General features: G+C 40.9%; 1 protein-coding gene across 3 annotated transcripts; it reads right to left on the reverse strand.

Annotated features, from left to right (window-relative positions):
- Window positions 1-16422: 16422 nt before the first annotated feature.
- Window positions 16423-117583, reverse strand: GDA (guanine deaminase). 3 transcript variants are annotated; one of them, XM_030809925.1, is made up of 14 exons: window positions 117258-117583; window positions 72692-72780; window positions 65527-65698; window positions 57243-57330; window positions 54333-54438; window positions 48838-48865; window positions 45138-45245; window positions 42580-42687; window positions 40304-40401; window positions 37289-37356; window positions 27292-27438; window positions 23152-23282; window positions 21205-21232; window positions 16423-20369 (listed from the first exon to the last, which is right to left on the reverse strand). In XM_030809925.1, exons 1-14 carry the CDS (start codon window positions 117378-117380, stop codon window positions 20299-20301), a joined length of 1365 nt encoding a protein of 454 aa, XP_030665785.1. In that variant the 5' UTR covers window positions 117381-117583; the 3' UTR covers window positions 16423-20298. The 3 variants fall into 3 exon arrangements, with proteins under 3 accessions (XP_030665785.1, XP_030665793.1, XP_030665788.1); XM_030809933.1 differs by having other exon boundaries at window positions 16423-17890; window positions 117258-117581; XM_030809928.1 differs by lacking the exon at window positions 45138-45245 and having other exon boundaries at window positions 117258-117581.
- Window positions 117584-144179: the final 26596 nt, after the last annotated feature.

Genomic DNA, 144179 nt, shown 5'->3' on the forward strand with positions numbered 1-144179 from the left:
TCAAATCTTTCCAATTGTCCCACTAATGTCCTTTATTTGGCCTGGAATCCAACCTAGTTATTTAACTTCTGTGGACCTTGGTTTCTCTCTTTGTGCAATTAAAATAGTAATAGTCTTTTTCCATTTAATTTTTGTGAAAATTTTATGAGTTGATTCAATAAATCTCTTGGAACAATGTTTGGCCTATAGAATAACCACCACATTAAGTGTTGGCAATTGTTACTACTTCAATCTTAGTTTTACTTTTCATTTTTAAAAATTCACATATTTGGCCAGGCGCAGTGGCTCATGCCTGTAATCCCAGCACTTTCAGAGACCGAGGCAGGAGGATCACTTGAGCCCAGGAATGTGAGACCAGCCTGGGCAACCTAGCAAGACCCCATTTCTACAGAAAAAAGAAAAAAAGTTATCTGGGCATGGTGACACATGTCTGTAACCCCAGCTACTCAGGAGGCTGAGGTGGGAGGATCGCTTGAGCACAGGAGGTTGAGGCTGCAGTGAGCCATGATTGCACCACTGCATTCCAGCCTGGGCAACAGAGTGAGACCCTGCCTCAAAAAATAAATAAAATAATATATGTATTTCTTAAATTAAGCAATACATACATTCAGTACAAAAGTTAAATGGTACATGTACAAAAGAGAATGCTGCGAAATGTAAGTTTCCCTGCTACTCTCTCCAAAGCCTACTGCTTTGGGAAATTTTAAACAACTACATAGTACTACATGGTATTTGTTAAAAACTTTTTTTTTTTTTGAGATGGAGTTTCACTCTTCTTGCCCAGGCTGGAGTGCAGTGGCAGGATCTTAGCTCACCACAACCTCCACCTTCCGGGTTCAAGTGATTCTCCTGCCTCAGCCTCCTGAGTAGCTGGGATTAAAGGCAGGCGCCACCACACCCGGCTAATTTTGTATTTTTGGTAGAGTTCCTCCGTGTTGGTCAGGCTGGTCTCGAACTCCCGATTTCTGGTAATCCGCCTGCCTTGGCCTCCCAAAGTGCTGGGATTATAGGTGTGAGCCACTGCACCCGGCCAAAAATCTTTTTAAAATTAATTATTATTATTGTTATTTTTTTCGAGACAGAGTCTCCCTCTGTCCCCTCTGTCATGCAGGCTGGAGTGCAGTGGTGTGATCTTGGCTGACTGAAAACTCCACCTCCTAGGTTCAAACAATTCTCCTACCTCAGCTTCCCAAGTAGCTGGGATTATAGGCATATGACACCACACCCAGCTAATTTTTGTATTTTTAGTCGAGACAGGGTTTCAGCACATTGGCCAGGCTGCTCTTGAACTCCTGGCCTCAAGTGATCCGCCCACCTTGGCCTCCCAAAGTGCTGGGATTACAGGCATGAGCCGCCGTGCCCAGCCACCACATGGTATTTAACCAGTGCCTTGTTGGTGTACTTTTAGGTCATTCCCAATTTTTTGCTATTATAGTTACAAAAATATTCTTGTGTTTGTGTATAGACTAAATTCCTCAATATGATATGGAAGTACTGGGAAGGAAAGAGCATGATGCCTTTAAATGATATGAAAGCAAGGAAAGGAAGTGCTGGGTAGAGGAGGGCGTGCTCCCTGGCTAGGACCCCACCCCCACGGACCTAGATGAGGACAGGCATTTCCTGCCCAAATGTTGCATTTCCCAAGACCACCCTGGCCTGCCACGCCCCCATCCTGTGTCTATAAAAACCCGAGACCCTAGCAAGACAGACGTACAAGCTGCTGGATGTTGAGAGGAGCACATAGATGAAGGAACACATGGGTGGCTAGATGTCGAGAGGAATGTACCAACAGTCACCAGCAGAACAACGAGGAGTTTTCCTGGGGCGGTCGGAGGAGAGCCCAGGCTGCTGAGCAGCCCGACTCCAGGGGAAAACCTTCCCACTATATCCCCTTCTGACTTCCCCCGAGTTACCTCCACTCAGTAAAACCTTGCACTCGTTCTCCAAGCCTAGGTGTGATCCGATTCCTCCAGTACACCAAAGCAAGAACCCAGGACACAGAAAGCCCTCTGTGCTTGTGACAAAGTAGAGAGTTTAAGCTGGTTAACACAAGCCACCTATAGATGGTGAAATTAAAAGAGCAAAACTAAAAGAGCACCCTGTAACACACGCTGCTGGGGCTTCTTAGGAGTCGTAAACATTCACCCCTAGACACTGCAGTGGGGTTGCAGACCCACAGCTTGCCATTCTGTATGCTCCCCTAGAGTTTGAGCAGCAGGGCACTGAAGAAGCAAGCCACATCCCCATAACATGCCCTACGAGGTGGACAAGGGAACTTTTCCCATTTCTACTGGGGGCTCGTGAAGGACATGAATATCTTTATTTTTGAGAGTTGTTACCAAATTTCCCCTTTGAGAGATTGTTCCAATTTACAGTCTCACTGGCAGCATATGAGGGAACATGTTTCTTCCAAATATGAGATTATCGTTTTAGGAGTTTAACAAACTGACAGCTGAAAATTGGTAGTTCCCTTTTTAATTTAAAAGTCTCTTATTATTAGTGAAAATGAACATCATTATCTATTAAGAATCAGTTGTATTTCCTCTTCTGTGAACACTCTATTCATATTCTTTGACCAATTTCTAAAAACAATTGAACATTTTCTTGTGAGTTACAGATATTAGACATTTACAAAATTATGGCCGGGTGCGGTGGCTCACACCTGTAATCCCAGCACTTTGGGAGGCCAAGGTGTGCAGATCATGAGGTCAGGAGTTTGAGATCAGCCTGACCAACATGGTGAAATCCTGTCTCTGCTAAAAATACAAAAATTAGCCAGGCGTGGTGGTGCTCACCTATAATCCCAGCTACTCAGGAGACTGAGGCAGGAGAATCGTTTGAACCTGGGAGGCAGAGGTTGCATGCAGTGAGACAAGATCACGCCACTGCACTCCAGCGTGGGCGACAGCGAGACTCTGTCTCAAAAAAAAAAAGAAAAAAATTACTCTGTGATATGAACTGTATTTTTAGCCCAAATTGTCAATTGTTTTTCAATTTTGTTTATGGTGATTTTTAAATCATTTGAACTTTACTGTAAAGACACAGAATGATAATATGATACTTTATGGAAAGTTCCAAATTAGCATAAAAATCTCAGCTGGTGAAATGTCTTGACTTACTGGGGGGCAGTGCAGTGGCATGCAAAGAACCTGGGCTTTGGGCGTTGCTAAGCCTGGGTTGAATCTTCTGCTTACTAGTCGTGTAGCCTTTCTGAACCTGTTTCCTGATCTGTGCAACAGGGAATGAAGGTGGCAGAATATGTCACTCTAAAACACGTTTCTCTGGCATAGGGATTAGTTTGAGCTGAAAGCACTTGAAAAATAGCAAATGCAAGGAGAAGCTTTCTTTAAACTCCTCTTATTTGCCTAAAGATAGAAACTCCAAAAGGAACTCAGTTGTCATCAATCCCCTCCCCAGGAGTTTGATCAACCAGGGAAGATCAACTTTGATCACAAAATAGGAGACAAGAAGTCAGCACTGCACTCAGACAAACTTTGTCATGAACTATTAATGGGGTTCTGGACACAGTACCCCAAAATATGTTACCTTGGTGATATGGTCTGGCTGTGTCCCCACCCAAATCTCAACTTGAATTTTATCTCCCAGAATTCCCACATATTGTGGGAGGGACCCATGGGGAGGTAATTGAATCATGGGGGCCAGTCTTTCCCATGATATTCTTGTGATAGTGAATAACTCTCATGAGATCTGATGGGTTTATCGGGGTTTCCACTTTTGCTTCTTCCTTATTTTTCTCTTGCTGCTGCCATGTAAGAAATGCCTTTTGCCTCCCGCCATGATTCTGAGGCCTCCCCAGCCATGTAGAACTGTGAGTCCAATTAAACCTCTTTTTCTTCCCAGTCTTGGGTATGTCTATCAGCAGCCTGAAAACAGACTAATACAGTAAATTGGTACCAGTAGAGTGGGGTACTACTGAAAAATACCCGAAAATGTGGAAGTGACTGTGGAACTGGGTAGCAGGCAGAGGTTGTAACAGTTTGGAGGGCTAAGAAGAAGACAGGAAAATGTGGGGAAGTTTGGAACTCTCTAGAGACTTGTTGAACGGCTTTGCCCAAAATGCTGATAGCAATATGGACAATAAAGTCCAGGCTGAGGTGGTCTCGGATGGAGATGAGGCACTTGGAACTGGAACAAAGGTGACTTTTGTTATGTTTTAGCAAAGAGACTGGCAGCATTTTGCCTATGCCTAGAGATTTGTGGAACTTTGAACTTGGGAGAGATGATTTAGGGTATCTGGTAGAAGAAATTTCTAAGCATCAAAGATTCAAGAGGTGATTTGGGTGCTGTTAAAGGCATTCAGTTTTATAAGGGAAACAGAGCATAAAAGTTCAGAAAATTTGCAGCCTGACAATGTGATAGAGAAGAAAAACCCATTTTCTGGGGAGAAATGTAAGCTGCCTGCAGAAATTTGCATAAGTAGCAAGAAGCCTAATGTTAATACCCAAGACCATGGGGAAAATGTCTCCAGGCCACGTCAGAGACCTTCATGGCAGCGACCCCTATCACAAGCCCGGAAGCCCAGGAGGAAAAAATGGCTTCCTGGGCCAGGACCAGGGTCCCCCTGCTGTGTGCAGCCTAGGGACTTGGTGCCCTATGTCCTAGCCCCTCCAGCCATGGCTGAAAGGGGCCAACATACAGCTTGGGCTGTTGCCTCAGAGGGTGGAAGCCCCAAGCCTTGGCAGCTTCCAAGTGGTGTTGAGCCTGTGGGTGCACAGAAGTTAAAAATTGAGATTTGGGAACCTCCGCCTGGATTTCAGAAGATGCATGGCAATGCCTAGATGCCCAGGCAAAAGTTTGCTGCAGGGGCGGAACCCTCATGGAGAACCTCTGCTAGGGCAGTGTGGAAGGGACATGTGGGGCTGGAGCCCCCACACGGAGTTCCTACTGGGGCACTGCCTAGTGGAGCTGTGAGAAGAGGGCCACCGTCCTCCAGACCCCAGAATGGTAGATTCACTGACAGCTTCCACTGTGTGCCTAGAAAAGCCACAGACACTCAACACCAGCCCATGAAAGCAGCCAGGAGGGAGGCTGTGCCCTGCAGAGCCACAGGGGCAGAGCTGCCCAAGACCATGGGAACCCACCTTGTGCATCAGCATGACCTGGATGTGAGACCTGGAGTCAAAGGGGATAATTTTGGAAATTTAAAATTTGACTGCCCCACAGGATTTCGGATGTGCATGGGCCCTGTAACCCCTTTGTTTTGGCCAATTTCTTGCATTTGGAATGGCTGTATTTACCCCCATTGCATCTAGGAAGTAACTAGCTTGCTTTTGATTTTATAGGCTCATAGGAAGAAGGGACTTACCATATCTCAGATGAGACATTGGGCAGTGACTTTTGGGTTAATGCTGAAATAAGACTTTGCGGGACTGTTGGGAAGGCATAATAGGTTTTGAAATGTGAGGACATGAGATTTGGAGGGGCCCAGGGTGGAATGATATGGTTTGGCTGTGTCCCCACCCAAATCTCACCTCGAATTGAATCTCCCAGAATTCCCACATGTTGTGGGAGGGAACCTGGGGGAGGTAATTTAATCATTGAGGCTGGTCTTTCCTGTGCTATTCTCGTGATAGTGAATAAGTCTCATGAGATGGGTTTATCAGGGGTTTCCACTTTTGCTTCTTCCTCATTTTCTCTTGATGCCACCATATAAGAAGTGCCTTTCACCTCTCACTATGATTCTCAGGCCTTCCCAGCTATGTGAAACCGTAAGTCCAATTAAACCTCTTTTTCTTCCCAGTCTCGGGTATGTCTTTATCAGCAGCCTGAAACCTGACTAATACGCTTGGCTTTTGAGAAAACAGCAGAAGCGGGAAGGTTACTCTCTGACCTTCTCCCACCCATTTCCCCTGAACTAGGTCAAAAAAGAATCCTCTGACCTTCCTCTGAAGCAGGTCATAAAAACTAGGGGTGGTTATACCTGGAGAAAAGGAAATGTCCTTATCTCTGAAGACATGGGGACACAGAGAAGAATCTGACCAGACAGGCCTTGCTAAGTTCCCCCCAGTTTATTACCACTAGATTATACTTCCTTTGCCCAATTATACTTCTTCTGCACAACTGTCCACTTCATCAAGTCAAGCATAAAATACACACAGGTTTACTTGTTTCTTTGGGTCTTCATTTCTGAAGGCCCCTATGTCACATAAACTTATATTAAATACATTTGTATATTTTTCTCTTGTTAATCTGCCTTTGTTATAGGCGCCTCAGCCATGAACCTAGCAAGGGATAAAAAAAGACATCTTTTCTTCCCTGCATTATCATAGCTCCCATTTATTCTTCCAAGAGCCATTCATCTTTCCTAAAAATCATTTAGTCTCCCTTAAGTGGCTGACATCTCTCCTCCCCATCTCCTATTTAAAGAGTGTATACACTCTCCAATCTTAGCACATTTGGGGGTATTCACATGTTTCCTGTGAGGCCCCCACACACCTAATAATAAAAATTAATAATTATGGCCAGGCGCAGTGGCTCATGCCTATAATCCCAGCACTTTAGAGGGCAGAGGCAGACAGATCGCTTGAGCTCACAAGTTTGAGACCAGCCTGGGCAACATGGCGAAACCCCATCTCTACAAGAAAATACAAAAATGAGCCAGGCATGGTGGCATGTTCTTGTAGTCCCATCTACTTGGGAGGCTGAGGTGGGAGGATGGTTTGTGGAGGTTTCAGTGAGTTGAGATTATGCCACTGGGAGGCGGAGATTGCAGTGAGTCGAGATTGCGCCACTGTACACCAGCCTGGGTGATAGAATCAGACCTTGTCTCAAAAAAAAAATTAATAATCATGTATACTTTTTCTCCCGTTGATCTGCTGGATGTAAGTCTATCTTATTGACCCAGCTATGGAACCTAGGAGGGTAGAGGAAAAAATCTTTCCTCCCCTATAGGATAAAGGACCTACCTCATAGGGTGGCAGTGAGGATGAGAGAAAATGGTGCATGGCCAGGAGCAGTGCCTGATGGCACCCAGAATCCAACCACTTCCTTCCACCTCCACTGCCACTGCAGTGGGCTAAGCACCATCATCTCCTCACACACCCCGTAGTCTACTCTGCACACTGCAGTCACAGACCCTGTTAACATTTAAGTCATATCACGTCTGCTCAAAGCTTCCAACAACTCTCATCTCCTGGAGTAAGAGCCAAGGTCATCACGGTGGCCTCAAAGTTCACAAGATCATTCCCCACTCCAGCTACTGTCACTGTGTTGACTTTTGTCATGCAAAATTTTTTTTGTTTGTATAGCCAAATTTATCAATATATCAAGTGTTTGCGTAGTCAACTATATCGATCTATCTTTTATGGCATGTGAGTTTTGAGTCTTGCCTTCCTCATATGAGAGTAGAAAAAGGATTCCCCCCTTGTTTTCTTTTTAGTATCATTATGATTTCATATTTTATACCTGAAGCTTTGATTAAATCAGATTGAATTAGAATTAGTTTGAATTATATTTATTCTAGTGTGACGTATGAGAAAAGGAGTCCAAATTTTTCTTGCCAGAAGACAACCTGATTGTCCCAAATCTATTTATTAGGTAAACAGATGTTTTTCTTTTTGATGTTAAATGGGATTCTATTCTTTGACTATATCATAATGTATTTTCCAATCCCCTATTGCTGGGCACCAAGGTTATTTCTCTTTTTTGTTTTTTGCTATTTTAAATAGTGCTGAAGTATACAATAGTGAGTTTCCAGTTACAGTGTTGAACCTTGAACTAAATATTTAAGGATGATTCTCTTTATTTTGAGATGGAGTCTCGCTCTGTCACCCAGGCTGGAGTGTAGCGGCATGATCTCAGCTCACTGCAAGTTCCGCCTCCTGGGTTCACACCATTCTCCTGCCTCAGCCTCCCAAGTAGCTGGGACTACAGGTGCCCGCCACCACGCCCAGCTAATTTTTTTATATTTTTAGTAGAGACGGGGTTTCACCATGTTAGCCAGGATGGTCTCGATCTCCTGACCTCGTGATCTGCCCGCCTCGGCCTCCCAAAGTGCTGGGATTACAGGTGTGAGCCACCGCGCCTGGCCAGATGATTCTCAACTATATTTGTACTCTCAAATGCTATGAAAATAAAAATGAGAAAGGAAAAACAAGTAGTCATACCTTATTTTCTGCTTTAGAACTCATTAGAATTGAGCAGTTTCAGAAAGGCCACAGAACTACTAGTTATGGAGACAGAAAAGTTGCAGATTAGTTTGAGGAAAGTTTAATAAGTTGGAAAGTCAGTGCTTTTTCTAAATCATACCTGAAATCCCATCATTCATTTCTTCAAGTTGTGACTTTGCATCTCCGAGAATACTTTGTAAAAATGGAAATGTCTTTGTTTAGGCATGACACTGAGGATTTGGCACTGGTACCTCATACAGGATTGGTTTCACATGTGAATACCAATGTGAAACCTGGCTGAGATTGAAGGGTTAAAAGAATTTTGAGTAGCCATTGAGGAAAAAATGTAGAAAACAAATCTAGTCAATAGTTTGTCATTGTGGGAAGAATCTTATCCAATCAATTTGGCTTTGGATAATAAAACAAGTTTTAGTCCAGTCCAGAAAGGTAGGAGAGGAAGGCAGGAAATTCTGGTCCTTCCCAGTGTGGGGGCTGCACCTAGCTGAGATGTCATATCTCAGAGGAAGTGATACCATCCTATCACGGACTGCAGAGTCCAGCGGCATGAGTCACTCATCCTGTCCTCTCATAAACTGTAAAGGGACATTCAGCTACTATTGGCATGTAGCTGAGAGGTGGGCAGGAAGTGGCAGTTATTTAAAGGCAGATGGTTATTTCACAAGTGTTAAGTAGAAACATAAAAAATACTAATTGGATAGTCAGACCAACTGATTGTAGTAACAGGGTTTTGTTTTACCTCTTCACTGAAGAATTATAACTCAAACTTGTCGTGTTGCATAGTGGCAAAAGACCCCACCTTCATTCCCATCTTCTTCAAGAAATCAGTTGCCTGTTTGCTATGGTCATAGGGAATAACAAAATTCCGTTTTAATGGCAAGTAGATCTTTAGTCAAGGGTTGTATGATTAGCAAAAAGAAGGAGGAGGAGAAGGAAGAGGAAGAGGTGGGAGGAGGAGGAGGAAGAAGGAGGAGGAGGAGAGGGAGGGGAGAGGGGGAGGGAAGGAAGGAGAAGTAGAAGGAAGAGGAAGAAGAAGAAAAGGAGAAGGAGGAGAAGGAGAAGGAGGAGGAGAAGGAGAAGGAGAAAGAAGAAGGAGAAAGAAGAAGGAGAAAGAAGAAGGAGAAAGAAGAAGAAGAAGGAAGAAGAAGAAGAAGGAGGAGGAGGAGAAGAAGAAGAAGGAGGAGGAGGAGGAGGAAGAGGAGAAGGAGAAAGAAGAACAAAGAAGAAGAAGAAAGAAGAAGAAAGAAGAAGAAAAGAAGAAGAAAGAAGAAGAAGAAGAAGAAGAAGAAGAAAGAAGAAGAAGAAGAAGAAAAGAAGAAAGAAGAAGAAAGAAGAAGAAGAAGAAATTTTTATTCAATTTTTTTTTTTAATTTTTGAGATGGAATCTCGCCCTGTCGCCAGGCTGCAGTGCAGTGGCGCAATCTCGGCTCACGGCAACCTCTGCCTCCCGGGTTCGAGTGATTCTCCTGCCTGAGCTTCCCAAGTAGCTAGAATAATTATTTAATAAAATAAATCTTATGAGACCCAGGGCTTTGAGAGCCTTAACTGAAGGCAAAAAAAAAAAAAAAGTTATTAAGAGGCCAACCCAGCTTCTGTTTTTCTCTGGGGCCTTGAAGTCTCTTCCATTTCTCCTGCTTCTACCTGCAGTTTGAATCTGCTTTCTCATCTGGCCCATTGGTGGCTCCAAACAGCCACAGGCAAATGGGAACCTTGGCCCCTGAATTCAAATGTCATATGTGTCCAGTGACTCCAGCAAACTCTCTCAGCTTATTTGGGTCCTGAATCCAAATGCCAGTGTCTAGCTCATTAATAATCCTCTTGGAGCTAGTGTCATGCCAAAGGAGCATGGAGTCTGAACGAACCTTAGCTCTCTCATGTACTAGTTTTGCAGTGGCTTAACCTCTCTGAGCCTCAGTTGACCCAATTGTAAAATTGGGGTAGTACAAATTCACAATACTTATCTGAAACCCTTGGATCAGACATGTTTTAGAATTAAGAATTTTTCCCCCCAAAATACTGTGCTTCTACCTGCAGGTTGAATCTGGATTTCAATAACAGAATTAGCAATGTCTTAACATTTCACAGATTTTCTTTGGGGCCAGCTGCCCCATTCCAATCCATGTATTCCTGAATCAGGGGAAGACTCTCTCCCAGTGGTAACTTCATGGCCTAGACTTTTTACATCATGTTCCCCTGTCCTGTCCGGCTCATGGCTCCTAAGGGTGCCCTGCAGTTGGTCTCCAGTCCACGAAGTCATCTTCAGAAGTGTGACTGCCTCTGCAGAGAAAAAAGGTCATTTTTGACCGAATCTACCACCATTTATTTCTTTTCTTCTATTTTCTCTTTTTTTTCTTTTTGAGGCTGGGTCTTGCTCTGTTGCCCAGGCTGGAGTGCAGTGGCATGATCACAGCTCACTGCAGCTTCAACCTCTCAGGCCCAAGTGATCTTCACACCTCAGCCTCCCAAGCAGCTGAGACTACAAGCGTGCGCCACCATGCCCAGCTACATTTTTTATTTTTTTGTAGAGATAAGGGTCTCGTTATGTTGCCCAGGCTGGTCTCAAACTCCTGGCCTCAAGTGATCTTCCCACCTCAGCCTCCCAAGCTGCCAGGATTATAGGCATGAGCCACCATATCTGGCCTCCATTTATTCATCTCCTTCTCTTAGTATTTCACAGGGATTCTGTCATGACTGACTCATCCTCAGTATTTTTTTTTTTTTTTTGAGACTAGGTCTGGCTCTGTCACCCAGGCTGGAGTGCAGTGGTGTAATCTCGGCTCACTGCAACCTTCACCTCTCAGGCTCAAGCCATCCTCCCACCTCAGCCTCCTGAGTAGCTGGGACTACAGGTGCACACCACCACATCCAGCTTATTTTTGTATTATTTTGTATGTTTTGTAGAGACAGAGTTTTGCCATGTTGCCTAGGCTGGTCTTGAACTCATGAGCTCAAGTGATCCACCCGCCTCAGCCTCCCAAAGTGTTGGCATTACAGGCGTGAGCCACCACCTGTAATCCCATCCTCAGTATCTTTATAAGAGAACTGTCAGCAGAGGCTGATCTGGAGTCTTGGAAGATTCCGGGTTCAGGCTCCAGGTGCCCAGTGGAAGTGGAGGATGGCATCTCTGGCCAGGCTTGTGGGACGGTAGAGAGTGGCCACATCCTTAATGAAGGAACAATGGTTTATCATTCATTTAAAAAGAAAATGGTCATTTCAAAGTTTATATCCTATCTCTAAAGAATGTACTCACCGTGGGGGAAATAAGAAGGCTACAGAGGATTTTAGGCTGGGCTCTTTGATTTGCAGGTGACAGAAACAAAGCTGGAGGTAACTTAAGCCAACCTCGGCTATCAAGGTGCCCCACAATATGTGGAGCAGCAGGAGCCACGGCAGCCCTGGGGCCTCGTGGGAATCAGGGAGTCACCCGTGCAGGGGCTACTCTGTCTGTCGCGGGTCCCAGAGTCAAGAAAAGGTCTCCGGGTGTTGATGGGTAGGGTTCACCCTCTCAGGTTTCTGCAAGTGGTGGGAACTTGGCTGGCATTTCCTTCCCCACCTGCTGGGGCAAGGCCTCCAATTGGCTGGGCGCAGTAGCTCACACCTGTAATCCTAGCACTTTAGAAGGCTGAGATGGGAGGATCACTTCAGACCAGGATATCAAGATCAGCCTGGGCAACAACAACAAAAAGTTACCTTCCAAAGAATAGGAAAACCACCAATCTACATGAGACCCACAGTTTCTGCACTCAGTGAGCCTGGTGCCTTCTCTTCATTAGCTTACACACCTGATTACACCTGGTCCTTGTCACACCCAGGATGGCTCTCCTCACTACACCCACTCCCTGACCATACCAAGGTATTTGTTGGTAATACAAATTCTTGGGCCCCAGGACAAACCTACTGAATCAGAATGTATAGGGACAAGGGCCTGGAAACCTTCATTTTGAACCAACACCTGTGGTGATTCTTACAAAGACTAGATTCATCCACTTCATTCTTATCTTACTTTTCCAGAAGTCAAGTCTTTATGATAAGCTGCTATTGCTCATGCTGAACGCTCTGCTCGAAATACCTTTTTGAGTTTTCACATGGAAAATAAATTCCTATTCTTCTTCCAAGCTTAGATGTCACTTCTGTGAAAGATTCACCACCACACTTAGCCCTTTGTAATCTCTGCGGACTATATACCCAACAGAACCCAGTTTCCCCCTTAAACACCCTTAGCTCTCTATACATCTGTCATAAACATAATATATTGTCTATGTATTTCCTCTCACCTACCATCCCAGACTGTGAGTTCTTCAAAGAGATGAATGTTATTTTTAACACTCAGAACTGACCCGTACCTGGTATTTATTATGCATTTGATGAAATGTTGCTTAAATGAATGTTGATTAAAATTTACAACTTCATGATTAGTAAATTAAATATGACTTAATAGGCCATTATTTTATGCTTTCTGCATGTACAGATTTCTATCTTTCAAAAAACCAACTAATTAACCATTTTTAAATCTTTCAAAAAACCAACTAATTAACCTTTTTTAAGTATGAAATTTACAAAGGCATAAAAAGCATAAGAGAACAGCCAAGTATACCTCAGAGCAAACTGACTGATTAATTATAATTTCTTTTGGATTAAATTATGCCATGTTAAATGGTCTACAGTACTACAAACAACATTAAATGAATATTTTATATGCATTGATACTGACTTCTTATTTAGTCAGGGCAATAATTTTCTAGGGAATGTGAAGATTTTGTATGAGTCTCATCATGAGTTTCCCCCATAAGTTACAATAAGTAATACACCCATAAGAGATTGCAAAATTGTCCTGGATGACATAAAAAGCCTATTACCCAGCTTCAATAAATAAACAAACAACCTAAACTCCATAGCTTCTCTTTTACCCCCACATTTCTGAGTCACTACTATGAGATTTTACAAGATGGATAGCATGCCATTGCATTATGCCAGGACACGTTTATGATGCTGGAGGGTTTGTTGTGGTTATATAAATTAGTCCAAAATACATAGATTGCCAATTCATCTTTCATAGTTCCACTAAGAAAGTTTATGAATTGAAAGAAGTGTGTGCACTTGTATTTCTGAGCCCCTTAATTTATCCTTTTGAGTATCCTTTTGAGGTAGGAGACAGGCAGGACTTGTTTTCTGGTCACAACCTTGCTGACCAAAACAGGATCTGGTCTAAACAGGATAAAGTGAAGAAACTGGTAGGAACCAGCAGATGGCTACCAAAGCAATCCATAGATGCCCTCATTGCTCATTAGCATAAGACACTCCCACTAGCACCATGACAATTTACAAAAGCTATGACGATGACCTGGAAGTTACCACCCCTTTGCTAGAAAATCCTAAACAAACTGCCCCTCAATTTGCATTCACCCACCCCTTAATTTGCATGTAATTGAAAGTGGGTTTAAGTGAGTATAAATACAGTTGCCAAGAACCCATATGTTGTCAACTTTAGTTGCACTGCCTGTGAGTTAGCCCTGCTCTGTAGGGAGCAGTACTATTCAATAAAAGATGCTGTCTAACACTGAATTATTTCCTGGATAACCTTCCTGGGCAAAGCTCCAATTTGAGGGCTCATCTGTTCTGCAATACTTTGATAAATTAAGCCTTTCTTGCCTTTATCTGCTTCTGTGCTTCAGTCAAGGTTTTCAAAGTGCTTTACAAACACAAAGCCATCCTTCACTTGTTCCTTAACTCAGGTGTGGATGAAACCAACTTTTGTGGAAGAAAAAAAAAACAAAAACAAAAATCACCAAGGCCATTTGAAGTCTCTCAAGTGTTCCAGGACAGCAAATTTAGAACTTTGAAACACACACACACACACACACAAACAGAATTCTTGCTTGGGTTATTCATTTATGGGTTTTATTTGACAGTAGTTAACCAAAAGTCTGATCTGGAGACTGGCCCAGACTAAAAGGACAGAAGTTAATTTCACAGTGAAGCTACAAGTTCAGTTTTCAAGCAAGTGGATGTCATCTGACCAAATAACCGTCTTCCAGGGCCGTTATTTCTGCAGTTTGATTTGACTACTTATGACTTTGGGTTCTCCTTCTACAGACAGGGAACAAATGTTTGCTTGCTCTCTACAGAAGCCAGGCAACAGAGGAGGGCCCAAGTGGACTATGAAATTCTGTGTGATCTGTTTTTTTTTTTTTAATTGCATTTTGTACTGGGGAGAAAACATTTATTTAGTTACCATTGAAGAATTTCCCAACAAAGTTTTTGTTATAGAGAAAATGCTTTTAGCTCTCTATCTATACTCCTGCTCCAAAATTTAGATTCAACTATTATAGAAGCATGAACAATTTTTTAAGTATGATAAATGCAATATAGTCTTACAATGATGTGGTAGTAGGTTAGGGCAGGGCTGGAGATAAAAGTGATAAGTCTGAATTAGTTTAAAAAATTAATTACACTTTAAAATGCTGCCCTATCAAAGACAGAGAACATCTCCCTTTTGTCCCGTTTTAAAATAAGATTAAAACAAAACACCTGCTGCCATTGGTGAGTGTTACCTGTGACGCTAAGTGGCCTCTTCATGGAGTCTTAGAACACCATAACACAAGTCCTGTTTTGCTACTGGGAGGTATTTATCTTATATCCAAATCTTTTTTTAAATTTAAATCCTGAATTTAGTACCATGCAATAATTTGCACGCTTACATATTATCTGTTGTAATACCCAGTGTCCACAATGTGCAAACTGGACATACATTATTGCTAAATTAAGCGTGTGAAATTACTTTTCTGGATATTTTACACTAAACTGATCTTTGGGAGAAAAAAAAGTGCTTAGTAAGTTGTGGGAAGCAGTTTCATCATGCCCACTGCATCTTGGGACTGCAGTTTCTACCTCTTGCATGAGTCTGGTGAGACAGAACAATCACACAGCAAAGTAAGTGAAGCAACTTTATTCCTCACAGATAGGCAGCAAGGGACAATAAAAGCTTAAGATTCATGGCAAGTCTGTCAAGGCTCAGGATAGTTTCCCAGGGCAGACAGAGTGAGTTCCATGCAGTCGAGTCTGCATGTAGCTGAGGGACCTTCAAAGCATGCTCCACCCTGGGTTTTATACCTAGGGGATACTTGACGTCCTGGGCTAAAGCACCAGAAGATCCTGTTTCAGGAGGGATGGGAACACAGCCCAGTCTGATCTGGCCACTTCCTCCTTATTTGAGAATGTTCCATTTCCAGCACATTCTACAGTTATTCTGAGAGCTACAAGAGAGAAAGGGGTGATGAGCTGGGTCACCAGTGCAATCCAAAGACTTGTTCTGCAAGCTGCTCAGACATTGGGATGAATTTATAGACCTAATCTACTACTCTCTTTATGCTTCATATTACAAATAAAAAAATGAATATATAATACTGTTGAAAAAATTAGATGCAAAGTGTTTCTGTGTAAAGGAGGGTCCATAATATCACTTGATTTAGATTCTAAAATATATACTGATAAAAATATTTATAAAATTATTTCTATTTTTATTTGGTCTATATTAATTTTTAGGATAATAGCTACCAGATAGTGAGCACTCACTGTGTTCCAGCTGCTAGCTTAAGTGCTGTCTATGTATCCTTTTATTTAATCTTCATGACTGTAAGGCAGGCACTCATGTTAGCTCCATATTACAGAGTTAGAAATGGAACCATGGAGGCTTAAAGTAACATGTCTGCCACCCAGCAAGGCAATGACCAAGCTTAGATTCAAACGTAGATCAAAAGATACTGGAATATTGCTTCTGAATTGCAGGTGATTCCTTAGAAGCTCAAGAAACCAACTGGGGAATCATCAGCACCATAAAAAAGTAGAGAATAAAATAAAATGACATAGAATAAAATAATATAGAAAATAGCCCAGGGCATCACAAATAGAGAAAGTATTTTTCTGTGAAACTTTTGTTTTAAATACACACGCACATATGTCTGTGTGAACTGATTCTTCATATAGAGTGCATTACTCACTCTGGGTAATGTCTTAAAATATATAAAATATACACTATGCTGAAATCAAAAGCAATAGCAATCTGCTTCTAAAAGGCTGAACATTCGAGCTTAATTTTTAAAAGCTATGTATAGTGACTATCATAGGATGTTAGATACATGTTGGCTCACAGCTAAGTATTCTATTCTTTTTTTTAAATTCATGCTAAAAGAAGAAAAACATTGTAAAATCAATTCCTCTTCCAGCAGATTGATAGAATTCACAACCAAACCAAACAGAGAGAACTCACAACAAAAAATAACGTAAACACAAAGTCTCATTTATTTTTGTCTGAAGCACATAGGAGCTCACTCAGCACAATAACAGTAAGCGAATCATACAAATATTGAGAAAAAATGTTCCTATGAATACATACGTGTATATTCTTAAGAGTAGCGATCAGGAGTTTAACAACAAATGTAAAGTGGTTTTCTCTAAAGAATGCTTTCTGACAGGCTTTTGGGTTGGAAATGGACAGGTAAATCACTGTCACAGGTAAGCTAAGAATAACTTCTGTTACCCAAGTCATTTGAACCCTGTGGACTGTGAAAGCCTTCTTGGAATTTACATTTAATTCCATCACTGGCCTGGTTGACTTCCACATTTCACTAAATTTGGACAAGATCCACAAAGCAACTCCTCAACTCTCAATTTTTCACACTCAGGGCTGTGGGAAGGAAAGGCAGTGAGACCAGGTGTGAACACATGCATGGAGACCAATGTTAGGATTTTCTAACAGTATCCTTCTGTTTCTGCACTTCCAAAGTCATACCTAAACTGGCTAGTATATCTGAAATTGCTAACATCTCCTTGAAGCCGTCCAAAAAAAAAATTTCAAAAATTCTTAACAATCCATACAATTTAAAAACCATTTCAAGTCATTGCTTATAACATACTTCTTAGTTTACCTGTTAATAACTCACACCATTGCTTTTAAGCGTGTGCATGTTTCCAGCCATCATCATCAACTTTAAAAATGGACAACAATGAAAAGATGTCCAAGAGTCTCCAGAAGCATCCAAATTTTGGATCTCTCCCACGTATAGCACAAGGTAGAATTGATACAATGTGCCTTCCAGCTTGCCTTTAAAGCTCTCCATATGTCTAGTTCTGAGGTGAAAAGATTAAAAATAGGAAGAGCCTGGTAGGGAGTGAAGATTCAAAATGCATTGCTAGATCTCACACCGGTTATATTTCCTCTCTAAGATCTCAGCTGCAGTTGCCAGTGGGGATATTGGAGGGTACACTTTAAAGTTGGCTAAGCATTACGGGGAGAGTTTCCCACCATTTCTTTCCCTTTAACCTGTAGAATTCTTTCTGAAGTAAAAAAGAGTTTTAATGGGGGCTCAATGCTCGCAGCATCAACTTAGAAAGACCCTTGGCATGAAGGGAGGCTGTTCCAAGATCTCCTCTTGGGGTCTGATAATTCAATGAGAGAACCAGCCAAGAGAATAAATTAGGGAACAGTCTCCTTGGTCTGTTTAGGACAATCTTTCACATCCTAATCTTTTACTTCCCATGTTTCCCTCTCGTTTGAAAATGAAATTTACCTTAGCTGATTAGCCTGCTTTTGTGTTTTGGTTGCAAAAATATTTTGTGAATTTATGATAATCAATACTTTCAAATGGTTTTTACCTTTCAAAGTGTATTCTGTTGAAAATACCATGGAACGTTAAGGAAATGGTGGAGGGTGGGGTGAGGAGGCTGGTAAGTGAATTGTTTCTTTCCTGTCAGAGAGCAAGATATTCAAACAAAAAGTGACATATAAGATTGGCTTGGAGAAGTGCCTCTCCACAATTCAGAAAGTCAACCTACATTAGGCAAAGGCAACATTTCAAAGTGCAGAAAATCTGGCCCCAGGTATAGCTAATGCCTGTGGTACAGAAAAAAAAGCATACATAACATTCAGGAACACCGCACTTGGAGAAATAAAACACATAAGCTATAAGCGATGCGGAGAGATCAAAGTACATATAAACATTTCAACACATCCTATTTTTACTAGGAAAGATATTCAGGTCTTAACACACTATCAGAGCTAAATTTAAATGTTTAACAGGATGGTTGTATACGGCCATTCCTACTGCTTCTGATGCTACACTTATTTATATTTACTGCACATGAGTCCTAAGTCTACATGAAAACTGATGTTCAACATCAAAATGTACACCCTTAAAGAAGGTAAAAGTGTAGGATCTTGCAAACGCTAGAAGCAGCTACTGCCTGTAAGTGAATCTTACACATCTCATCTAAATTCCTAAGCCTACTCATTTGGTTAGGCACCATGTAATCAAGTTCCTTTGGCAGGGGTTGAGGGATAAAGCTGAAGATTCTTGCTAGCCCCGTAGAGAAATGGGGAGAAATTTGGCAAGGCATCTTTGACATGGCTCAGGAATTAGAAATATTGGAAATACAGACTAAGACTGGAAATTGGGTTTACTAAGCTACTTATCTCACAAAACAAACTCTGTTGTTTATTAAAAAAATAAAACTAAACTTTTGTTCCCTCTTTAGGTGTCATGTATACATAATCAAACCTAAAAGTATTTCTATTAGGGAAAAAACTGGGCCAATTACTGCTAAATTAGCTAAGTATGTGAAAATAAAATTTATACTACAGGAGGGGGAACTGTGTTTTTTGTTCTGTAAATACGGAGTTAGCTATATTACATAAAGTTTTCTACTATAAGGTAATATTAAAGAGTCACCCCTAAGCTCTAGGAATGAGTGTTATAATATATTAAGAAAGTCTATTCCTTTTCCTTGCTCATTTATAGTATTTGTAACTAAATAAGAAAAATATAGAATTTAAATAACATTCACACCAATACTTAAAGATTTATCATAAGGTCATAATTTGGTTTTAATTCTAGGTTATGGAAGCATAAAAATATTCTTTGCTTTGTACTGTTCCTAGATGTCTAGTAAGAATTAAGTCCTATTAATGTAAATATTAAGTAGGACATTATATACTCTTCATTATCCTAAAATTCTAATATCCTAAAAATTATAAGGAGTTAAACAGAAAACTGGATAAAATTAGAAAATAGAGTGCTTTCAATACACAGGGTTTAAAGATTTTTAACAATATTTCTTTAACAGGATTTGTCCTTCATTTTAAAGTTTTAGCAGACTGATATCTGAGTATGGAATTTCCAGAAACTACAACATATTGTTTGGGTGGAATAGGCCATGGCAATGGAACCTGTCCTGTTAGTATTGGCGGCTCCTGGATGCCAGCACTTGCCCCAGTTCACGAAGACTCCAGTCTACATAAATTCCATAAAGCATGGAATTTGTTTCTCTTCTAATAAAATGGAAGCAATAACATCTCACAGTTATAAGTTGATTTTAAAGTACACAAAAATACAACTATTTATGCCATGTAGTTACATGAATAATATTCCTAAGAGACTTTAAATCTTTAATACCCAACTTCTGTCAAACACTTTGAAGCACAAAACTATATTATGAAAGCATGTGGCATTCAATTTCTGACATTCATCCCCAAAGAAGGCAAAGCACAACACTAACACATCTCTGAAATGCAAATTCCATTAAGTGCAAATTTCTAAAACACAAGGTCAACCTAGAAACACGTTTTAAAATTCAACAAGTTCTCTTTTTAAATTAGTATGCTCGGTATATAATTTTCAAACACAATCTGAAGTGATTTTCTAACATTTGTTCTCAGTCTAACTTTTGCTCCCTCATAAAAATATACTCTCATGGGTCCATTTTCAGTCTTCTAATTTTTGCAATTATTAGCTCAAAATCTCTAACCTTTTAGGAACATCTTTTCTTTCCACATTTTCAAATATGATAAAGGCTTTGCTTAAGTCTTATCGTAGGAACACCACCAGTAATAGCATTCCCTTCTGTTTGAGCTTAAAGTAAGTCTGAGCAGCTCCAAAGGGAGACATTTTCATGAAATTTATGAACCCTCTCAACCAGAGTTGAGAATTAGTGCAACTTCCTTCGAACTATTTGTCAAGTGAATACTGTAACTAGACACAGAAAGGGATAGTCATCCCAAGAACAAGGTACTATTTTTTGACTTTCTAACTCCACCTGGGCACAAGGGAGATGCAGAACCACGCTAATCCCAGGAGAACTTCGTAGATGCCCGAGGGTCTTACACTGAGCTGGAAAACGGAACCACCTGCTTTCCGCCCACATAAACCTCCTCAATATTTCGATCATCTCCTGAAAGAAAAATCAAGGAATCATGTATAAAATCCTTTTGTGTCAATAAGTATCCTCCTTGCCATTGGGAGAGATTTTTTTAAAGATACTTCTAGGAGAGGAAATACTAAAAGCTGCTTTCCCCCCACCCTCAGATTGTTTATAATCTGAACAGGAAGATATGACCAGTAGAAAATGCCATAGCTAATTTGATGATTAGGGTCTGAATTCTGCACCAGAGGCAGAAATCACATAAAGTTGAATCAACCCCCTATAGCTGTCCTTTCTCAGCTGAAGTGGTTGGTTTACATTTTGCCCCCACTGAGAAAGAAATACCACTCTTTATGCTCCAGAATCAGCTCCACAAGAAGTAACACATGTGTCTTTCCATCTTGAGTTCACTCAGTCCTGGGCTTACTGAACAGAATGGGAGGCAGTGTAGAATCTTCTGCATTACTGTTTCTCCCTCTCTCGGTGAATGGAATTGAATGTGAGTACATCACCAGCATGTGTGGTGAGACTCTACTATATATTTGTCACAAAAACATGGTAGGGCAGAATGTCAGATACCGAATGTACAAGGGGGTTGAACATGAAGATCTCTTCACCTTTGGCCTTCCATTCTTCAGCTTGGAATTTATGACTAGAGGGAGTCATGTGCATTTCAAATAGAACCTTTGAATAATGTGCCACCAATGGGCTTGATGCTTCAGAATGTTAAAAAAATAATGAATCGAAGCAAATTATCATACAAAGAGTTTAATATATGGTAGGATAAATACATAGAGCCATACCCAAGAAAAAGACAGGGAAAGGTTTTATTTAATATTTAGCATAGAGACATACATCTACCTACCTAGATAGAGGAACTTCTGGATAACAGCCTAAAATGGAAAATAAAAGTAATAAGAAAGACTAATTTGTGCATTTAGAAAAGTAAATTCACAGCCGATAGTGGTTGACAAAGCCCAGAAATACGAATTTATTTCTCAATGGCAAAATCTACTGCTATTAATTAAAAAAGAAGTGGCTATGTGCTTTATAAAAACCTCCCAGAACAAAAAATAACCCACTGGCAATTAACAGAAGTTTACCTATTGCGTGAAAGTTCTGGGTATGTAACTTTTCAGTCATCAGAGAAAAGGTACTATATAAATTAAAGAAATTAATCTAGTAAAATAATTCAAATATTTCAAGAGGGGTATGATGTAAGACAAGCTCGTCCAACCTGCCTTATTTTGTTGTTGTTGTTCTGTTTTGTTTTGTTTTGTTTTAGGCTTTTAGCAGCCTGAAGCCATGGTTTTTAGTTTCTGTCTCTACTGATAAGCAGAAAAGAGGGATGAGGGAGGGGGCTTTACTGGCACAACGTGAAACAGAAACAAAGAACTCCCTTGGACAGCCCTGATGTAAGAAAAATGACTAGGACTATTCCCTAGAGCCCTATTCTTAGAAATTTACTCTAATCAGAGAGTAAAAGAATAAACAATATGAAAATAATGATGGGGTCAGGACACGCTACCCTCAAATCAAACACAGGAAGGTCACTCTGACCCTCCCCTTATCCCTCACCCCAATGCAGGTCAAAAGACCATCATGTAAGGGGTGCCCTCCCTATACCTGATCTCTGAAGATAAAGGATCACAGAGAAGAATTTGAATAAGCAGGCCTTGCTAAGTTCCCTCTAGCTTATTACCACTGGATCACACTCTTTGTCCTATCACATTTCTCTACAACTCTCCACTGTTCATCAAACCTAGCATAAAAATACCCAAGTTTACCTGTTTCTTTGGATCTTCACTTCCTTATGAAGGCACCTGTGTCACATAAAATTTATATTAAATCGGCCGGGTACAGTGGCTCATGCCTGTAATCCCAACACTTTGGGAGGCCAAGGCAGGTGGATTACCTGAGGTCAGGAGTGCAAGACCAGCTTGGCCAACATGGTGAAACCCCATCTCTACCAAAAATACAAAAATTAGCTGGGTGTGGTGATGGGCACCTGTAATCCCAGTTACTTGGGAGGCTGAGACAGGAAAGCTGCTTGAACCCAGCTCTCCTTTTAAAATCCTTTTAAAATCTTTAAAAGATTTGTGACATTTATTATCACAATTACTCTCATAAGTAGATCAATTTAGAAATGGCAATACTTAATTCTTTTTTTAGGAAGAACTCAATATCTTACAAGGAATTATTTTTCAGGTAAGATGAACTAGTTTATTTTATCCATAGAAAAACATCTTATAATAAGAGAAACAAAGTTCATTTTCTTATAAAATTAAAAACATTGACATAGCATAATGCTCAAAAGCCTCGCCTCTGGTAGTCAGAAAGTCCCAGGTGTGAATCCAAACTCTGCCTACTAATCACTGGCTATGACTCTTTACGTAAATCACTTAGCCTCCCTTAAGCCTCACTGCCCCTATAAATTAACATGGCAATATTAATAGTATCTACTCTCTTAGAGTTGCTCTGATGATCGAACAAAATTAGGTATGGAAGTGCCTAATCCCATGCCTACCCAGCACATAGTAAGTGTTCAATGAGTGCTAGTTACATTATGGCTGTTTGTAGCCAAATATATTCAAATATACGAACACATTCAAAATATAAAAGTTTTGTTAATACCATTATTCTTAACATTGTTGTCATAAAATTATAATAATTATCAAAGGGCTCTAGTGTCCCTTTTAAGATTTTCCTGCATTCCATTAAAATGTTTCGGTTTCTATTTTCTTTTCTGCAGGGAATCTATTATGACGACTTTATGAAATAAATGCCTTTTGATTAACTTTCTTTTACTTACCTCAGAAATATCACCAAAAAAGTCCCCATAAAACAAGTCAATGGGAGAGTCGGATGCTTTGGGGTTGATCAGGATGGCATCAAATTCCTTGCCCACTTCAAAGTTTCCAATCACACCATCCAGCCCCAGGGCTATTGAGAACAAGTAAATAAACAGTCAGGATTGCAAGCCATCAGACCACACTAATGTCTCAGTTTGTAAGGACAGATTTTGCCAACATGTCGCTAAGAGAAAAAAAAAAATTAGTATCTTAACAGTAAGACAGAAAATCACTCTCATTCTAACAGGTCACAAGACTTCTACTTACATAAAGCGGAGTAAGCACAGGAAAGCAAAATCTGAGAATGAAAACAGTTCCCTTCATTACTGTATCATAACTCTGATATGTCTCTATTTCAGCTCTATCAGTGCACTTCATAGCCCAGCTGGTCTATGCTTTTCATTTATCCCTCTAAGAAACGTGATGATTAACATAATACCTTTATTCTTTTTCCCTTCTATTCTCCCCCCAACACTCCAACTCCTTGCCTTGCCTTTTTTTGTTCTTTCTGTTCCATGAAATAGCTGACAAGATTTATTTTCGTGGCAGTGAAATGAACCTTGAATAAATAAAAAATAATTATCCTTTTGCATATTTGTCAATGCAGGCATATCCATCAGAAATTCCTTAGTTTAAATCCTTTGGGGAAAAAAAACTCACTTCTTAAAGTGAACAGATTCTCATAACTCAAAAGTCTCAATGCTTTTGAAAACAGACCAATCTCTTTGCAACCTCGAAGGTTTTCTGGTCACCAGAGAAGAATGGTCTTCTAAAATAGAGCACAGGCCAATAATATCTATTGACTTGGCTCATCTCATAGCTACAATTCATATTCCAAGATTATTGGATATCAAGGAAGAACATCTCTCATTTTTATGATTTAGTTTCAGAAAGATGGGGGTAGTTGGCTTTCTTCGCCAACGGAGGTATTGGATCTAAAATTCCTTAAAGCCTGTAATCTGAGGAAGGTGTACACTGGGGTCACAAATGGAAGCATGGAAGGTTAACCAGAGTGCAGTATTATTTATTTCAATTTTCTTTCTTTTTTTTTTTTTTTTGTTGAAACAGAGTCTTGCTCTGTTGCCCAGGCTGAAGTGCAGTGGCACAATTTCGGCTCACTGCAAGCTGTACCTCCCGGGTTCACACCATTCTCCTGCCTCAGCCTCCCGAGTAGTTGGGACTACAGGCACCCACCACCACGCCTGGCTAATTTTTTGTGTATTTTTAGTAGAGACGGGGTTTCACTGTGTTAGCCAGGATGGTCTCGATCTCCTAACCTCGCAAACTGTCTGCCTCGGCCTCCCAAAGTGCTGGGATTACAGGCGTGAGCCACCGTGCTCAGCCTTATTTCAATTTTCACATGTGTTTGTTGCATTCTATCACTGCTAAGATAAAGTTTCATGTGAAAATATTGAATCAATTACCTTTGTTAGGCAATATCTAATACATTATATTTCTACCTATAGGTATCCAGAAGTTGTGGCATTTCTCTAAACACTGACCTAGAAATCTTACTTGTTCTTAAGAGATTCTTTAAAGGGAACTCTTTTATTCTCAGGAAAGAAAAATGGCTTTTTAGCTAAAGTACTCTCTTTAGCAAGACAGGGGTATGAAAATAATCCGAAATGTTAAAAGGAGCCAGGTGACTTCTACTAATTTTATGGGAAAGGATTGAATGTAATAGAAAATCACTGGAAATTCTCTCCTCCACTGATTACTTGACTTCTTTTTGCCCTTGACAAAGAAACATGTCAAGTATGAGTTTTTAATAACTGAATTCAACTGAATTAATGACTGTGCATTTAATAGACCAGATAACCAGGTGCAGTGACTAGGGTTTAGGCAAGTTTGATGGTATATATAAACCAACTAGGTTATTCAGTAGAACCTGGAGACTTCAGGAATGAACTAACCAAAAAAGGCGCAATTCTTTTCAGTGAATTTGTAAACTGATATAAATTCAAATTGTTGCACAGAGATCCCACTGGGCTGGTAAGTGACTCAAATGCATTTCAGGAAATAGAGTTTTGCTGCCTTTGGAGTAAATGTTGGTTCTGTGAAGATCATTTCTGCTCATCTTGATCTTCTTGAGAATAAATGTAAAGGCCATGGGAGTTCTGGGAAAATGCCACACTTTAAATACAGATCCATTCATCTCATTTTACTCTGACTATAGTAGAGAAACAAACTAAGGAAAAGAAATTCCATGAGTAAGCCCAGTGACCCAGAAAATAGATTTAAAAGCTACACAGCAAAGTAGAAATGATTTGGTAGGCACCCATGCTGACGTGATCAAAGAAAGAGGATCCTGATGAAGTAACTCACAGAGAGCCTAGAATTCAAAAAGCACTCTTTAAATACAACTCGTTTGTACCACAAACATAGATGGTAGAATAACTACTCAAACTCAAATTCAGATGTGAAAAGACAATGGTGGTGTGGGTGAAAGGTTGTAACACTTAATAAAATAGCGGGTGATTTGAAACTTGGGATTTTGGAAAATGAACCATAATACTTTGGGAAATCAAAAAAACAAAACAAAAACAAAAACAAAATCAACCCTGTACTTGTTTTTCTTGAAATGTGCTTATGGTGTTCATCATAGTCCCCAACACTCAGAGAACATCTGAGAAGTTTCTCTTCCCAGGATAATCTTGGCTTCGATCATCCTCCATTTGTAAGACTCAGGGTATCTATCATAAATCTACACCCAAATATGTTTCTAAATCTATATCTACATTTTAATTTCTCACTAGCTACCTATGGTTTCATGCTGTGTTTCACTATCATCCATTCTGATTACATTTATAATTCTAAAGTGACTTAAAGAAATACAAGTATCAATTTTTATTTTTTTCCATAACAATACAGTTACACGTGAGAACTGGGAAAAGCTGATGAGCAATATTTGCATATCAACCAACTAAATTTTTACATCTTTATCCTTTTAAAGAGGTTTGAGTAATTAGTGTACTTAAGTATATGAACCAAATGCATGGTCTTGGCAGGGATTTATACAGGAAGATGCTATAGTGGAAGGGCAGAAGGTAAAAAATCTGCATGCTGGCATCAGATTAGGTGGATTCAAATCATAGCACACTGTGGCTTGACAGCTGTGTAAGCCTCACTCAGGCTCCTTGTTTGTAAAACGAAATGAATAACAGTGGTGGTGAGGATTAAATAACAACACATATAAAGTATGTGGTATGATTCTTATCACAGGGGAAGAGCTTAGTAAGCTTTGGCTACTATTTTACTATTATGATCATCACTCAGGCCACTGGAGAGCAAGTTACTTGACTCAGTGGAAAAATGGATTCCTTAATTGATTTATTTGGAGACAAGGTCTCACTCTGTTTCTAAATCTATATCTACATTTTAATTTCTCACTAGCTACCTATGGTTTCATGCTGTGTTTCACTATCATCCATTCTGATTACATTTATAATTCTAAAGTGACTTAAAGAAATACAATTATCAATTTTTATTTTTTTCCATAACAATACAGTTACACGTGAAGTGTAGTTACCCACGCTGAAGTGTAGTGGTGCAATCACTGCTCACTGCAGCCTCTACCTCCCCGGGTTCAGATGATCCTCCCACCTCAGCCTCCCAAGTACCCAGGAATACAGGCACACTCCACCAAGCCCAGCTAATTTTTGTATTTTTTGTAGAGATGGGGTTTTGACACATTGCCCAGGCTGGTCTCAAACTCCTGGGCTCAAGCAATCTGCCTGCCTCAGCTTCCCAAAGAGCTGGGATTACAGACATGAGTTACTGTGATTCTTAGGCACCTGGCCTAAGAATGGATTATTTTAAAGCACTCATATCCATGTAACCAATGTAATATCCATTAAAACAATTAATATGATAACTGTGTCTCAGACATCTATTCTACCAAAGACAGTGAATTCACTAAGGAATGATTCCTCCATCAGTGAACTTCACTTTACTGGCTGAGTTCTGGGTATGTTACATGAGATGTGATCATCACGAATATTGGATTTTCCTAATACCAATCATGCACCTTCATACTACATCCAAAGATACAGATCAGCATGGTTGTATATTGTGTGAGAGAAAAACGTAATAGTCATTACCTTGGCTTCCTCCAAGAGTAGCTAGTCTGAAGACTTCTTTGAGGGTGAGGCTTTTCTCATTTACCTTATTAATTAAAAGGATATTGGAAACCATCACTGCTCTTCTGATTGCATCAAGCATGGAATATGAATAGCCACCAGCCACGTCTACAGTAGGTAAAATAAAACCAAAACAGTAACCTTGTGAGGATAAATGGAATAATACATATATAACATTGTTTTTATGACAGATATTCAGTCCTTAATATACTTTTTTAAAAAAGCTCTTAACTATAAACACAAGATAGCCATAGACTAAGATTTAAAGCAATTCAAAATCTGTAATTAGTGTCAAATGCATACTTGTATTAGTTTCCTACAGCTGCTGCAACTAATTATCACAAATTTTCTAGCTTAAAACAGCAGAAATTTATTCTCTCACAATGTGGAGGTCAGAAGTCTGAAATTAAAGTGTTGGCAGGGCCATGATCCCCACAAGAGCTCTAAGGAAGAATTCTCCTTTGCTTCTCCCAGCTTCTGGTGGCTCCTAGCATTCTTTGGCTTGTGGCAGCATCACTCCAATCTCTGCCTCCATCCTCAAATAGCCTTCTTCTCTTCTCCCTGTGTCTTCTATTTGTCTCTCTTTTCCTGTCTCTTCTAAGGGTATTGATCACTGGATTTAGGGTCCACTCTATTTTAGAATGATCTCATCTTGAGATCTCTTCCTTAATTATATCTACAAAGACCTCTATTCCAAATGAGGTCACATTTACAGATTCCGATAGACAATTCAACCCACCACAATACTCAAATGGTTTAAAGAGCCAAAAGAAATTCTTATCTCTGAAGAGTCCATGAACTCTCACAGAAATTGTTGAAATATGCCTGCATAGTTATAAAGATAATTTAGATAATGTGTGGTTTAAAATAAGCTCACAGTTCTATTCACTAAAAATTTATCCTAACCTTGTTCAAATCTGGATGAGAACTTTGGGAAATTAAAAAGCCACTTCTTTATAATTTTTATGAAGAGCTTTTAGAATAAACTTGTATATTTTTGGAAATTAGTGTAATAAATGAGCAGTGCTAATGTAGACAGCTCTATATTTTGGTAGGCATCATTACATGAGGAATGAGATTTTAGTGATTTAAATAAAGTCCCTAATCATAATCAAATGAAATACTACCTTTAACAAGAATGAACATGGAGTTAAGTGAGTTTGCATAAATAAATTTCAAGTAAGTTAGTATGTTTTATTAAAGAAAAACACATTTGTAGCTAATAAAGTAGGCTTCATATTTCAAGTGTTCCTTCTGTCATTTCTAGGTAGACATATGTAATTGTTAGTGCCTCTATACATGTTGCCAAAATAAAATAATTGCCTATTTAGTAGTAACTCTAGATTGTAGCTCAATTTTATGCTCAACTATCCTACATGTCCTTAAACTTGTATTTAAATTAGAGAATCACCCAGCTCTCTAAAAAAATTCATTACATCTACTTAAGTTACTAGTCTGTGTTAATACATAGTAACCATCCCTTAAATCTTCATTTTTATCATAGCTAGGAAAACAAATACTAAGAAAACAAATACAATTTGGGAACTACACACATTAAGCTTTGAAATAGTCTGTCTGCTGCTTCCTTCTTTATTGCTAAAACAACAAAAATGTTAAATATAAATAAAGGTGGAATAAAAATTATATCACTATGTGGTATAAAATATGTAAAGACTAACTACATTTTATAATATATGGGTAAAGACTGGAAGTAAACACAGAGAAATGAAAGCAATGCAGTTAGGATGGTGTGAATATGGAAGACTTAAATACCTGCAGTTATAAAAATAAGGTATAAAATATCACAGAAAGTAGCATTTTCCTAAATACCTACTCAAAATTAACCTTACAGAAAGAATAAGTATAGATTAGGAAATCACGCTACGCAATTTACTGGAAAAAAATTGAGAGATGCCTTATGATGTTGATTTAATCATCCTATATTCTTCTGGTTGCCAATGTTATGTCAGTAAAATAACTGTAAACCAAAAAACAATTTTTGTGCTCATCAAAGAAAGAACTCTGGGCTGCATAATTTCATGGTATTTAGTAAGAGTCAAGCCTTTTTTTTCCAGGGATTTCCACTGTGATAGTAACGCCGATTCTTCCTGACTGGATTAGCTTTGTAGTTTTCCCCTTCCATCTACAACACATTTAATGTAGGTGGAATCCCTACTTTATCATATGGCTAGAGGCACTGTGGTAGGATGGAAGGAGAAATCATGAATATCTACATTTTATAGACCTGGTTTTAAACTGTGCACGTGGAACTTTTTGCTTTGTGGACCTTTGATCAGTTACTTAGGACCTGTGAACCTCAATTTTCTCAGAAAATAGAAATAACATCACATATCTTAATAATTGCAGAGAAAATTCAGTTACATAACCGAAGTGCTGAAGAACGAGGACAAAAGGGTGGAAACTGTGTGGAGGAGAGAGGAAAATTGAAGCATTTTCTCAGAAGATTTGCCCCCTTACCCCACTACTCCCCCAGGACCATCACAATGAAGACGGTATCATTACTTGCTCGTCAGAGTCAACATTTGGACACTATTATTTACAAGAAGACTCTAACAAAATTATACAAGAGCAAAAACTTAAGCCAGAGGACAATGGAAAGATTAAAAAATGATTTCATATGTACGTGCTCATTTACTATGATTACTTATTCAGCAATCATTTACTACACCCCTTACATGTGCTTGATTTATTTAAGCACTTGTAAATAAAACCTATGGGCTCCCCACATGAGTGAGCTAACTATCTTGTTGGGGAGAAAGAAAAGAATCATATAAACAGACACATATTAACAATAAATTGTTTTCACTTTAGTGATAAAGAAAATGGAGATGAAGGGTCCATTTTGATAGGATGGTGAGGGAAGACCTCTTTAAGGCAATGACATTTAAACTAGGACAAGAATGAGAAGAACTCAGCCATATAAACAGAGGCAAAAAGGGCATTCAGACAGAGAAACAATGCATACAGGACTTTTGAGAGAAGGGAGTATGATTTATAGAAAGGATAGTTGGGGTATTCATGAAAGCCATATCTATTCATAAAAGATAGCCAGGGTGGGGAAGAGAGAGTAGTGTGAGATGAGGCTGGGCAGTGGATGGGTGTCAAACCATTGTGGAGCTTTGTGGGCCTTGTAATGAGCCTTACACACTCAAAATCCCATTGAAGGGTGACGAGCACGAGGGGTTGACATGATCAGATTTTCGCTATGATTCTTTTGTAAATCACAATGGACTGGAAGGGCCTAGGATGAGTATGAGACCCATTAGGAAGCTGGTGCAGCAGTTCAGCAAGAAACGATGGCAGCTTGCATCAAGTGGTAGTGACCAATGAGGGGAAAGGGGATGGTTCCAGGAGATACTAAGGAGTCATGAGGTTGGACATTGTGCTGGGGAAGAAGTGAGGGAGAAGAACGTCCCAAAGATAATGACCAAGTTTCCAGTTAGAGAAAATGAATTCTCTGAAAAGGAGAGCTATTTTAGAGAACTAGGTTTAAATGTGTTTTGGGATAGAATGAAGTTCGGGGGTTCCTTCAGGAGGGGTCTAAGAGAAGGGAGAATGTAGTCAGTTGAAAACATAGGTTTAGAATTCAGAGAAGTCTGGGCTGGATATAAGAACCTGTGTGTCATCTGAGTATATTAAATCACATGAAGCCATGGTTGTGGATGGCACCTCCTAAGAAGAATGTGTAAAGTCAAAAAAGAGACTGCCAAAGACTGACCCTTGAAGCAAGCTTTCAAATGGCCAAGAGGAAGAGAATCAGCCTTCAGAGAAGAGAAAGAAGGGAAGAACAAAGGTGCTTCATAGGATTCAAGATAAGATTATTTGGACAACGGAGAGAACAGTCAATCATGGCAAATACTGCTGACAAGTCCCATTGGATGAGGACAGAATGGCATCCTTTGGAGTTGGCAGCAGAGATTCCAGTGGTAATACCCACAGGAGAAAAAAGCAAAGGCAGTTGTCATGGAGGGTGGGGCAAGAATCCAGACTGACGTTGGTGGAGGAATGGAAAAGGGCCTAGAAAGTGGTGCCAGTGTGGATCCCCACTCTTTGAAGAAGCTTTGCCATGAAGGGAGGCAGACAGGTGGAGCAGGAGCATGAGGGGGATGTCTGATTAAGAAGGGGTTTTGTGCTGGGCGTGGTGGCTTATGCCTGCAATCCCAGCACTGTGGGAGGCCAAGGCAGGTGGATTACTTGAGGTCAAGAGTTCAAGACCAGCCTGACCAACATGGTGAAACCCTGTCTCTACTAAAAATACAAAAATTAGCTGGATGTGGTGGTGCACACCTGTAATCCCAGCTACTCGTGAGGCTGAGGCAGGAGAATCACTTGAACCCTGGAGGCTGAGGTTGCAGAGGGTTGAGATTGTGCCACTGCACTCCAGCCTGGGAGACAGAATGAGACTCCATCTCAAAAAAAAAAAAGAAAAAAAAGAAGTAGTTTTGTTTCTTTGCTTAAAAGAAGATACTAGAGATGTTTGTGTACCAGCAGGAATGATCCAGCAGGAAGGAGACACTGATGATACAGGACGGTCTATGGCCAAAGGAATTAGTTTATTGAGATGCTGGGAGAGGGAAAGAATACAGAACACACATCGGGGTATTTTGGTATTTTTGCCTTTGATTGGAAGAAGGGTTTTGTTGTTGTTGTTTTTGCTGCAACAGGCCAAAGAAGAGAAAATTCCAGCAGATGCAGAAAGGTGTGTGAATTTTGTGGTGGGAGATTGAGGGAAGGATTTCTGGTTGTTTCTATTTCTCAATAACTTATAAGATGAGGGAGGCCTTAAACTAGAAGTTGGGGTAGAAAGTTTAAGAAGAAATGAGAAAATGCTGTCTTGGAAAAAGGAGATATACGCTTATTACAGACTAATAACTATCTCTATTGCCCAAGCGGAGGGCCATTTGGGATTTGAGAACAAAATTTAAAATGAAAGCCCACTGGAGGATTTTCTCCAGCAACTTCCAGATGCTCTACTGCAGGCACTAAGAAGGGGACTTTAGAGATAATCAAGGGTGGGGCTTTTGCAACGTGAATACAAAGAAAATGAGGGGAATATGAAAAGCGAGAATGTTTCCAAGGGAATGATTACAGTGATGTACTCTGACATCTAAGAATTCGAATTAGAATAACGGATTTTGAGAAAGCATGGAGTCACTGGACTAGAGTCCACAAGAGAACAAAGAGCTGTTGTTTTTGAAATAATGGAAGAAGTAAGTTAGGATAGGGAATTGTCACTGAAAAGTGAGGTACTGGCTCCATGTATGTTGCTTGTTTTAATGAGTTTATAGGTCTTGTTTATGTAAACTTGTTCTATATGTTTAAATTTTTCCTTCAGATGACTATTTTTGGTTATTTGCTATGTTTTCTTTGTTTTTATGGTTTTTTCATATTTCACATAGGAGGTATCCTATCTTTAAAATTCTTCAAGTAGTTATCTCTAGTATTTTTATACTGAAAAGTCAAAAGTAAAATATGTGCACTTTTCTTTTTTCTGAGACAAGGAATTTTTTTTTTTTTTTGAGTCTCTCTCTGTCACCCAGGCTGGAGTGCAGTGGTACAATCTTGGCTCACTGCAACCTTCACCTCCTGGGTTCAAGCAATGCTCCTGCCTCAGCCTCCCATGTAGCTGGGACTACAGGCACATGCCACCACGCCCAGCTAATTTTTGTATTTTTAGTAGAAATGTGTTTCACCATGTTGGCCACTTGCCAAATACATCCTCCTCTCAGTCTTACACATAAACTACAACTTCTTGGGTTTTGTTAATAAAATTAGAAGACAGAATTATGTATTACACTTGGAAAATTCTTCCTTGCAGAGAATATATTATTTTTCTAAATTTTGTGATAAAATACTGAAGACATTCAAATGACATAGGAAAGCATAAAACCAAAACTCAAGGACCTAACACTCAGTTTTTAAAATAAGTGCCATGTATTTTGGTCCCAGGAACCTCTTTCCAGCCTGAGGGAAACATCTTCCTGATTTATGTTACCATTCTGATAGGTTTTTAACATTGTGCCTATTCTCTCCTGAGATATATTTTTGGCTTTTACTTTCATTTTTTAAACTCCTTTACAATTCTTTGATCTTCTTATTCTGATTGATGTTAGCTTTCCATGACATATTGTGCCATTATTTCCCCACATGGCCCTTCATTTGCCTCATCTTTCATTGAATGATGTAGATTTTCAAGTAAGTTTTTCAAAGGGTTCCTAAGGAAAATATTTTCCAAGTCTTTGTATAGCTGAGAATTTTGTTGCCTTCCTACATAAAGGAGAATTTGGCCAGATATATTATTCTTAGCTAACACTGCTTTGTCTCCAAACTCTTTTCTTGCCTTTTGGTATTTTGTGTGCCAACAAAAACATCTGAAAGCAAACTGGTTTTTAATTGTTTTGCTGATAACTGACTTTTTCCTTGTGTCAATATTGTAGAAATTTTTTTATTGTAATTAAAATATTTTGCCACAACATGTTCAGTTATGATTTAGCATAAAACAGGGTAAGCACTTGCAAGGCAGTTCTTTCTTAAGCTCAGAAAAGATTTACCCTTCAAAACTCTGACTATTGCATCTGTCCCATTTGTTCTGGGTGCTCCATCAGAAAAAACCCCACGTGTTGGCTCTGTGCTTTCTGGGCTTCACATCATTCATCCTCAAACACCCTCTATCATCTTTGGTTGACTTTGTTCTTATATCACTGATTTGATTTTCTGCAACAATAATTCTGCTTCTCTTAGCTTCCTACAGGGCTGGTGGGTTTGTCATTTTTTTAACTGAGGTATAACTAAAATATCATAATACATACATAACTTAGATGTTCAGTTTGGAGAATGTTAACAATTATATAGCATTAACTACTTTGCAAAAAAACTAAGATATTAAACATTTCTATCACCCCAGCAAATTCCCTCATGGCCTTTTCCTGTCAATTCCCCAAATTCTTACCTACAACATTTGGCAACCACTTTCTGATTTCTACCAATATCAGTTAGTTCTGTTGGTCTGTGAGTTTCATACAGATGGAATCATGCAGTGTGTGCTCTTTAAGCCCACACTGGCATATATTTACCCACATTTTGCATATATCTGTAGTGTGTTTTTTACTGCTAAATAATATTTCATTATATGAATATACCTCAACTTGCTTATCCATCCTCCTGCTGATAGATGTTTACATTGTTTCCGGTTTGGGGCTATTATAAATAAAGCTGATATAAACATCTTCATACAACTCTTTCATTTATTTATTTATTTAGAGACGGGTCTCACTGTCACCTAGACTGGAGTGCAGTGGCATGAACATGGCTCACGCAGCCTCGACCTCCCAAGCTCAAGCGATCCACCTGCCTCAGCCACCCAAGTAGCTGGGATTACAGGTGCATGTCACCATGCCCAGCTAAGTTTTGTATTTTTTGTAAAGACAGGGTTTTGCCATGTTGCCAAGGCTGATCTCAAACACCTGAGCTCAAGCAATCCTCCTGCCATGGCCTCCCAGAGTGCTGGGATTACAGGTATGAGCCACTGCACCTGGGCTTCATACAACTATTTCTGCAAACATATATGTTTATTTCTCTAGGGTAAATACCCAAGAGTAAAATTGCTGGGTCATATGTAGATGTACATTTAACTTTATAAGAAACTCCCAAAACATTCTCCAAAGTAGTTGTATCATCCACTCTCCTTCCATCAGTGTATGAGAGTCTATGTGCTTTTTAATCTGATTTTTTTCAGTTTTCTTCCTTGATTTCTAAAATTTCTACCACAATCTTTTCATAGTACCATGATTTCCTGTACTCCAGGGATGATGGCGATTTTCTGAAATTTTCTTCTGGATCCTCAAGCAGATCATTTTCAGGTATTTGTTCACATTCTTATTCTTTGTGACATCACATTATCTTGTTTTGCTATATTTCTGTTAAATTTCATGTGGGTTTCTTCTACCTAATATTTGTGCAAGTCAAGATCTGCCTGCACTTGTTACAGACAGGGTGTGTGAATTGCTCTTGGACCTGCTCTCTATTCATAGTATAAGGTATAATAATCTTCTAAAGTTTACAAATTGAAGGGTAAATTGATACATAAAAGTCACGTTTAGGAAATAGTAGAGTAGAGGGTGACTAAACTGCAAGAAGGACTAGGTAAAAATGAAACACCATCCTCTCAGTAAATAAGCTAATAGGTCACATTTAATCAAACGTTTGGTCAATACACCAACTTCGCCCTTTCCTTTTTAAGCCAATCTTGATTGATTTGTGTCATGTGCCAGGCAGGCACCGTGTACTATTGTTGCAGAAATCAGAAAATGAATCCTTGACTAAAAACTGCTAGAAAATTAATTTTCTCAAGGTCTTACAGATAATAAGTGACAGCTAGCACTCGACTTGAACTTTATAGACCATCACTAAACAATCCAAAGTCAAGAAAGGGAAGTCATGTGATGAACTTAAATTATGGGGACCAAAATCCTAGAATATCTGAAAACAATATCTGACTGATTTTTATGTGTCTGCTAAATTTTTCGTATTAACTGACTATAGTGTGTAACCAAAACTTTTGGCCATTTTTTTTCTTGTCCTTTGAAGCTTTTTTGTGAATGTAAAATCACTGGTTTCCTCCTTTAACACCTGTGACTTTATGTAGAATTATCGCAATCTTGATTTCAGGCTTAAATTAGAATTTTCAAAATCTTGATTACTTTGATTCCCATAAAATTGGGAAAAACTTCTAATCTAATATATACCTCTTTCAAAATATCAGTAAAATCATTATGCATATTATTGTGTCTTACCAGTTAACTACTTTGTAAAATGTCTCACTATAACAAACTGAGACTTGAGTACCTGCAGAAAGTGATGAAAACCACCAGTGTCAACATGCATACAGCCTGATGCTCTTAAATATGAGGAAAACAAAGGCGTCAAGAACAGAAAACACGTCCTCGTGCCCCATACCCATTAAAAAAAATTTTAATTCAGTCATTCAGTCATACAAGAAGCCTCACAGAGGACACCTAGAAATTTGGGCCTGACTCACACTTTCGAAGCGAGCAATGCTTGCACACTCTCAAGAAACACAATTAAAATGTACTGTGAGGAAAGGAAACATCACTAATCCGTCACTAATTCACATGCACTTAGAACGTCCCTCAGCCTAGTAGACAAGCAGACTGCTTGTGGATATGGAGAGGTCTCATTTGGCTAAACATTGCTTAAAAGCAAAACCAATTCTTAACATACGTCTGAATTCTCAATTCTGTCAAAGATTGAATCTGTGCTCACTATGGCAAGGACAAAAAAATTTCTTTTGAGACAGCATTTGTAATGACAGTTATTGAAAACTAAAAATATAGAAATCCAAACCATTAAAACCTAGCCAGAAGTACAAAACAAAACAAAACAAAAGTCAAGGACTGTTTTTAAAATACCTCTGAAACATGTCAGAAGGAATTAATCATCCTTTATAGCCTAATCTTTGAATAATAAGCAGGAGGTTAGTATCATCAAAACTTCTCCCTTTGCATACATTTTCCTTTTTTTTTTTTTTTTTTTCTGAGGCAGAGTCTCTCTCTGTCACCCAGGCTGAAGTGCAGTGGCGCAGTCTCAGCTCACTACAAGCTCCGCCTCCCGGGTTCACGCCATTCTCCTGCCTCAGCCTCCCGAGTAGCTGAGACTACAGGCGCACACTGCCACATGTGGCTTAATTTTTTGTATTTTAGTAGAGTCGAGGTTTCCCAGGCTGGTCTTGAACTCCTGACCTCGTGATCCACCCGCCTCGGCCTCCCGAAGTGCTGGGATTACAGATGTGAGCTACCGCGCCCAGCCCAAAACTAATTTTTTTTTTTTTAAACAGAACAGTCACCTGCAAATTAGTCACATTAGAAAATTACACCGTAATCGACCACTTTGCCATAGCTCCAAATGGTGAACTACTAACCTGTACCCAGCCCTATCTTGACTTCATGTTTCAGGACTTCTAGCACATTTAGAAATCCACTGCTGAGCCTGTAGAGAGAGGAGATGTCAGAACAAGGAGATCCATGTGGTTCCAATAAAAGATGAACACTAATAACAATGACGGTGACACCACCGAAAATTGTGCTTCCCAATATATCAGCTCTAATGTTGACACAAACATATTAGTCAAATCAGACCATCCAAGTCCTGGAGTAAACAGGATCATAAAATAGCCTAATCCTTGGGCCAAGGTTAATCTCAGGTGGGCACAAAGCAGCAAGAGCCAGAAGGAAAAGCAGGGGATCATTTGTACGGGAAAAAAGTGAAGAAATCAAACCTTGCAATTAATACAAAAGTCTTATCTGTCTTTAATATTTTCTAACCAACACATCTTTTTATGTTAGGAAGCAGAAATTATAAAGCATTACCTATTCTCTCTGCCTGGAATAATTTGTTACCCTGAATGAGTAGTGACTTGTAAGATCGAAAAAGGGGAGTACAACTAGAGAAAGGGGTGGAGCCTAAAAAGTCAGAACCTGACCGTTCAAACGCTGCCTCCGAAGACAGAGAAAGTAGGAGAAATGGTTCCTGGGCTGAATTTGGGACCTTGTGACCCTGAGCTTAAGAGATGTGCCAGCTATATATATATACATATATACATCAGCCTCCCGAGTAGCTGGGATTACAGGTGCCCGCCAGCATGGCCAGTCTCTACTTTTAGTAGAGACAGGGTTTTGCCATGTTGGTCAGGCTGGTCTCGAACTCTTGACCTCAGGTGATCCTCCCACCTCGGCCTCCGAAAGTGCTGGGACTGCAGGCATGAGCCACCATGCCCACCATGTGCTGCCTTTCTAAAGAGACAAAGGAAAACTAAGGTGATCCTTAGAATTCTAAAATGTTGCAAAGGTCAAAGTGGTCTGCTGGAAGATGCACATAACTCTAATTTCAAAAGCCCCAGTGCATACACAGTAAATCTCTCAGTTGCTGGAGAAAAAACAGCAGTGACCATTTAAACAGAACTGTGTCCTAAAGAAATTTAACTTCAAAACTCAATTTGCAAAGCCAGATTATGCTTTAATTAAGAGGGTATTAACACCCAATGGGTGTTAAATCCTTCCACTATCAAGTAACTAGACCCTAATTATAGTCACTAAGCTGTATATAGACAAGATTCCCTGTAATCTGTCACTCCTTTAAGTCTGAAAACTCAGAACCTCTGGGGTCCCTAAAGCACTCCAGAAATATGTCACTGTGGCTCTCAGCACCCTTCCCATAATGACACTGACATATATCTTTGTAATTTGCAAAGTCCCTAGATTTCCAACCGTGAATGCCTCCAGCTCTTTGCCTAGGAGCTTTCTTAGCTCTCTCCTGTGCTAGAGCCTGCTCTGCCCTTGTTTGGGGATGGCCAGAAGTTCCAGAGAATTAATAGTCTTCTCCACTCCACCCAGGAGCCCTCAACAACAACCCATAAGCATTTGGGTATTACTATCACAGCCAGCTCCCTCACTTCTTGGGCAGGATAACTTTGAGTTCTGTTTCGGACACTGGTTACCTGAGTTTTCTATTAAATAGAAGGATTAAATTCCGGAAGCCCACAGTGGTAACCTCCGTGATGATATGATCTTCACTGACTTCTTTCCCTGCCCTGTTTTACTTAGCTGAAGGTGTTTTTTTTTGTTTGTTTGTTTTTTGAGACGGAGTCTCAAAACCTGTCGCCAAGGTTGGAGTGCAGTGGCGCGATCTCGGCTCACTGCAAGCTCCGCCTCCCGGGTTCACGCCATTCTCCTGCCTCAGCCTCACAAGTAGCTGGTACTACAGGTGCCCGCCACCATGCCCAGCTAATTTTTTTTTTTTTTTTAGTAGAGACGGGGTTTCACCACGTTAGCCAGGATGATCTCGATCTCCTGACCTTGTGATCCGCCCACCTTGGCCTCCCAAAGTGCTGGGATTACAGGTGTGAGCCACCGCGCCTGGCCCCTGAAGGTGTTTTCTGAGATCACACCCACAAGCATGGGTTTTTAACCTAGTATCCATGGACTGGCATCATGAGATCTATGAATTCCCTGAAATTAGATGCAACACTTGTAATATCCATGGGCTTTTTTCCCCTGAAATTACAGGCTATAACTTATTTATTTTTCTGAGACAGAGTCTCACTCTGTCACCCAGGCTGGAGTGCAGTGGTGCAATCTTGGCTCACTGCAACCTCCGCCTCCTGGTTTCAAACAATTCTCTTGCCTCAGCCTCCTGAGTAGTTGGGATTACAGGTGCCTGCCACCACACCCAGCTAATTTTTATATGTTTAATACTGATGGGGTTTCACCATGTTGGTCAGGCTGGTCTCGAACTCCTGACCTCAAGTGATCTGCCTGCCTCCGCTTCCCAAAGTGCTAGGATTACAGATGTGAGCCACTGCGCCCAGCCAATAACATTCATTTTATTCATTTATGGATCCATCACCTTTCAAAAGGTTAAGAACCAATTAATAAATAACACCTCTGTATTCTGGGGAATTATAATAGGACAAGGTCCTCCTGGGCTTGCCTGTGTGGGCTGGCATTCCGTCAGGTCCAACAGGGTAACATACATCATAGTGCATTTGCTTTGGTATTGCTGTGTTTCCTTCTCACACTACAGCACAAACAGTAATGGGAGTGACTACCCTCTTCCTGGATTTCCTGGCTGATATATGGGTTCTTTCAGTACTTTCACTGTATATTTTTTATGTTGTATTCCCTATTGTCCTTTTTTTGTACAAACTCAGAGATTTCAGAAGATTCTGTGCTCTTCACATGTGTCCTCTGAGATAAATGTCCTCTCACGTGTTCTCTTTTACTCCTCAACAGCACGAGTAAATGTCTATCTATCTGGTTCCTGCCAAACACAGAATAGAGGAGAGATCCTGGAGGAATGACAGAGGAAACAAAGGCATTTGGCTGCTAATCTGCAACCCAATCATTCGTAATCTACCAAACAATCATTGTCTACTTACGATAAATTGGAATTGGGACAGTGTGCGATGGATGCTCCTCGTTCATGGAATACATTCAGTTCTTCTGCAGAGAGGTAGCAGCCATGTGCCATCACTGTCTGGAGAGAAGAGTGCCCTACGTGGAGTTTACCGCTCACAAATGATTAAGTGGGTACTCACTCACCAGGTATTTTAGAGAGAGACCGAAGCTGTAGCTTGGCTGTTAGCATCTTCACAAGAACATTTATGATGATCTGTATGTACAAAGTTGCTAGGCACAAGTTATACCTTAGAAAAGGCCTGTAAACGCATTGTCTTACGAAAGTCTCGGCAAATTTGTGGAGTTTACTTAGGTTCTTTTTGTTGATCTATGAAGTAATGAGGGTTTGATCCAGGTGATCTACAGCACAGAATATCCATCCAGATGGAAGATAACATGAGTTTCTCATCTCTACTTTAGAAGACTGTCAAGTTACTTTCTTTTCTAAGTTTATATGGTAAGTGGCTGGTGGTGTTGTGCGTGCTCCAATTCTAAAAAAACTTTCTAGAACTAAAAGTCCCTTCTCAGTATGTGAAAGCCGTGAGAGTAATCCTGCAAAGCGCTGTTCTTTATTTCTGCTCCTAGCTTCAACATAAGTGCCAATGGCCTTGATATTTTCAACTAAATAAACTTTAACTCACCTATGTTTATATTTTCATAAAAACTAGGAAATTTAACATCTTATAATCATTAATTCAGAAAGTAAAATTGATCCAAGAAAGCAGGCACTGCACACACGAGACCTCTCTAAATTTTTAATGTTGGTAGTATTTATTTGTAGATTTTCTTCACTAAGACTTTACTCTTTCAAAATTATTTTTCCCTCAGTACAAAACCTGTATCCAACTTGCTTTCTCCTTTGAGAGGCACAGTTCAGTGACTACAGAATTATTATTATTTTTTGGAGACAGAGTCTCGCTCTGTCGCCCAGGCTGGAGTGCAATGGTGCAATCTCGACTCACTGCAAGCTCCGCCTCCTGGGTTCACGCCATTCTCCTGTCTCAGCTTCCCGAGTAGCTGGGACTACAGGCGCCTGCCACCACGCCTGGCTAATTTTTTTGTATTTTTAGTAGAGACGGGGTTTCACCGTGTTAGCCAGGATGGTCTCGATCTCCTGACCTCGTGATCTGCCTGCCTCGGCCTCCCAAAGTGCTGGGATTACAGGCATGAGCCATCAGGCCCGGCCCAGTGACTACAGAATTATTATTAAAATATAACTTTCCCAATCTCTATGCAAATAAAATTAACATGCAAATGGGAGGTTAATTTATTAATCATATGGAAATACATGTAAAGAATGAAAATTATGGTGTAGCTTTTACATGATTTATGCAAAGTATTAACCTTTTAAATCAGTTATATTCATATCTCCATTCACACAGTCACTAAGAAATTATTTGCTACGGTAAACTCTCCATGCGGTTTATACATTTCATTGAAGGCCAAGACCAAGTAGTACATTATTGTAATGAGGTCTCTTCACACATATTAATTTTAATTTTAGAAGTAATGCATACTCATCTTTTAAAAGCACTCTCAGAGTATTTAAAAATAAAAAGCAGAAAGTCCGTCCGGTTTTCCCTCAGGAAGAGTCATTTTTAATACTCAAGTTATGTCTTTCAGACAGTTTTTTTCTAAGTAAGCATGCATCTATACATATGTACATACACATCAAATAATATCACACAAACATTCTTCCTTGTAAGCCTGCATACCTCTTTCTTTGTGAATGCTGGATAAAATCCTACGTATGCTCTGTAATTTAATCCCTCACCGATAACAATTTTTAAACTTTAATATATAATTAGCATCCCTATTCATATTACTTAAAGTGAATTCTTAGAAATGCATCTGCTGACTCAAAGAAATGTAGGTTTACATTCTAATAGATAATGTTAAAATGTCTTTGGACCAAATGACATTCCCAACTTCAATAAAGCCTTTACATTTAATTCACTAAGATGAAACTTCGGGCCCATTTTTAACTACACACACACACACACACACACACACACACACATGCGCGTGCGCGCACACACACACACACACACACTAGGCTTTACTCTAGTTTAAGAAATGTATACACATGTACCCCATAGATATATAAACCTTCTGTGTACCCACAAAAATTAAAACTTTAAAAAAATTTTTAAAAGAAATGTATTCATATCAGAAATCTGAAGATTACTATTGAGATTTTAAAATTTAGATAAATATGCCCTCCTTTAAAGAGATTATGTCATGATATAAAACTTACCTTATTTGTCAAAAGATTGTTTTTATCATACACATCTGTGTAGTTTTTATAACTGGGGTATAAGTTTTTCACAGCTTCAACTTCATCACGATTTTCACTTACATGGCTCTACAAGAAAAAAATAATATTTTCTTTTTTTTTCTGTAAAATACCATTAGAAAGTACACTTCCTACCTCAAAATGGTGTGAATGGTTTTCTACTTGCCTATTTAAGGGACCACATAGAAAGGCAATGAAGATTGCACATGCATTTTATTAGAAACAACTATATTCATCATAGATAATATAATGTATATGACAAAGAAACTGAATATTACGAACATGTAGTGTGTGTGTGTGGATGTGGGTGTGGGTGTGTATGTGTGTGTATAATATCAAGACAAATTTTTCCAACAAAGTCTTTTCAAATTCTGACCTACAGCTAGAACAAATATGAAGTCCTCCTTGAAGATAGTCAGGACCCTAGCAACCTGCCTCTTCTGGTGCTGGCCTTTCTTTTGTTTTGAGATAGGGTCTGGCTCTGTCACCCAAGCTGGAGTGTAGTGGCACAATCTCCACTCACTGCAACCTCCGCCTCCCAGGTTCAAGTGAGTCTCCTGTCTTAACCTCCTGAGTAGATGGGATTACAGGCATGTGTCACCATGCCTGGCTAATTTTGTATTTTTAGTAGAGATGGGGTTTCATCATGTTGGCCAGGCTGGTCTCAAACTCCTGACTTCAAGTAATCTGCTGGGCTCAGCCTCTCAAAGTGCTGAGATTACAGGCGTGAGCCACTGTGACTGGCCATGCTGGCCATTTAAGAAAAGAGCTCAGTGTTCATAAAAAAGCGGACAGTGGGGTTCACTTATATGAACACTGGAATTTGAGTAAAGAGAGCTGGGTTTAAGCCCAAGTTCTGACAGCTATGTGTCCTAGAGAAAGTCATTCTTTTCTTTGGACAGCAATTTTCCCATCTTTCAAAAAAAAAAAAAAAAGGGTTGGGCTAGATGAGTGATTTTCCAAATTCTCTCAGCATTAAATATATTATTCATATAAAAATTCACAGAAACCCAATATATAGAAGGCATAAAAGCACTGCCCCTCAGGATGCAGCAGGATTGAGACTATAGGACCCTGTCTCCATTCTGTGCCCTTTGTTAGTTTCCAGAATTAGTTCTGCAAAAAAGAGTTTGAAAATAGCTGAGCTAGAAAATTCCACAGTCATCAAGAAACAGCCCATAAGAATCCATATGCAAGCAAAACAATAAGTCCTATGCCCCCACACTGAAAAAGGCCCCTAAGACCTTTTTCTAGGGCACCACAAAACCTAAGAGGGCATAATTAATACTTCCAAGAATGGCAATGGCATTTAGAACATGTGTAGCTAAATTTTTAAAAGAAAAAAATAGCAATGTTCTGAAAACACGTGTTTTACTCAGACAATGAACTCCATCCCTGGCCTTGAGAAAATCTCAGACCACCGATGAAATGCATGGACAGCAATAGAAGAAAGGACAATCTGATGATTCGAGTCATTTGGATAAATGTGAGTAAATGTGCATACATCCACATGCATCTCTCTAGCAAGGATACACTTGATTTTGTTGTGTGTTCTTCTCATCTTATTTTTCATGTATTTTTAAATGTTCATTTGTATTTTATTTTGTCGGCGACAGAAGCATTTTGTTTGCAAAGCAGAAACATCAGGTAAGTTTTGAATTTTATCTCCAGGACAGAAATGCGTGGGACTGAATTAAAAATTCAAAAATTATAGGCTGCAAATAATAATAACAATAATAGGGAAGGTGAGAGCGGTTAATGGTTCCTAAGAAAATAGATTTGGGAAACAAAAACCAAAAAAACACCAATTTACAAATGGTAAAGAATCAATGTGTTGTCTCTGCCCTGATCTGACCTTTCTTATAAGACCGTCAACTCCTAAGAGGAGAAATTTTAGTACAGTATGTAATTAAGCTTGGATGGGAGAAGGGGAACTCTCAATTTTAACCCAGATATAAGCTTTAAAAAAGTGTTTTATTCCTAAATTGCAACAATTTAATGACAAAGCAAGGTATACTTTTTTGTTCTGATTTTAAATTAAGAAACTCAGAACAAAAGGGATTTTAAATGCCATTTTGTAAGGTGGAAATTAGGCTCTTTTTGCTTTTCAAATAATAGCTGGTTTCCCTAAGAATGAAGGTACAGAACACACTGAGAAAGTATCAAGTGAAAGAGAAGTAGGAAATAACTGCATTAAATGTATGCTACAGAGAACAGATCACAGTCTGTTACTGATCTTGCCAGTACTTATAACGATTTTCGTGTCTTTAGAAGACTGATCAGAAAACATTGAGGGTATAAGGAACTCCAGGTTTCTTATCTGCAAAATGAAAGAATTGGATTAGGTGATATCTACAAGGGTCCTTTCTCTCCTATTATGCTGTGACTCTAGGATATCTCAGTTGAAGAAATAGAGATCACTCAGTAAAACAACTATAGATTATTGGAGATGATGATTTAAGGGTGCTGAGAAGTCTTGCAGGTCTGCATAGAGGCATAAAGAGAAGAAGAATACCCACCTGAATGTGCAAATCACGGGTTTTAGCAATGTTGCCAAGTTCACCCATCAAAGTCTCAGAGCAGGAGAGGGAAAAACGTGGTGTCACTATGGGCTTCACTCTAGAATACTGGAGATAATTAAAAACAATTGATACCTCTTCCTTACATCATATACAAAAATTAACTCAAGATGCATTAAAGATGTAAATGTAAAACTGAAAACTATAAAAACCCTGGAAGGGCCAGGCGCAGTGGCTCACACCTGTAATCCCAGCACTTTGAGAGGCCAAGGCAGGTGGATCACCTGAAGTCGGGAGTTCGAGACCAGCCTGACCAACATGGAGAAATCCTGTCTCTACTAAAAAATACAAAATTAGCTGGGCGTGGTGGCGCATGCCTGTAATCCCAGCTACTCGGGAGGCTGAGGCAAGAGAATTGCTTGAACCTGGGAGGCGGGGGTTGTGGTGAGCCAAGATCTCACCATTGCACTCCAGTCTAGGCAACAAAAGAGAAACTCAGTCTCAGAAAAACAAACAAACAAACAACAAAAAAACAACCTTGGAAGACAACCTAGGCAATACCATTCAGGACATAGGCATGGGAAAAGATTTCATGACAAACACACCGGAAGCAATTGTAACAAAAGCAAAAATTGATAAATGGGATGTAATTAGACTAAAGAGCTTCTGCACAGCAAGTGAAACCACCAACAGAATAAACAGACAACCAACAGTATGGGAGAAAGTTTCTGCAAACTATGCATCTGACAAAAGTCTAATATCCAGCATCTATAAGGAACTTAGACAAATTTATAAGAAAAAAACAACCCAATTAAAAAGTGGGCAAAGCACATGAACAGACACTTTGCACTGTTTTTCATATGATTGATGCAGCCAACAATCATATGAAAAAAAAGCTCAACATCACTGATCATTAGAGAAATGCAAATCAAAACTGCAATAAGATACAATCTCATACCAGTCAGAATGGCTATTATTAAAAAGTCAAAAAGATAGCAGATGCTGGTGAGGTTGTGGAGAAAAAGAAATGCTTATAGACTGTTGGTAAGAGTGTAAATTACTTCAACCATTGTGAAAGACAATGTGGTGATTCCGCAAAGACCTAGAGACAGAAATACCATTTGACTCAACAATCCCACTACGGGGTATATACCAAAGGGAAATAAATCATCCTGTTATAAAGACACATGCACACATACGCTCACTGTAGCACTATTCACAATAGCAAAGGCATGGAATCAACCTAACTGCCCATCAGTGATAGACTGGATAAAGAAAATGTGGTACATATACACCATGGAATACTATGCAGCCATAAAAAGGGAATGAGATCATGCCATTTGCAGGGACATGGATGAAGCTGAAGGCCATTATTCTTAGCAAACTAATGCAGGAAGGGAAAGTCAAATACTGCATGTTCTCACTTACAAGTAGGAGCTAACTGATGAGAACACATGGACCCATAGAGGGGAACAACAAACACTGGGGCCTATCGGCGGGTGGAGGATGGAAGGAGGGAGAGCATCAGGAAAAATAACTAATGAGTAGTAGGCTTAATACCTGGGTGAAGAAATAATCTGCACAACAAACAAAATGTGACACACATTTACTTGTGTGAACAAACCTGCATATGTACCCCTGAACTTCAAAGTTTTTTCAAGAAAAGGAAACTATGGATATCATGAATGTGAAGGGTACCCCAAAATGCATATCATACAGCAAGATGATTTTATATCTCTATTTTGGGGAGCAGTCCTCCATTCTAACAGTCAGTGGAAGTACGGGGTTTTATGAAAACAGCTCAAAGTGGAGAATAAAGGAGGGTATCTTCTTCAGCACCCAAGTTCAATAAAAGATCCTCTCCCAAACGACAGACGCTCCTCTGGCTCCGATGAAGGCTAGACTGGGTAGGCTTTATGAAGAGAAGTAGAGGCCGAAGAAGTTTTAAAAGAGTGCTGGGGAGACTAAAAGTGAGGTGATAGCGGATTCCCTTTTGGGAATACATCTTGTGCAGGTGTGCTGGTTACAGCCTTCCTGAGAACTATTCAGTTGTAGGACTGGCTCTGGTGCCACCTGAGGTGAGTGGCCAGGCAGGAGAGAAGGACTCATAGAGGGGTGATGAAGATAAGGATCTACAAAGGTTCATCTAAATCTCCCAAGGTTAGATGGAAAGAAATTTTGAGATTTCTTATGATTTCCAATCAGGCCTCAAAAGATGATTAGGGAAGGGTCAGGCTTGCCAGTCTAAGAGATTGCTTGATGGAGCCACATGCCAGCCTGTTAGGGATGGAGGCAGGAAACAGCATTGTCTCCATAGGCCCACCAACACCAGGGGACCACAATGGGGGGTACCTGCTGCATGCCTGCAGGCCATGTGAGGTGTCACACACGTAGGGACCAAGACAGCCAATGGCAGGGGCATAGGACTAGACACTGCCTGTGTTACAGAGCAGGCCAAGGGCACAAGTGGCCGGAGCCAATGTTGAGGTGGCCACCAAGCAGTCCCCAACTTCCAGGTGCCACCAGTCAGCCCATGCCCATCAAGCCCTCTCCCTGCTTGCTAGAAACCAATCCTGTGAAATCAGAAGATCCCAGAGGAGGGTAAGGAAAACCACTGAGGAAGGAAAACCTACCCTGAGATGGTAACTCTAACCTGGGCAGTGACTGAGATTGTCCTAATAAAAATTGCATCAACTAAAAGCTTGGTGAACTTAAGACGAAGTTTACCTGCCTGACAAAATTTAGTTTTTCTGTTGCATGTAGGCACGGGGTTTGGGAGCCAAGAAAAGTACACACAGTTTTAAGAATAAAGCAAGTTTGATGTTTGCACATATGTGAATGGTGTTTAAACAAATCCACTAAAATCGTTAATATTTCATGATTTCAAAATGTATTTAAAACAAAACACAGAGGGCTAGGTACAGAGCTGCCCCCAAGAAAGCAAAAAACACCTGACCTCTGTTTCTATAAGTTTGACTTTTTTTAGATTTCACAAATAAGTGAGATCATGCAATATTGTCTTTCTGGGGCTGGCTTATTTCACTTATTGTAATGGGCTGCAGGTTCATCCACATTGTCACAAACAGCAGGATTTCCTTCCTTTTTTTGGTTGAATAATATTCCATTGTGTTTGTATATAGACATACACACTGCATTTTCTTTATTTATCTGTCTACAGACACTTAAATTGTTTCCATATCTTGGCTATTCTGAATGATGCTGCAATGAACATAGAGGTGCAGATATCTTTTCAAGATGCTTATTTTGCATCTTTTGGATATACACCCAAAAGTGGGATTGCTGGCTTATGTGGGGAGATGATGGTCAAAGGGTACAAATTTTCAGTTATAGCATGAACAAGTTCTGAGGATCTAGTGTACAGCATGTGTGGGAATAGATGTGTTAACAAATTTGATTCTGATAATCAATAAACAATGTAAAAATATATCAAATCATCACATTGTACACCTTGAGTGTACAATTTTTGTCAATTAAATATTTTAAGATAATTTTTTAAAAACGTCTGAATTCACTGAGCTGAGGGTGACAGTCCACAGTGACACATCAGGCTCTAGGTAAATACTTCTACATGCATGGGATAAGCCAATCGTACACAGACTAATCACTATCAAGCAACTTTATGAATCCTACAGCTAATGCACAGGCAATCTAAAAGCGAGCTCTGAACAAAGTTACTCACGTTCTTTTGAAGCATTTCTGACACAAATCTGAAATAAAGCAACAAATGGGTTAGAAAACGAGCATTTTCTTTTTTTCTTTCCTTTTCTTTTTCTTTTTTTTTTTTCAGACAGAGTCTGGCTCTGTTGCCCAGGCTGGAGTGCAGTGGCGCAATCTCGGCTCACTGCAAGCTCTGCCTCCCACATTCACGCCATTCTCCTGCCTCAGCCTCCCGAGTAGCTGGAACTACAGGCGCCTGCCACCACACCCGGCTCATTTTTTGTATTTTTAGTAGAGACTGGGTTTCACCATGTTAGCCAGGATGGGTCTCGATCTCCTGACCTCATGATCCGCCTGCCTTGGCCTCCCAAAGTGCTGGGATTACAGGCGTGAGCCACTGCGACCGGCGGAGCATTTTCAAATAAACATCTTAATAAGGTAAAAACATGATTCTTACATATCCTGATTTTCATGCAAACATTTCTAATGATGCACATGTTCCACCACCACTAATTAAAGATTAACAAGTAGTAATTACTCTGCTTTTTTACTTGCAGCCAGAGATGGAGTGCAAAATCACAGGGAAACGTAATGTTATCATCTAGCATCGGTCGGGCTGTTCTCAAATATTCCCACAGCACTCAAGCTGTTCTACTAGCTTAAGCTCTGTTTGGAGAAATGTTGCAATATATTATGCTCTATGCATGTTAGAGTCATGAAGTCCTATGCACCTGGAGGCTTTTAGAAGCTATGAAGCTCTTTACTTCGAATTCTCCTAAAGTGGAAGCTACTTGTTCCCACCATTTATTTCCAAGGGCAGCGTTCTCTTGGGGATGAACGTTGGAGTAATGCAGAAGGAACAGGTGAGAGGCGGTTGTGAGGTGCATGGGGAATGGGATGGTAGTGATCCCACCAGTTTATGCCTGCAGGGATGGTGGCAACTGTAAAGACTATGAAATGGCTCTTTCTGCCCTCCCTAGGCAGCTGTAGTTTTCCACCTTCTGGCATTCCTTTGTTTCAGAACAAAATGAGAATTAAGGTTTATCACCACAAAAATGGATTAATTGATAAGCTGGGGTAGGCTGATGCTAAAGGAAGGCGGGTACTCCCTCCTCTCTGTGAGCATACAAGCAGCCCCTCTGCTCCCTTTGCAGAGGACACTTTCAAGGGGAAAGAGGTCTGGGGAATAGAAAAAAGCTGAACTTCTAAAACTTGCATCAGAATATGTTTGGTCTTGGGAAAGATTTGTATCTAAAGCATTTTCTTCTGTATCTCTTAGATGTTGAACAGAATAAAATTACATTTTGTTCAGGTGCAGTGGCTCATGCCTGTAATCTCAGCACTTTGGGAGGCTGAGGCAGGCGGCTCACTTGAGGTCAGGAGTTCGAGACCAGCCTGGCCAACGTAGCAAAACCCCATCTCTACTAAAAACATAAAAATTATCTGGGCACGGTGGCAGGGGTCTGTAATCCGAGCTACTAGGGAGGTTGAGGCATGATAATTGTTTGAACCCGGGAGTGGGAGGCTGCAGTAAGCTGAGATCGTGCCACTGCACTCCAGCCTGGGCTACAGAAGGAGACTCCGTCTCAAAAACAAAAAAACAAAAAACAAAAAAAAGATACAATTTCTTGTCAAATCCTTAAGGTACTATAGAAAAGCCATTTTAAAATATAAGAAAAGTATTTATATGGTCAGTAGAATCTCCCCACGTTGTATGAAAAAGAACATAATGAAAATTCATAATCTCAAGCCATAGTATGACCCACAACCAAAAGTAATTTAATGAGCAGGCCATATGTACTTAAAAGCAAATCCAATCTACAGGAGAAGCCCTGGTCTATAATGAAGGGTAGGGAGAGGGTAAATAATTTACTTCATTTTACAAGAGGATTTAGCCCAGGACTCCTATAGCAAGTTCCTGCAGGCATTAAATATAATTTGTTGCACAAAAATTATATTGACATTCAAGTTGGACAAACCCACACAGTGACCTTGGCAAATGGGAAGAATGCCTCAGTGCATTAATTCATCTTTCAACTTTAATTCGATGGAGTATGTTAATACATCTTGAGCTTCTCAGGCCTGTTTTGGTTTTGGCTTCAACAATGTGTGATTAAGGGAGAAAAGTGAGGGGAAGAATGCTGGAAGCATCAAGAGAAGCACTGCTGTACCACAGGAGAAAATCACAGAGAGCTGGAGTCTCTGCAAATATGCTCACAGCTATTTATTCTGTACAAAATCTTCCTTTTAAAAAAATCTAATCACTTTCTACTCAACTCTTATCTAAAGTGGATGTGAACTAAAAAACACAAATGTACATGAACACAATCTCACCCACATACTCCTATTTTTAAAAACTATTTATATCGAAGAATAATTTACATACCATAAAATTCACCTGTTTTAAGTGCACAAAGCCATGATTTTTAGTAGATTTATTGGGTTTTACAACCACCATCATAACCTAGTTTTTGAACATTCTCATCACCCCAGTTAGATTCCTTGGGCCCATTTAGTTAATAGTTATTCGTGGGTCGGGCATGGTGGCTCACGCCTGTAATCCCAGCACTTTGGGAGGCTGAGGTGGGTGGATCACGAGGTCAGGAGATTGAGACCATCCTGGCTAACACAGTGAAACCCTGTCTCTACTAAAAATACAAAAAATTAGCTGGGTGTGGTGGCGGGCGCCTGTAGTCCCAGCTACTTGGGAGGCTGAGGCAGGAGAATGGGATGAACCCATGAGGCGGAGCTTGCAGTGAGCCGAGATAGCGCCGCTGCACTCCAGCCTGGGTGACAAAGCAAGACTCCATCTCAAAAAAATAAATAAATAAATAAATAGTTATTTGTACTTCCAGCCCCAGGCAATTGCTGGTGTTCTGTCTCTATGAATTTGCATTTTCTATATATTTCATACCAATTAAATCATATGATACCTGGCCTTTTGTGTTTGGTTTCTTTGTCTTAGCACAGTGTTTTTAAAAACCATCCATGTTGTAGTATGTATCAGTTCTTCATTCCTTTTTATGGCTGAATAATATTCCATTGTATACCACATTTTATTTATCCATTCACCAGTTATGAACACTTTGGTTGCTTCCACTATTTGGTGCAGGACAAGTTCCCATATGGCCTTGGTGACACAGTTTTGCCCCTTTTCTTACTTGTAGTTATCAGAATAACTGTAGAATGTGCTGGAAATGCAACCACCCTGAGATATGGAGAAACTGGTCAGAACAGCCTGGGCTCTGTTCCCATTCCTCCTAGAACAGGATGTTCTGCAATGTTTTAGTTCAGTAAGACCAGTTTCATCTGGGTATAAAACCACAGGTAGAGCATGCTCGCAGGGTCCCTCAGCTGTGATGTGATGTGGGGCATGCACATATGAGACTCTTGGGCAACTTTCCTGAGCCGTGGAGGATCAGTTCACCTAGGCTTCTATTTTCCCTTGCTACCTATATGTGCATAATAAACCTGCTTCGCTTAACTTGTTGTATAAGTGTGCTGTCTCACCGGATTCATGTAAGTGGTGTGCAGTATTGGTGAGGTGTTTAGAATCCTCCCCTGGGATTGATACCTATGTGCAGTGAACCTGCTTTGCTCCACATTTGTCTTCTATAAATAATGTTACTATGAACATTTACCTGCAAGTCTTTATGTGGAAACATGTTTTCATTTTCCTTGCACATCTTTACCTTTTATGATTCTATCTGCATGTGGTACCCTATTCTTTGAGGTGGAAATCTTCCCAAAGTAGGCTGTCCACAATCTTTGGGAATCCAGCTCAATGTCCAGCAGCAGCAGAGTGGGCCTTGGTCCCTCCCATGGTCTCTCTCTAGCCTGTGTCACCACATAACATCCTCAGCTTTTATTACAGGTAGTAGAATGAGGCCCTATTCCCTATGAGCACAGATGTAGAACCAAAGCAGAAAAAGGAACCACATCTCCCCTCCTGTATGCCTGCATTTCAGCTTACAGAGATGTTCTTTCAGGCCGCCTTTGTGGAGAGGGGATATTCTAGATCCCTACGTTAGCCTGTTATGGCCATTCCAGCATACATCCAGAACAACTTTCCTGTTCCCAAGGTAGGACGAAATAGTAGTGAAGGATGCATACACCACCTTGAGAAAACAATAAAAGATACCCAATTATGGTAACTTTTGGTGGTTTCATTACAAAAAAAAAAATTCTTCTTTATGCCTTTTTGTGCTTCTCTAAGTTCTGGACCATGGAAACACATATTACTTTGGTATCTTTTTAAAAAATCCTTTTGTAGTGAAAGTCTTTCATTAACCTGTAAATATAACTCATTTTTCCTAACTTCTTGTATACTATTTTATTTCATAAATAATTCTTCATTTCCATCATCATTTTTAAATTAACATATGCCACAGCAAATATTCTTGCATACCCTCTGTTTCTCTCTCTTTTACTCTCTTTATTTACATTGAATATGAGGTGTGATCTGTATCATGGGAGAAAGAACTTTGAGCCAGGCACAGTGGCTCATGCCTGTAATCCTAGCACTTTGGGTGGCCAAGGCAGGTGCATCACTTGAGGTCAGGAGTTCAAGACCAGCCTGGCCAACCTGGTGAAACCACGTCTCTACTAAAAATACAAAAATTAGCTGGGTGTGGTGGTGAGCACCTGTAATCCCAGCTACTCAAGAGGCTGAGGCAGGAGAATCTCTTCAACATGGGAGGTGGAGGTTTCAGTGAGCTGAGATCACGTCATTGCACTCCAGCCTGGGTGACAGAGTGAGACTCTGTCTCAAAAAAAAAAAAAAAAAAAAGAAGAAAAGAACTTTGAATTTAAAGTCATAGACCCTGGTTTTGAATTCTGGCTCCACTATTTAAAAGCTGTATGACTGTGAGCAAGCCTCTTAGCCTATGTCAGACTCAGCTTTCTTATCATAAAAGACAGATGTGGGCCGGGCGTGGGGGCTCACGCCTGTAATCTCAGCATTTTGGGAGGCTGAGGCAGGCAGATCATGAGGTCAGGAGTTCGAGACCAGCCCAGCCAACATAGTGAAACCCCGTCTCTACTAAAAATACAAAAATTAGCTGGGTGTGGTGGCATGCACCTATAGTCCCAGCTACTCAGGAGGCTGAGGCGGGAGAATCGCTTGAACCCGGGAGGCAGAGGTTGCAGTGAGCCGAAGGTTTCAGTGAGCTGAGACCATGCCATTGCACTCCAGCCTGGGTGACACAGTGAGACTCCGTCTCTAAATAAATAAATAAATAAATAAATAAAAAGACAGATGCTTCATGGAGATTTCTATGAGGATCAAGTGTGGCACTACGAGGAAAGCTCTTTGTAAATCATTAATGATTATCAAGTATTTGATCAAATTCACTGTCGACTAGCTGACCCATTGCATTAAACAGAACATTCTGAGTCACTATGTGCACATCCCAGCTGGGTGATAACAGTATCCTGTTTCCTTTTTCCATCTCTAACGCCATCAGTGCAGCACAGTAATTCACCTGTAAGACAAATCAAGACAAATGGGCTTTTTACCTCTTGGTTTCCTTGATCGATTCCTCAGTGGTCTCCTTGTATTCTGGAAAAGTGTCATTCAAATCCATGCAAACTTTGCCCACAAATGCCCGCTGTCCAAATTTATCTGTAAAGTATACACAAAAAGAATATGAAGGCATGTTTGTTTCTGAAACAGTACTTTTTCTAAGCTTCTAACAATAATTTTTAAATTAAAATCATTTATGGAAAACATAAATGAAAATGTAAAAGATCATCCACCATCACACCACTTAAGAACAATAACCACCACAAACTCCCCACTATATTCCGTAAACAGTAAAAGTTTTTCTATTCATCCCTTTAACCCACCACCTCCCCCATCCCCATTCTCAGGTTGTCAGGTGGGTTTTTTGGGTTTTTTGTTTGTTTGTTTGTTTTGTTTTTGAGATGGAGTCTCGCTCTGTCACCAGGCTGGAGTGCAGTGGCGCAATCTGGGCTCACTGCAACCTCCAACTCCCTGGTTCAAGCGATTCTCCTGCCTCAGCCTCCTCAGTAGCTGGGATTACAGGCACGCACCACCACGCCCAGCTAATTTTTGTATTTTTAGTAGAGACAGGGTTTCACCATGTTGGCCAGGATGGTTCGATCTCCTGACCTTGTGATCCGCCTGCCTGGGCCTCCCAAAGTGCTGGGATTACAGGCGTGAGCCACTGTGCTTGACCAGGTGTTTTTAAGTTATTATTCAGTTTTTCCCTTTGCTTATCCAGTGTGTCTATATTTTCATTAAATGTGCAACTACCTTTGCTCTCATTTTATCACACGGTAAAGAAGCAAACAGCCTCAGGTCCTAAAGAAAGACTCTCTTAGTCATTGACATACCTACACTCAGCTTCTTCTCCCCCAACTTACAATCTCCCTCCTGTCTCCTACTCTACCACCATCCCTTGAATCTCTCTCTCCCTCTCTCTATCATGGTCCTCTTCTAGATAAAACACAGAATGGTTGAGGGATAAGGACATGAGCACTGGAATTGGAAAGATTTGAACTGATTCCTTATTCCTCTGATTACTCCAGGTTGTGGATATTATTTGGTTAAGGTCTAAACCTATATATGTACAGTGGTCTCTGCTATGTGTAGGATTGTGAGGAATACATGCAATAATATATATAAGGTGTCAGGCATGTGGTTATCTAGGCAACATACTGCTACTATTCTTTTTTTTTTTTTTTTTAAAGATGGTGTCTCGCTCTGTCGCCCAGGCTAGAGTGCAGTGGCACAATCTCAGCTCACTGAAATCTCTGCCTCTCAGGTTCATGTAATTCTCCTGCCTCAGCCTCCTGAGTAGCTGGGACTACAGGCACCCACCACCATGCTTGGCTAACTTTTTGTATTTTTAGTAGAGACAAGGTTTCACCGTGTTAGCCAGGATGGTTTCAATCTCCTGACCTCGTGATCCGCCTGCCTCGGCCTCTGAAAGTACCGGGATTACAGGCATTAGCCACCACGCCCGGCCATACTATTCTTAACTGAAACAATGCTAATATTATCTGTGAGGAATTTTACGCAGTCTTACTAGCAGCTCTCAGCACTAGAACCTAGTCCTCATCAGAGGTGCTGGAAGAATTCTATTTCAGCAAGAAAATTGAGGCTATATGGGACAATGGTAATTGTTTTTACAGCGTCTCCATCTCTGTCATGAGGGATTTTCAAAAACCTTTCTGCCTCTCTCCTTCCCCTGTAATTCATTTTGATAAATGGCTATTAGATTAATCTTCCTTAAAATACCACTTTCATCACTTCACTCACACCTGGACTCAGAACCTTTTTTGAGTTTTTGGTGCATATTTGAGCTCTTCTACAATCTGAACCCTCCCATCTGCCTACCCTCTTCTCCCACTGCCCCCAGGTGATGAATCCACTCCTCCAGTTAAACTACTGTGGTCCCTGCATCCACTATTGACACTCCTGTTCCCATACCTGTGTCCATGTCATTTCCCCTATCTGGAAGACAGTTTGTCCTCTCCTCATCTTGTCTTTACTTCAAAGCCCAGTTTAAAGGACCCTTTCATAAAGCCTTCCCAGATGTCCTAGTTCTGGGTTCTCTTTGCCTTCTCTGAAAACTGTAATATCCATTTTCAGAATCACCCATTAGGTCAGGTCTTTTGCATAAGCAAACAGTGGCAACAGTGTATCAGCCAACAGTATTTACTGAGCACCTGCTATGTGCCAGGTACTGTGCTGGGTACAAGTTTTGGAATCATCAACCTGAATCCAGAATCAGCTCTTCTTACTAGCTGTGCAACCCTGGGCATGTTACTTATCCTCTCTGAGCGTCAGTCTAACCATCTGTAACATGAGGACATCAGTAACCACCTCAGAAGGCTGTTCGCCGCTGAACTAATTCTTACAGAGTGCTTTGCACAATGCTGGACGTCTAGTAACAGCACCATAGTTGTTACTAAGGTTAGTAATCAATGTGTGTAGGTATTCTGTCTGGCTTCTCAAGGGCAGAGACTATTTTTTATCTCATTGTGTTTCCAGCATCTAGCATAGTGCCCTGACTCTAGCCAACAGCCACCATGTATCTGCTGATATAAGAAACCATTACCACAGCTAGAATTAGTAAAGTTTCCCTAAAAAGCCCTAAATTAATACACAAAATTCAGAGTCATATATCTCATTCTGTAACCAACAATTATAAGTAAATAATCAGAGTACTTAGAAAACAGAAAACACTCCATGATACAGTTTTCTATTTTCTAAGTACTTTAGAAAATTTCCTAAGGGCCACAGTGACACATAGACACTTAATTACTTGCAAAAAATGTAATGCTCATGTTCTAGCAATCAAAAGGCAGGTCTGCCCACAAGTGCATATAAGTTGTTTGCCATGATGGTCTGGCTGTCTTTGCTTGAAGTGCCCATAAATCATGCCTTCATTTGCTCACCTGTAATTTCAGCAAGGAGCAGAGATGAGTCAGTGTGAATTGTTGCAAAGTAACAAGCTGTGGTTGTTCCATTCTTTAGTGTCCTCCTCTAAAAATAAATCACAAAAACCGTGAATTACGTGTGCTCAGAAAAGTCACATGGTATATATCCAGAGGAAAACAGAATTTTAGTTTTTAATTTTAAAATGTTTTTATTTAAAGGTATGCCATCTTGATGTAGAGTACAGTTAGGTAAGTGGCAAAAAGTATTTATATTCCAAAAGTTAGCCGGAGGAGAGGCTGATACTTCCGATTTTTTCTCGATTCACACAGTTCTGTGCTTCAGAATTCATTAAAATGTGATACTAATGAATTCCTTCTTTCTTAGGATTGTTTAAGGATATCCAAATTTCATTGCATCTGGGACTACATAAATAAGGTTTTTCTTCTACTACAGAATAAAAATATTCAGCCAGACTTTAGCTCAACCTGGAAGGTTAATCACGTATATCTATCTCCTTTCCTTCGCAAATTACAACAAACATGACAGTAAAGGAGTACAAACGTTATTAACCCACAAGAAGAACATGAGAGGAGAGACATGAGCAGAGAAGACATTTCAATATCTTCTTGGAAGACAAAAAACATGGAGGAGAACCTGGAAGCAACTTGGAAAGAAGGAGAGAAGTGTGTGGGTTTTAGCAGGGGACTGGCTGGAAGTCTATGTGGGTATGATTAAACCCTGGCAGGAACCTTGTTGAAATCAGCCAACCACCCTTAACTTCTTCCTTGTAAGAGATTTACTCTTTATAGAACCTGGATAGTATTTAGAGGGTACAAGCCCCAAAAGAGAAGGTAACGCAGAGGTTTAAGTGAAAATCTGGCTGACCTCAAGGGCACTCAGTCATTTTCCCCAGAATACCACGTGTACTACTCCCACAACTCCTGGTAGGGGACTAAACGATTCTTTTCTAGAGAAAATGAATGGCTCTAGAAGAAAGATGTCTTCACAGTGATATTTGGGACCCAAATTCACTGCCTTCACTACTCATCCTATAATGAAGTTACCATCAACAAGTGATACCTCCACCCAGATATTCCAATCAGCACCTTATAGCATCACAGTATGAATGTATGTCCAGGGTTTGATTGGCATTGGAGGGAATCTATTATCAAAATGATAAGGAGGGGGAGAAAGAATCTGGAAAAAATCTTAGTCTATAAGGTCAGAAGAAAGCTCAGTTAAAAAAAAACAACTATGACTCACATCCTCAAAGAAATAAAAGAAACTATTGCACCCACAAAACAAGAACAGAATGCTATGAAAATCAGAAAGCAGGAGCTCTCCAAAAGTAAAAATATAAATGAAATGTGGAAGCCAGTAGGAGGGTTGTAGGATACATTACAAGAGAATTGCTCAGGAAAAGGAAAAGATGAAAATCAAAGGTGAGAACATAAGAAAATTAGGCTCAATCTAGGCAGTCCAACATTTAGAATAAGAAATCTAAATTTTTTAAAATAAATGGAAGGGACAAAAATATGAAAAATAATATTCATCTCCAAAATTAAAATCCTCATAGAATTTTCAGCACAGGGAATAAAAAGAGAAACCAAAGTAAGGCATATAATTGTGAGATATTAAGTTCGTAAGTACAGAAAAGATGCTAAAAACTCCAGGAAAAAAAAAAAAAACTGGTCACAGATAAATGACAGGACTCACAACAACATTGGATTTCTCACTAACAATGCTGGAAGCAGAACAATGCCTTCAGATTCAACTCATATATATCATTCCATAACCAAAAATCCTAAGTAAATAATCAAAGTACTTAGAAAATAGAAAATGCTCTATTATATAGTTTTCTATTTTCTAAGTACTTTAGAAAATTTTCTAAGGGCCACAGTGATACACAGACACTTAAGTACTTACAAAAAATGCAATACTCATGTTCTAGCAATTAAAAAGGAGGTCTTCCCACAAGTACATATAAGTTGTTTGTCACAACAGGAGTTATTTTTAACATACAATTTTATACCCCGGTAAATTATCAATCAAGTGTGAAGGTAGCATAGAAATATGATTAAGTACCGAAGGACTTGAAAATTTTACTCTCCATGAACTCTTTCTTAGGAAGCTTTTAAAACCTGGCTTTTAGTAAAACACGAGAGTAATCCAAAGTAATTCCTGGATTCAGGGAGCAGGCATTAAACGCAGGAAAGAGGCAAAGAGAATGCCAAGATTACAGTAGTGCTACAGAGAATGCTGACCAGAAACAAGAGAATGGGAGGAGGTGAGAAGATCTTCAAGAAAGAAAATGGAACTGATATTGCCTGACCTGTCTGAGCACTTGGAAAAAGGATTAGTGGATTGAATACTTTGGAGCATATCTTTGGCAGAAGCTTTTAAAGTGCAGAGGAAAACCCTCCAGACAGTGGCTCTTGCTTATGTTTTGCCTGTTATTAGCTATGTGACCTTGAGAAAGTTGCTTACATTCCATGTTTCCCCCTTTGTGAAAAAAGAGGGTTTTCTTGACTAGTACAGACATCAGAAGCTCAAGTGTCTGCAGGATTGAAATAGTTTGGAGTTAGGATAATAGAAACGAACATGCCGTACCTTAGACAGTAGCCTCTAATTAGATCCAGTGTGTTCCATTTTTTTGTTGTTGTTATTTTGGGTTTTGTTTTTTGAGACAGGGTCTTGCTCTAGAGTGCAGTGGTGCCATCACACATCACAGCTCACTGTAACCTTGAATTCTTGGGGTCAAGAGAGCCTTCCACCTCAGCCTCCCAAGTAGCTGGGACTACAGATGCATGCCACCATGCCTAGCCATTTTTTTTTTTTTAAGACAAGCCCTTGCTATGTTGCCCAGGCTGGTCTTGAACTCATGGCCCCAAGTGATCCTCTTGCCCTCAGACTCCCAAAGTTGCTGGGATTACAGGCGTGAGCCACCACACCTGGCCCAGTCAATTGTTTCAAAAAAGCAAATGAGAACTGAGTAACATTGGTTAGTCCCAAAAGTCAAAAGAATTTGGAAACCTGTCAATTTTTACAAATATTAAGATAATTTTCATGTAAAACAAAAAGATCTGGCTACCAGCAGAGGAGGTTTAGAACCTGTCAATTACAGACAAGGATGAGCTCTCCATCACAAATCCAGGTGGAAAGCCAATACCATGACAAAGGTGTCAAATTTAATCTCCAGCAACTAGAAAAGTGTATGGGTTCTAGGATGTGCTCAGTAAATATTTACTGAACGAACACCTGAGGAAGCAGAATTACTAAAACAACAAGAGACATAAAATGAATGAAAAACAGCATCCTTAGATGAATAGGACAGGATGTCGTATCCTTGAAAGAGGAACAGGTTATTATAAGTAGTAAGAGTGAGTTAATGATTTACAAAACTGGCCCATACCATTTCCTAAGAATGTAGTATGAAAGAAAAGTTTAGAGACATGAAAACAGAACAGAAGTTTCAATATTTTTCTAATAGTAATTATCAAAAGGAAGAATAGATTGAAGAGAGGAATATACTCAGAAAAAGAGAGAAAGAGAAATCAGAATTCCTAGAAACAGAAGGAAGACAGAAGTTCTCTTATTGAAAGAACTATGTATTAAAGAGAATGAATTGAAGAATTAAACTGAGAATGAATTGGGATGATCAACAATTATAATTTCAGAATATCAGGAATGAAGAAAAAAATCTCAAAGGCCAGAAAATTAACTAGAAAGAAATGAGAATCAGATTGATGTGAGCACATTGGATGCTGATAGATAAATAATTTCAAATAGAAATCTCTCTACAGCTAAGGCATTGTTCAAGAGGCAAAAAAAAAAAGTAAGGCCATTTTTGATAATTCTATGTTTTAGAATGTTTATCACCCACCCTATTGGAAAGAATTGTCAGAGGATATATTCCAACAAAAGTGAATGAAGATAGGGATCCAAGTAGCAAAATAAAAAGCAAAGCTCATTGTTAAGTTATAATTATAATAATTAGTATTATTGAGATGGAGTCTTGCTCTGTCACCCAGGCTAGAGTGCAACGGCGCACCTTGGCTTACTGCAACCTCCACCTCCTGGGTTCAAGCTATTCTCCCACCTCACCCTCCTGAGTAGCTGGGATTACAGGCACCCGCCATCATGCCTGGCTAATTTTTGTATTTTTAGTAGAGGCGGGGTCTCACCATGTTGGCCAGGCTGGTCTTGAATTCCTGACCTCAGGTGACCCGCCCGCCTAGGCCTCTCAAAGTGCTGGGATTACAGGCATGAGCCACCGTACCCGGCCCTCATTGTTAAATTAAGTGAGATGCTAAAATAAAAAACTGGAATTAAATTGAGATAATTTTTTTAAATTAAACTTAAAAGTTAAATATTATCTTAAATACAGTATACATGGCAAAACAAATGGAACTAAAATCTCAGATGATATAACATAGGACATAGCAAAAAGGGTAGGGATGAAGAAGGGAACAGAATGAAAATGCTCTTGTCTTACCATATGGGAGAATATGGAGCAAAAGAATAGAATTGTTCAAGACTTTTAACAACTTCATCTCATAGAGATAGAAAAAATGTCAAATCAACAGAGAAAATGCAGTCTTCTTTTAAAAAATCGCAGAATAATCATAAAAATTAACCTTTTATTAGGTCATAAATCTCAGCTATCCCCAAGAAAAATGACACATTACATTTACTAACCAAACTAAAATAAAACTCAAAATTAAAACGGATATGTAATCTAAATTTTTCTAAATTTTCAAAATTTTAAGCACCTTTCTACAATCTTGACTTAAAGATGAAATCGAAATGGAAAGCTGGGGCTATTTAGAAGCACTACACAAACACTGACAGTAAGCCGCTTCCTCAGAGTCAGGCCTAAAGCGGGAGGTATAGGGCTTATATGGGAGAAGATTTTAGTGAATGAGAAATTGAAGCTTCAAATTGGACTGTGTTAAAGCAAGCTAAATTTGGCCTGAGCATGCTTCTCAACTTTGAGTTTATAAGGAACTGCAACCTAACTTAGTATATCGAGTCACTGAAAGCCTGATTAGTAATACGCTTTTGTAACAAATAGCTGAGTCTCAGCCAATCACAGCAGCTGAGCTCTAGCCAGTCACAGGTGCCAAGTGATCAGAACAAGTTTGAATAAGGCAAACCCAGAGCTGTAACAATCAAGCTGTTGCTGTACCTCACTTCCATTTTCTGTCTTAAATGCTGCCTGCCCACCTTGCTGGGCAGAGTTCTCTGAACCTTTCCTGGTTCTGAGAGCTGCCTGATTCTGGAATCGTTCTTTGCTCAATTTACTCAGTTAAATTTAATTTCTGTGAAGTTTTTCTTTCAACAACTAGAATGAACTGAAAACACTAGAAAGTTCAGGAACTGCCCTAATTACAGTAAACGGACAGGACAGGGAGACCCCTGAGAAAGGGAAGAAGGAAGGGAGGAAGGAAACCCAAAGCTACTCCTGTTTATTCCCACTGAGTAGGCTACGCGGCTAGTTAACACATCTCCATACCCTTAAACAGATGTCAACCATACCCTCAGTGCCTCCAACTTAAAAGTTTGTGGGCCCACACTCATTCATCATCAGACACATAAGAAAGAACATAGGATATGTGCTCTGCAATTTTTTTTTTTTTTTTTGAGACAGAGTCTCGCTCTGTCACCCAGGCTAGAGTGTAGTGGCCTGATCTTGGCTCACTGCAACCTCCTCCTCCGGGTTCAAGCGATTCTCGTGCCTCAGCCTCCCGAGTAGCTGAGATTATAGGCACATGCCACCACGCCCAGCTAATTTTTGTATTTTTAGTAGAGACGGGGTTTCGCCATGTTTCCCAGGCCGGTCTCAAACTCCTGACCTCAGGTGATCTGCCCACCTTGGTCTCCCAAAGTGCTAGGATTACAGGCCTGACATCAAATACTTAAACCACCACCACGCTCGGCCTGACATCAAATACTTAAACAAATCTCTGATGTCAGAAATAATTTAATGGAATATTGCCTGAAAAATATATAGTCCTTGATACTCTATCTCTCTAAACATAAAAGAATGATCTATCTGGACTTTTTGAGAGTATAGAATCTTTACAATATCTATTTTGACAGCATAGTGTCTATCCATACTAAGGAATATTGAGATTAATTTTCTTAAGTTTCAGTATGAAGCATAGATATGCTTTACCTTAACAAATGTGTTTTTAAATCATAAAGCAGTGTAAATTTCATAACTGATTTCCCTCTTTAGGTCAGGTTCTATAAATCTAAAGCCAAATTCATGACAAACTAACAAATGCATGAACCCCCACAGTAGACATCGATTTCTTGGTTTTATTTTACTTTTCCTTCCCCCTTTTTTTTCTTGGCCTTGATTTCATGAGTCATTTTCTTTTGTTGTATACTATGCAATTTTCAGCTATCTCACATCTTTTTTAGAACAATGTGAGGTATAAATAAATTTTGAGAATAAAGATTTGGTGTGGTTAACACCATTCATTAACACAATGCGCCAGCTACTTTATACATAGCTTTAGTCCTTCTCAGCTTTTCTAGTGTCATGTGGTGCATGCTAAATATGTAAGATCCACAATTGCACTGAATTTATAATTATGTGAGGCAAGTGTATAAATGTTAGCACTTGCTCAGCTGGGCACGGTGGCTCATGCCTGTAATCCTGATACTTTGGGAGGCCGAGGTGGGTGGATCATGAGGTCAGGAGTTCAAGACCAGCCTGAGCAATATGGTGAAACCTTGTCTGTACTAAAAATACAAAAATTAAGCCTGTAATCCCAGCACTTTGGGAGGCCAAGGCGGGCGGATCACGAGGTCAGGAGATCAAGACCATCCTGGCTAACACGGTGAAACCCCGTCTCTACTAAAAATACAAAAAATTAGCCGGGCATGGTGGCGGGCGCCTGTAGTCCCAGCTACTCGGGAGGCTGAGGCAGGAGAATGGCGTGAACCCAGGAGGTGGAGGTTGTGGTGAGCTGAGATCGTGCCACTGCACTCCAGCCTGGGAGACACAGAAAGACTCCATCTCAAAAAAAAAAAAAAAAAAAAAGAAAAAAAAAAATTAGCCGGGTGCGGTGGCAGGTACCTGTAATCTCCGCTACTCGGGAGGCTGAGGCAGGAGAATCGCTTGAACCTGGGCAGCCGAGGTTGCAGTGAGCCGAGATCACGCCACTGCACTCCAGCTTGGGTGACAAAGTGAGATTCTTGTCTCCAAAAAAAAAATAGCACTTGCTTTTACTCTTTAAGACTGGAATGATGCAAGACCAAAAAAAACTGGCAAGATGGTTAGGTCAGTTGATGTGGAAGACTTATAATACTGCCACCACCATATGTAGTGAACACCTTAGGAGGAATCAATGGGTCCCACAAAAATCCATGAGTGTTTAGACCAAGTGCACTGAACACCAGGACATAATGGTCAGTCAGACAAGGCGGCATTTGCGCTTTAGCTCCTTTACTGCAGAAACTGTTTCTGATTCCTGAGTAGATTCTGGTTCTGGGCATAGGATTGGAGTAAGAAAGGAACTGATTTTCCTGAAAGAGGAGAAGGAAGGACACTTTCAGAGCCTTCAACATATGGCTGGCACACACTACTGCCGCTGTTCAATGACTGTACTAGCCCCAGAGTTCCCTCTAGTGGTGTCAGTGCTCAAGTCACATTACCATGTGCCATGCAATATGGGACCATCCTATTTTCCTTCCTTGCAAAGCTCCCAGAATAACATGATATCCCTTCTAACAGTAATTTAAATTTTTAATTTTAAATTTCCTTGGGCATTTTTAAAGCAAACAAATAGAGCTCTTACCATGTGCCAGGCACTATTCTAAGAACTTCACAAATATTAACTTGCTTAATTATCATGATAATCCTGTGAAATAGGTACTATCATGATCTCTATTTTTTACAGATGGGAAAAGTGAGTCACATAACTTTGCAAAGGTCATATAATGAATCCATATGATCATCAGAACAGCATTATGGATTGGCAGGAGTAGGGAAATACACATATTCATTAAACCCAGATTTGGTAAAGAAAACACAGGAAGTAAAAGAGTAATGTAAACCCACCAGATTGGGGTTTTGGAAACTTGGATTCAAATTCTCTCTTTGCCACTGACTAGCTGTGTAGGTGAGGTGGTCACAAACTCACTGGACTGTGAAAAAGAAACTTAAAAATTCTCTATGGCCCACCTTAGGCTTAACTGCTTATGCTTTATAATTTAAATCTGTCCTACGAAACTGATATTTCTATAGATGACCAAACAGAATACCATACTCACACACAAGATACTTACAACAACTCTGGTATATACTTCTTCTGCAAAGTCGATGTTCTGGAATCTGTGTTCTGCAGAAAATGTATACTTGGTCAGCCACTCCAAGAGTGGCAGGTCTATGTTACTTCCAGCAAAGGAATACTGAGAGGCATGGATGTGTGTATCAACCAGCCCAGGCATGAAGAACTCACTGGAAATTAAGATGAGAATAAAAGTATTTAATAATATCTTCAGTCATTTTCCATATTTTTAAATCATTTTCCCAAGCATGATTTCACTGTTCGCCCCACACAGGTTTATAGGTAATGCAATCAGACAACTGTAAATTCTCCAATTATTTAGAGGTCAGGACATAAAAATGAAGCTCTGCTAGGAGAGATATAGCTCCTAGGTTGGAATGGCCGGTTGGGGGTTAACCAGTGATGACGAAGGGAGGGAAAAACACAGCATTGGGCAGAAGCAAAGCAGTGGTGGCACAAGAAAGGACGGTAGCTCTGATTTAATCCTATGACTTTGTTCTCACAACTGGTGGTTGTAGGTCAGAGAGCAAGAATGGAAGAGGAGGTCTTTAAAACTTCTAGAGCCGTGCTGAGGAATGTGCACACGAGTCAGTAAGGGCGACTAAAGGTGAGAAACAGACTGGCTGCAATTTTAGATTCAGCACTCATCTTGATCTTGTCTGACTACAAGAAACCTAGTCTTTTCCCACGTGTTACAGAAACTGAGTTCTGAAATAGAAGCAGCAAAAGCAAGCTGGTTAGGGACAGGCGATCTCAGGAGATGGACCACAAACGGGCAGTGGTGTAAGTAGTGAAGCGAAGAGGGAGTTAACATGTGATGCTGTGACAACCATGCTCAGGATGCTTGTGATCACTAATGCTGCCACCATGATCCACCAATTAATATTCATATTTCTATTAATTCTTATAATTAGAAAGTCCTAGAAAGTGTTCAGAGGCACTACCCACAGAATCGAGGCAGTATGGTGCTAACAGACACTTCATGCTTTTCTAAGGAGCTAATGCAGTTCACCACAGTCACTATTATGTATCCAACCTCATCCAAACAGATATTTGCCCAAAGATGGGACCCTCTACTGCCACCATTATCCTAGGTAAATATTCAATCACATAAGCAACTTGAACTTGAAACCTGACATCACAAAGAATTCCTCATGCTATCAAATCAAATGTATACATACCACCTAACTGTAAGCCTAATAAAGCCATGAGTAACTCTAAATGCTTTATTTTAAAACAAGAGCAAGGAATGGCAGACTCAGTGGTCATCTTGATCTTGTCTGACTACAAGAAAGCCTCTACATCACATGGAAAAGACTAGATTTTTTGTAGTCAGTTATTATAATAATGATGGTGACAGCAGCTAATGTTTCCTGAATATGTACATTCACTAGGCACTGGCACAGCGTTCTACATACATCATCACATCTGTGGGCAGCAGTTGAGTTAAAGTGTATACATTCTGGTTTTGGCCTGCTAAGATCTGAAATCAGGTTTGACCATAAATCAGCAGTTAGATATTTGACATATTAAAAAAAAAGAAACTCTGTGACTCGGTTTCCCCTTATGTAAAATGGAGATAGTAGCATCACAGGGCTGTCGTGAGGATGTATTTAGTGTGTGTAAGAACAATGCCTAGATAATGGAAAGCATCAATAAATGTTATGGATGATGATGATGATGTAATGTTCACAAGAAACTTAGTAAGTATGAGAGTAGTGTTACCCTCCTTTACATAAGGGTAAGCTAAAGCTCAGGGAATTTGTGTAGCTTGAAAAAAAGTAACTGTTAACTAGTCAGCTTTGGAGCTGAGATTCAAATCCAGGCAGTTTGTCTGTAGGTTCAGTACTCTCGGTCACTACGTTCCACGTGACGGAATCGTTAATTCACTAACTATGGAGATAAAGAACAGTGACAACTTTTTAAGGATGTCAAGAAGGCAGCATTAAGTGGGCCTATAATGTGGGAAGCACTCTGAAAGGGAGGGTGGAATATGGATTTCTCTCAGGTATCAGTCACTGATCTCTCTACAACGTCAGTCCTTTGGGTCTTTGCTTTCCCTCCCATAATAAAACAGAATAGCAGTGTAACTTCCTCATGCAGTTAAATTGTTTAACCAAATAATATTTCCCAAATGTCTACTATATTTAGGAAACTGCCAAGCCCTGTGGAGAGTCCAGAGAAAAATAAGGCATATTGTCCTCAAAGACTTTATAATCTAGTTCAGGAGGTTATGGGTGAATGAGGGAGAAAGAGGGGAGGAGGAAGAAAAATGAGGAGAAAGAAAAAGGAGAGGAGGAGAAGAGGAAAAGGACGAGAAAGGAGGAGGAGAAGGAGAAAAAGAGGAGGAGGAGGAAGAGGAGGAGGGAAGAGAAGAGGAAAAAGAAGAAGAGCAAGAAAAGGAAGAAGAAGAAGGGAGAAGAGGCAGAAGAAAAGAAGGAGAGGAGGCTGGGCACAGTGGCTCATGCCTGTAATCCCAGCACTTTGGGAGGCTGAGGCGGGCAGATCATGAGGTCAGGAGATCGAGACCATCCTGGCCAACACGGTGAAACCCCGTCTCTACTAAAAATACAAAAATTAGCTGGGTGCGGTGGCGCATGCCTGTAGTCCCAGCTACTCAGGAGGCTGAGGCAGGAGAATGGTGTGAACCCAGAAGGCGGAGCTTGCGGTGAGCAGAGATTGCGCCACTGCACTCCAGCCTGGGTGACAGAACGAGACTCCGTCTCAAAAAAAAAAAAAAAGAAGTGATTCAGATTTGAGGGTCTTCTCACATAGGTAACTCTAGAAGTTGGCGATGCCAGAGATCTCTGTGAAAGAAAGAACAAACCAACATCGTAAGCAGCACCTTCAACTTCAGGAGTAAGACTGAGAAAGAAAAGATCAGGATCAATCTTGGCAGAGTTATTGTCAGGAGGGTAGAGGGAACCCAGGACGGAGAAGTGTCAGGGACAGTAAAGAAGAGACATTCAAGAAGGAGCAGGGCAGTGACTAGTGCCAAAAACTGCAAGGGTCAAAAATGCATGGCCTCAGGAATAATCCTAAGACCCCCAATTTTGGAAAGATTTAGCTCTTCCTTTAAAAAGTAGTCACTGAGTCTCTAGAATGTTTTGGTTACTGCACTAAGTGCTAAAAAGAGAGTGCTTGAGGAAGTCCTGTGCAGATGGAGAGCTCCCTTTTAAAATATTTGGTAGTGAAAGTTAGGATGCAGAAGAGTTCAAGTCACTTTATGTTTTTCATGTAGGAGAAATGAGTATGTTCATTGTAGCTGAGATGAGAGAGTGAAAGATGATTCAGAGTACAAAGTCTTCAGAGGCAACAGAAGCTCAAGGATTTATTGCATCTGAAGTGTGATTTTTTTACCCAGAAAAGTTACAATCCTTTTAAGGAAATAGTAAGCATCGTGAAATGATTATTAATAAAAATCTTGATTCCCAGAATCAAGGTTATAGTCCAGGATTAATTACAGATAATATTGGTACACACAGAAGCATGGAATGTGAGAGTGCATATGAGATTAGAGGTCAGTGAGCCCACATACTCATTTAATAGAGAGAACAAAAGGAAGGTCTGGGATTGCAAGTTTATTTTTGACTTGCAATTTGTTGGCGGCTCAGCTAGGATTCAAACTCGGTTCTCCACTCACAACATCACTTATGGCTAAATTGTAGCTACTAAAAGCCCAGCTGCAGGCAAAGCAGAGAAGAGATCTGAAGGCAGCAGCAGAAGGTAAAAAAGCTCTCCTTTCTCCCTTCTTTTCAGCTTTCCTCTTCTCACTTTACTTAATCAGCATCATAATTTCCTCAGAGAATCTCAACTTCCCCCAGGTATTCCAAATCTGCAGTGTTGGCCAAGCCATATCATAACCTGAGCAAAAAAAATTATATATATATATCCCCCTATATGTGCTTATCAGAACATCCACCTATCTTTTCACCAAATGGAAAACATTAATAAAGTTTTATAATCAGAAAACAATACAGGTATATATCAATACATGTGTGTATTACCCAAACCATCATCACCATCTTCAACCTGCCCTACCAGTAATGCAATGGCATCATGGGCCTGGGAATCCATGTTATTTGAAAGTGACTGTTCCATTGCACAAAAAAAATGCATGGCTGTAAAACAAACAACATCCTGTTTTTATTTAAAATGTTGGTATTTTGTTCATCATGAGTTTTTGTATTAATTTTTTTTTTTTTTTTTTTTTTTGAGATGGAGTCTCACTCAGGCTGGAGTGCAGTGGCGCAATCTCGGGTTACTGCAACCTCTGCCTCCCAGGTTCAAGCCATTCTCCTGCATCAGCCTCCTGAGTAGCTGGGACTACAGGCGCCCGCCACCATGGCCGGCTAATGTTTTGTATTTTTAGTAGAGATGGGGTTTCACCGTGTTAGCCAGGACAGTCTCGATCTCCTGACCTTGTGATGTGCCTGCCTTGGCCTCCCAAAGTGCTGAGATTACAGGCGTGAGCCACCGCACCCGGCCCACACCTGGCTAATTTTTGTATTTTTAGTAGAGACAGGTTTCACAATGTTGGCCAGGCTGGTCTTGAACTCCTGACCTCAAGTGATCCACCCGCCTCGGCCTCCCAAAGTGCTGGGATTACAGGGTGAGCCACCGCACCCAGCCATGCATTACTTTTTTTATTTTAAAATATTGCCTTAAAAGTATCTTGATTACTGAGTTTTTGCCCCTCCCCCGCTGCTTTTAAATTTTGTGCCTGAGGTGAATGCCTCACTCCCCTCACCCCAATCCTGGCCCTGCAAACCTGTCCACGGTCCATGGCCACCATCTGATTCACTCCTACCACAGCACTGCCCATGGTACTCCAGTTGTGATTTTCCTTTTTTGAAAATCCACATGGTACTGAGATAGACCTGTAGGTACACTGTGTATTGGGCCAAGTCTATTAAAAACTGTCTGAGACATCCCTTTATGGTATTTTAATCATGACTTAAATTCAACTGCACATAACTTGTGTGCTTGATATAAGAATCTCTTTGCATTTTAAATATAATCTTTCTTCAAAGACTTCAGTCTTCTACTAAAATTTAAATTATTTCTTACCTTACTACTTATTTGTGTGCAGTACTTACATACGACCCCAAGAATCTGCATTTCTGATGGATTTAATTTCAAAAGCAACCTCATAAAGAGGAAGAAAAAGATGTGAAGACCCAGAGTTATGCTTACCCTCCTCCCCATCCTCCAACCGCTTCCACCATTCTCTCATCCCATCTCAGCCTCTACTTCAACTGCTTCCAAGCCTTCTACTCCTCCATCACAAAGACACGCAAGCAGGAGACTATAAATGTCAGTTGTTCCTCATCATAGATTCTTACGTGAAAATCTAGCAAGAGGAAGTAGATGGTAACAGCAGAAGCTACTATATTCATTTCCATGCCCAGCGCCCACACACTTCCAAGCCCATAGAGAGGCAGCATGGAGAGGGAAGGAGGCAAGGGATGTGAGTAAAACTACAGGTGGAGTGAAACTTTATAAACAGTTACTCTGTCTCTCTGGACTATGACCAGGGATGAGCTTCATAGTCTAGATGAGCTCCATAGTCTAGATGAGCTCAAAGAGGGAAAGTGGCTTGCTTGACCTCTAACATCTGCAAAGCTACAGTCTGTGGATTCAAACCAGGTATTTTCATTCCTAGTTCAATGTTCCTCTCTTACGTGAAACAGTGTTCCTCTATATTACGTGAAAGTCAATTCCCAAGTTATCAAAGTGTTTTCAGAATATAAATGGTACCACTTTTATTGGCCTTGGAACTTACTTGGCCTGAAACAAGATAAAATATTTTAGCTTTAAAAAAGTCTTCCAATTCATGTCCTTTGCAGGGACATGGATGACGCCAGAAGCCATGACTTTCAGCAAACTAACACAGGAACAGAAAACCAAACACCGCATGTTCTCATTCATAAGTGGGAGTTGAACAATAAGAACGAATGGACACAGGGAGGGGAATGTCACACACCGGGGCCTGTTGAGGGGTGGGGGGTAAGGGGAGGGAGAGCATTAGGACAAATATCTAATGCACGTGGGGCTTAAAACCTAGATGAAGGGTTGATAGGTGCAGCAAACCACCATGGCACGTGTATACCTATGTAACAAACCTGCACGTTCTGCACATGCATCCCAGAACTTAAAGTAAAAGAAATAAAAAATAAAATAAAAATTATAATCAAAAAAAGTTTTCCCATTTCCATAAAGCATATCAACCAGGCTATGAGGAAACTAAGCTTTTTTTTTTCTTTTTTTTTGACAGAGTCTTGCTCTTTCACCCAGGCTAGAATGAAGTGGTGTGATCTCGGCTCACTGCAACCTCCGCCCACCCCGGGCTTCAAAAGATTCTCCTGCCTCAGCCACCCGAGTAGCTGGGATTACAGGCATCATATGCGCCACCACACCAGGCTAATTTTTGTATTTTTAGTAGAGATGGGGTTTTACCACGTTGGCCAGGCTGGTCTTGAACTCCTGATCTCAGGTGATCCACCTGCCTCAGCCTCCCAAAGTGCTAGGATTACAGGTGTTAGCCACCATGCCTGGCCCAATCATTTCTTTAAAAAACTGTATAACATATATTAAATATATGTTATATATAAAATATAACAAATATTAAAAACCACTAAAAGTAGTTGAAATATAATATCACAGCTCAAGTGTGCTTCTGAACTTCCCCAACCAATTGATGCTCAAATTTTCTTTCCTCCCTACTTCTTAATATTTAACCTCCACCATACCCCTCCCCACCTTGTTTCCTTCCTTATAGAAGCTATCACAATCTACCACGGTCATGCTCAGCTATCTGTTTGCTTGTTTACTGTCTTTGTCCTGCATAGACTGTAAACCGTGTGAGGACAAGGACTTTGAAGATCTTTTTCACCTCCAGACCCTCCAGTACTGCACATAGCATGCTCAACAAATATATGCTAAAGAAATTGATGAATGATGGCAGCCTCTAGCTCTCTAAGTTTCCATCCTTCAGTTTCCTGTTTACCTTTTCCTTCCCATCTCCTCCCTTAACAAATAATTAATACAAAATAATTATTGTTAAATTAATATTATTTTTTAAAGTCTGTCTCTCAAGGCAGGTTTTCTATAATTTAAGCTTATTAGTGGCACCCAGTAAAAGGGAAGAAGTCACAACTTACTGGTGGCTCAGTTCTCTTATTTCACATGGCTTGAAGCACCATTCTTTGGCCAGTTTTTCTTGTTGAGATGCTTCTTCTAAAAACACTATCTTTAAGAGAAGGAAAGAAAAGAAAAGAAACACATATTAGTGAGTCACAGTCATTTGTTTTTTATTAAATATGTAAATCTTCTTAAAAGAGACTATAGCTGAGTTAAAAGGTATTTGATACCAAATGGAATTGAGTTTAGAGGCAAAAAAAAGACAGGTGTTTGCTTTTGGTCATCCAAAGACAAGCTGTGTGTGATTCCTCCTTTTCTGCCATAATATCGATGTGGGACTTCAAAAATTCTCAATTGAAGATACAAGGTATTAAAAATGGCTAATTGGAGAGGCAGAGCAAGATGGCAGAATATAAGGCTTCACCAATCACCCCCTGCAAGGACACCAATTTGACAACTATATTAAAAAGCACCTTCATAAGAACTACAAATCAGGTGAGCAGTCATGGTACTTGGTTTTAAATTTATCTCGCTGAAAGAGGCACTGAAGAGATACAAAAACCAGTCTTGAATTGCATATGCTACCCCTTCCCTACCCCCCGGGGCGTGGTGGTGTGGTGTGGAGAGCATTTCTGGGCACTGGTGGAGGGAGAGCATAAAAATTATGAGCCACCGAACTCAGTGCTGTTCTGTTATAGCAGAAAAGAAAACTGGACCAAACTTAGCTGATGTCTGCCCACACAGGGAGCATTCAAACCAGCCCTGGCCAGGGGGGAATTGCTGATCCCAGCAGTTGGGACTTGAGTTTCCAGAAGCCTAGCCACAGACTACAGCGGGCTAAAGTGCCCAGGGGCCCTAATAAACTTAAAAGACAGTCTAGGCCCCAAGGACTACAACTCTTATGTGAGTCCTAGTGCTGAAATGGGCCCAGAGACAATAGACTGGGCCGGGGGGGTGGGGGAACACAACCTCCTAAGACACAAATTGGAGTGGCTGCAGGAGTGCTGGCATCACCCCTCCCCTAACTCCAAAAGAGACTCCTTCCTTCCACTCGAGGAGAGGAGAGGGAAGACTGGGAAGGACTTTTTCTTGCATCTTGGATACCGGTCAGCCACAGCAGGATAGGGCACCTGTCAGGGGTGTGAGACTGTCTTTCCAGGCCCTAGCTCCTTGACAGCATTTCTAGACATACTTTGGGCCAAAAGGGAACCTGATGCCTTGAAGGAAAGGACTCAGTCCTGGTAGGATTCATCACCTGCTAACTGAAGAGCCCTTGGGCCCTGAATAACCAGCAGCAATACCCAGGTACTACGTTGAGGGCCTTGGGTGAAACTCAGCACGTTCCCAGCTGTGGTGGCTACGGAGCAAGACTCCTTCTGCTTGAGGAAAGCAGAGGGTAAACGGTACTTTGTCTTGCATTTTAGGTACCAGTTCGGCCACAGAAGAATAAAACATCAAGCAGGCTCCTGGAGTCCCCAGTTCCAGAACTTGGCTCTTATACAGCATTTATGGATCTGCCCTGGGCCAGAGGGAAGCCCGCTGCTCTGAAGAGTTAATCCCAGGCCAGGCAGAATTCACAAGTTGACTAAGAATCCTTGGGCTTTAAGGGAACATAGGCAGTAGTCTGGCAGGACTTCCAGGGCACCTGTGGTGGCAGTGGACACAAGGTAAGGCTCCTCCACCTTCAAAAAGGGGAAGGAAGAGTGGGAAGGACTGTATCTTGTGGTTTGAGTTCAGCTCAGCCACAGTACAATACAACACCAGGTGGCTTTCTAAGGCTTTTGACTCTAATTGCTAGCTCCCTGATGGCACCTCTAGAACTGCCGGGGAACTGGGGTGACTTACTATCCTGAAGGGAAGGATACAAGCCTGGGTGGCTTCACCACCTGCTGATTGTAGAGCCCCAGGGCCTTGAGTGAACATAGACAGTAGCCAGGGAGTGATTACAGCAAGCCGTGGACAACACCCAGTGCTGTGCTGGCTTCAAGTCTGACCCAGCACAGTCATAGTGATTGTGGCCACAAGGGTGATTGTGTCACTCTACCCCAAGCTTCAGGTGGTTAAGAACAGAGAGAGAGACTGTTTGTTTGGGAGACAGTAAGGGAAGAGAACAAGAGTCTCTGCCTGGTAAACCACAGAATTCTTCCAGATCTTGTCCAGGACCATCAAGGCACTACCTTTACGAGTCTGCAAGAACCACACTGTTACTGGGCTTGGGGTGCCCCCTAAAGCAGATATAGCTTAGATCACAACACCAAAGTCCTTTCAAATACCTGGAAAGCCTTCCCAAGAAAGACAGGTACAAACAAGCCCAGATAGTGACAAGTACAATAAATACCTAACTCTTCAATGCCCAGGCACAAACAAATATCTACAAGTATCAAGACATTCCCAGGAAAAAAACGACCTTACCAAATTAACTAAATAAAGTACCAGGGATTAATCCAGGAGAGAGAAAGATATGTAACCTTTCAGAAAGAGACTTTAAAATACTTGTTTTGAGGAAACTCAAAGAAATTCAAGATAACACAGAGAAATAATTCAGAATTCTATCAGATAAATTTAACAAAGAGATTGAAATAATTAAAAAGAATCAAGGAAAAATCCTGAAGCTGAAAAATACAATTGGCATAATGAAGAATGCATCAGAGTGTTGTTTGTTGTTGTTGTTGTTGTTGTCGTTTTGAGAAGGAGTCTCACTCTGTCACCAGGCTAGAGGGCAGAGGCGCCATCTCAGCTCACTGCAACTCCACCTCGTGGGTTCAAGCGATTCCTGTGCCTCAGCCTTGTGGGTAGCTGAGATAACAAGCCTGCACCACCACACCCAGCTAATTTTTGTATTTTTAGTAGAGACGGGGTTTCACAATGTTGGCCAGGATGGTCTTTATCTCCTGACCTAGTGATCCGCCTGCCTTGGCATCCCAAAGTGCTGGGATTACAGGTGTGAGGCGCCGTGCCTGGCCCAGAGTGTTTTAATAGTAGAATTGATCAAGCAGAAGAAAAAATTTGTGAACTTGAAAATAGGCTATTTGAGGCCAGGCACAGTGGCTCATGCCTGTAATCCCAATACTTTGGGAGGCCGAGGCAGGTGAATCACGAGGTCAGGAGTTCAAGACCAGCCTGGCCAACTTGGTGAAAACCCGTCTCTACTAAAACTACAAAAATTAGCTGGGCATGCTGGTGGGCACCTGTAATCCCAGCTACTCAGGAGGCTGAGCAGAGAATTGTTTGAACCCAGGAGGCAGAGGTTGCAGTGAGCTGAGATCGTGCCACTGCACTCCAGCCTGGGCAACAGAGTGAGACTCGTTCTCAAAAAAAAAAAAAAAAAAAAAAAAAAAAAGGCTATTTGAAAATACACAGTCAGAGGAGACAAAAATAAAAAGAATAAAAAACAATGAAGCAAGCCTATAGGATCTAAAAACCCACAAATTCAGTAACTCTTAGATTTGCCTCTACAGAGGAGGTAGGAAAAGAGATAGGGATGGAAAGCTTATTCAAAGGGATAATAAAGAACGCTCCAAACCTACAGAAAGATACCAATATCCAAGTACAAGAAGGTAACAGAATACCAAGCACACTTAATCGAAAGAAGAGTACCTCAAGGTATTTAATAATCAAACTCTCAAAGATCAAGGATAAAGAAAGAATCCTAAAAGTGGCAAGAGAAAAGAAATGTGGCTGGGCATGGTGGCTCATGCATGTAATCCCAGCACTTTGGGAGGCCGAGGTGGGTGGATCACCTGAGGTTAGGAGTTCAAGGCCAGCGTGGTCAACATGGTGAAACCCCATCTCTACTAAAAAAATACAAAAAATCAGCCGGGTGTGGTGGTGGACACCTGTAATCCCAGCTATTTGGGAGGCTGAGGCAAAAGAATCACTTGAACCCAGGAGGTGGAGGTTGCAGTGAGCCAAGATCGCGCCATTGCACTCCAGCCTGGGCAACAAGAGCGAAAAGAATCAAGCTACTCGGGAGGCTGAGGCAGGAGAATGGCGTGAACCCTGGAGGCGGAGCTTGCAGTGAGCCAAGAGAGCACCACTGCAGTCTGGTCTGGGCAAAAGAGCAAGACTCTGTTTCAAAAAAAAAAGAGCCTTCCCTTTACTTTCTCCCTGTACTTTCACCCAGGCCACCGGCCATCTTCTTCCTCCCTTTTCCTTGTCGAGGTTAGATTCCACCATCTATTATTTCATATTTCCATTGTCTTTTACTTAACATACACCTGGTAAAAATAACTGAACCCCACTTTCCCTTTTTCTGGGCTGCACCTGAGTAGCCACGTGTGGTACTGGAACGAGGCACACAGCACAGTAAATGGAATAGCCATAGTCACCAAGCTCAAATGTGCCCCTACCAAGGCTTCTGCCTAGCACCCTATGATATTTCTCTAGCATTGTAGTCTTTAACTGTCAATAAAATGATAGAAGACCTCATTGCTTATCAATTGACAGATCATTAAAGATATTTTTGATAGATTAATATGTAATTTTATCACATGACAAGTTCAAAGAATTGCATGATATTGCTACAGTGAAACTTCTTCCATTCACATCTACTTGATTTATGTTAAAATTATTCCTGGCCGGGTGCGGTGGCTCACGCTTGTAATCCCAGCACTTTGGGAGGCCGAGGCGGGCGGATCATGAGGTCAGGAGATCGAGACCATCCTGGCTAACACGGTGAAACTCCGTCTCTACTAAAAATACAAAAAATTAGCCAGGCGTGGTGGCAGGTGCCTGTAGTCCCAGCTACTTGGAGAGGCTGAGGCAGGAGAATGGCGTGAACCCAGGAGGCAGAGCTTGCAGCGAGCCGAGATCGCGCCACTGCACTCCAGCCTGGGTGAGAGAGCGAGACTCCGTCTCAAAAAAAAAAAAAAAAAAAAAAATTATTCCTAAAACTCACATCTATAAAAATGGAAAATAAGAAAAACTTGATGCTGCCCCTTATTTTATTCTACCAACAAGTAACAATCATTCATAGATATATTATCAAACTGGAGGAAAAAAACTTTTATTTTACACTTAACAAATTACTTTCAAAATGCGTAATACAATTTTTTTTTAAATTTTCTTATATTCCCAGGCCATTGTAAATGCTTAAATCTATGTACAGACATTTTACTGCAATGGTTGATCAATAGAAGGCTTTCAAGTATAAAAATACATTGCATTAGTAAAAAGTCTGTGAGAGAAGTAGAATAGAATTAGTAATTCAAGAAGAAAAGGGGATTACAGTTGCCCCTTGAATAATGCAGGGGTTAGGAGCACCGTAGTCTAAAATGAGTGATAACTTTTGACTTCCAAGAAACTTAACTACTAATAGCCTACTGTTGGCCAAAGACTAACCAATAACATAATCAACATAAAGTTAACTAACACATATTTTCTATATTATATGTATTATATACTGTATTCTTCACTAAAGTAAGCTAGAGAAAAGAAAACATGGGGGGGTGAAGTGGCTCATGCCTGTAATCCCAGCACTTTGGGAGGCCAAGGCGGGTGGATTGCTTGAGGTCAGGAGTTCGAGACCCACCTGGCCAACAAGGTGAAACCCCGTCTCTACTAAAAATACAAAAATTAGCCGGGCGTGGTGGCAGGTGCCTATAGTCCCAGCTACTTGGAAGGCTGAGGCAGGAGAATTGCTTGACCTGGGAGGCGGAGGTTGCAGTGAGCCAAGATCATGCCACTGCACTCCAGCCTGCACAACACAGCAGAGACTTCATCTCAAACAAAACAAAAACAAACAAACAAAAAAACAAGAAAAGGAAAGAAAACATTAACAACCTACTCTCACAATAACTAACCCACTCCCTTCAGAATGGCATTAATCCATTCATTAGAGCTTCATTCCTATGACCCAGTCACTTTTTAAAGGCCCTATCTCTTAATACTGTTACAATGGCAATTAAATATTAACATGAGTTTCAGAGAAAACAAACATTCAAACCATAGCATTCTGCCCTGGCCCTACAAAACTCATGTCCTTTTCCAGTACAAAACATATTCATTTCTTTTTTTTTTTTTTTTTTGAGATGGGGTCTCACTGTCACCTAGGCCGGAGTGCAGTGGCATGATTTCGGCTCAGTGCAACTTCCACCTCCCAGGCTCAAATGATCCTCCCACCTAAGTCTCCAGAGTAGCTGGGACCACAGGTATGTGCCACCACACCTGGCTAATTTTTGTATTTTTGGTAGAGAAGGGGTTGCACCACGTTGCCCAGGCTGGTATCGAACTCCTGAGCTCAACTGATCTTCCTGCCTTGGCTTCCCAAAGTGCTAGAATTACAGGCATGAGCCACCGTATTTGGCCTAAAATAGATTCATCTCATTCCAGTAGTCCCAAAAGTCTTAAGTAGTTGTTCCGGCATCAACTCAAAAGTCCAGAGTCTCAGGTCAGGCGTGGTGGCTTACGCCTGTAATCCCAGCACTTTGGGAGGCTGAGGTGGGAGGATCAATTGCACCCAGGAGTTTGAGACCAGCAGCATAGCAAGACCCCATCTCTACTAAAAAAATCAAAAAGATTAGCCAGGTATGGTGATGCACACCTGTAACCCCAGCTATTCAGGAGGCTGAAGTGGGAGGATCACTTAAGCCTAGGAGGTCAAGGCTGCAGTGAGCCGTCATCACACCACTGTAGTTCCAGCCTGTGTGACAGAGTGAAACCCTGTCTCAAAAAAAAAAGTCTGGAGTCTCCTCTGTATCAGATGTGGGTGAGACACTAGACAGGATTCATCCATAGGCATATTCCTATAGCTGTGAGCCTGTGAAATCAAATAAGTTATCTGCTTCCAGAATACAATGGTGCGGCAAGCATAGGATTGACAGTCCTGTTCCAAAAGGGAGAAATAGGCAAAAAGAAAAGAGTAACAGACTCCAATTAAGTCCAAAACCCAATGGGAAAAAACACTTTAAGCCCTCAGTTTAGAGAATAATCTTTGACTGCATTTTCTGCATCCTGGGCACACAGGTCTTGGGCAGCCCCATTCCTATGGCTTTCCTAGACCCAGCCCATGCTTCATAGGTTGGAGTCTCCTGCCTGCTGCTCTCCCAGGCTGCAGTTGCACGCTAGTAGCTCCACGATCCTGGAGTCTCAGTGCCAGTCCTGCTCCCAGGGCTCCACTAGGCATTACCCCAGTGAGGACTCTCTGTGGCAGCTCTGGCACTAACCCCAACCCCACATTTTTGTGCAGTATTGCCATAGTTGGGGCTCTCTGCAGTGGCTCTGCTTCTGTGACAAGTCTCTGCCTGGGGCTCCAGGCTACTTGCAACATACTTTGAAATCTAGGTGTATGAAGCCATGCCCCCATAGATCTTGCATTCTGCATGCCTGCAAACTTAACACCACATGGATGCAACCAAGATTTGCCACTTGCATCTTCTGAAGTTGTGGCCTGAGCCACACATGGACCTGCTTGAGCCATGGTGGGAGCAGTGAAAGAGCTCTGTGCTGGAATGCAGGAAGCAGAGATGTGAGGTGGGTCTGGGCGGTGAGCCTGTGTAGGTAGCTCCTAGCCCAACCCCTCAAACTATTCTGCCCTCTTAGAACTCTGGGCCTATGATGAGCAGGGCAGCCTCAAAGATCTCTGAAATGCCTTCAGGGTCTATCTCCCATTGTATTGATGGTGGCTCTCTTCTGTCTGTATTAATCTCATCAGTAAATGGTCTCTTCGTTCCACACTAGAATGCTTTTTTGTTGTTTACCTAGCCAGGCTGCAAATTTTCCAAATTCTTTCACATAGCTTCCTTTTTCATTATAAATTCCATCTTTAAATCATTCCTTTACTCTAGCATCTTACTATAAGTGGTTAAAAGTAGCCATGCATCAGCCTGAATGTCATGCTGCTTAAATATGTCTTCAGCTAGATATCCTATTTCATCACTTTTAAATTCCACCTTTCACAAAGCCCTCAGTTATAGACACATTTCAGCCAAGTTCTTTGCTACTTTATAATAAGGATGGCCTTTGCCCCAGTTTCCAATACTTGTTCCTAAGTTCCATCTGAGATCTCATCAGAACAGCCTTTACTGTCCATATTTCTATCAACATTCTGATCATGACCACTTAGGTAATCTTTAAGAAGTTCAAAACTTTCCCCAGTCTTCTCTTCTTCTGAGCCTTCACCAGAATCACTTTCAATGCTCCATTTACAGCAATCTAGGCTTTTTCTAGCCTGCTTCTCCAAATTCTTCCAGCCTTTACTCATTGCCCAGTTCCAAAGCCACTTGCATATTTTCAGGTATCTATTATTCCAACAACCCTGGTCTTGGTACCAATTTTCTGTCTTAGTACATTTTCTCCTGCTACAACAGAATACCACAGATTGGTAATGTATAAAGAGCAAAATGGGTTTGGCTCACCGTTTTGGAGGCTAGGAATTCCAAGAGCATGACACCAGCATCTAGCCAGAGTCATCATACAGCAGAAAGGTGGAAAGGCAGGCAAGAGCATGTGAAAGAGGGATGCACGCGAGGCCAGACTCATTTTATAACAATTCACTGTCAAGATAACCACTACCATGGTAACAAGATTAATCTGTTTATGAGAGCTCCGTCCTCACGGCCTAATCACTTCTGAAAGGCCCCACCTCTTAATACTATTACAATGGCAATTGAGTTTCAACATGAGTTTCTGAGAGGACAAACATTCAAACCATAGCAGGTGTCTAAATAATGACAGTAGTTATCTCTTTAGGAAAGAAGTTGAGAGTGACTCCACTTTAATCTTTACTCCTTTTTAGATACAGAGTTGTTAATAATAAATGTCTTATTCTAGCCAATATAATAAAAATATGCGTTAAATGTAAATGAAAATGCAAAGTATGAAAAATAGAAATATATATGCATAGTCTCTACTTATAGAGCTTAAGGTTTAGGAGTTAAGACAGGCAGAGGTAGAAAATGAATTAGACATGAGAAGGGAGGATGAGGAAGTGCAATGGCCCTATGGGTTCCAATGGAGAGATAGTAAGTGTGATCAGTGAAGATTTCAAAGAAAAGGCAGAACTTGGACAGTGATTGGTAGGATTTGGTACTTGGTAAGTATCCAGGGTTGTGGGAAAAGGGATGGAAGGGATAACAACAGGAGCAGCGGCAAAGAGGCAAAAAGCTACAAGATGTGAAATAGACAGGAGTATTCGATAAATAACATGGAAGCATTGGGTTGGGGAAAACCTTAATTCACAAATCAAGTACTTAATAGATTTTTGTCTTGCTTTCATTCATGTTTTCACTCAGAAAGTACTTCCTGAGTGCTTCCTGTATGCTCAGGATTATTCCAGAGACTGGGAACAATAAATTGATAAAGATATACTGCATAGTGAGTGTTATGGTGAAAACAAAGGGAGGTAAATGACTAAAATGTGGAGTGCGATGGTTTCTCTGAAGAATGAGGTTTAAGCAGAGACTTGCATAAAAGGAGAGAGTGAACCACTTAGACATTTGGGGAAGAGCATTCCAGACAGAGGGAGTATCTAGCAAGGACCCCAAAATGGGAGTGTGCTTGGCAGGTTCTGAAACACCAGAGAGGCTAGTGGGGGTACAGTACAAGAGCTACAAGAAAGACTGATAGGAGATCAGATCAGAGGTAGCCAGGGATCAAGCCCTGAGATTTATTTTCAGGAAATCTCTAAAAAAATTTGGAAAGCAAATGTGGCAAAATGACAAAGTATGATTGGTGCTTTCTTCATGGGGCTACTGCTTTTTCATCCCAAGGTTTCCTGGATTTATGCAAGAAACCTGTTCACTCATTCACCATCTAGTGGGTACCCACCATGGCCAATTGGCCTTCCCCTTCACAGGCCACACTCTAGGTGGGCTGTTAAGCATATACACAAGTCATTAAAAACCAAGTTTCACAAATAATAAAGTCATGGATGGTCCCAGTTGGCAGTTATCTTCTCAACTGACCCCTTGTTTTCCAGATGAAATTGATTCCCTTCTGCTAAGCAAACAACTCCAAGTGCTTTCTTACTTGAAACTGGGACTATTTAGGATGAGCAATAATGAGAATGTCAGGAATACTAAAGCCAAAAGCAGATGAGTAATGGCTGTCAGCTAATGAAAAAAACTGCTGCAAGATACAGGCTTCAAACACCAGATGGCAAATTTGGGCAAGAGGCTTGTTGCTATGGAACAAAGTAAACTGCTCTTTGAGCCACTGTGAAATAGCTCAGCCATCCAACAAAATAAAATAACATATTTCAATCCATTATACAAAATACACTCTTATGTCACTGTGAGGGGAGATAAAACCAGATAAAAATATGGGGTCTCAAAGATTTCTTGAAGTTTTTGAACAGAGACAAAAATTGCCATATTAGCTCAATTCATGTCAAACAGATTAATGGAAAAGAGAAATGAAGTGAGATTGCCTTAAAATAAAAACCAAAGCAGGGGAAAAAACCCTGTCGGACTAGTACAATGGGGCAAATAATGTTACAAAGGCATCAAAGAATAGCTTGAGGCATGAGGGACTTAGATCTTCAGATCCAATATTCTCATTTCATAAATAAAGAAACAGGCCAGGCTATTTTAATTGCCTAAGGTGCAGGGGAAGCCAGGAATGTCTCCTAAACTAGACATGTCTTCTGAGATTCTTCCAAAACTTTATGATTGCTTCTCTAATAGTATAAAGCAAGGATCAGCACAGTTTCTCTAAAGGGTGAGACAGTAAATATTTTAGGCTTTGTGGGCCATATTGTGTCTATTGTACTACTTAAATCTGTCGCTGAATTGCAAAATCAACCATAGACAATATAATAGCAAATGGCTATGGCTATATTCCAATATAACTTTATTTACAGGAACTGAAATTTGCATTTTATGTAATTTTCATTTGTTATAAAATCTTCTTCTTCTTCCTCTTCTTCTTCACTTTTTTTCAATCATTTTAAAACCATACTTAGCTCACGGGCCATATAACTCAGTCAGGGAGCTGGATTTGGCCTGTGGCCTACAGTTGCCAACCTCTGATACGAACTCCTAAAAAGATGCATGTAAATTAAAATTACATAACTTGAAAACCATCCCAGTGGCTTTCACTAGCATTTCTCTGAAACTTTATATTTATTTATTACTAGCTTCCAATTGGAAATAACATTTAACATTTTTCTTTAACATCAGGGACTGACTAACCACAGAGTACAGACTCTGGTGGCTTACAAGTATCATTTTGCAGTAGAAAACAAACACTCCTTGATAGATGAAGGATGTACCTTTAGGAAACAACCAAGATTGTCCTTCAGTAGAAGAATGGATAAATAAACTGTGGTACATCCAGAAAACGGAATATTATTCAGCAATAAAAAGAAATGAGCTATTAAGCCACAAAAATACATAGAGAAACTTACATGCATGTTACTAAGTGAAAGACACAAATCTGAAAAAGCTTCATATTATATGATCCCAACTATATGACATTCTGGAAAAGGCAAAGTATGGAGACAATAAAAAATCAGTAGTTGTCAGGGGTTGGAGGGGGAAGGATGAAGAAGCAGAGCAGAAGAATTTTAGGACAGTGAAAACACTCTCTATGATACTAAAATGGTCAATACATCATTATACAAGTGTCCAAAACCACATAATGTACAAATCCAAGAGTGAGCCCTAGTGTAAACTGTGGACTTTGGTTGATAATGATGTGTCAATGATGTAGGTTTATCAGTTGTAACAAATGTAGCACTCTGGTGGGGGATATTGATAATGAGGGGGCTGTGCATGTGTCCCAGCAGGGGATACATGGGAAAGCTCTGTACCTTTCTCTCAACTTTGCCGTGAACCTAAAACTTCTCTAAAAATTAAATTTTTAAAAGATAAGTGCAAAGATTCAAGATCTGTAATAGTAATTTAATGTAATGCTTATGTTGCAAAGTGGTATAAGGTATAGACAGTCAAATCTGAATAAAGAAAATAATATTCATGGCAGGAAAAAAAGTAACTTTAATAATTCTTCTGATCTCTGCAGAAGACACCACTAATAAATCATTGGTTTTTAACACATTTTTATTAGAAATATAAAGCAACATATTCTAAAATGATGGGATGTCTGATAATAATAAAAAGATTAATATATATTTCCTATGTGCCAAACACCATCCTACATACTTTACATGCGTTAACTTGTTTAAACCTCACAAGAACGCTATGAGGCACTATTACTAGCCCCATTTTGCAGATGATAAAATTGAGGCACAGAGATGTTAAGTACCTTGCCCAAAATTACACATCTGGCAGGTAATAAATCCTGAATTTGAACCCCAGTCTGCCTACAGGCTAAGGGCTATTAGACACTACGTTATGTATTTTTTCATATAATATTTTAAAAAACAAACAGCCTTTTCCTTTTCTTTTTTTCTTTATAAACTGTTTCTTTGTGCCTTTCCTTTCCTTTTCCTTCCATTCATACAGCCCCAGCAGGTGGGCCTGGTGGATCCAGGAATGCAGAGGTAGTTGGGGCTAAGGGAGCAGTCAAGGCTGAGAATGCTAATAGAGTCAGGGGAACTGGGGTTGGAGAAGTGCAGTGTCAAGGAGGCAGATGGAATGGGCAAGGCTGTGGCTGAGGAGACAGCCACCAGGGTCAGGAGATTGATTACATATAGGAGTAATATATATTTACATATATTTACATACATACGTATACATTACATGCACACACATACTAGCTTTATCTGCTGAGAGGCCTAGGGGCAATGAAACCCAGATGCAATCAGCACCCCTAGTTCTCAGATCTTGGTTTCTAAATACCATTCTCCACAAAACAGAACCAAGTGACTCCAGGGCTCATTCCAGGGCTCTGGTAAAGAAAATACAAGATGAATCTAGAACATAATTTTGTGCCAAAAGTAAGGAAGTGCTAGAATATAGTCAGAAAGTAGTCAAAAGGACAAAGAAGCCATTCTAAACAAACTCCCACTAGGTAAATCTGGGCCAATTTGAGCATCAAAATAAATAAAAATACCAACAGATTAAAATCCAATGAATAATATGGGAATCCATGAGTCCACAATGATAAGTAAATGAATGAGTACATGAGTGAGAATGGAGAGTTCTTTCTTCCAGTGGAATACCAACTAATATATGTGGAAGAAATGACACAATTAGAAAATGAGCATTTGGCATCCATCATCATAAAAAAAATGATTCATGCAAAAATCATCATCAATGAACACTAAAACTAGTGAGTGAAAATTTGTTGAGAAACAGGATATTTATATAATTATCAAAGTATCTCCCCACAAAGTTTATTTTACAAAGAGAAGTGCAGAAAGCTGGCCCACACCACCTCAGCCAAGTGACCAAAGTTAACATCACCAATAACGGGACAATTCCACATCCTGTGCCTCCTGATATGATGCACCGAGAGCACAGCATCATTTCTCCGATGTACCTGCCAAAAATGCATGACCTGAATCTAATCATGAGGAAACATCAGACAAACCCAAATTAAGGGACAGTTTGAAAAAATAAGAAACTGTTCTATATTCTTGAAAATTATCCAGAGCATGAAAGACAAAGAAAAACTAAAGACCCATTACAGATGAAAGGCAACTAAAGGAATGTGATACATAAATGGAGCTTGTGGTTCTGGAGTGGATTCTGAACAAGAGGAGGGGAAATAGCCACCAAGGGCATTATTGGGCCAGTGGGCAAAGTTTGAATGGGTCTAAAGATCATGTGGTAGAATTATACCTATGTTAATTTCCTGACCCAGATAATAATTCATGATTATGTAAGGCAATGTCCTTATTTTTTAGGGAAAAAAGTAAAGTATTTAGACTCCAACAGCATGTCTATAACTTACTCAGTCCAGAAAAATGTGTGTGTGTGTGTGTGCATGTGTGTGTCTACCTATATATGTAGAGAGAGTAGAGAATAATGAAGCAAATTTTGTAAAATATTAGCATTGAGAATCCAGGTGAAGTCTATAGGAGCGTTATTTTGTGTATTCTTGTAACTTTTTGAATCACTTTTTAATGAATTAAAAATAAAAAATTTTAACTGAAAAACTAAACAGTATATTATTTAGAGATGCAAATATAAAAAGTGAAAGTATAGGCTAGGTGCAGTGGCTCACACCTGTAATCCCACACTTTGGGAGGCTGAAATGTGAGGACTGCTTGAGCCCGCGAGTTCAAGGTTGCAGTGAGCTACCATCACGCGACTGTACCCCATCCCAGGTGACAGAGCAAGACTCTGACTAAAAGAAAAAAGAGAAAGTGAAAAAAGATAGTGAGGCCGGGTGTAGTGGCTCACGCCTGTAATCCCAGCACTTTGGGAGGCCAAGGCGGGTGGATCACCTGAGGTCGGAAGTTCAAGACAAGCCTGGCCAAGATGGTGAAACCCTGTCTCTACTAAAAATACAAAACTTAGCCGGGTGTGGTGGCAGGTGCCTGTAATCCCAGCTACTCTGGAGGCTGAGGCAGAGAATTGCTTGAACCCAGGAGGTGGAGGTTTCAGTGAGCCAAGATCGCGCCACTGCACTCCAGCCTAGGCAACAAGTGAGACTCTGTCTCACAAAAAAAAAAAAAAAATAGTGAAAGTATAAGTAAAAGTAAGGACATGATAAGCATAAAATTTAGTATAATGGTGATAAGGGAAGGGAATGGATATTGAGAACACACAGAGCTTCAAAGATAACCACAGTTCATCACATCCTTATTCATTACACCTTACATAGATATTAGAACTGTACTTTCTTTACCCAATGAGTTAATTAAAAAGAAGAATCATTTCAAAAAAACAAGTAAAATGCACAAAGATCACCAGAAAAATGTATGAGCAAAACCAAATTTTCTACTCACAATAAATGTTATTTTTAAAAAATCAAAATCTATTTCATGTGAAATGCACACATTGGTAATCTGTGGAACACCCAAAGTGACCAAAAGGAAAAAACCACAGAAGAAGCGAAGGCAGTGAGGAAACACAATAATACAGATCTCACATTTGTAGCACCTCAACACCAGCAATCTAAAACAAGGTCATAATCAGTCCCGTGTTTTGATAAGTAGTCGGTAATATGCTAAACAACCCTCGAATATACTTGAAAACTTGTGAATCACTTTGGGATGCAAACTGTTACTGCCTAATTTACTTATTTTTTCCTAAATTCAGAATCCTTTGATGCTTAACCAACTTGTGGAAGAAGGAAACTGCTTAGATGTGTGTAAAATTAACACCAAGCTCGGATTGAAATTCACCATAAATCTCAGTTCTAAAGTTAAATGACACATTTGAATCCTGAAATCATCAAACAAGCAAATAATTTCAGCAGCTGCCTCACAAAAGACATCTTCAGAGACTACATTCAGCAAGTAGACAACTAAGAATTAATTTAGGAAAAGCATTCACTCTCTTTTGAAAAACTGAAAGGCAGTATCAATTGACCATAAAGTTGATCTCAATAGACTGTATCAGATACATAGACATTGATTTAAAAATGCAGGCACACACAAAAGTACTACCTACACAAGCCTATTCCTTTGGGCCTTTTTTATTTTTGAGAGGGACTCTTGCTCTGTTGCCCAGGCTGGAGTGCAGTGGCATAGTCTTGTCTCACTGCAACCTCTGCCTCCCGGGTTCAAGTGAGTCTCTTGCCTCAGCCTCCTCAGTGGCTGGGATTACAGGCGCCTGCCACCATGCCTGGCAAATTTTTGTATTTTTAGTAGAGATGGGGTTTCACCATGTTGGCCAGGCTGGTCTCGAACTCCTGACCTCATGATCCACTCCTCTTGGCCTCCCAAAGTGCTGGGATTACAGGCGTGAGCCACCGCACCCAGATGGCCATTTTAAAAAAAACTTAAAATCTGCCTTAAAGACCTGGTATGAGTTGAACCTCCCCTCCCACCCCAATTTAATATGTTACAGTCCTAACCCCCCCAATAATTCAGAATGTGACCTTATTTAGAGATAACATCTTTACAGAGGTAATCAAGTTAAAATGAAATCATTAGAATAGGCCCTAATTCAGTATGACTGGTGTCCTTTTGGACACAGGAACACACATAGAAAGAAAATGATTTGAAGAGACATAGAGGGAAGACAACCATCTATGAGCAAAGAAGACAGGCCTGGAACAGATCCTTCTCTCAAAGTCCTCAGAAGAAACCAACTCTGCTGATTCCTTGATCTTGGACTTCAAAATTCTAAGACAATAAATTACTGTTGTTTAAGCCTCCCTGTTTGTGGTACTTCATTACAGCAGCCCTGGGAAACCAGCACAGACCCTACAGGAGGAGGGTTATAAGACTGATCTGTCCTAATAAATCGACAGGAAAACACTGCAGAAACTCCCTTTTTCTTTTCTGTAGTCACTTCATCTGAGATAGTTTGAGATGGTCAAACACACTGGATTTACTGAAGGATCAAGATTCTGCTATTTACTAGCTCTATGAACAAGGGCCAATCCCTTAACCTCTCTGATTTACCATTTTTGAAAATAAAGTAATGATATCTGCCATATCTCCCTTCAACTCTATATAGACAAAATATTTTAAAATAGAGATATGCCAAACACTCCAGTGAACTGTAAAAGTTCTCTGTAAACATAAGGTATTATCCACAGTGTTAATTTTTGGTAGGGTAACCACAGTGGCATTTCAGGACACCACTACTGATACAATATGCTTTGATTTCAGAAAGGCATCTGATGGCACCAGACAGATAACGTTGTTGGACAAGCTTGAAAACATCAGGCTGGATGACAGCAGAGTTGGAGAAATTCATAGCTGCTACATATTCCTACTTAAAAGGTTGATTACTAGGATGAGGGAAGTATGGCTGGAGAGCTCTTAGAGAGCTCTGGAAACATATCATTGAGCTCAGCCCCAGCCATATTCTTGCTAATGGCTTACTGTGAAAACGATAACAATTTGGAGAAGACAGTTTGTTTACTAGATAGCACAATCCAGCTTTAAAAAGGCAGAGACCCCATATATATGTACAAATATTATGTATCAGAAAATTTTTAAAATGTCAAAAATACAGCCACAAGCTAAATGGAATGTATGTAAAATCCTACACTTATATTTTACACAATTCAAATGCATAGGTAAAGACATATGATGAGACTTGATCACAGCGAGGATCATGAGCTTAAAATAAGCAGCATAGAACAGTCACCCATAAAAATCGATTCCAGGCTGGGTGCAGTGGCTCACGCCTGTAATCCCAGCACTTTGGGAGGCCAAGGCGGGCAGAACACCTGAGGTCAGGCGTTCGAGACCAGCCTGACCAACATGGTGAAACCCCGCCTCTACTAAAAATACAAAAATTAGCCAGGTGTGGTGATACATGCCTGTAATCCCAGCTACTCGGGAGGTTGGGGCAGGAGAATTGCTTGAACCCGGGAGGTGGAGATTGCAGTGAGCCTAGATTGCACCATTGCACTCCAGCCTGGGCAAAAAGAGTGAAACTCCGTCTCAAAAAAAAAAAAAAAAAAAATCAATTCCAACTCCAGACCAATTCGTAAGCCTACAGGCAGGCTTTGCTTTGCATGAATCTGATGTACATAAATTTCCAATACCATGATTTAGTTAAATAATACCAGTCCCCTAACAACATGGTTCAAATATCAATTACCATGGTATATTAACTGTGAGTAATTGAATAAAGTGCAAACTTAGCTTCTAGTTCTGTAGTCCACAAATCATTACATACATAACAGACGTGCATCATGATCAGTAACCAACCACACTCCTTATTCCGAAGTATGTGTGGCTAGTCACTGTGCATCTATTATTCAGGTCACACGCTGACATCAAAGCATGTAGCTGTGTTGCTTCCTTGCTTCCCAGCAGTAAACCCATGTGGCATTTTATAAGAATGGATAATTGAGAGAATGAATTGGTCAACAAAGATGAAAGTACAGCAAAGAAGTGAAAAAGTGACAACACAGTAGTGAGGTGGGAATCGGACCTAAGTGTAATTATACAGCTAACCATAGCAATGTGGTCACTGACACTGTCAGAGACTCTAAAGTCTACAGCCAGAGGAACTTAGCAAAGGTGAACTTATCAACATAAATGTGGATAGTGATTAAAGGTGTCTCCAAGGAAATGATACCAGCAAAAACAACTTCACATTAAAGGAACTCTCAGAGATGTTTTATAATACTGAAAGCTCAAAGGATATAATGTTGAAAGCTGATACAAATTTTAAAAGCAGGATGACAATTTGCCAAAGCAAAAATACTCACTCTGTATTATTAGTTATACAAGAAGAAGGAGGTAGCAAGCACTGTTCAATCTATTATTGATGTTTTTGTTTGTTTTGTTTATTTTGCAAAAGTATTTTAATCCTCTGTATTTTAAATTCTCTATATTTTTAATGTAATATGTAATATTTTAATTACAGAATACTAATGAATACTAAATGAACACTAGTTTTACTAATTTTTGCATTTAAATTTGAAACAAAATTTTTAATTTTAACAAGTTTTAAAGTTTTAAAAATAGATGTTTTGTCCAGGCACAGTAGCTCACGCCTGTAATCCCAGCACTTTGGGAGGCCGAGGTGGGTGGATCACGAGGTCAGGAGTTTGAGACCAGTCTGGCCAACATAGTGAAACCCCATCTCTACTAAAAATACAAAAAGTTAGCCATGTGGTGGTGTGTGCCTGTAATCGCAGCTACTTGGGAGGCTGACGCAGAAGAATGAAGTGAACCTGGGAGGTGCAGGTTGCAGTGAGCAACAATCGTGCCACTGCATTCCAGCCCAGGCAACAGTGCAAGACTCCATCTCAAAAAAAAAAAAAAAAAAAAAAAAAAAAAAAAAAAAAAAAAACAAAAACAGTTTATAAAGGTCTCAGAATGATCATCATCTTTCCCACTAAAATCACTTTGCTTTATTTCAGGTTTCACAGTCATTTTTCAGTCCTCCACTATTATGCAAAGTGAGGAAACCCTTGCTGTGTCCCTTTATACTTAGCTCGGGCTACAGAATTAGTAGTGTGTTTTCAGTTTTGGAAGGATAAACTGAATCAGAATGTTTTCACAAGGAGGTGACCAGAATGTGGAAGAAGCCTGGAATTAAAACACGAGAGGAAGCTCTGAATGGAACAGACAAAATTTCATCTGGAGAAGAGAAAAGTTAAGATTACCACAGCTGCAAATATTGGAAAAGCCATCATGTAAAAGTGCCATTCTAGAGTAGCAGAACTAGCTTTAATAATGGAATATCCACAATAGAGCTTTCAAAATCATGAACAGAAAAAGCTTCTAACAATTAACACTGGATATAAGTGGAATTCACTGACTCACAGTGTAGTGAACTCCTTGTAGTTGGAAGTGGCAAGCAGAGGGCTGAATGACCATCTGTCAGGGATGCTGTACCCAAAATTAATTCCTACACAGGGTGAGAGGGGAGGCCCCATCCACAGCTCAGATTTCAAACACCCATGTGGTGTTCTAAAATATGCCCACAAAATCTTCAACACTCTTCCCTTCAGAAGGTGGAGCTGAGTTCCCTCCTTCACCCTTGAGGTGGGCCAAAAGTAGTGACTTGCTTGGAATGAAGCACTCACCACACTGTGTGACTTTTAAGACTCGCTCATAAAAGGGATGGCTTCTATCTGGCCCTCTCACTGTTGGGTTGTCTAGGGGGAGCTTTCTAGTCATAGGGTAAGGACACTCAAGTAGCTCTGAGAGAAGCTCTTGTGGCAAGAAACCAAGGATTCCTGCCAACAGCTAACACTAGCTTGCAGTCATGTGAATGAACTTTAACCTCAGAAGTGGATCCTACAACCTCATTCAAGCTTTCCGATGACTGAAGAACTCACTGACATCTTGACTGGGACCTCTTGCCTCCTGAGCTCTAGCCACTCAGCTAAACTGCTCACAGATTCCTGGATGCACAGAAACTGTGAGGACAATACATTTTTATTGTTGTTTCAAGCCCCTAAGTTTTGGGGTAATTTGTTATACAGCAATAGCTAACAAATACACTCCCTTTTGACTTGAACACTGAGGTTACATTGCAGTCTTAAGAAGCCTTCTCACACAGCTTTTTGGTTATTTGTTTTTTTGTCTTGCTGGTTTCCTTATAACAGACTCAAACCACAATTTCCAAAAACTAGTTCCTATTATTGAAAGATAAATGATTATCCAAAGGTATTCTGTTGTAAAAGTAGAAAGTGGTGAAGGACTCTAAAATTAATTCTTTCCACTCTGACTGATTTTCACCCCACATTCAAATCTACAACAAAAGATTAATGCAGTCTCACAAGTAGAACTTAAAATTCTCCTTAGCCCAACAGAAGTCCTTCAAAAGGTTCATCTTTCAATTGCCAAAAGTCAGTGACACAAGGGCTGGACTTAAAGGCCCAGCCCAGACATCTTCTATGAACTCTGGATCCAAATATTTGAAATTTTCCTTCACATCTCATTTGTGTTTCTCAAAGTCAACAGGTCCAAAACAGAGTCCATAATCTTATTCCTGAACGTATTCTCTTTCCTGGGTTCCGTTCCAGAGAATGAGACCACATCAATTCAGGGCACAATCCAGAAACCTCTGACACATCTCTGTCGTACCCCCTGAATAGAATCTCAATGGGGCTGGGTGTGGTGGTTCACCCCTGTGGTCCCAGCACTTTGGAAGGCTGATGCAGGAGGATCGCTTGAGCTCAGGAGTTCAAGGCTGCAGTGAGCTATGATCATACTACTGCACTCCATCCTGGGTGACAGAGTGAGACCCTATCTCAGAAAAATGAAACAAAACAAAAACTCAATGGCAATGGCTTCCCATTGCATTTAGGATAAAGAAAACGGTTTATAATATGTCCTATAGGGTCCTGGGTGATTTGGCACCTACCTGCCTCCCCAGCCTAATCCCACTGCAGCCATCCTATACCTTGCTCCTCCCTCTGCCTTTGCTTTCTTGGCTCCACCTGGTCCCATTTCAGACCCCCTAAGCACTCTTCTCCTCGCCTCCATACAGCCTTGATACATGATCTTCCCTCTGGATGGAAAACTTTTCCTTCCTTCTTGTCCAATTAATGCCAAGATATATTTCCAACTTCAGTTTAGCTGTCCCTTCCTTAGGAAGCTTTTCCAATTCCCCATCCCCACTCTGTGTCTGTCTCTCTGTCTCTCTGTCTCTCTCTCTCTCTCTCTCTCTCTATATATATAAAGCCTCAACAGTTCCCAATATATAGCCTCAACAGTTCCCAACAGACCCGGCATACCACCAAGCTGTGTACCTCCTCAACACATCACTCATGAGGCACTTTTGCTTCTCTCTGTGCTTCTTTCTACCCTGGTCCCACTCCCAATTAACGATCCTCATAGCACCAGGCACTTCTCTTTTATCAAAATATGACAGTGGTTCCATACACAAAATCCGGAACCAAGCTACCTGGCTTAAATCCTTTCCAGCTGTGTGAATTTGAATCACTTAAACTTTCCCTACCTGTTTTCTCATCCATAAAGTAGGAAGTAGCAGTTATGAACAAGCTGTGAAGATTACAAGAGACAGTATATGTAAAATTCTTAGGATGATGCTAGATGGATGGCAGGCATTACATAAGTCTGAGCTGCTGTTTTATTGCAGTTGCAATTTCACATTTCTTCATAATTATTATTTTATTTATATCTGTCTTTCCTATTAGACAGCAAAATCCCCAAGGGTGGACATGCCTACTTTTATCCACTGTCATACTCTCAGTGCCTGGCACAGTCTTCACACATGAGAAAACCTAGTGAGCACCTGCTGAATAAGTAAATGAAGCTGATATAGGTCTTGAACTCCAGAGAACCTTGAAGTGTCACATTAAGGAGTTCAGAATTTATTCTCTAGAAGTTTTTAAACAACAGTCACATAGAACAATTAATGGAACAATGGTTGTAAGGTAAGTTGGGAGGAGAGCTTAGAGACAGGGAGAACCCTTAGCTGACCATTTGAATGTTTATCTGAATAAGGGCATCAACCAGTGTAGAGAGGAGCAGAGAAAGAGAAGAAAAAGAAATGCCCCATGGGTGGTATTTTGAGGAAGGACCCACACAACTTGCTGGTACACCGGGTCTGGAGGAAACTGTTGAGGATACACACACACACACACAACACACACACACACATATAGAATGAGAAAATGAGGACAAAAGAACAGAACCATAAGAGTCAGGGATCTGTGAATGTTACCTTATATGGCAAAAGAGACTTTGCAGACATGGCTAAATTAAGGATCTTGCTATGGGAAGATTATCTCAGATTAGCAGGGTGGACCCTAAATACAATCACAAGTGTCCTTAGAAGGGGAAGTCAGGGCTAGGCTTGGTGGCTCACATCTGTAATCCTAGCACTTTGGGAGGCTGAGGCGGTTGGATCACTTGAGGTCAGGAGTTCGAGACCAGCCTGGCCAACATGGTGAAACCCTGCCTCTCTGAAAAGTATAAAAATTAGCCAGGTGTGGTGGCACACGCCTGTATTCCCAGCTACTCAGGAGGCTGAAGCTGGAGAATCACTTGAACCCAGGAGGCAGAGGTTGCAGTGAGCTGAGATCGCACCATTGCACTCCAGGCTGGGCAACAGTGAGACTCCATCTAAAAAAAAAAAAAAAAACGGGGGAAGTCAGAGCAAGATTTCACCGGAAGAAGGCAATGTGATCACTTACGCAAGATGCTGCATTCATGGCTTTGGAGATGGAGGGAAGTTCCTGGAACTCAGCATAAAAGGAATGTGGCTCTAGAAACTGGAAAAGCAAAGGAGAATCTAGAGATTCTCCTCTAGAGCTTCCAGGAGACTGCAGCCCTGTTGACACCTTGATTTTGGACCAGTGAAACAGATCTCAAATTTCTGACTTCTAGAAATGTGAGAGAATCTGCGTGTGTTGCTTAAGCCACCAAGTTTGTAATAATTTGTTATGGCAGCCACAGGAAACTAGTACAAACACTTAACTCACTGTGTTATAATTTGCAGTTAGGGTATTTGTCTCCCCACTAAAGTACAACCTTCTCAAAAGACAGTTATGTTCTTGTATCTTGGTATTTCCAGCACCAAACAGAATGCTAGACATACAAAGGCACTCAAATAAATGATTACAGGAGGGTTGGAAGGAAGGAAGAAATTAGAAAAAGAAGAAAAGAGAAGAGGGAGTTTCAAAATAGAGTAAGTGGCTAACAAAAGCCTATCCTTAAACATATGAAACTAACAAATACAGATGCAGAGAAGACAGGCAAGGTTGAGTTTTGTGCCCTCCATCTCATTCCCCAGGAAGCAGCAATCCTAAAACACACTTGCACAGGCCATATCCAGGTATGGTGTAGGGGTTAGAGAGGAGATCCTAGTGCAAACCCTAAACCCCAGCCTTTACTCTAACTCTTGTCCTAATCCACTACAGAGGAGTTAAAGATGTCAGCCCCCAGTCAGCTCCCTGTGAAAAGCCAAAGTGTGCAGGCCCAAGAGCCACGAAGACCTAGGTTTGAATCCTAGCTCTGCTTCTATCTGCAAATTCTTGGACAAGTTACTTAACTTTTGTAATACTCAATTTCTCACTTACAAAGTAAAACTAATAATTCCTCAGAAGAACAAATGAGATAATGAATGAAAAGTAACAGGCACAGAGTAAGTATTCAAGAAATGTTATTTTGTTATTTCTATTTTTCTAGCAAAATCAGACACATAATGTATAATAAATATGATATACTATAATATACATATATTAGATTGTATGTTTTGTACACAACCTCTAGAAAAATACGTAAGAAACTGGTAATAGTTGCCTCCTGGGAGGGGCAATGGCATGTCTAGGGCACAGGAACAGAAAAGGACTTACTATTCACTATATAGCCTTTTGTACACTTTGAATTTCCTATCATGTGCATAAATTTTTTAGGTGTTTCTTACAATCCCAGCTCTATTCGCTGTGTAACATTATCAACTCATGTAGCATGTATCAGCTGTGTAACATTGGCAACCTGTTACTTAATCGTATTGCACCTCAATTTCTTCACCTGTGAAATGAGAATAAAAATGTTACTTTTCCTCATGAAGTTGTTGTGAATGTTAAATGAGCTAACACAAGTAAAACACTCAAAAGAATGCTTGGCATAGGGTAAGCATTCAATAACATCAGCAATTTCACTTTTAGAAATATGGTGGGCAAGATACCCTGAGGGGCCTTTAAGTTATAAAATAACATTAAAATGTACAAGACCTTTTAGGTAGCACTTTGCAGGACTTAAGGGAGAATATGAAGTTTAAAGGGGAAAAAAGAGGAAGAAAAAAAGGGATTCTAAGCTGAAATAGGAGCCATGAACAATAAACCCACACAAAATGCATGGTGGCCCCAATGGTCACTATCTCTGAACAGGAAAAAAAAAAATTTTTTTCTGGAGGATCACATATTGAATTTCAGCCTCCAAGTTTTCCCAGGTTAAGATTAACCAAAACTGAACCCATAAAAAATAGGTCACCAAAATCAAAAGGAACAAACCATCCCAGGTAAAGGCTAGCAGAAGCTACAAAGTCCAGATTTAGAAGCTCAAGGAGTCTAGATGATCTGATACAAAGTATACACAAGTATACATGGTATGCTTCAAGAAATAAAGAATGGAATCATAAAATGGAATAAGCAACAAGAGACCATCAAAAATGATCAGGCAAATTTGAAAAAGAACTAAGTGGAACTTTAGGAATTAAAATTATAGTTGTTGCTATAGCAAGGTCAACAGATGGAATATACAATAGATTTGACAAGATTAACAGATGGAATATACAATAGCTGGAGAAAGTATACATGAACTATAAGAGAGCTGAAAAAAATGACCCAGAGCATGGTGGACGGTGGCTCACGCCTGTAATCCCAGCACTTTGGGAGGCTGAAGCAGGAGGACTGCCAGAGCTCAGGTGTTTGAGACCAGCCTGGGCAATGTGGCAAAACCCAATCACTAAAAAATATACAAAAATTAGCTAGGCATGGTGGTGCACGCCTATAGTCCCAGGTACTTGGGAGGCTGAGGTGGGAGGATCACTTGCGCCCCAGGGGATTGAGGCTGCAGTGAACTATGATCAGGCCACTGCTCTCCAGCCAAGGTGACAGAGCGAGGGCCTATCTCAACAACAACAATAATAGTAATTCATTGGCCTCACTTGATCTCATGGGTAGAGAGACAAGGCGCCTTCATCTTTGTGGCCCCTATCACGTATCATGGGCCGGTACAGAGCAAGCACTCCTTAAATGTTTGCTAACTTGTAGCTCTTGCTGATTTGCTCATGGGAAAACAAAAGAAGAACTCTAAAATGCAAAGGTTATCAGGAGACATATATTTGAAATGGCTGGTAAGGAAATAGTAAGCCTCCCCATATCCATTTTACAAATGAGGGAGACAGGCCCACTGACAAAGGATACTGACTAGCCCATGAGCACACAACTCTCTGAGTGATAGAATCCCTTTCATATAGCTCAGCAATCCCAGCTTGTGCCCAAATATATTTTTCACATTATTTAACTTGTAAAATCCACAAAAATCTAGTTGTGTGCTAAGAAAGATCTATACTGGTATGAAGACAGCTATGAGCTTTATTTTTCTCTTTGTCTATATATACATTCACTGCTTCTTGCTGTATCTTTTATATAGAACTAGGAGAGCCATTTTTGCCAAGCAGGATTCTATCTTTAAAAGTAATATGCACAAGTGCCCCAGAAGCTACTGCACTTGGTTCATTCCAAGAGCTCAGGAATAATTATGTGTTTTCATAAGCACAGCATTCATTAATCAAATCTGCGGGTCTAATTCAACTTTACTGCTGTATTTTTATGGCAACCAGAAAATGATCTTTGTCATATCCCATAATATTAAAGGGGAAAAATCTTTATGTCCCATTATGTTTGTTTAATTTACAAGTTGTCTCTCTTCATTGCATTTGGTCACTGGGACACAGATGTATGGAATACAGAGAACACCTCCTCCTGGACGCTTAGATACAGAGGACCATTATCTGTCCTCAGAGCTGAAGGATGCATTTAATTACATTTTTTGTCTGTCATATATGGTACAATTGAAAACTTTGCCTCAGTTTTCCTTCTGACACATTAATTACAAAACCATTCCCAGTTCCCCTGGAAAACCAAATGTTTTATAATTTCTAATTCTAGTGGGAGCTCATTAGCTTGTTTGTTATCAGATTGACCGCATAAAGGAAGTTGGATGATAACAGAAAAGCAAAATGTTGGTCCAGTTTGTTTCTGCCCAACAGAACTTCCAAGACTTTGTGCCTGCAATTTGAGAGAGCAATTTGAGAGTCGCACCAGGATATTTGGTCCACAGTTTGATTTACAAAGCCTACTTACAAAATTTATATGAACCTGCAAAGAAATTATAGTGGACATGGAGAAAGCATGCATTCAGAGTAGCCACATTAAGTTAGATCATGGCTCTATTTCCAAAAGAATAGATTTAAAAAATAAAATCCGAGTCCAGTAAGAAATATTTTGGGTGACTTGACACTCCCTCCCTCCTTGTTTATCTATGTCCTCTTCACAGTGGCTCAGAAATAGACTTGGCATTAGGTTTCACATGATCAGCATATTGTGAGCTTTATTTACTTAATTCAACAAGCCTAACTCCTGAAACTAATCAAAGAAACTCAGAACAAGCCCAGCTACTTGCCTTGCAAATTCCTCTCCTGTATAAAGATGCCAGCCATGCATCAATTACTAGTCAGCTTTCCCCCACTCCCCAAAACCAATATCTATTTCACCTGCTTCTAAAGCCCTGACATGAAACAATGTAATAGTGTCAACGAAAACTGCTTAAGAATTAGCAATTTGGCAGTCTTGGAAGGGGTTTAGAAAGTTTGCTAACAAATTACCAGAATCCCTTAGGAGTTTGCCTCGGCAAGACAAAAAGCCAAAAGCAAAAACAAACAACAAGCTTGTAACAGAGGCTGGTGACTATATCTTGAGGCTTTCATGTCCTCCCACATATCTGAATAGCAGTATAGCATTTAATTTATTCCATATGAGAGCTGTTAAACGTAAAGTCAGACCATGTGGATTATAAATCATAACTCTACCAGTAACCAGCTATGTGACCTTCAACAAGGCACTCAAACTGTTGGTGACACAGTTTCCTCATCTGAAAAATAGAGATAAATAATAGTGAATTTATAGGGTTGTTGCAATGATTAAATGAGTTAATATATGTAAAAGATTTAGAGCAGTGCCTGGCACATAGTAAGTGCTATACATTCTTCATTTGTTTGTTTGAAGACAGGGTCTCAGCACTTTGGGAGGCCAAGGTGGGCAGATCACTTAAAGCCAGGAGATTGAGACCACCCTGGCCAACATGGCAAAACCAACTCTACTAAAAATACAAAAATTAGCTGGGCGTGGTGGTGCACGCCTGTAATCCCAGCTACCTGGGTGGTTGAGACACAAGAATCATTTGAACCTGGAAAGAAGAGGTTGCAGTGAGCTGAGATCATATCACTGCACTCCAGCCTCAGCAACAGAGTGAGACTCTATCTCAAAAAAAAAAAAAAAAAAAGACAAGGTCTCAGTGTGTTGCCCAGTTTGGAGTGCAGTGGTGCAATCACAGTTCACTGCAGCTTCCTGGGCTCAAGCCGTACTCTACCTAAGCCTCCTGCATAGCTGGGACCACAGGCACGCACCACTATGCCCAGCTTGTGTTTTTTTGTTTGTTTTGTACAGAGGGATCTCCCTATGTTGCCCAGGCTGGTCTCAAACTCCTGGGCTCAAGTGATCCTCCTGCTTTGGCCTCCCTCCCAATCTGCTGGGATTACAGACACAAGCTACCTCACCCTGCCCAATCTTTTCCTTTTATTAGAAATAATCATTTCCTTATTTAGCCATTCCTCAAATATATGCTGAACACATTCTATCTCCCAGGTGATGTACCCCAGCACTAGGGAATGATGTGAGTAAGACTTAACCCCTGCTCTCAGGGAGCTTATAGCCTATGGCAGCAGCAACACTAGTAAAAATTTACTACTTCGATAGGTGCACATCTTCCTTTGGTCAGCAATTTTCTCAAAACCACTGTAACACTTTACTAAAATGCTAAGCTTTGATTGTTTTTCAACTACTTCTTGAGAGTTTCTGCATATATGACAAGGGCAAGATATTACACCAAGGTATTGATGCTGATGAGCAGCAAGGCTCACTGGCTGGTGAAGGGATACTGATTAGCACACCAGTGTGCTGCTCTGGAATACACACCTCCACAAAATTACAAATTATCTTCCAGGTTCATTTGTGAAAGTTATACCTGTACATTCTGAGGGCCTGTGAGAGGCTGTATGCCAATCACACATTGCAGGCAGAGGCTGGGAGCAGAAACACCAGTGTTGGACAGAAAGTTGCTTAAGCTATGCTTCTTAGACCACTTTTTGCCATGTTCAGAAATGCAGCATTTCAACTGATAACAATTCAAGGAATCCTTTATTTCTTAAATGTATGCCCATCAAACTGCTAAGGGTTCAGGTAAATATATAAGAAGTTGTTACTGAAACACCACTGAGACAACGATTATCGCCAAGGAAGAAGGCTTTAATCGGGTTCTGCAGCTGAGGAGATGGGAGATCCTCTCAAATCTATCTCCCTGATGGACTAAAATGAGGGGTTTATATAGCAGGGAAGAAAGGTATGAGAAAACAGGAACTCTAGAGGGGTTAAGGAAGCAATCATGATGAATGAGAGGCCTGGCATTTCATTGTCTGGATGCAGTATCTGGTTAGTTTCAGTTCTTTGATACTTTTGAGAGGCCTGGGGGTCATTTCCTAAACAAGGAACTCAAATAAAACAAATGTAAATTTCAGGCTTTAAGACCAAAAGCGTCAATTTCTATGTTTATCCAAAAACAAAAAACAACAACAACAACAACAACAAAAACCTGTCTGTGGAACTATTGGGTCAGTTTCAAAATCATCTTTGCCTGTCAAGAATTTACTTTCTGGTAGAGAAAATAAAATTTACATGCCTATGAAAAATCGAGAACAATGCACAACGATATGTTTCTAAGCACCAAATTGGCATTATGGACTGATCTATGAAAACGCTGAGAAAAAAGAAATTGGTGAGGACAGAATAACCCAGGTGTTTCTAGAGGAAATGATGAGTATGGTAAATATATGCGAGAAAACAGTGTAAGGGCATTAAGAGTGTGAACAAAAAGGTGGAGAAGTCAAAAGACATGAACAAATATAAATTGATACATAAGTTTATATTGGCACAATTACATTTTTAAGTTTTTTTACTGATAAATAATATATTACATATTTATAGGGTACATGTGATATTTGTCACATGCATAGAACGTGTAATGATCAAGTCAGGGTATTTGATCCCTCATCTTGAGTATTTATTATTTCTATGTGTTGGGAACATTTCAAGTTCTGTCTTCTAGCTACTTTGAAATGTAGAAGACATTGTTGATAACTTCTATCTAGCTGCCCTTGTACCCACTGACTAACCTCTTCATTCCCCCACCCCCACCCCACCCACACATCCTTCCCAGTCTCTGGTATCTAACATTCTGCTTTCTACCTCCGTAAGATCAACTTTTTCAACTCCTGCATATGAGTGAGGACACTGGCGTAACTGTTAAATCATTTCCTTTCCAAATCTTGTTCTCTTATTGTCTTCTCACTTACTCTATCTGCTCAATGATTTGGCACTTTTGAAACATCCAATCCTGTCTAGATCACAGGGATAGTTTTCCTTCTAATTGCAACTGAAATAAATCTAGCATAAATCTTATTTTTCTCCTTCCCACTTGATTGTTAGGACAGTGAAAAACAAATGATTATACAATCCTCCATTCATACATACAAAGGTTGTATGTGAGTCATCTATGTGTTGTTTTTCTCAACTAGATTAAATCTTCATTGTACAGTCATTCACCCAGAAGGGAAGAACAGAAGGAGGGGTAAGATTTTCTCTCTTCCCTTGGGGAAGAGGGGAAATCTTAAAATGTTTAACTAGGAACAAGCTGCATTTTTTGTTTTTTTTGAGACAGAGTCTCGCTCTGTCACCCAGGCTGGAGTGCAATGGCATGATCTCAGCTCACTGCAACCTCCACCTCCCGGATTCGAGCAGTTCTCCCCACTCAGCCTCCCAAGTAGCTGGGATTACAGGCACCCGCCATCATGCCCGGCTAATTTTTGTATTTTTAGTAGAGACGGAGTTTCACCATGTTGGCCAGGCTGGTCTTGAACTCCTGTTCTCAGATGCTCCACCTACCTCAGCCTCCCAAAGTGCTGGGATTACAGGCATGAGACACCACGCCTAACCCAAACTGCATTTTATATTTTATTTTTATTTTCTTTTTAGCCATTCCCTACACATACCTCACATACCAGCCGCATTTTTAAACAGGGAAAACATCTGCTTCTATTGTCTTACCTGGTTTTGTTTGTTTTCATTTCAAACAACCTCACATTTATAGGAAAATAATGCCTTACTTGCTTGACGTTAATAAAATGAAGTGTTTCACTGCTGGTATCCTGTACTTCCAAACAAAAATACTGACTACCTACCAAGATTTCCAGTGACGCTGAAATGCTAGATTATATTTGAGATAAAATAGTAAAATGATTATTAAGAAGGCTGCAACTAACTATAAGCTCTGACACATATATTTGCCAATGCTTTGGCATCCTTTGAAATTAAATACTTGTAAATGGGCAACAGCAGCATGCTTTCTTAACTTTTGAAACGTCCTTGGAAAGAAGTTATTCACCATACAATACAGGAAGGCTGGGAAAAATCATACAAATACAGGAATATGAGCACAAGTGAATTGTGATTCAGTAGATTGAATGTGCACTTAAGTCACCTGAAATTTAAAGATTCACAGAAACCTAAGAAAAGTATTTGAAGTCCAGAGGACAGCCAGAGCATTTCTTTTTTTTGAGATGGAGTCTTGCTCTGTCGCCCAGGCTGGAGTGCAGTGGCTCGATCTTGGCTCACTGCAAGCTCCGCTCTGCCTCCTGGGTTCATGCCATTCTCCTGCCTCAGCCTCCCAAGTAGCTGGGACTATAGGCGCCTGCCACCACGCCCAGCTAATTTTTTTTTTTTTTTTGTATTTTTAGTAGAGACAGAGTTTCACTGTGTTAGCCAGGATGGTCTCGATCTCCTGACCTCATGATCTGCCTGACTCGGCCTCCCAAAGTGCTGGGATTACAGGCGTGAGCCACTGTGCCCGGCCCAGCCAGAGCATTTTTTCCTCAGAATGCTACAAATGCAAATGTTTGGATAAAAGTCCTCTGATAACTTAAGCAGTGGGAATAACAGGTACGTAACTTATTTGCATTTTATTGCTGTTGGAAGCAATTATTTTTCTCATATGATAAAACACTACACATTTTTTTAATCTCAAAAGAGTTGTCTGTGATTACTATCTGCCATGTCCTTGTCTTCCACTCATTCCAAAACCTAACCCAAGCTGATTGCCACCCTCTCCCTGTGCTAAAACAAGCTTCCTAGGGTCAACAGTTACCTGAGGTTTCTAAAGCCACTGGAAATTTTTCCAGTGTTGTTCTTATGTCTCAGTAACATGACAGCCGCCCTACTCCCTTCATCTTGAAGTATTCCCATCTCTTGCCTTCTATGACAATACCCTCCCGTTGTCTTCCTCTGATATTTGGATTGTCCTCATCCTACTCATTCTCTTTAACTCTAAACTCAACAAGAGGAATTAGTCTAGTTCCTGTTGTCTTCTCAACCTTTACTCTACATTTTATATCACCCGTTCAGATATCTCCTCTGAGCTCCAGACCAGCAAGTCAACATCTGCTTCAAATCTCCATGTAGATGTCACAAAAGCATCTCAACTCAGCATGACCAAAGCAGACCTCTGGATCCACCCTCCCTGGCTGGACCTCTTCTACTCTTCCCCATGTGAAAGTTAATCAACAAATGTGTCATTCTTGTCATACCCAACTAAAACAGAGAGGTCAGGGGTAAAAGCACTCAGGGAACAAAACACTGCTCCAAGAACGTAATTCTATGCAAGCCTGGCTGCTGAAACTGCCTCCTGCACCTGAAACAGTTTTATCTAATAGCTGCTGAAACAATCTCCTGTGACTTTATGAATAGTTGGCCGGGCACGGTGGCTCACGTCTGTAATCCCAGCACTTTGGGAGGCCCACACAGGCGGATCACAAGGTCAGGAGATGGAGACCATCCTGGCTAATACGGTGAAACCCCATCTCTACTAAAAATACAAAAAATTAGCCAGGCATGGAGGCGGGCACCTGTAGTCCCAGCTACCGGGGAGGCTGAGGCAGGAGAATGGCGTGAACCCGCGAGGCGGAGCTTGCAGTGAGCCGAGATCGCACCACTGCACTCCAGCCTGGGCGACAGAGCAAGACTCAGTCCAAAAAAAAAAAAAGAATTTTAGCTGTTACTGTCACTTACCAATCAAAAGTTGCCAGCTCCCTCAAACCTTACTAGTGCCAATGAACTTTCTCAAAGAGCAATATGTAACATTTCTCTTTTTTATAAAACTTCTAACTTTCTCTTTGTTCATGGGACATACTGAAGGCCAGTCGGTCTGTGTGCATGCCCCCCAAATTGCAATTTTTCTTCCCGAATAAAATGTTTTCATTTCAGAGATTTGTCTCTATATTTTATTTGACTTCAAAAACTCAGTGACAGCCACCACATCCATCCAGTTGTACAAGCCTAAAACCCAGGAAAGCTCTTCCCTCTCCCTCTGTATCCATTTGTCATCAAATCCCATTGATTTATCTCCTTCTCATCTCCCAGATCTCCCTGTTTCTCTCCATGTCTATCACCATCTACTTGTCTCTTTTGTGGTCCACTGCAGTCATTTTCTAACTCACCTCTTCCAGCAAGTCTTCCTCTGCTCCATTCTGCTCCTTACTCTGAAATTATTTTTAATATATTTTTTAAAAGTAAATCTGACCTATGTCAAAGTGCGTTGGCTCACGCCTGTAATTCCAGCTTTGGGAGGCCGAGGCAGGTGGATCACAAAGTCAGGAGATCGAGACCATCCTGGCTAACACAGTGAAAGCCCGTCTCTACTAAAAATACAAAAAATTAGCCAGGTGTGGTGGCGGGCGCCTGTAGGCCCAACTACTTGGGAGGCTGAGGCAGGAGAATGGCGTGAACCCGGGAGGCGGAGCTTGCAGTGAGCCAAGATAGCGCCACTGCACTCCAGCCTGGGCAACAGAGCAAGACTCCGTCTCAAAAAAAAAAAAAAATGTAAATCTGACCTATCTTCCTCTGACACCCTTCATAGGCTTTCCATTGCTCTTGGGCTAATGGGAATGACTATTGTTTCTCTCCGCCCTCATCTAGTTCCACCACCTCCTCCTACTCCATTCTTTGCCACCTGGTTCCTGGTTCCTTCTCCCCTCTGGGTCTTTGCACAGGCCATTCCCCTCCCTCTCTCTGCCTAGTTAATTCCCATTTAACCTTCAGACTCAGCTCCAACATGACTTCTTTGGGGTTACATTCTTGAAGCACCTCCTCAAAATAAGCCAAGTCCTCTGATTTACATCTCCAGAGCACTCTGCATTTTTTCCTTTTAGAAACTGTATACTGATCCATACTAATTTGATTATTGACTCCGAGTGCAAATAAGACAGGAACCGCACCTCTTTTGCTTACCATTTTATCCCTAAGACCTTGAGATCCTTGCTCTCCATCAGCTATTGTCAGCTCTCATGAGCTCCAAGCATAGTAACACCACAAACCATTGAGTCCACGCTCTGCAGGAAGGTGAGGAGGCACAAGTGTCCCCACTCATCTAGGAACCCGGAATGGCTTCTGTGTTTTGCATTTCCAAAAAGGGTTAAAGGGTACATGAGACCACTCTACACAGGCTGAAAGGAAACAATTTATAGGTTAAATAGCTCAGGAGAAAAACTCTGCAGCAGTGTGTGGAAGTCACCAACGATGTTACTTCTTGTGTTGCACCTTCAAGCACATTGGCTACAACCATCTGAGAATGTTGATTAACTATTTCTTGTCTACTCTGTGCAGAGCATATACCCATTCTATTCATTCTTTCATTTAAAAGCATGCACTGAATGCTAGTTTTGCACAAAAGCTCTGTGTAAAGTACTGTGATGGACAGGCGATGGATAACAAGAGCTATTGCTTATGGAGGGTCTACCATGTTCCAGGACTGTAAATTGTAAGTGGCATTTACAAGCAACATTTCAAGTAAATTACCATCTTATGAAAAAGCAAACACTTAATAAACCATAATACAAAACCAAAAGAAGCAAGCAGGCCTTTATAATCTACATTATTGCAGGTCATTAACATAGTCAGAGTTAAAGGCCTTTGAGAACTTCATGAGGTCTCAGAGTTCTAATTAAAATGTACTCTTCTAGGGTTCTTAATTACTCGCCAGGACATAAAACTAATTACAGCTCCCAGTAACCACATACATTGGCATCTAGATTAGAAAAAACCAGAGTTCTTATTCAAACAACTGGTTATTTGGAAGATAACCTGGTTATCCTGTGGTGAAAAAAATCCAAGCACCAGTTACTGAAGAAATATTCATCAGAGTGCCCACCATGTGTTAAGTGCTGTCAACACAAAGGTGATAAAGTTGTGAACCTGCCTTCAAGGTCAGGTTTTGGGGAGACTCATGAGATCAAGTTAGAGTTGTAAGGAGGCACTGAGTAGAGAGTAGGACACAGGCCAGGGGCGGTGGCTCACGCCTATAATCCCAGCACTTTGGGAGGCCGAGGTGGGCAGATCACCTGAGGTCAGGAGTTTTGAGTCTGGCCTGGCCAACATGGTGAAATCCTGTCTCTACTAAAAATACAAAAAAAAAAAAAAATTAGTTTGGCGTAGTGGCAAACACCTGTAGTCCCAGCTACTTGAGAGGCGGAGGGTGGAGAATTGCTTGAACTTGGGAAGCGGAGATTGCAGTGAGCCAAGATTGTACCACTGCACTCTGTCTGTGGAAGGAAGGCAGGAAGCTATGCCAGCAATGACCTCATTGAGGAGGTAACACCTAAATTTAGTCTTGAAATGTGTATCCATCCAGCGGATGGAAGGTGAAAAAGGAGCATGGACAAAGACAAAGACACAAAGGAATTTAACAACGTGGAAGGTTGGGCAAACAGTCAGCAAGGCCAGGCCTGGGTTTATCACAGGGTTAGGCAATGGGAAACCATACAAAGATATTTTTAACCAGCTGCTTTTTTAAACATGTGCATGAAATATTTATAGCAGCACTGCTGACAAATAGCCAAAGGGCAGAAACAACTCAAATGTCCATCAACTGATGAAAGGATAAACAAAATGTGGTATATCTACACAATGGAATATTATTCAGCCATAAAAAGGAATGAATTGTGACACATGCCACAACATGGATGAGCTTTAAAAACATTATGCTAAGTCTAAAGAGCCAGACACAAAAGGTCATGTATTATATGTGTCCATCTATCTGAAATATCCAGAATAGGCAAGTGGATAGAGAAAGCGGATTAGTGATTGTTGCAGAGAAGAAGAGAGGAAATAAGGAGTGACTGCTTAATGGGCAATGAGTTTCCCTTTGGGGTGATGAATATATATATTTTTTTGTTTTGTTTTGTTTTGTTTTTTTGAGACAGAGTCTCGTTCTGTTGCCCAGGCTGGAGTGCAGTGGCGCTATCTCGGCTCACTGCAAGCTCCACCTCCCGGGTTCCGGCCATTCTCCTGCCTCAGCTTCCGAGTAGCTAGGACTACAGGCGCCTGCCACCATGCCCACCTAACTTTTTTTCGTATTTTTTTGTTTTTAGTAGAGACGGGGTTTTACCGTGTTGGCCAGGATGGTCTCGATCTCCTGACCTCGTGATCCGCCCGCCTCGGCCTCCCAAAGTGCTGGGATTATAGGCGTGAGCCACCACGCCCGGCCGGTGAATATATTCTTGAACTAGATCATGGTCAGTGTGGTGGCAATTGTACAACATTCTGAATACAATAAATGCCACTGAATCATATACTTTAAAATGGTGAATTTTATGTTATGCATCTTTTACTGCAATTAAGAAAAAGAATACAAATTTTAAAATAAAATAAATTGGTTTTACATTATAAAAGCAAAACAAAAATTTTAAAAACTAGCAATACAAAAATAAAAATTATCCTCCACAGCTCCAAATCTCCATTCCCAATCTACAAAAGTAATTATTTAAGTTTTTATTTTAATATCTTCTTCCAGAACTGTGTTTTGTAGATGAGTGTATAAGGGTGTGCATGTGTGAGGGTGGGGGAATGTACGATCTTATGAAGCACTTTATTTTTCCATTTAAGCTTCTGGAGAATCTTGGAATTTTAAAATTCTTATATCATTATATGTAAGTTTAGAAGAACTCACTTTAAATTATAATTACCTTATGATTGCTTTGGCCTTCAATTTTTTTTTAAACTCATGAATCAATGGGCTGTAAATAAACTCATATTGACACAGTTGGGTTTTAAGGTGGGGTTTGCTGACAAAGGTTTGTTCTATCAAACTCATTTTTTTTCTTTTTTTCTTTTTTTGAGACGGAGTCTCATTCTGTCACCCAGGCTGGAGTGCAGTGGCACAATTTTGGCTCACTGCAACCTCCACCTCCTGGGTTTAAGCAGTTCTCCCCCATCAGCCTCCCGAGTAGCTGGGATTACAGGCACCTGCCATCATGCCTGGCTAATTTTTGTATTTTTAGTAGAGATGGGGTTTCACCATGTTGGCCAGGCTGGTGTTGAACTCCTGAGCTGGTGATCTGCCTGCCTCGTTTTTGTATTACACATCACATTCAACACACTTTACTGACCACCTACTTTGTGCTAAAACAACATGACAATGTTGAAGGGGCCTTAAGGACAATAGAGTTTTGGCCCTCTCCATGACAGAAGACAGCAGGGACTCCTGGAGAGCACAGACCTTGGACATCAGAGAGGCATAGCTCTGAGTCTTGACTTTGCCACTTATTTGCTGTGACTGCAGCCAAGTAACTCTCTGAGCCTCCATTTCCTCATTTGTAAAGTAGAGATGATGATGATGATGATGATGATGGCGTCCTTACCTTGTCTCAAGGTTGTTGATTTGTAAGGGATTTGGCAGAGTGTCTGAAATACAGTATGACTTAGTAAGGGTTACCTTTTCTCCAGTTCACCTCTCTTTTTCCAAAAACTTTAAATCATTTCAGTGAGTGAGAACATTCAGTAAAGCTAAGTATACTCAAAGGCAAATTGGAATAACTACTTCAGAGAAAGAAAAATAATAACAACACACTATCTCACTTGCCTCCCAACTCTATCAAGGTGCTATTAATCCACATTTTTTTTTTTTTTTTTTGGAGACAGAGTTTCGCTCTTGTTGCCCAGACTGGAGTGCAGTGGCATGATCTCAGCTCACTGCAAGCTCTGCCTCCCGGGTTCAAGGGATTCTCCTGCCTCAGCCTCCCGAGTAGCTGGAACTATAGGCGCCTGCCACCACACCCAGCTAATTTTTTGTATTTTTAGTAGAGACGGGGTTTCACCACGTTAGCCAGGATGATCTCGATCTCCTGACCTCATAATGCACCCACCTCGGCCTCCCAAAGTGCTAGGATTACAGGTGTGGGCCACTGCGCTCGGCCTTAATCCACATTTTTAAATGAGGATGCTGAGGCTCAGCTATGTCAGAAAATTTGTCCAAGTAAGTAGCAGAGTTTTGATTTGAATTCACATAATCTGACTCTAGAAACTATGTTCTTAACTACCTATAAAATACTGATTTGAAATATATGAAAAATTTTATGGAAGAACAGAGGAAGGGGCAATTTATTTCAACTTGGGAATGGTGGTCAAAAAGCCTTTGTGAAAAAGAGAAGATCAGAGCTGGGCCTTAAAGGAAGAGCAAGATTTCATTTTGATAGAAGTAAAATGGAAATGGGGATATAAAAAGGAGGACTATTCCAGGCAGAGAAATTGGTGCCAACAATGTGGAGGCATAAAAGGACATGATGTGCTGCAAAACAGGGAGAAATTTGCATGGATAGACATCCCTTGGCTCATGGATACAATATGGTGTAAACCAGTCATGGTAATCCTATTCCCACTTGCCAGACAGAGAAATGAAGCAACAGAAAGAATTAGAGAACAGGTTGGGGCCAAATAATGTCATGCCTAGAACATCTTCCAGGACATTTGAACCTTAGAGGCAATAGTGAGCCATAGATGGTTATAAAAGAGTAGATACATGATACTACGCATGTCAGTAATGTGGGGGAAATATTAGAATGAGAGAAAACAGTTAAGGGTCTCCTGTTATATTTTAGCTCAGAGACACTAAAGGGTAGATGGGGGCAATGGAAGTGAATATGCACACAGATATCCCAGAGGAAAATTGGCTGGGCTTGACTATTGATATGGGTGCCCGGAAAGGCCAATAAGGAGAAGGAGAAGGTAGTTATTCTTGTAAAGTGTAAAATATTGTTCATTGAAAAGCAGTGTAGTAATGAGGGTGCATTGGGCTGCAATGAACAGTACCCAACTAACAGAGATTTAGACAATAAAGACATTTCATATCTCACAAGTCTGGGCTGGGTACAGTGGCTCACGCCTGTAATCCCAACAATTTGGGAGGCCAAGGTGGGTGGATCACCTGAGGTCAGGAGTTCAAGACCAGCTTGCCCAACATGGCGAAACCCCATCTCTACTAAAAATACAAAAAATTAGCTGGGCATGGTGGTGAGCACCTGTAATCCCACCTACTCGGGAGGCTGAGGCAGGAGAATCGCTTGAACCCAGGAGGCGGATGTTGCAGTGAGCTAAGATCGTGCCACTGCACACCAGCCTAGGCAACAAGAGTGAAACTCCATCTCAAAAAAAAAAAAAGGAAGTCTATAAGTCTGATGGTAGACAGTTCCAGGGGTAGGGGTAGTTCAACTGCTCAGTGATGTTAGAGAATGGGCTGGTGTCTCTGAAATCCCCTTAACCTTTTCCTCACTGTCTCACATGGTGGCAGCAGCAGTTCCAAGTATCTTTTCTTAATATGAGAGTATCCAAAAAAGGCAGGGCTTCTCTTCCCACATCCTAGAAGCTTCTGAGCAAACTTCCTGTATGTCAGAATGTTATCACTAGCCACCCTCAGCTACCAGGAAGCTGGAAGAATAAGTATCTGGTAAATGGAGAAAGGATTACCATGACTGGCTTACACCATGATGTATCCACGGGCTGAGTCTATCATGGACTGATCAAATTCAGGTGTTAATAAGGAAAAAGAGGTCATGACTGCTGAGTGGGTAACCAACAGTGTTTGCCATGAGCATTTTGAACAAGCAATCAGCCTTCTAGAAAATGGGAATTTGCAAGATGATCTTGTAATAATTGGGAGTGAAAGCATCTTTCTGATGAAAGCCAAGCTCCCATTCAGCAGCCTCAGAAGGGAGGGATTAGCCCAATTTCCTTTCTCAGGACCAACAGCATATTTTGAGTTGCTGAGCTTGGCAGGAAGTGGAGGAAAGGATGATACACAATCACTAGGATTTGTGATTCAGACTGAGAGAACTTCTGGTAAAGTAGCCTCAGGTGAGAAAGAACTCTTTCTCCTCCCAGCAGTCTTCAGAACTGAAGAACAGTGGGTCACTCTTTTCACCAGGGCTATATAATCCGCTTTTGCATGTTCCAGTCCTAAAAGGTCCAATTCAACTACTACTTCCTTCAAGAAGCTTTTCCTATCACTGGTCAACTTGTGCCCCACTGTACTATTTACACACATTTACATACATTTTGCGATCACTCTTGATGCACTTGCCTTCCAACCTTACATATGTAAGGTATCATCAAATCCAGTCAACTTGATCTAAATAGCTACTGATTCTATCCACCTCTCCATCTTCATTACTGACAATAACTGTTGAAGTCTAATGGACATGTACTACATGCCAGGCATTATTCTATATATTTTACACTTATTAATCCATTTTATCCTTTCAACAACCCTACTAGGTAGACCATAGTAATTATTTTATGCATAAAGAAATTTGGAGATACAAATGGTAAGGAACTTGATAAAATTCACGCAGGTAATAAGTGATAGAGGTACTCTTAGGAGTTCACATCTCAGTTGATAACTACACTGCCTCTCTCATCTAAACCACATTCCATTTTACCTAAATACTGCAACAGGCTCCTATCTGACCTCCTTGCCTGCACTCAATTTCTCTACAATGCATTTATCCTGAAGTTAGAATGAACTTTATAACCACAAAATATAATCATGACACAATCCCACCATCCCTGATGCCCTCCATAACATAGCCCTGCTTACCTGTCCTGCCTTATCCTGTGTTAGCCTTCTCCTCAACCTTTGGACTCTAACTACCTTGACTGTTTCATTCCTTCCTACCCCAGGACCTTTGCACAGGCAGTCACAGGCAGTTCTCTCAACCTAGAAGGCTCTTCTTTACTTCCAGTCCTGTCCACCTTACCTATTGGTATGGTTTGGATGTGCGTCCATCCAAATCTCATCTTTAATTGTACTCCCCTAATTCCTATGTGTTGTGGGAGGAACCCAGTGGGAAAGAACTTGAATCATGGGGGCAGTTTCCCCCATACTGTTCTCATGGTAGTGAATAAGTCTCACGAGATCTGATGGGTTTATCAGGAGTTTCTGCTTTTTCATCTTCCTCATTCTCTCTTGCCACCGCCATGTAAGAAGTGTCTTTCACCTCCTGCCATGATTCTGAGGCTCCCCGGTCATGTGGAACTGTAAGTCCAATTAAACCTCTTTTTCTTCCTAGTCTTGGGTTGTTTTTGTCAGCAATGTGAAAATTGACTAATATACCTACTTAACTTCGAATTGTTCACATCGCAATGTTGATGTCACTTCACGCTAGGGAAAGCCTTCCCCTAACTAGTTCAAGTTCTGATAGGTCATGGCAGATTCTGTTAATTTATTACCAGATCATCAGCCTCAAGAGGGCAGGGCAGTATTTGCATACTTTGTTCATCAATTTATCTCCGGCAATAACCCCAGTGTTTGGCTCAGGAATGAGTCCACCTTTATTACAGCTACAAGTCTTAACTCCCTTGCCAAAGTGCAGATTCTTTGAGGTCCAGGACTGTGCCCTAGAGAAGCAGTCAGCTACAGCAAAGAGAACATGGCCTTTGCCCCATACTAATTCAAAATCCAGCTACACCACCACCGTATCTGAATGAATGACTTCTCAAGTCTCAACTTCCTCATCTGTTAGTGGAAATAATGACATTGTCAAGTCTAAAAGAGATACTAAAGATAGCTTGCTAGTGAATCTAGCACCAAATGCTTCTTGATCTTTCTTCCGGGGTGCATCTTTGGGTCCCAGGGGATCGATGACATAAGCAGTGAGAATAAAAAGCTAAGGTTCTGCGACCACCCCATACAGTTCATCACAGGCCGTGGCTTCCTTCTCTACCTCTTGGCATGTCACCATGTGAAAACATGCAAAATGTCACAGTGAGCAAGAGGTTAAGGATTTGCTAGGAGGCAAAGGGAATAGAATGAACATGGTACATGTTAAGTATCCACTAAGTGCCAGGCATTTTCATACATTATCTCATTTCATAAGTAGCAAAAGGAAATCTGACTGTACAAATGAGGAAACGGAGGCTCGGGCAGGTTAGGTCTCACCTGTGGTCTCAGCACAGGTAAGTGGTAGAGACTCTGACCTGAACCCAAGTCTCTATTTCTCCACTGGACTTGCTCCTGCCACCCCAGGGCACAACCTCAAAATGAATCTCTTCCTCACTCTTGTTTCTGGGTAAGTGTGCATTAAAAGGCCCAAGGCATGTTTATGCATCTTTACTGTCAACCTGACCCTGATGTATGTGGGAAGAATCAGGCAACTTAGTAATATTTGAGCATGCAATATCTCAAGATTAAATATTTGCAAATGAATTAAACATGTTAGAGTCTATATTCTTAAAAGCTACATGCTACTTGAGCAGCAAGTATAACTCTGTATTTTGCTTTATATCAAAAAGTTGGCTAGATAATTTCTTTTAATTAACCTGCTTTTGAATGAGCTTTAACTTGATGCATTAAGAGCAGCTAGTCATTAGCATTCTCTGGGCCTAAATGAAGTTATACAAAATAAGGAATAAAGTTTAAAAGCGAGACCAGAAGAACAGAGTGAGCTCTGTGCCCTCTCGCTGAGATGCTACCCCAGATCTGAACTTGCAATGGAGAAATAAGCTCCTGATACTTCACACAACTTGTCCCATCACAGAAACTATGTGCTACAGTTACTCAAAATGTAATCCACCTGCTACTATAATCCACCCGCTACCTGCATCTGAATCTCCTGGGATGCTTGTTGGAATGCCACTTCCTGGGGCCTACTCCAGGTCTATAGATTCAGAGTCTCTGAGGATGATGCCCAGAAATCAGCATATTATCAAGCACCCCCAGATATTTCTGATTCATTGCAAGGTTTGAGCTCCTAAAAATTTAGGAGTAAAAATTTACAGATCACTGGCCGGTGTGGTGGTTCACGCCTGTAATCCCAGCACTTTGGGAGGCCGAGGCAGGTGGATCACGAGGTCAGGAGATCGAGACCATCCTGTTAACACACTGAAACCCCAACTCTACTAAAAATACAAAAAAATTAGCCGGGCGTGGTGGCGCCTGTAGTCCCAGCTACTCGGGAGGCTGAGGCAGGAGATTGGCTTAAACCTGGGAGGCAGAGCTTGCAGTGAGCCAAGATCAAGCCACTACACTCCAGCCTGGGTGACCGAGTGAGACTCCATCTCGAAAAAAAAAAAAATTACAGATCATAATAATTCAACATATTTCTGTATTCCAAAGGGATATTATGATCTTTTTTGAACCCTGAAATATTTAAATAAATAATATATTTATCCCAGCAACTCTAAAAGTAAGATATTCTCCATTTCGAAATGGGAGATGTCAAGTTTTGAAATATGTATGGCATGCCCTATCTTTAAACACAGCCAGGTATCAACTGCCTTGCACCTAGGAGGAGAGGAGAGCAACAGTTAGCAATCCACTGGTTCAGGAGCTCTATACCATACATTCCAGGCACTGACTAACTCACCTTTGTATTTGATTCCTAAGTAATTTTGTCTTGTGGGGGAAGGGCACGTTTTCTAAATTTATAACTTCAGTATGATTTTTAGTTAGGAATAGACTCCCTGACTCAACTACTAATTGCGTGTTCGGGAAACTCTTTTATTTTTCTTCTGTACAAGCACCAGAAAAGGTATTTTTATTACTTCCTTTTCTTATTCCTCTCCACTGGTAAAGCCAGTTGCCTGCTACCCTACCAATTAAAATTCTGGATATGGGAAATTAATTTTTAAAAAAGAAACCCAAGAGTTGAACAGCTTCTTGTGATTAAAATAACACCTCTAATCTTCCACCAGTTTAGCAATCTCCGTTCCTTTGCTTCCTGGGACTTGCCCCAAACCTGAGTTCCCTGAAACTTGAGGACCAAGTCCCCAAGCATGGGTTCATCAGTCTCAGGGTTTACCAGAATCTCCCTGGGAGAGCTCTGAGAGTTTTATCACCTTGGAAACACAACAGCAGGCTCCCTGAACGTGCATAGAAAGAGTATTTTTTAAAGCATCATGAGAAAACAGGGTTTAGTTACCCCCAAATGTAAGAGTCACGATTCAAAACTGTCACCGACTCGGTAGCATCTTAGTCAAGAATAGTATCTTCAACTTGACAAATCACAAGTATGTGTACTTTTGCTAACCAAACCAGTAGTTGGAAAACAGCTCAAAAAATCCCATCTCCATATTTATTTTACCATTTTTTTCTTCTAAAAAATGGAATGGCTTCACTTATCAAACTTGCCAGGCCATGGCTGATATAGTCACTATATGTGTGTATGGAACAGTAAATATTAGACATCAAGTTACCTGTGTCATTTGTAGAAATCCTGATTTTGGAAAAGAAAGTGTAAAAGATACATTCAAAGAAGACATTTTGAACCTTAAAATGGAACTGCTTGCTTTGATGCAAATGGCTATGGTGTGTGTGTGTGTGTGTCTACGCGTGTGTGTATAAGAGAGAGAGAGGAAGGAAAAGAGATGGATGAATTATTTCTTTCGGACTATCCCTTCTAGTATTACAAGTTGTGGAACCTGCATTGTTAGTATATTATCTCTGTTGAATGATAGGGTGAATGTAATCAGTTCTATTTATTCTATGTTCTGGACACGCTAAACAACATCAATCAAATGACCCCCTCCTCTTATTTCTTTCACAATAAATTCAACCACATTTATGGAGAGCCTCCTGTGCCAGGCACAGTGCTAGGTGTTGGAAACAAAGATGATTGAAGCAAGATTGAAGATTATTGCTGGTATCTTAGGATTGGAACGGGGGTCGGGGGAGCGGGGGGTGACATCCTTGCTCCCGGCTCTACCGCAGCCTGGACTGCTGTCGAGCCAGCTGTGGCGTTAGCACACCACTGCTCCCGACTTCTGGGAACTCCCCAGCCAGCCCACGAACCTAGCGCCAGGGTTCTCTCTGCGTTGCCCAAGAGCCAAAGACTCAAGTTCAACTCCGGAGCCGCGGCGCTCCCTGCGCACCGAGCTAACCTCGGGCTACGCGAAGCACCGCGCCAGATTCCTTGCACCTATCCTCCCGCCCGTCGGAGTGCGCTCGACCCCGCGCCTGCTTACTTTGCCGCTGTCGCTCACGCCGAGGAGATGATCCCGCAGCACCTCCATGGGGCAGGTCCAGGTGGAGTGGACGAACGTCCCTCGGAAGATGTGCGCCAGGGGCGGCATCTGAGCGGCACACATGTCAGCGGCGGAGCGCAGCGCAGGTCCGCGGGTCGAGGAGGGCGCACGCGGCGGAGGCGCAGCGGGACTATCTGCAGCTGCGGGCGGCTGCCGGGCGGACACCGGTTCCGGCCTTGTCCTGCCCCCGCTTACCCGGGCGGTTGCCAGTACCCTGCAGGCCGCGCCCAGGGGCTGGCTCCCTACCTCCTCAATGCCAATAGGATTTTTCTCCCGCGAGTTGGCTCCGCGCTCCCGTGGGGTGTGGTCTTTCTCCCCACCCTTGCGTTAGTTTTGGTTGTGTTAACTCTTTCAGTTATCAAGATCGACCACAGCTGAGGCTCAGAAGATCAGCTTCCTCCACCTTCTATGAGTTGTGTCAGCCTGGCTCCTCTGACCCTTCAACTTCTAGGATCACTTCTTCAACCTGTAGCACCCAGGTCCTGTACTTGCATTAGTTCAGGCACAGGTGAAAGGTCAGCTGGGGCTGCCTACCTTATGACCAGTTTCTTTTTAGTTTATGTAGACTGCAGAATTAGTATTGGTCCTCACCTGAATGGTTCTGGAAGCATGTCTTACAGAGCCTCTCTGGGGACCCCTAAACTGGGTGTCATTGTGGACCCCAAGTTTCCTCTCTTCACCTTGAGGCTAATGTTTTTGGTTCTTGTGTTTGTCCACAAACAATTCCAATACCAATTTTTCTCGTGTAAAATGAATGAATCTCTTTTATTTACTTCCAGTTGTACAAGGGGAGAAAATTAAGTTCTCAAGTCAAATAGGCAGCAATGGTACCGTGGGTGCTGAATTGGGAATCAAGATACTGTGGACAAGACACGTGGGCCTCGGTGTCCTTATCATCCCCACTTATGAAAATGGAGCTTGGACTGGGTCATAACTAGGGTCAGCGTTCCCACCCTACACAATGACCACAGGGTGCTTCACTAAGTTCCTCCATGAAACCCAGCTGGCTTCCATTCAGGGCCCTCTAACGTGCTGTTCCTTCTGCCCCAATGCCTCTCGTGGCGCTTTACTTGGCAGCTCTTCTCACCACTGATTTGTCTCAAATGTCAGGCTCTTTGGAGTCACCTTTCCTGACCACCAAGTGGCACCGGACTCCCAGCAGTTTCTACTCCACTAATCCATCTTGTTTCTGCCATTGCATTTATTGTGTCCATCCTTCTTTATTTTGTGTTTTTTAGTTTACTCCTGTTTCCCTCTCACCAATACACACACACACACACACACACACACACACACACACACACACACCAATAACAGAAGCACCACAGGAGCAGGGAATGTGTCTTATGCCTAGAACAATGCCGGTATTCCATACATGTTTATTGAATAAATGAATGGGTGGTTTTTCTGTGAGCAGAGCCATAACCTGAGACAAATAACTATTTTGACAACTACATAAAGGGTGAGGGTTTCATTGCAGTATGTGAGCAGTTTTTCTCTGAATTGCTGCTTCTATGACACAGGGCCGGCTTATAGAAATGATTCGTTCCCTTCTCAGTTCCTTCAGCTCACCCATAACCAATGTCTAAGGTGACCAACTCATCCTGGTTTACCAGGCACTTTCCTGGTTTTAGCACTGAAAGGCCATTTAGGAAAACCCTCAGAACCATGCACACAGATGCTTGATCACCCCACCAGGGATCCAGAATTAGGAATCTCTGCAGCTGAGGTCATTATACTTGTCCCTGCTCCTTGTCACTTTCTCGTGATTCTGCCGACCACACTCCCTCCTGGCAGTACCAACAGCCAGCACACTGAAAACATTCCCTTGTATACACAAAAACCTCAGACAGAAAGGTGAAGAAAATGGCGTTTGAGATAGGATTCAATCAGATGTTTCCAACAGATGTATTACTTTCCTAAAACAGATACGGTTAATAATTTTTTTAATTATTAGGTTTTAATGAAAACCTAAATGTCAAAAAAATAGAGACTAGTTTTATGAACTAGAATATATCTACTTGATAGAACATTATCTAATTATTAAAAACAACAGGAGAAATATATAGCCACAATGTTAAGCTTTCAAAAATGGCTTCTGGCCGGGCACGATGGCTCATGCCTGTAATCCCAACACTTTGGGAGGCCGAGGTGGGTGGATCACGAGGTCGAGATTGAGACTATCCTGGCCAACATGGTGAAACCCCATCTCTACTAAAAATACAAAAATTAGCTGGGTGTGGTGGTGCGTGCCTGTAGTCGCAGCTACTCAGGAGGGTGAGGCAGGATAATTGCTTGAACCCTGGAGGTGTAGGTTGCAGTGAGCTGAGATCACGCCACTGCATTCCAGCCTGGTGACAGACCAAGACTCGGTCTCAAAAACACAAAACAAAACAAACAAACAAACAAAAAACAGCTTCTATGCTACGATTAAAACCATGAAAAGCTATAAGCATATTGGCTGGAATTGAAAAGGTACATCAAACAATGTATGTTGTTCTGTTGAGATAGCGGAATTGCTAGGTAGAGAGTTTTGTTTTGATGTTTTTTAATGTTGTTACTATGTGGTTTATAGGATGAATAATCATTATAATGCTTTTAAAAAAATCGTCTTAAGCAGAAGGATTGGCCATGAACCTCCAGGTGACATGGCATTAGTGCTCCTCAGGTAAATTTTAGCTCTTTTGAGCAACGCATAGTTCCACTTCCACTCCCAGTCAAGTTGTAGGTACCTGGGCCCAGGATCCAGAAGCCCTGGGTGCTATACTGCCAGGCAGCAGGGCTCAGCCACATGTCAGAAGTCTTGGCTTCCCAGCAAGCACGGTGGCTCATGCCTGTAATCCCAGCACTTTGGGAGGCTGAGGCGGGTGGATCACTTGAGGTGAGGAGTTCGAGACCAGCCTAGTCAACATGGTGAAACCCTGTCTCTACCAAAAATATAAAAAATTATCCAAGTGTGGTGGCGCACACCTGTAGTCCCAGCTACTAGGGAGGCTGAAGCAGGAGAATCGCTTGAACCCAGGAGGCAGAGGTTGCAGTGAGCCAGGATTGAACCACTGCACTCCAGCCTGGGCAACAGGGTGAGACTCCGCTCTCGGACTTGGCAACTCCTTTAAATTGCTGGTCCTCCTGCAATTTTGACTCCCATTCTGGTATCCCCAGGGAAATATTCTCCTGGCTACAGACGTTTGGAGGAAAGAGGGAGTACAGAGCTTTCATATTCACCCTCAAAACACAGCCCAAGCATCATTAGTGCTCCACCCCCACATCTCACTTCCTTCAGAAAAAAGAGCCCCGCCTTGGCATGGAATATTCCCTGGCTGCTTCTTCAGGCTTGGCTACCTCCACTCTCCCATATGCTATGAATCCACTTTGCTCACACCCTTCTCTCTGCCTGTGGTGCCCTTTTACCACCTTACACCATGTCTGCCTCATTGTCCCACCCACTCCCCCCACCCCCCTCACCTTTATCCAGGATATCTTTACATTGCTGCTCTAGAGTTTTAGTGTTCCTCCCCTGAGTTTGTGGGTGTGCTGCAATTGTTCCATTACTCATCTATACCCCAAAGAAGATGTGTTTTTCTGAAGGACCATGTCCTCTTTCTTTCTGTGTATCCATCCCCTCAACACAGTCCCTGGTCACTAGGAGGTGCTCAATAGATTTATATGAATATTGAATTGCAGGAGATGGCTCTAGTGCCTATATTTTAGTGATAAAAATTAAGAGGCTATAGTGGGTGTGTGCTAATGGTGAACAATTCATTGGGACTAGAACTTAAGGATGAGTTTTATTTCATTTATTTAGTTTTCCAACATTTCATGAGAATGTTCAAACATACAGAAAAATTTTAAAGCTTCATTTCTTACAATCTCAATTTTCTCTATTTCAGATGGAGCCAAGTAGTCCCCAAACTCCCCAACTACTGGGGTGGGATCAGCGTGTTCTAAACCTCCAATTGCCTGAGGCCAAAACCTAGACCATAGCATGATTAGCTTTGACATTTTGCTCATCTCATGAATGTAATTATACCTGTAGCTTAGTCAGTCAGTCCTTTTTGCTAGCTAGAACCTGACTGTTTGAAAAGGCTTTCTCCTCTACTATCTAATTTTGAGCCTCTCAACAACCCTATAAAATAGGAAGAGGATGTATTTTAAACACTCCACAGATGGGGAAACTGGGGTTCAGGGAGGTTGGCTTGCCTGTGCAGTTAGTATAGGATGGACTTGGATCTTGAGGCCAGTTGTTCTCATACATTGTCTCATCACAGTAAACTCCCAGGAGTGGTTCATTCAGTTTTGCCATGACTCACTTGGCCACTGCACTGTGGGCTGTCATCTACAACTTTCATATTGTACATGGTTTTCCAACAGTTGCTGGTGACACTCGGATCTAGCCTGCAGTAAAACTAAAGGGAATAATGGGCCTTGAGAAAAACAAGAATCCAATCAGCGTAGGTCAGTAGAATGGGCTAGCGAAAATAACTCAGGTTTTCACGAGGTACAGAGAGTGCAGGGAAGCAGTTTAAATGAGAAGCCACTTTTCCTCTCTTATCTAGGAGAGAAGTTGTCATTGTACAGTGAAATAAATGCCTGCCTATTTTATTTATTCTTTTCGTGTAGCTAAATCTATCAGTTTCCATGGTGCCCTGTGTTCACCATGGAAACTCTGACAAGCTCGTTATGCTTTAGAGAAAAAAAAAAAAGATACACCAAAAATTTGAGATGGGATAAATGCGTTCCTTTTAAAACCGTGTGTTCTTCTGAGTGGGAAGCCTTAATGGATAGCAAATCATAATGATCTCCATTTTCCAGTTCTTAGGTGAGAACCCAGGTTTGCCTATCCATAGAGGCAGCACCCTCGGCCCCCCAAAACTACTTTATCTGTATAGTGTAGTTATGCCTGTGAGTATCCCACCTCTGTATTTACTGACAATAGAGAGATGGCTCAATTCATATTTTGTCATTTTTTATGAGAATATAGTGCTAGTCCCTATAAATATTCTTTAACAGTTTGTTCACTTAACAAATATTTATTGGACATCTATATTATGATAGGCACCATGCTAAGCACTGTGGGCATGACTGTATGAAACAGATATTGTCTTACCCATATGGAACTTACACTAATATATTTTCTTTCTGCCACCTCTAGGAGTAGAAATTAATAGCTTTCATAGTATTACTGTAACATTTCCCTAGCATAATTAGTGAATGTCGTATTATTATATATACTACATGTCAAATCTTAAGTGATACGAATATAATACAAGGCACTTAACAATTGATGCTGAAGTGACACATTGATAACAATGCTCTAGTATGCTATTTAACATTACTTGTTTTAAAGAAGTCTATTGTTACTATTACTAGTATTTTGAGGCAGAGTCTCACTCTGTCGCCCAGGATGGAGTGCACTGACATCATCTTGGCACACTGCAACCTCCACCTCCCAGGCTCAAAGGATTCTTCTGCCTCAGCCTCCCCAGTAGCTGAGACTGCAGGCGCCTGCCACCACACCCAGGTAATGTTTGTATTTTTAGTAGAGATGGGGTTTCACCATGGTAACCAGGCTAGTCTCGAACTCCTGGCCTCAAGTGATCCATTCTCCTCAGCCTCCCAAAGTGCTGGGATTACAGACATGAGCCACTGCGTCTGGCCAGAAGTCTATTATTTTTAAATAGCTCCTATATTACTCTTGAAAAATCGGCACATGTTTATTTTTTAAGATTTGAACATTTTAAAATACCGTATCTCACTATCCAGATATATTATCACCATTAGCACCCTTGTGGTTTATTTAGAAAAGTTCAAGTATAGAAAAGACAAAAGATAGTAGCCTAGAAGTTTGTAGATGAGAAAAGTAGGGAAGAGGAAAGCTACCTCTTCTTTTTAGAATAGCAATTAAGTTTGGAGAAATGCATACATTTTTCCTGAATTTTATAGAAAAAGGGAAAACAGAACGAGAGGAATGAGTTGCAACTTGACTTAGGTTTTATGCCAGACAGGTGCAGGGAGATATTTTTCTGGCTGGAAGGTTTTAAGTAGTATGTAGGCAGCTGTTTCCATCACCTACTCATACTGCTGATCCCTCAAATCAGGTAGCACGTTAGTAAAATTTAGCTGATGCCAGCTTCCTACCATGACAGCAAGCTCAAAGCAAATATTCTTGGGCTGGGTGTGGTGGCTCATGCCTGTAATCCCAGCACTTTGGGAGGCCTAGGTGGGCGTATCACCTGAGGTTAGGAGTTCGAGACCAGCCTGGCCAACATGGAGAAATCCCGTCTTTACTAAAAATACAAAATTAGCCGGGCGTGGTGGTGCATGCCTCTAATCCCAGCTACTCGGGAGGCTGAGGCAGGAGAATCGCTTGAACCCGGGAGGCAGAGGTTGCAGTGAGCCAAGTTTGCGCCATTGCACTCCAGCCTGGGCAACAAGAGTGAAACTCCACCTCAAAAAAAAAAAAAAAAAAAAAAAAAAATTCTTGACCTGTGTTACTTTTTGTACATTTATGCTCCAACATGGATTATAAAGGTATTCTAGCCAGGTACAGTGGCTCATGCCTGTAATCCCAGCACTTTGAGAGGCCGAGGCAGGTGGATCATCTGAGGTCGGGAGTTCGAGACTAGTCTGACCAACATGGAGAAACCCCATCTCTACTAAAAATACAAAATTATCCAGGAATGGTGGCGCATGCCTGTAATCCCAGCTACTCAGAAAGGCTGAGGCAGGGGAATCGCTTGAACCCGGGAGGCGGAGGTTGCAGTGAGCCGAGATCGCGCCATTGCACTCCAGCCTGGGCAATAAGAGTGAAACTCCGTCTCAATAAATAAATAAATAAATAAATAAATAAATAAATAAATAAATAAATAAAATAAAAGGTATTCCACTTTTACTATCAAGGGATAAGCAATACATACAATCAATATCTATAGGTTCCTATTCCAGCTCAGTCACAAGCCAATGATATCTTGGCAAAGTCATTCTACTTTGGGCCTTGGTTTCTTCATCTGCAAGATGAAAGGTCACCTGCTATCACTGGTTCCATACTTCTTTTTTTTTTTTTTTTTTTTTTTTTGAGACGGAGTCTTGCTCCGTTGCCCAGGCTGGAGTGCAGTGGCGCGATCTCAGCTCACTGCAAGCTCTGCCTCCTGGGTTCATGCCATTCTCCTGCCTCAGCCTCCCGAGTAGCTGGGACTACAGGTGCCTGCCACCACACCCGGCTAATTTTTTTGTGTTTTTAATAGAGACGGGGTTTCACCATGTTAGCCAGGATGGTCTCGATCTCCTGACCTCATGATCTGCCCGCCTCAGCCTCCCAAAGTGCTGGGATTACAGGCATGAGCCACCGCACCCAGCCAGGTTCCATACTTCTTTATTCCCAAGGATTCATTTCTTATTCCTGCTACTTACATACCTTAAGTTTTACATTGTATCAAGAAAACTAGTACAAGATAGAAACTTGTTAAATGAAAGATTTCCCCACTTTTCATTCATCAAAGACCAAAATAACTACCAATCAGAGCTTCTGATGAACATGAACTATCTAGCATGTCGAGTTCACATAATTCAAACCAAATGCAGGTCTAACATTTTACTTAGCCCATGCAACGTATCTCAAGTTGGACAAATTCTGTTAAACCTTTGTGAAAAGTTAGAGACTCAAGAAACACAGCTTGAATTTATTGAACAATCCTCCTAAGCACCCTGGGACTCCAAGTTGATCAATATTGAAGTAGAGTCGGGAAGCCACTGAAATGATTTCACACGTTTTTGGGAGCTAGTTTGCCACTTTTCTGCTTTGAAATAGAAGAATCTATACATCTCTAATGTGCCACATTGACAACTGAGACCTACGGCATGAAATGAACCCTATTAGGCTCTCATTCTGGGGATCTCAGAGAAGGATTGGTTTTTTCCAAGGTTATTAATGTGCAGCTTAACTGGTTTGAGCTGACAGTGGATCTAAAGTGAAAAGACGCTTATGCCAGCTAACAATGCATGCTAGCCGAGGTGCTGAGAGTCATTGCATGCATGTTCCTAGACTCCATGTTCCTGGAAACCATAATGAGATTGGACTCTGCTCTAGCAGAAAGCCAAACATTATCCTCCCCACAGATGCTACACAATTAGTGCCTCTTTAGATAGGTGTAAATTTCATACAGAAAGTAAAAACCAACTGAAGCTCAAGTTAAATTGTCATAACAACGATTTTAAGGAAAAAAGAAAATTCTAAGGAATTCTCACAATATTATTTAAATAGGTAAAATTAAACTTATTTGAAAAACTATAAATGAGTGTCAAAACTTCCTTCCTTTGTATGTATTTCTAAAGGGGTGATTTTTAATATTATATATAAATGAAATTTACCGTTTATGTAACACTCTTCTATATAAAATGCAAAACCCACCAACTATAGTTGTGACAAGAATCCAGCCCTAATAAGAAGGAAGAAACCATCTCTGAGAAGCAATTTTTGTTGTTGCTTTTAGAAGTGTGGTTTGTGTTTTTGGAATTCTTTGTGGAATGGCATATAATAGGGAATCAGTAAATATTAATATTAGACAAATTAATGCTGTGTTATATATAATAAAACTCCAGTTCAGAATCACTCATTCTCCCCCATGGAGCATTAAAATTGCCATAGTGTCCATATTGCTAAAATATGCTATGAAATGAAAAACATGTGATTGGGGTTTGGAGCATGTGTCAGTTCAGACAAGACTGAAAGTGACAGAAAACCTCAAGCGATCCTCCTGCCTCGACTTCCCAAAGCCCTGGGATTACAGGTGTAAGCTACTGTTTGGCCTGGAATGACTCTTCTCACTTTTATTTACAGACTTTGCTTCCCTTAGATCTCAGACTACAGACTACATGGATTCAGGTCAGAGGTGTGGTCACCGTGACTTAGAAGAATGGCATTTAACATTTTGGTGCCGTGAGGTGTGTACTTCCTTTTAGCTAATTACAGTCATTTCCAGATATGGGACATTTTGCTCTACTTATTTCAATGGAGAAATATTTTAATGGCCCAGAACACATAATATGACAATGTCAATTTTATCATTAATATGTATAATTTTTACCCATTCCTCATGTCATCCTAAGATTGATTACAAAATCAATCAAAAACCAGCTAAAACTCCGCAGTCTAAATGGGAATGGGAATATATTGCTTTGCATAACAACAACAACGAAAAATCTATGGTCACACTCTTTCTGGCAGTGCAGCTTTGTTGCAGGTTCAATCACTGTCTACAGCACCCAACTTCTCTCTCTCTCTCTCTCTCTGCCCTCTTTCCTCCTCTTTTTCCTCTCTTCCCTTCTCCTTCTCTCCACACAGACTCCATTCTCTGACGTCTCCCTCCTCATGATCACAAGGTGATGACAACCGCTCTAGACTTTATACTCCCAAATTCAGGTGAAGAAAAAGCGAAGCGACCTTTCCCAAAAGTTTCGGAAAAATACAAAAGCCAAACTCATCATCTTATTTGCCACAATAGGCTGATATGCCCAGCCCTAACAACAATAACAAAAGCATTATAGCCGGGGCAAGGTGACATGTGACACTCTGATCTGGGTCTCATGCCCCATCTGTTAGTTAAGGAGCAGGTAGGTGAGGAAGTACAGGCACTCAGGGTAGAGAGCGCGGGGTTCCCTAGACAACTTGGAATATAGTGTCCAGAAGAAGGTGAATGGGTGCTGGACAGCAAAAACAGCAGGTGTTTTTTAGGGTGTGGTAGGTACAGGCTTTTGATTAAAGGTTACCTACAACTAACTGATAGGCACAGATATAATTAGAAATATAACCTGCTAAATATTGATAAAATATAGTAGAATACATGATGTAAATTAAATAGTTATTGCAAGATGCTTTCATTTTCCTCTCAAAACAAACCTTATTTTGTGCCTCTTATGAGTAAGATGCTATGCATTGTGTAGGATATAAAACTGAGATTCCCTGCCCTCACACTAAGAATCACAGGAGGAAGGGTAAAAAGATGAAATGAATAATGGAGCATTTTTTTTTATTAGAGGCGAGGGTCTCCCTATACCGCATGCAATCTGGTCCCGAACTCTTGTCCTCAAGCGATCCTCCTGCCTCGACTTCCCAAAGCCCTGGGATTACAGGTGGAAGCTACTGCACTTGGCCTGGAATGACTCTTCCCATTTTTATTTAGAGACTTCTCTTCCCTTAGATCTCAGACTACAGACTACATGGATTCAGGTTAGAGGTGTGGTCACCATGACTTAGAAGAAAGGCATTTAACATTTTGGTGCCATAAGGAATGTACTTCTTTTTAGCTAATTACGGTCATTTCCCAGTATGGGACATTTTGATATATGTATTTCAATGGAGAAATATTTTAATGGCCCAGAACATATAATATGACAATGTCAATTTTATCATTAATGTGTATAATTTTTACGCATTCCTCATGTCATCCTAAAATTGATTACAAAATCCAGTAAAGCTGCATTTAACCAACTACACCAAAATGCTTGGTTCAAACAAGTCACATAGAAAAAGCCCTACTTTGATCATTTCTGTTCATCAAATTTTTACTTGCTAACCTTAAGGTAAAGTGCTTGAAAGAGGAATAGCAGCCCATGACTTGTCCATATTTTTAGATATTCTTAGATGTGTTAGGATGATGGACTATGACCATAAAAACAATATAACATGAAATGCATGGGAAGATACAACGATACAAATGTTTCATAAATGCAATAAAAACTTAATTACATAAATTATCCTCTTTCCCTAGTCAATTAAATATGATTGATGTTGCTGTTGTCACTGTTGTTTAATGTGTTGTTACCAGTTTTCGCCTTTCCCTTATCTCTTACTTTCTCATTCATTTAGTCTATGAACATTTGTTGAGCACCTTCTATATGCCAGGTATTCTGTTAAGCCCTAGAAATTGAAAGATTTTAAAAAGTCATGATTCTCATCCTTAAGAAGCTTATGAGATAATGGCAGAAACCGACAGGCACGCATATGGCTGTGATAAACCGTCTGCAGGTGTCTCTTCCCCCTTCAACTCCTGCATACTCCATCGAGCCATCATAGGGCTCTGCGAGGAGCAGATCTGTCTCCTTTACTGCTATGGAAGCAGTGTTCAGTGCAGTACCTGGCATGCTATAGACACTCAATAGATGATTGTTAGATGCGTTAAGTGCAACAGTAGAAGTATGCAAGAAATATTGATTCTTGCCTCAGAAGAAGAGTAGATGCATACAGAGAAGTGGGTCTGGGGCAGTGATTTTCAACTAAGAGCGGTTCTGCTCCCTGAGAGAGCAGGAGCACCAGCATCTTGGACAAACACCACCACTTTAAGTTCCAGCTCCCTTTCTAGCCTCATGCGTTTCAAGGCAATCACTTCTCTTCTAACTACAAGCCGCCAGAAAGAGCAGACAGTAAAACACAGATAAAACATCTCGGGCACAGACGGAGGTGGTGGGAAGTCTCTTGGGTAACTGCCAAACTTCACCCTCACACAATGGGCCCCAGTAAAACAGTGGTCTTTAATAAGCACATTCCTTCTCCTTCAGGTGCACTAAGATAGGGAAGCCAAAAGCAGACTCGGGGGTATGCCTGCAGCTGCAGAAAGATGTATGAGAACAGATACACAACTCTCCCTCCCATATAAGCACAACGAAGAGACACAGAAGCAGTATCAGCCTCTGATAAACTCTCCCACCCTGAATCCTTAAAAACCCTTAGTCTGTAAGAGAGTGTGGCTCTGACCTAACTCGGCCAGAAGCCTTTCTCAGGTTTGTTTAAAATAAACCTGTCTCTGTTGACTGTAGAGCCACCCTTCGTGTTTCTCTCCTCTTTATTTAATTCTGACACTCCCCAGGGAGCACTTGGCAATGTCTGAAAATAATTTTGGTTGTAACAATTGAAGGTGGGGGCGGTTATGACTGGCATCTAATAAGAAAAAAACAGGGATCTAAGATGTTTAGCAGCACAGCCTCCCACCATGAATTTATTCAGTCCAAAATGTCAATAGTGCTGAGACTGAAAACCTTAGTTGGGGTAAGATCCTCAGTTATAGGATCTTAAATGTTCAGTGATCTTTGAGCTTCTAGAAGCATCACAGAGTCTTAGAAAATTGTGGAGTTAAAAAGGATCTTAGGGCCGGGCACGGTGGCTCACGCTTATAATCCCAGCACTTTGGAAGGCTGAGGTGGGCACATCACAAGGTCAGGAGATCGAGACCATCCTGGCTAACACAGTGAAACCCCATCTCTACTAAAAATACAAAAATTTAGCTGGGTGTGGTGGCAGGAGCCTGTAGTCCCAGCTACTCAGGAGGCTGAGGCAGGAGAATGGTGTGAACCCAGGAGGTGGAGCTTGCAGTGAGCTGAGATGGCACCACTGCACTCCAGCCTGGGCAGACAGAATGAGACTCCATCTCAAAAAAAAAAAAAAAAGAAAAAAAGAAAAGGATCCTAAATTTTAAAGGATCTTAAATTTCACTCCAATTCCCCAATGAAATCATTTGTATTATTCTTGGAAGATGGTCTGCTATTAATTTTCAGAGGCAGAAAGTTTAGTTCTTCGAGTGACAATCATTTCCTTTGTTAGTTTTAATATTCATATGTATGTTTTTGTTTTTGTTGTTGTTGTTGTTGTTTTCTTTTTGAGGCGGAGTCTCGCCCTATCTGCCAAGGACCACGGCTGGAGTGCAGTGGTGCGATCTCCGCTCACTGCAAGTTCCGCCTCCTGGGTTCACGCTATTCTCCTGCCTCAGCCTCCCGGGTAGCTGGGACTACAGGTGCCCGGCACCATGCCTGGCTAATTTTTTGTATTTTTAGTAGAGACGGGGTTTCACCGTGTTAGCCAGGATGGTGTCAATCTCCTGACCTCGTGATCCGCCCACCTCAGCCTCCCAAAGTGCTGGGATTACAGGCATGAGCCATCGTGCCCAGCCTCATATCTATGTTTTAATGAGCCAAAAGTTGCATTTGAAAATGTCACTGTTTGTGCTAGGTAGCACTTTCTGGGGCAAACAAGAATAAACCAGTATTCTCTCACATGTCAATCTTCCAGGATTTGAAAATGGTGGTGATTGCCCTAAGACTTTTTTTCCCCATCAGATTCGTCATTCTACTATTTTTTAAGGCAATTTAGAAGAATAGTACAGTGTATACTAGAAAATATTCGATATGAACAACTGATAAAGTGTGAGATGACATTAGGTGCTTCAGGACTGATCTCACAGGCACTGCATTAAGCAATATTGAATTTCACATAATCACATAATGAGAACATTGTTTACATTTGAATTTTTTAATCCTTCTTAAATCTAGGACACAGGCTCAGTTTGGTATAAAAAAATTTAACATTTCTGTAGCCTTGTTAATTTATCTTTTTAAAAGAGACAAGAGACCTCAGAGTTAGAACTTTCTATAGGCCACAGTATCTAGCTAGAATTCAATAACATTATTTTGTTTATAATACATTTATGTTTATGGTTTTCTTCTATTTACAGTAAGAGTTGCTGGCCTTTTATAGATTTGGTATAGCTAGTTTCTTATTTATGGCTTTATGTAAAGTTTTCTACTTAAATAATTGAGTTTAAGTCTGAAAAATGGGATTTAAAGAAAAAAGTTAATTGCAATACAGATTTACAGATAGAACTAAATCAATGTAGGTGCCATTTGTAATACCTGAAGTTAGAGAAATAAATGTCAAACTATGGTCATAGAATCAAACAGGCCCCGCGTGGTGGCTCATGCCTGTAATCCCAGCACTTTGGGAGGCCAAGGAGGGTCGATCACCTGACGTCAGGAGTTCAAGAACAGCCTGACCAACATGGTAAAACCCCATCTCTACTAAAGACATGAAAATTAGCTGGGCATAGTGGGGGGTGCCTATAATCCCAGCTACCCAGGATGGTCTTGATCTCCTGACCTCCTGATCTGCCCACCTCGGCCTCCCAAAGTGCTGGATTACAGGCGTGAGCCACTGCGCCAGGCCAACTATTCTTAAAGTCACAAGAGCTTGATCAAGGACAGAAATACTACTTTGTTCATCCTTCTATCCCCAGTAAGCAGCACACCTTCCTCAGAATAGATGCCGTTAGGTGAAGATAGGAGAGGAAAGCAAATAAGAGCCTGGGATTTGGAATCAGACAAAGCTGAATTTGGGTCCTGGATCTGCTACTTATGACTATGTGACCTTGCCATGTGGCATCATCTTAAATCCCACTTTCTCAGCATGAGAATACAAATGGCTACTTTATTTCACTATTAGAATTAAGTAAAATAGTACACATATAATTCTTGGCATAGTAGCTAGAATATAAAAGGTGCTCAAAATATTATTGCTATTTTTTATTATTTGATCATGCGATTACTTTTGTTGACTGAAATTGAAAATGCACACACACACACACGTATGTAGGCCATGATGTTCAGAATCATACTTTAATTAATCTTTGGTTAAAAAAAGTACTTATTTGTAAGAATGTAAAAATGAATCAATCTTGCCAATAAATAGCTAACTGTGGATATTGATGTAGAGAAAAAAATGAGTGGAGTAGGCTATATGTAGCTGACATTGTCTTCCCTGATCTGTAGAACCTTGTGGTTGCACAGGAATATTGCACAACAGGGAAGTAACCAACAAGAAACTGAAGAGTTAATTGCATATCATTGACCAATATGTCCAACCGCTTCTTTTCCCAGTACCATGATTTGCCCAAAGGAGCTTGGTTGACTGGAGTCAGCTCTGTACTAACCGTTCCAGGACTGCCACCAGGCAAAATTGTCAAGTGGAAGCTCTTCTACTTCTTCATATGGCTCACAAGTATTAATTCAATTCTATGTACTTTTTTTTACCCAACTTCTTTCCCAATAAATTTTGAGGCAGAATCCGTGCATGCTTACAACACCATAAAAACCAAGTGCCGGCCAGGTGCAGTGGCTCATGCCTGTAATCCCAGCACTTTGGGAGGCTGAGGCAGGTGGATCACCTGAGGTCAGGAGTTCCAGGCCAGCATGACCAACATGGTGAAACCCCAATCTCTACTAAAAACAAAAAAAATAGCTGGGCATGGTGGTGGGCACCTGTAATCCCAGCTACTCGGGTGGCTGGGGCAGGAGAATCTCTTGAACCCAGGAGGCAGAGGTTGCAGTGAGCCGAGATCACGCCACTGCACTCCAGCCTGGGTGACAAGTGAAAACTCCGTCTAAAAAAAAAAAAAAGTTGGTGGGGGAGGACTTCCTAGAGCACAGTAGGTTTTATGGAGAGTTTTCCGAAATACAAATTTAGGTTTCACCCTCAGCCAGGGAGCTAGTTAGAGCAGGCATAGTACCTTGCATTTTACAGATGACGGAATTGTGATAAACATTAAGTGTCATGTTTAAGATGACACTAGCTCTCTAAGATTCTTGGGCCTTTGACAAGTAGTTCAAGGCTCCTTTCATGGCACTGTTTGGTCTTTTATTTGATCAAATTACTTCAGCCCAAAACTAGTGTTCATCCCTATTTGCCAAGCCCCTTCCCTTTCCCTACTCCCTCCACTAATTCTCTTATTCATGATCCTCCTGATGTTTGTCCCACCAATGAACTTTGCTCTTTACACAAGAAGTAGAGAATCTGATAGGTTCTTACACACTACATGAGAAACACAGGGAGAGTTCAATGTGTAACCCAGAGGATCAGATTGCTAAACCTTGGAACCTGATGATAGCACACTCCTGTGATAGCTCAAATTCCAATATAATAGGACTTGGGATAGGTTTCAGCCCGCACAGTGGGCTCTCCCAGCTCACATCTTGAACCTTGCACTAAAGCAGCACTGCATCATACAGAGGACCCCATTTATAGGGTCACAGCAGTATTCTATGACAGTGGGATTTCTAGCGTTGTTTGGGAGACTATTTCTAAGAAGCCAGTTTATGTGAGAAGAAATAAGAGGGCTTTCCCGATTCTCCTTACATTGTAACCAGAGTGAACATCTACTCTGCCCAGGAGTCACAAATCTTACAACTTAGTCGGGTACAGGGATATTGTTCTGATTAGTGTTGGAGTGGTGGGAGGTGAGGGAACTCCAGAAACTATAACTACTTAGGGTCCAGTAAAACCTCAATAGTCTGGGAGTCTCTTGGTGTTTCTGGACAACCATAGTAGTGCTTTATGGGGCATTTTGGGGGGTACAGGTCTTGACACCAACAGCATCCTCTTGACTGATTTGGAAATCTTCAGAGTGATGACATGATTTAAAAAATAGGCTAAGATATCTGCACTTGTCATTTACCATCAAATTGGGCAGGACAGAAGAGATGCCAAACAAGTCTTCCCTCTCTTCACTGTGTACTACTGTCTGTCACAGCAATTTTGTCACTGGTATGAGGCATTGTTTTTTCCATGCTCCTAGGAGCCATCCTACAGTGTGCACTCACCCTCCCTCAGGTCCCTGCCAGGGTATTACTATATCCTGTGTCATGGGAGAGTGTTCTCATATTGGTAAACTCTTTTGTATTCAAACTTTCTTGTACTCACCATGGCTGGGCACCCCACCGTGGTTGGGCACCCTCAGAATCCACTCTCAGGCATATTCTCCCAATGAGTTAATCTTGAAATTGGACCTAGAAGGGTGATATGGTTTGGCTGTGTTCTCACCCAAATCTCATTTTGAATTGTAACTTGCACAATTCCCATGTATCATAGGAGGAACCCAGTGGGAGGTGATTAAATTATAGGGGCAGGTATTTTCTGCACTGTTCTCATGATAGTGAATGAGTCTCATAAGATCTGATGGTTTTAAAAGGAGAAGTTCCCCTGCAGAAGCTCTGTCTCTTTGCCTGCCACCATCCATGTAAGATATGACTTGCTCCTTCTTACCTTCCATCATGATTGTGAAGCCTTCTCAGCCATGTGGAAATGTAATTCCATTAAACCTCTTTTTCTTTCCAGGCTTGGGTATGTCTTTATCAGCAGCATGAAAACGGACTAATATAAAGGGGTATAGTTCTTTTCCTCCCATATCAGTCGAGCATTTTCTTGACACAGTTACTTTATGACTTAATCCTACTTATTGACCTAGCAGTGGGGAGGGCAGATGGGTGACACCCTGAACAGAGTGCATGATGTCTTGTAGAGAGAGGCCTTGGTATTGATGTGTGTGTGTGTGTGTGTGTGTCTGTGCACGCGGTGTGTTTCTAGCCCTCCATAAAGAGAAGTGGGCCATTTGTGCAGGCTCAGAGGGTTCAGGGCTGATATAATTTGGGTAATTGTCCCCTCCAAATCTCATGTTGAAATGTAATTCCCAGTGTTGGATGGGGCCTGGTGGGAGGTGACTGGATTGTGGGGGTGGATGCCTCATAAATGGCTCAGCACCATTCCCTTGGTGATAAGTAAGTTCTTGCTCATTCAGTTCACTGCCTTTGCTATTTCTCTATAGCTACAAAAGAATGGTCTAATGCAAGGGCAATCTGGAGACTCAAGATTCTTGGCAGGGAGGGGCGTCAACACAGATGTGCCCTTCCCTGTGTCAGTGCCCATTTTTCCCAATGCTATTGGCATAGCAGACCTACTTTAGCTACTCTTACAATTAAATTCTGGCCTGGATCTTCCTATTTGAACCCCTTTCCCCTTCCAATTTAAGAGATGAGAGTCTCTTGGTGTGTTTCCAGGGAGGCCCTCTGGCCTTCCCACTTAGAATTTATTTAATTGCTGATTAATCAATCTCAGCTCTTTGCTACCTTTTCCCAGGGCATCAGTGGAACTTAACCACAGCCAACCAACTGCACTGTCCTTATGATGACTATTCCTCCCTTATTTCTCAAATGCCTGACACATGGCAGCTGCTAGTGCATCCTCTTCCATGGGTATACATACCAGGGTGTACATCCAATGGAAGGAGGTTATGGGTTAAGGCACAATTGTGAATAAGGACAGGAGGTGAAGATAGCAGATGAAAAAATTGGAAACCCCTGAGTGTTTGTCCAGGGACTCTTATCTGCCTGGATTATTTCCCCCATATCCTTTACCTAATTAAATTCTAAACTTACCCTTCTCAGGGTAACTCAGCTCACACAAGAATCAATTTCACTCTAAAGTCTTCACGGACCCTCTCCAAGCCTTAGACTGGATTGGTTGCCTGCCTTGTTATTCCTGTAATTCTTTAGCCACCTCAATCATATAACAATACACTAAGCATCTGCTCAGATATGTCTATTTCAATACACCAGTGGTTTTCAACCTCAGAAATACATGTGGAAGCGGAGTTTGGCCACTAATACATTATAAAAGTGTTAAGGAGAACAGGAGTAGACTTTGCCTCTTCCACTAACCAGTGGTGTGGACTTCAGCAAGATGTTGAGACTCAGTAGGACTCAGCTGCTTCTTATGCAGTGTTCTTAATGGTCACTTTTTTGTAAGCCAAGCATTAGATCTCACCAAAAACTTCTTCATTTACATGCACTAAGTTATGAGTATTAGGTGGGCTTACACCTCCTGGTAGTATCTGTTTCGTAAAACAGCTCTTAACTACATAAATAAGCCACTAAATGATATTGAAAGATATTTGGAACAGAGGCCCACTTTTTAGCTTTTATTTTTGGCTTACTTTCACCTGTGTTCCTTCATGATGAATAAAGGAAAACCACATGGCATCTTATTTCAGAAAGGTGATCACCTCCTAATGTGAATGCAGGGTTAGAATAAGGGATTCTGTGTCTCCAGGCCACGAGTGTTTATTGTCTAACTTTCTCTCAGTGACTGCTCAGTGCATTGTGCTGGGGGCAGGTGATGGAGGCCAGGGGAAATATTTCCAATGCCCATCCAACAACATCTGGCAAGCACAAGTCATCTCCAGGATGGGAAACTTCCAGGAGATGAAATTCTCCGGCTCAAAGATTTGTCTTATCTCATCTTGTTGGCAAGATGAGTGTCCTGGCCCAGGTCTGACCTAACCTGGGACTTTAAATACACAACTCATTTTGTTAACTCCCCTGCCCTTCCTTCATGCTCACCAAGCAACCCTCTGGTTAATGTTTAGCTTCTCATATAGATGGCACTAATAGAGAGTCGTTGGGGCAGTTACATTTCTCGTGGTCAGCTAAATACCCTAGCAGTTTGGGCTTTCCATGGAAAAGTGAACATCATCGGAGCAAAGTGAACATCATCGGTCTCCCTTTACCTGGGAAATCCTGGGACCCTGGCAATACTGCATCTGTGGAACTATAAGATTGAAGGCCAGAATACGGGATGTGAAAGTACTCTGCAATAGATACTATGAACCCTGTGTGTATCCCAACAAGTAATTTTTCTTGAATGACTCCCCAGCCTTATCCTATGTGTGATTCAACACCCATCGAGTCTTAATTTGGACTGTAGAAACAGTTGGAGGATGTCCACAGGTCTGGAGGTGGAGTGAGGAGAGCAAACTCAGGATGCCATGGCCAACATGCCAAGAGGAGTGAAGCACAGCCCGTGGAGAACGCAGCTGTGCCTGGCTCATTCTCTGGTTTACTCATGGAGAGAGGCTGCTGGTCTATTCTGTTGAAAGTTTGAATATTTTTTTTTAATCAAAAGAAAGAGACCGGTCACAGTGGCTCACGCCTGTAATCCTAGCACTTTGGGAGGCCGAGGCAGGTGGATAACCTGAGGTCAGGAGTTCAAGACCAGCCTAGTCAACATGGCAAAACCCCATCTCTACTAAAAATACAAAAATTAGCAGGGTGTGGTGGCGCATGCCTGTAATCTCAGCTAATCAGGAGGCTGAGGCAGGAGAATCACTTGAACTCAGGGGGCAGAGGTTGCAGTGAGCCCAGATCAGGCCACTTCACTTCAGCCTGGGCAAAAGAGCGAAACTCCGTCAAAAAAAAAAAGAAAAGAAAGAAAAAATTGGAGTAATTTTATTCCATCTCTCATTGCCAGGCAAGGACATAACTTCAGACACCCTAAAAAAAAACTCCAGTGAGACTCCACCCAATCTGAGAAGTGTATTTGTATATTTTTGATTGTATTGCTATTCACTATTTTATTTTTATTACCATGTATTGCATTCTAAAAATAAGCTAGGTGCTAGTCAGAAAAGTGAATCAGGCTCAAGCCCTGCTTATATAAAGATGCTGGCTGCCAGCCTGTCTCACAGGACTACTGTGAGGGTTTCGTGCTGGCTTGAAGACTGGCAAAGAACTCCCTGAAGAAGTTGTCAAAATCTTAATACAAATAATTCACTCTAGTTACACAGACGTTATATGTTTATTACATGATATTATATATATATTACGTATATATATCAACATTGGAAAGTGAATAATAGTATCTATCTTCCATTATTGTTGCAAAGGTAATGGCTATAAAATGCCTAGCATGTGGCAAGTGCTCAAAAATGATAGTAGTTATTTTAAAATCATTATCATTATTACTATTATAACTAGCAAAGATATTGCCAATGTAAAGCAAATTTTCAGAAGAATGACAAGAAAGCTGCTCAACACACTCCCACCCCACCATACTCTATCACTCCATTAGTTGAATCACTTACTTGAAATGTGAGGTGAGTATAGAACACAGAATAGCGAATAAACACACTTGCCACTTTCACTAAGATATGGAGATAGCTTTATAAATATGATAGTAATAGGTCTGGAAGCAGCCACACAACCCTCATTTAATCTGTTTACTTTTTTGCCACTTGTATTAATCTCATCCTGATATGAAATAATTTGCCATTTATCATAAGCCCTTTCTCTGTGAGGATGTGGGTAACTAACAACAAAATCCAGTAAACAGGAAAACCTGGAAGTCTGATTCAAATGAAACCACTAAGCAAAATAGGTGATTAAGGTAGACTTCAAAGTCCTCTCTAATAAATGGTTTACAGCCTCCAATAGATAAGAAAAAGAACAAACTGGCCAAAAGTAAAAGATAAACAGATACATAAAAACTGAATGTGGAAAACAATCTCTTTTGGAGGAAACAACTTCCTAGGTCATCAGTTCATAGTGACAACACCTTATTTTTGCATAGAAGAGTAGAGCCAGTGCCCAGTCTCATGCATTATTTCATTTGATCCTCATGACAAGACAGATAACATCAGAGAATATCCAAGGACCAGCTTGAAAGGAGAGACCAACTAAACCCACAGACATATTGTTGATTCTCCCAGAAAAGATTTTCTGATTTTCTTTCTTTCTTTTTTTTTTTTTTTTGAGACGGAGTCTCACTCTGTTGCCCAGGCTGGAGTGCAGTGGAGTGATCTTGGCTCACTGCAACCTCCACCTCCTGGGTTCAAGCGATTCTCCTGCCTCAGCCTCCTCAGTAGCTGGGACTGCAGGCACACACCACCACACCTAGCTAATTTTTGTGTTTTTAGTAGAGACAGGGTTTCACCATGTTGGCCCGGATTGTCTCAATCGCTTGACCTCATGATCCGCCCACCTCCGCCTTCCAAAGTGCTGGGATTGCAGGTGTGAGCCACCACGCCCAGCCCCAGGAATGATTTTCTTTCAGATCCTTTTGGTTCTGTTTTGGTTTGTTTGTTTCTTCATTTCAGAAGAGATCTATTTTCCCATCAACCAATTTAACTTTTTTAAAACTGGTTTTGATTCAACCTAGTTCAAATACTTATTTTTAAAAACAGAATATAATTTCTACTCTACTCCGTTTAGTAGTCCATTACATATAGCAAGTGTCATGCTGTGTGAACAAGATCATGCCAACTCTGACATAAGTAAATATAAATCTAGGATGCAACAGGCTTCCCAATAATTTTGAGCCAGATAGATGGTAAGTTTGGAGCAAGAGGGTCATGGAGAATATTTTAATCTGGGAAGTAACCTAGGAATGGCTGTGTCTTCTCTCTCTGAGCTGATCTATCACAGCTAGTAATTTGCTCAAGGATGGCACCAGATACTCTCAGAAAAGGTCAGGCAGTCAAAGGACAAATCTGAATAGGGAGAAAAAACTAACCAGGTTCGGCCAGGCATGGTGGCTCACGCATGTAATCTCAACACTTTCAGAGACTGAGTCAGGTGAATCACCTGAGGTCAGGCGCTCGAGACCAGCCTGGCCAACATGATGAAACCCCATCTCTACTAAAATTACAAAAGTTAGTTGGGCGTGGTGGCGCGTGCCTGTAGTCCCGGCTACTTGGGAGGCTGAGGCAGGAGAATCACTTGAACCCAGGAGGCAGAGGTTGCAGTGAGCCGAGATTGCGCCGCTGCACTCCAGCCTAGGTGACAGAATGAGACCCTGTCTCAAAAAAAAAAAAAACAAAAAAAAAACCTAACCAGGTTCCCAGTCTCCCTTTACAGTTCTTGTTGTCATCCTAGTTCCTATAATTCCTATCTTGTTCCAGTTGGTAAGCACATGTGAATCAGATTTAAAGCTGAGATGCCACGTGTCTGTCACTACAGTTCATGGCTGCTACTCAACATCTGGCAAGTCTGTGAGTTGTTAACATTTATTAGCTAAACCAGCACAGTCTCTGGTGTATAGCAGATGCTCAAAAAATGTCTGTTGGATGGATGGATGAATACATGGACAGATAAACGAACAAACTAAGTACTTGGGACTATAATAAAGAAAATATAGTGTTTAGCCAGATCAGAATACTCCAAGGGGTTCTGCCTTTATTTAAAAACATTCCTGGCCAGGTGCAGTGACTCACATCCATAATCCCATCACTTTGGGAGGCTGCAGTGGGTGGATTGCTTGAGGTCAGCAGTTCGAGACCAGCCTGGCCAACACGGTGAAACCCTGTCTGTACTAAAAATACAAAAAATTAGCCAGGTGTAGTGGCGCATGCCTCTAGTCCTAGCTACTCAGGAGGCTGAGGCAAAAGAATCACATGAACCCAGGAGGCGGAGGTTGCAGTGAGCCGAGATCACGGCACTGCACTCCAGCCTGGGCAACAGAGTGAGACTCCGTCTCAAACAAACAAACAAACAAATAAAATTCCTGAACCTGTCGTTTACCTTCCCAAATCATAGGAAAGCCGTATCTACTATGTAATATTATATAATATATTTTCCTTATAAATAACTGGGAGGATCAGGACATTGGGGTGGATGGGGACAAAGTTAGAACTTTCCAGGGTCTAGAAAACATGGGGAAAAGACTCATTTAATTTTAGAAGCTCGAGAAACCAAAGTGCCCTATAATTCTGCGGTTGACCTGCTGCTAAATCTTGTTATTGAATGGGCTGGTAAATATTGATACCACTATATCATTAATTTATTGTTTTAATATTTTGATAACAATATATCATATAGTTGGCATCAGTTTTAATTCTAAGTACATGATTTTATTTTATGCCTATAAAATGTTATTTTTAAGAAAGAATCAGCCAAGCACAGTGGCTCATGCCTGTAATCCCAGCACTTTGGGAGTCTGAGGCGGGAGGATCACTTGAGCCTGGGGAGGTCAGTGTTGCAGTGAGTCGTGATCGTGCCACTGCACTCCAACCTGAGTGACAGAGTGAGACCCTGTCAAAGAAAAAGAAAGAGAGAGAGAGAGGAAGGGAGGGAGGGAGGGAGGGAGGGAGGGAGTAACGGAAGGAAGGGAGGAAGGAAGGAAAGAAGGAAGGAAGGAAGGAAGGAAGGAAGGAAGGAAGGAAGGAAGGAAGGAAGGAAGGAAGGATCCTTCTCTGACCTCTCCAGGCTGCCAAAGAAGCTCACGGAACAGAAGCCACTAGAAACCAATGCTGCAAAGGCAAGACTGCAGTTTGCACACTTCATTTCCACTGTCATCCATTTGGTCAGAACTTAGGCACATGGCCACACCTCACTGCAAAGGAGACTGGTAAATGTAGTCTTTATCTAGATCAATGCCATTAATAAAGAGTCCTTTGAGTCCTCTCTCCCAAATCATCCAGGATTCAAACATGAAATATCGGCAGCCCTAAAAATAGTATTCATCTATTTTAAAGAAGGTAATGACTGTTTTATGATTTTGGAGGTTAAAACCCTGCTCACCAGTGGTTTCCAAATAAGACTGATCACCAGGGCCAGGTGCGATGGCTCAAGCCTGTAATCTCAGCACTTTGGGAGGCCGAGGCAGGTGGATCACAAGGTCAGGAGTTCGAGACCAGCCTGATCAACATGGTGAAACCCCATCTCTACTAAAAATACAAAAATTAGCCAGGCTGATTATTCCCATAACCCACTAGCCACCTCCATCATATAACAACATACTAAGCAACACTGTCTTCATTTTAGAAATTAAAAAAAAAAACTCCTTCAAGGAGCTTATTTAGTGGCTGTCATACACCTTGTAACTAATGTAACTGGGAAGGCAGGCTGTTTGACAGGTGCCAACATCTAGGTGCTTTCCACCAAGATTTCTCAACACTCTTTTAAAAATTAAAGCCCTTTTTCCTACATACTGTTGGTGATTTCTCCACCATCAAGACAAACAGAGCAGATACTAAATTCCACTGGTTCTCATTGGTTCTAAAGACATATGTCTCACATTTTAACATCACTGAAATCTGAGTGTAAATTATGATCAATGGCATATTATAGTTTGAGTAGCAGCATTTTTTGCTTTCTTGGTGACACATAAAATACTGAGGCGTTTGCAATTTATAAAGTGTCTTCTATGTTATAAAATGTGATGCAACAGAAACTTCTCTGATATTTAACACTTTGCTTTCTTTGATACCGCTGTTAATAGCTCTTGTAGCTCAAGGAAGGTGCCATGGCTGATATGAATAAAGAAGTAAAGGGCATTGGTGGTTTCCACTATATAGCCTGGAAAAGTTATTTTCTTTTTCATGTTTTCTCTTCTTTTTTCCTGTTGCTAGAGGTTGGCCTTTTTGGTATGTCTTAGTAGATCTTGGTTCTTGTTTTCCTCTCTGCATAACTATGGTACAATACTCTCAAGTGTTTCACTCACCTAATGGCAGCACAGCCTTCAATTTTTAAATGTATCCTCACTGGCTTCTCACTGTCTTTGGACCTCTTCTACTTAATCAGAGTTTTTCACACAAAACAATTGCTTGATGCAATTTTAATTAAATTAAATTAAATTTAATGAATTCTTTGTTTCATTATATTTATTTAGAAACTGCACAAGGTCTATTTCACAACAGCACAGGGAAAAGCAAGTAAAACAGCTCTGGGTTGGGTGCAGTGGCTCACACCTATAATCCCAGCACTTTGGGAGGCCAAGGCAGGTGGATCACTTGAGGTTGAGAGTTCGAGACCAGCCTGACCAACATGGAGAAATCCTGTCTCTACTAAAAATACAAAATTAGCTGGGCATGGTGGTGCATGCCTGTATTCCCAACTACTCAGGAGGCTGAGGCAGGAGAATCGCTTGAACCCAGGAGATGGAGGCTGCAATGAGCTGAGATCACACCATTGCACTCCAGCCTGGGCAACAAGAGCAAAATTCTGTCTCAAAAAAAAAAAAAAAAAAGGCCGGGCACAGTGGCTTATGCCTATCATCCCAGCACTTTGAGAGGCCAAGGCAAGCAGATCACGAGGTCAGGAGATCAAGACCCTCCTGGCTAACACGGTGAAACCATGTCTCTAGTAAAAATACAAAAAATTAGCCAGGTGTGGTGGCAGGCGCCTGTAGTCCCAGCTACTTGGGAGGCTGAGGCAGGAGAATGGTGTGAACCCGGGAGGCGGAGCTTGCAGTGAGCCAAGATCGCGCCACTGCACTCCAGCCTGGGTGACAGAACAAGACTCCGTCTCAAAAAAAAAAAAAAAGGGAAGTAAAAAGAAAAAAAACAGCTCTGAGAGTGGGAAGTATTCTCGATCATGGGGAGATAAGCAAGAAGAATAACTGCCTTGAAGAAAGATAAGTAATTAGGGAACAAAAGAGAACTTCTAAAAAATTTATAAATACTGCTTTGGTGAGATCGAGAAGGTGCCTTCTTAAAATATGAATACACAGTCAAAGAAAATAATGATTAGAAAATATAAATTCTGGAATTTAAAAGCTTTTCGAGAAGAGTTCTGAAAGGTCATGGACATCTCCCAAAATGTCAAAGTGGATTCTTCTCCCCACTCCCACCTGCTGGGCAGAGCTTATACTTGGAGCAGGACAGTGAAGGTTCTGGAAGGTGGCCACTACAAAAAAGGGAAACGATAGAAAGGCTGGAAAATCTTGAAGACATGGGGGAGGCACCTGATTCCATTGTCGTCGGTGAAAAAGAAAGACTGTAAAGATGGATGGAAAGGATTACTCTTGATCCCATTATAAACTCTTTTGTTTCTATCAGGTGTGTGTGTGTGTGTGTGTGTGTAAATGTATACATTTTTTCCAAAAGCAATGAAAATAAGAGATAAAGAAGTGCAAGAGGAAGACAAAGAGTAATCTTGTGTACATAGTGTGTTCCATTACATACGTTACTCTCCATTCCATACGTTACTCTCCATTCCATAAAGTTGCAGAGTTACAATATTAATAATAGGCTGCATTTAACAGAGAACTTTCTATGTGCAAGACATTGTGCCAAGTACTTTCCAAGTATTCTTTCCTTGAATGCTTAGAATGCCCCTATCAAATAATAATGATTATTTTCCCATTTTACAGTTGAGGAAAGGAAGGTTCAAAGAGATGAATGCCCAGAGCCCAGAGATGCATAGTTCTAGGTATTCATGCCAAGAATTGAGCCCAACAATCTGAGTCTAAATAAGATGCTCTCAACATTTCACTGCTCTTCCCCCATGCCTGTGAGACACGTAAAATCAGATGTCAATTAGGCAGAAGATTTTCATGTCTGAAAGTCAGGATAGAGACCTGGGCTCCAGGTAGAATTGTGGGCTTGATCAGCAAATGGAAGTAAAGTTGTATGAGTGGATGAAATCCCAGGACAGTACTTGTAACCAGAAGAGGAGATCTAAGGCAGGTCTGATCTATCTCAACACATAAGGGGTAGA

Source organism: Nomascus leucogenys, chromosome 1a (assembly GCF_006542625.1).
Source record: "Nomascus leucogenys isolate Asia chromosome 1a, Asia_NLE_v1, whole genome shotgun sequence".
NCBI lineage: Eukaryota > Metazoa > Chordata > Mammalia > Primates > Hylobatidae > Nomascus > Nomascus leucogenys.

Coding starts and splice junctions, on each gene's coding strand:
- GDA (XM_030809933.1), bottom strand. CDS start 117,380: ATGTGTGCCGCTCAGATGCCGCCCCTGGCGCACATCTTCCGAGGGACG. Junction 65,699..72,691: donor ATAAGAGAACTGAGCCACCA/GTAAGTTGTGAC, acceptor CTTAATTTCCAG/TGAGTTCTTCATGCCTGGGC. Junction 21,233..23,151: donor TTTTTGGTGATATTTCTGAG/GTAAGTAAAAGA, acceptor TTTCCATTTTAG/GCTGTTATCCAGAAGTTCCT.